This window comes from Cryptomeria japonica, chromosome 7, assembly GCF_030272615.1.
Source record: "Cryptomeria japonica chromosome 7, Sugi_1.0, whole genome shotgun sequence".
In the NCBI taxonomy this organism is placed as follows: domain Eukaryota; kingdom Viridiplantae; phylum Streptophyta; class Pinopsida; order Cupressales; family Cupressaceae; genus Cryptomeria; species Cryptomeria japonica.
Window position 1 is genome coordinate 547,566,944 of NC_081411.1, and position 144,179 is coordinate 547,711,122.

Genomic DNA, 144,179 nt, shown 5'->3' on the forward strand with positions numbered 1-144,179 from the left:
ATGGGCTCTAATACCAAGTGTAATGCCAGCTAAAATACCCTAGAGAAACTAAACATCTAACATGCAAATGGAGATAAAAAAATTCTTAATTAACATCTAATAATAACTAATGCAACACATAACATCTCCATCTATTTACATTCATTAACCATTTAACCAATATGAACATACATCATTGCTCATTTCATCAAATAACGCAAGAAAAAAAAAAAAACATCATTAACCTATCCCTAGACTACTCCAACATCATTACTTTGATGAATACTAAGAGGGGGGGTGAATTAGTATGTCAAAAATCAGTGTACTTAAGCACTTTGCTAGACTAACAGTAAACTGGTAAAACAATTTAGCAAACAAACCGGTTAGCACACATGCAAACCAAATAGCAAATAATGCATTCACCCATAGAAGCACAAACACCATAGCACAAGATATTTTGGTGTGGAAACCCAAATGGGAAAAACCACGATGAGATGGAACTCACAAGTAACTATCTGCAGAATAGGAGCCAGACAGGTTAAGGTCAAACCGGTTAAGGTCATACAATGTTCTTTACCAGAACAGATCCTGTTAGGAATCTCAATCTCTGTTAGGAGATAAGTCCGAATAAAGACTACCTTGGTAGAGGATTTTAGATCCACAGGTGTGAACCACCTTGTTAGAGGATTTACAAAAGGCTTTTGGGCCTACCCGGTTAAGGGCTTCAGACTTGTCGAAGATGTAAGTAATCAACAAGTGAGTGATCTAGCAAATAGCACAGATTACTTGGTTAGATCCTTGATAGCTCATTCCTAATGCATTCTAGCATTACTTCAGTCTTCAACATATTCATAGTTTCTCTAACTCATCAACCACCTTAAACCCTAGAAACATCCTAAAACCCTAGACATGATGTCCTTATAAAAGAATCTGATTTCATGTCGGTCCAATAGGATTACAATACAATTTCCTAGGTTCAATGCATCTAGACATATCTGGTAACATGACACAAAATGCACCATTGAAGTGTTGGCACCATCAAACAATTGATGGATGGTAACTCATCACAAAATGCTGGTTGGTAACTCATCACAGAGTATTTCCGGTTCATACAAAATACCGGTTTAAGCAAAATACCGGTTACTGGTTTGACAAAATGAAGACTGGGAAATATGTGTTCTGTTGCTTTGATTCTTCATATCGCTTGAGATCCTCGAACCGCTTGGGGTCAACATACCGCTTTAGATCGGTAAACACTTTCTACAAAACACCAATAGTCTAAGGACTATAATGCATCATACCAGTTGGGAACAATTGCCGGTTGAGCATAACCCATACATACAAAAAGTGATCTCAATACAAGTGTGTGTCCATCAATGACAATCACAACATAATCATCAAAAATGCCAACAATCTCCCCCTTTGGCATTGATGGCAACACTTAGGAAATTTTGACATCTAAGTGTTTTACAACAAAAATATGCCATAATCAAAATTACTCTCCCTAAGCATATACACTATCCCTTTTGCAGAAAATATACAATGTATACTACTTCTTAACAAAAATAACATGAAAGTATACATCAAAACATTCAAAATTTATACTTCCCCCCCTTTGCCAACAATGACAACAAAATATTACAGACTAACCCATGTTTCATTAAAATAATAAGTGTTTATGACAGTAAAGAATAAATTTTGTCAAAAACTGATTTGAAGTCCTACAAAAATTGTTTCATAGATAAGGACCAGGACTCAAGTAGGGAGGTAGCCACTTCTTTCTCTATCTGCATCTAAGAGACTTGTTCTTCCATGGCGTCTATTGTGCTCATCTCTTGAGTCACCGTTAAAGCATCCAGATTGAGATAACATTTCTGAAGGATGTGCTGGCGTGGGAGTAGAACCAGTTGGAGTTCCTGCAAATCTCGAGTCCAGTTGCTTATTTCCAACTCTATTTTGGCAGACTGGATATGAAACCGGTGAATGGTTTGCCCATAAGCTGTAAAAGAGTCATACGACAACTTGAAGGTATTCATATATAACTGCAAGTCAGTTTATAGCTTTTGCTCCTGTACAAGCACATCATCATAGAAGAGATGGGGTTGGCAAATCTTACTTAGTAGTAGATTCCCCTCATCCAAAGCATTCCTTATGTCTTTTTGTGCTTTTTGCAGTTTGGACCAGAGCTCATTAAGCTTCTTCACCAGGGAAATGTTGAGAGCCTTTTGATGCTCTTTCTTAGCATTTGCCTCTGCTACCTCTTCTAGGCTCTGAACCTGATCATCCACTACTATGCATAGGAGCTTCAATTGTGCCAATGATGAATTAGCATTGGGGAGGTTTGTGCCAGGTAACAAACTGGTAAGAGTGTCCACCACAGCTTGGATCACATCTTCCTCCTTCTTCCTCCTTAACACTTCAAGGCATTCTTGAGCAGCCTTAATGCTCTATAGCAGCTCCATTTCATTTGTAGACTAGAGGTCAATAGGATTGGTGAGGTCAACCAGTTTGGCTTGACTACCGGTTCCCTTTGGAGTCTCCATCTGCGTGCTCTTTGCCGCTTCTTCCTTGTCCTCCTCTGCCTTCTTCTTTTCTTCTTCTTTTCTCTTTTCCACTTCCTTATCCTCCACTGCCTTCTTCTTCTCTGCTTCCTTCCTCTTCTCCTCTTCCTTTTCTTCCTCTTCCTTCTTCTGTTCTTCTTCCTTTCTCTTCTCCTCCTCCTTTCTTTTCTTCTCATCCTCTTTTCTCTTTTCTTCCTGTTTCTGTTTCTCCTCATCTTCTTCCTTTTTCTTCTTCTCTTCCTTATCCTTTTCTTCTTTTTCTTCTTTGCATCTTCTTGTTTATTTTTCTCTTCATCATCTTCTCTTCTTTTCTTCTCATCCTCTTTTCTCTTTTCCTCCTATTTTTCGTTTCTCCTCATCTTCTTCCTTTTTCTTCTTCTTCGCCTGTTTCTTTGCTACCTCTTCTTGTTTGTCCTCTGCTTGCTTTTCAAACTGTTCATCCTGCTTCTCTTGTCTTGTTGCTTCAGATGGTGTGTCATGTGCAACATCTTCTACATCCAGAGCATTGACATCAATAGTGTCTGTAGGTTCAACAATCGGGTTCCCTTTAGTATCAAACACTTCATCCAGTTTAGTTATTGCTGGTTCTTGCTTAGCCTTCCTATTGCCTTCAGCCACTTGATGCATCTTAAGAGCTTCTAGAGAAAGAGTATGTGTATTCTTGATCACTTCTTGACTCTTTCCTTCCAGTAATAGGAGTCTTCTTCTTCTCATGAAGAAGAGGCCTTTGTATTTATTCATAACTTTGAAAAGTTCTGATTTTGATACATCAGGAAAATGTTGAGCAAAAATTTTCTCTCTCATTTCTTGTTCCTTTTCTATGGCAATGTGCCATTTATTGTCTAAGGAATTATACAAAGAATCCGGTTTCTTAGATCTAATTTCTGAAGGCGACCCACCATTAACACATAAATACTTAATGATTTCTTTTTCAACTACTTCCTTTTCATCATTATTGAAATCATCAAAACAATCAATCAAATCATTCAGCACTTTTCTCCTAATATTTTTTACGGTTCTTTGACAATGTGTCAAAGGTTTGTAGGAAGAAATGTCAATATTTACCGGTGTCGATGATGTCGGTTCATTCTTTGTCTTTTTCCTTGCTTGTCTTGTCTTCTTGGGTTTTTCTTCAGACACAGTTTCTTCTGAGTCCAGTGAATTATTCCTTGTCATCCTCTTCCTCTCAAAGACTTTGGCAGGTGCTGCTTCCAGTTTCTTCTTTGCAAGTGACCGCTTGGTCACTTTGGGATTGGTTGTAGTAACCGGTGCCGATGCCAAAGGCACTGCCTTTCCTTTCTTTTCAGGAGGTTCTAAAACCGGTGCAACCCTTTCTAGATAGGTGTTGGTTCTCTTTGCCTTAGGATCAAGAGGTGAGGTGATTAGGGTAGAATCATACCCATCTAGCATGTCATGCATCACCTCATAGCCCATAGGCTCTACTTCTTCCTGTATGGGCTCAACGGCCTCCATTATGCATTCATCCATATTGATGATAAAGTGGATATCATCTTCATATTTCTTGACAATGTCACTGGATATCTTCATCCTCAGACTCATCTTGCTTCTAAACTCATCAAAGTACTTGTTCAAAACTTCAGGGTAGCTGGTTCCAACTGCTTGTAGGCTTTCTTTGATCTACTTGGTAACCGCTTGGTCTGCAGACCACTGAATATCTCCCACTTCGGGGAAGTAACCTTGGAAGTAGAAAAATAGCCCTACTAGTAGTTATCCAAACTTGAATTTTAATGCATTATCCTGTTTGATTGATTTAAGAATCAACAGGAGTTGCCTTTGCATATTGGTGCAGAGGTCAAATGATGCATCTTCCTTGATCATCCGGTAAGCGACATTTACCATTGCAGTAGACACACAGTTAATTCTGCTGGCATGGAATGTCCAGTATCCAATCACCATGCACGCATATTTCATGAGGTCATCCTTGATGGAATTAACAGTCATTCCTCATGAGTCTCTCACTAAATCGGTGAGCTTGGTCATTTCAGTCTTGATGATCTTCCTCAGGGCTGGTACTTCATCGACGTTGTAGAAACTGGTGACGACATGAACAACTTGTGGTGTGATATCATGCATTCTCTCCAGGTACATCTTGTCACCATGAACTCTGCTCAGAATGATTCTAATGTGGTCATCTATGAAATCCTCTAGGAAGTAAATAGCATTGTGAAGTTTCTTCTTCTCCAAAATGCTATACTCCGATTTGATCTTTTTATCTTTCCTATAGAATAGACCTAGCTGCAAGTGGATTCCTAGAGACCCTAGGTCTTCAATTTTATAGTCTATATAATCAGATATTCCTTCTTCCACTATTACTCCAGCAAGAACTTGTGACGGGGCATTGTATTTGGACTTGTGTTGAATGAAGCTTACTGAATCGACAGATACACTAGAGCTAGTATGAGATGCGGAAGCCATGATAAAAATAGAAAACTTGAGAAATAACTTTCAAAAATCAAGAATTTAGGGCTTTCCAATTCTACTTCGCCACACACTTCGTCGGTTGCAGAATCACCGCTTTGCGTTATTCTCTTGACCATTTGTAATTTTCTTCTGAATCTCCTTCAAGGTTTCTAAATTTCTCTGAATCGCAGCACAAATCACTTTTTCATCGCTCTACACTTGAAAACCTTCTTCGCTCAAAAAATGATAATGAGAAATGATTTGAAAGTTCCTTTTGAGCATATTCCTCACCAACCATAATTAATGCTCCACCATTAGGGCGTAAACCCTAATTTTCCTTTTACCATTTCTGGTCTTCCACCAAATACAGGTATCGCATACCGGTTAAGGTCTTTTACCGGTGTAAACCGGGGGTTCGAAACATTTCACCATTTGCTCCCCCTAAGCTTTTCTGATGCTTAGTTTGCTAGTTCCATTATTTCCACACTAGGTGCAGAAACCGGTTCTTCTTGCAACACCATTGGTTTCTTCTTCTAGGTTTTGTTCATATCCACTTGAACACTATCAATATCAATCTTTCCTTCTAGAGTGACCGGTATAACATCTGATATACTCCTTCTACTTCTGCAAAATCTTGCAATGTGACCCGGTTTGTTGCAATGATAGCAGACCATTCCAGGTGCTCTCCAAGGTCCATTATTCATGTTACCATTCTTCGTCCTGCATGTTACAGCAGTGTGACCATGACCATGACAGATCATACATTTTTATCTCCATCCGGTTGATGCTTGATAGCCACTGCTTCTTGACTAATGATTAAAGGTATTAAACCGGTTGTGATTCCGGTTCACAAAAGGTTCCAAACCAACTCCTTGAGTCCTCTGAGGATATCTTCCAACGTTGTTCATAACAAACCTACATTCAGATGCTCTATGCCCAAACTTGTTGCATATGTAATAGTTACCATTGAATCTATAGGATCTAGGCTTATCATTTAGAAAATAAGGAAAATTATTGTAAGCCTTACTCCTACACACATTGGCAATATGTCCTTCTTTAAGACAGTTAAAGCAAACATGTTTAAACTTTTGCTTACCTTTATCCTTTGATGTCAGTTGTTTCTTTGATGCTCCAACATGTGTACCAGAGGTCTCACCTTCCTCATGACCAGAATAACCAAGTCCATCAGTATTCTTAAGAGGTTTGGCAAATTCAAGCTTTTGCTCTAGCTTAATAGAACTCTTGTTGAACTTAGCAAGTATTTCCTTTGACTTAGAGAGTTCTTTGGAAATAGCAGCATTTGTTTCCATCAGATTTGCATTCTCAGAGATGGTCATGTTTAGTTCTCCTTGCATGTCTTCCTTTTCCACTTTTCTCGCATGGAGTTGAGCAGTTAGGGCACTGATCTATTGCTTCAGCTTGGAGATTTCATGATCTTTGTCTTTTATCAAATCTTTAGCTTTCCTTCAGTTCTCAAGCTCTTGGCACATTCGGATAGTCAGTCCCTCCAACTCCTTTCTCAGATTGGAATTAGATTCATTCAACTTTTCTACTTCTTGGATTAGGGCTTCCATGTCCACTTCATCAGAAGAACTATTTTCAAATAGCTCCATCAGCTTTTCAACATGTTCTCTCCTTTTTTCTTGAGAGGCCTTATATTTGACCATAAGATCATCATAAGCTTGCTCAGACTGAGTGAGTTGATGAGTAAGTTCCCTCAATGTGTATTCCCCCACATCTCTTTCCAAGTGGTTAAACTTATAGAAAGATTGGCTCTGATACCAATTGATGAATACTAAGAGGGGGGGTGAATTAGTATGTCAAAAATCAATGTACTTAAACACTTTTCTAAACTAACAATAAATTGATAAAACAGTTTAGTAGACAAACCGGTTAGCACACATGCAAACCAAATAGCAAATAATGTATTCACTCATAGAAGCATATACACCATAACACAAGATATTTTGGCGGGGAAACCCAAATGGGAAAAACCACGGTGAGATGGAACTCACAAGTAACTATCTGTAGAATAGGAACCAGATAGGTTAAGGTCAGACCGGTTAAGGTCATACAATGTTCTTTACCAGAACAGATCCTGTTAGGAATCTCAATCTCTATTAGGAGATAATTCCAATTAAAGACTACCTTGGTAAAGGATTTTAGATCCATAGGTGTGAACCACCTTGTTAAAGGATTTACAAAAGGATTTTGGGCCTACCTGATTAAGGGCTTCAAACTTGTCGAAGATGTAAGTAATCAACAAGTGAGTGATCTAAAAAATAGCACAGATTGCTTGGTTAGATCCTTGATAGCTCATTCTTAATGCATTCCAGCATTACTTCAGTCTTCAACACATTCATACTTTCTCTAACTCATCAACCACCTAAAACCCTAGCAACAACCTAAAACCCTAGACATGATGTCCTTATAAAGGAATCTGATTTCATGTCGGTCCAATAGGATTACAATACAATTTCCTAGGTTCAATGCATCTAGACATATCTGGTAACATGACACAAAAAGCATTGTTGAAGTGTTGGCACCGTCAAACAATCGGTGGATGGTAACTCATCACAAAATGCCGATTGGTAACTCATCATGGAGTATTACCGGTTCATACAAAATACCGGTTTAAGCAAAATACCTGTTGCCGGTTTGACAAAATGAAGACTGGGAAATATGTGTTCTTCTGCTTTGATCCTTCATACCGTTTGAGATCCTCAAACCGCTTGGGGTCAACATACCACTGCAGATCAGTAAACACTTTCTGCAAAACACCAATAGTCTAAGGACTATAATGCATCATACTGGTTGGGAACAATTGCCAGTTGAGCATAACCCATACATACAAAAAGTGATCTCAATGCAAGTGTGTGTCCATCAATGACAATTGCAACATAATCATAAAAAATGACAACATACTACACACATGATAGGCATATTTCATCTTGATTTAATGCATCATATTTTAATTCTCTAACCGTGAGATATGCAACCTACAACTTTATGTATCCCTCATGATATGCATAATTTCCTTACTACCAATGCATCTATATGAATCATTCATCTTCACTATATCTAATTAACACCTTCTAACATATTCATTCCTTAATCTATGAATATTCCTCTTTCAAGATTAATTTACATCTAACTTGCTTCTAAACATTGTGTGCAACATCTCCGAGTTTCCCTCTACCTATTTGGGGCTTCCTCTATGTCTCAAGCCTGAGGATTCCTTCTGGAACAAGCTAATTGACAGAATTAACTTGAAACTTGCTGACTAGAAAGGGGTTGTCCTAAGTCAAGCAGGTAAAATCACTCTACTCAAAGCCACTCTCTAAAATCTTCCTGTGTATGCTCTTAGCTTGTTCAAAATCCCCTCAAAGTTTGCAGAAGCCATTGAAAAAATCCAAAAAAAGTTCCTTTGGTCGGGAGTGGAAGTTAAAAACAGAATTCCCCTTATTGCCTGGAATAAAATTTGTTCCCCTAAGGCCTCAGGTGGGATGGGCTTAAGGAACATTGGTTCTATGAATAAATCTTTATTAGCCAAACAAATATGGAGATTCAAAGGGGAGGAAAGAGAATGGAACTCTATCTGGAAAAACAAATATCTCTATATGCAACCTTCTGAGGAAGAATTCTTTGACAACTCTTTTAATGTTGAAGGATCTACCATATGGAATGTTGTGCAATCAGCTAAAAGCTGGGCTACTGCTGGCAGAACTTGGAACCTTGGAGATGGGAGGAGAATAAGATTTTGGGAAGATAGATGGATCCTAGATAAACCTCTGGAGGAAATCCCAATCCTTAAATATTGGAAAGACCGATTCAAAAGAAGGTATGGAGAAATGGTAAGAGATTACTGGAGAAATGGGAAATGGATTGATTTTAGCCTGCAGTGTCTAGGATTCAAGTTCCTTCAAATTGCTCTCTCTGCTAAAATCCCTAGAGACAACAAAGATGATAGATTGATATGGAGGGAAACTCTGGATGGGAAATACTTTGTTTCCTCTACTGTGGCTATTCACAATGTCCTGGTGGAAGAAATTCCCATCTAGGCTAAAGTCTGGAACAAGAAGTTAGTTCCTAAGGTCAATATCTTCTTCTGGATTTTCATCCAAAATAAGGTATTAACCCTGGACAATCTTCATAAAAGAGGTATTATTTTTCCTAACAAGTGTTCTCTTTGTTGCAGGGAAGAAGAGACAACTTGCCATATTCTCAATCAATGCACTTTTAGCTAGGATATCTGGAAAATCATCCTTACCAAGTGGAACCTGAGCTGGGTCTTCCTGAACTCTCTTGGTGACACCTGGCTTCAATGGAATTGCCCTAATTCTAATCCTAAAATTGTGGAGACTTGGAAATTTACTCTGCCGATTGTTATCTAGAATATCTGGAAAGAGCACAACAATAGGATTTTTAGGGATAAAAGGGCTATTCCTGAAGTGGTTGCAGATAAAATCTTTAGGAGTATTTTTTAATGTCTCTACTGCACTGATTAGGGACCTGCTACTAAAGATGATTTTAAAGACAAGTGGAACCTTTCTACCACTACTACTAGCAAGGAGACTAGAAGAGAAGGTCTAGTCTGGTGTTTTCCCCCACAGGGATGGATTAAGGCTAACTTTGATGGGGCTTCTAAAGGGAATCTGGGTAAAGCTGGATATGGGGGTATTGTCAGGAATTTTGCTGGAAGTTGTCTTAAGGCGGTGGCTGGTCCTCTAGGGAATCAAACTAGCCATTTTACTAAAGCCTTTGCAGCCTTGAATACCTTAATTATAGCCAAAAATCTAAATTATGATAAAATATGGCTTGAGGGAGATTCACTCAATATTATAAAGTGCTTAAAGGGGGAATCAGAACCTTCCTGGTCTATTGAAAATATCATCATGAAAGCTAGGGAGATCATTGCCAGTTTAAAAGAAATAATTATCCAACATGCCTTCAGAGAGAAAAATAGCGTTGTGGATTGCTTAGCGAATACTGGAGTTAACTCTAACTCCCAAATGATTTGGCACGAGGAGGATCTAAATTTAAATATCAAAGAGTTCATTAGAAAGGACCGTTATACGAGGAGAGAAGGACAATTTAATCATGACAAGTAAAAAGCATCATTTATGCCTTGCTGGAAAGGCCATCATTACTTGGCACTCTGGTAGATCTTCTATTATCTCTAATAAATTGATGCACGCTTTGTGGGTTAATCAGTTTGAAAACTTGAGCAACATCAAGAAAGAACGTTATAATTTGCAGAGAAACAAAGCAGATAGCCCATATCTGAAGATGAGAGGAGACCTAAGGCGGGAAGAACCAGACAATACGCCGACCTAGAAAGCGATGCCAAAAGTCTAGGCAAAAATGGAGAAGGGCTCTCTTACCAGCTTCATGGAGAAACTTGAGGACTATAACAAAGGTAGGGTTAACTTAGCCATTTCCAAGATTTCTGAAAACTAGTGTAATGGCTCTTTTAAACTTTATGGAGTTAAGTTTAAGCTAGACGTTGGGCTCATTTTTCACTATGATAGGAATGCCCCACTCTGGGCTTAATTTCTTTCAAGACCTTAAATTCTCCAACAACGCAGTTAACCTGTTCCCGCGAAAAGAGAAAGAGAGGGCTAAAATTGGCGAGGCTACTAGGGGCTACTACGAAGCTGCAAACATCAAGAAGTTGTGGGGCTGGGATTTGAATGCAATTATGGAGTACATCACGGTTGAAGGCCATTTCTCTAGGGCGCACACCTACCACTTCATGCTCTTAAACCATTTCAGACACAACAAAAAGGTATCCCTGCCCTACTACCTTTTTCGGTCCCTCTCTAGGTCCCTCAACAAACACAAGACTAACCCTTCCAGCCCGATTCTCCATTGCAGGCTTCTACTGCTCATCTATGAGCATTGCAAAACCCTCGCCCTGCTAGAAAATAAGAGGATTTCCACCTCTCTGGGCAAGAGAAAGATGGAAGAGGGAGAAACTAGCAAGGAGAAGGCGTCCTCCAGCAAAAAAGGAAAAGCGTCCTTGGGTTGGAAATAGAGGACATTGTTAAGGAAAGCTGCGGAATGGAGACGGATGACTCCAACAGTGAAGATAGCTGGAAAGACAAGGAGTTGGGTAACGAGAAAGAAAGTGGAGATAATGAGCCTAGTCAAGAAAGCCCTACCCTCAGTGAATGCCCTAGTAAGGACAACAACCATCTAATGGAAGAAGCAGAACCCAAGGATAACAAGGAAACTAGAGTGAATTCTGAGAAGGAAATGAATAAAGACTCTGAGAAGGACCTGACTGAGGATAGGGATAGCGAGGACAAGGAAAGTGCTAGTAAAGGGCTTATCTTGGATAACCTCAAGAAGCTCTCTAAGGCTATAATGGATTTTGATAGATGGATCTACGAGACCCTGAAAAACCTGGATAAGAAAGGGATAAAAATGGATGAAAAGAGGGAGGATGAAAATAGAGAGCAGATTAATTGGAAGCAGGAAATGGAAAATAAGGTAAAATAGTTGGAAGGGAAAAGAAGTGATGAAAAATCTGATGGGAGTTATCCCAAGTATCCTCTTTTTTGTCACTAAAAACCTAGATGATATCGCCAAGGTCATTGATCATACCTACACTCCTAAACCGGTCGTGGATCTTGACTTGGAGGAAGAGATCATCCAGACTAGAAGCGGTGATGCTACTCCGATGGGCGGTACTGCGAAGAGAACCAAGACCAGTATCAAGAAAATTGTGGCTGCTTCAGCAAAGGATCCCCCTAACTTCAAAGACAACATCAAAGAGCTGTATGAATTCAGCAACACCCTAGCTAAAGCCCTGGAAAAAATCTGAATGTTAGAAGGCCTGCTGGCTTTATGGGGCTTTTTTGGGTTTTCTTTGGTTTTCCACTAGTTTTTTGTGGATTTTGTTCTTTTCTATTTCTCATAGCTTTACTGTTTAAGTTCTTCTTGTAAAGGGTTTCGGGGAAAACCTGCTTTTTCCTTAATAAAAAAGAAACATTGTGTGGAATAATACAACTAAACTACAATGAAAATCCATTTCTATTCCAACCATAACCCACTTTTATTTCCATGAACCATAGGATTACATCTCTGGAATAGTACAATTACATCCCTAATGTTTCATTACAAATATGACTTAATTCTAATTCCAACTACAATTCATCTTATAAATACAAGTACATTAAACACATCATGAGCATAGCTATTTCTACTACAAGAATCCATCTACTATATACAAGAGTATTACATTACATGTATTCCATCTTATTCATTACATAACTATGCTACAAGGTACATCCATAGTCCATCATGAAGAAGAATCCACATCCACGTAAGAAGAATCGAAGAGAACATACCAATGGCTACAAATCACCAACCTCCCAACCATGTGGAACCAAAGGAACGACTCCCTGTGCTAGGAGATGACACAAGGTCCCAACAAACACTCTAAACCTAAGTTGGCACCCTAGCCAAAAAGACTAACCACACAAAGACTCTCAAGCAAGAACTCACACAATACAACAAGAATAAACTTCGAGAGGCATATAACTCATCAAGACATAAATGGATCCAATAAGCATAATCATAAATCATAAAGGGGAACACATGTAGGAGTGGAGTGTCATCACATGCCATCCTCAAAACATAATAGCATAAGGCACTAGCCTGATGGATATGTGGATCCATCTCAACCTATGAGAGACTAAGGGAGATTAGCTTACCATCTTCATGGCCTTCTCATGCTTATCTTAAAACATCCTCCCTAGGACTAAGTCATGAGGCTCAAATCAATTTATAATCTTATTAATTAATCTAGTTACCCAACCCATCAATTATTTGGTTATCGCTTATTTACAAAACATGATAAACTCCAATGTGCCCTAGTGATCTAGACTGCATGCATCCTTACAACGAACCTCATGCAAGCCTATCTCTCGTCACCCCCTGTCATCACAAGGAAGCCCACTCCCCCTAACATGGCCCAATAATAAATCAAAAGAGGCTCTAACAAAAATAAAACATGAAGATAACACTCATATGCAACCAAAAACTTCCATACATACTCTCACAACATATGCAAGGCTACAACAACATCAAATATGACAAAATGAGCCTCTTGGCCAAAGAAATACAAGGCATAACAAAGCCATTAAATTTACCAACAGATAAGAAGATAACATCACAACAAGGCCAACTCACTTGCTGGTCCAAAACAACAATATAATCATCTCAAATAAGCATGGCTTATCAACATGGAGAGAGTCTAAAATATCCACAAAGACATGGAGAGGTAAATATACATAAAACAATAAAAAATACATCAAAAATAATCAAACCCAAATCTAGAAAATATTAGCAGACCTCAATAAAGCCTCTGGTACCAAAAACCAACTTGGGACAATACCTCAAAATGACCAAAACTGAGAAAATACATAATACAGATAGTTTAGCACTTTTATCCCATAGAACAACACTTTTCTCAAATATAATACTGCTTTCATCTCATAGGACAACGTAAACATTTCCAGATTCGTGCATATATCTTCTAAGACAGCGCATGAATTCCCAGATTCACGCTTATGTCTTCTGAGACAATGCTTATGCTATGTAGAATAGCACAAACACAACACAGAACAACACATTTACACATTTAGACAATGCATTTGCTGAAACAACACATTTACACAAATCACACAGAAAACTCAGAAATCTTGTGGGTAAAATATAAAAATCCAGACTTAGCCAAAGGGCTTGAGAAATACATGAATATTGACGCCCAAAAACAAGGAATATTAAGGTATAAACAAGGTAAATCAATTCTAACTGTAAAACAAGTTCCAACCAAATTTTCTTCACAACAATACGCATACAACACCAATTCAAACTCATAGAAAAACCAATGAAACCAAATCCAAACACCTTCAAACTAAAAGACTCACAAAGGGGAAAAATCCATTGAAACTCCCATACAACAAATGATTCTACAACCCAAGCTTATACAAAAGTTTTACAAAGTTGTGAAATGGCATTCTTAGACAACCACAAATATTATTCCCATCAACCATGCAAAATCTCAAATAACATAAAGTTTTCTTCCCCAAATATTAAACTCCAAACTATATTAAAACTACAGAATAACATATTATTTCAACCCATCTCCCGAAAGCAATGTACAAACACAAAGCATACCGAAAACCCATTAAAATAAAAATGCAAAAGTTAAAGAAATCCAACATGCAACCTAAAGTGATGGAGTGAAGTTGAAGAAGAGCTCCCATAAAGCCAAGCCAAAATCCCACCAAGCTCCAGCCAAAACCAAGAGTAAAAATCCAAAGATAAAGGAAAAATGCTTGTAGGAAAACTTTCCAGAGAATAGCCAACCCGAAAACCATAACGGGAATAAAAATAAAAAGCAACAATAATAAAAAAAAACCCTAGCCTCAATCTCGGCCAATCAAAATATTCCATTTTAGAATATATTTTACCAACCCCCCATATATTATAATTGATTCTCCCATTTTGAAATTAACCAATGAGAGTAAAGGGTAGGTATAGTAAATATAAAATATACTTATCCAACAAAGTGGAAATGGTTTATTATTATTTTAATTTAAATGTGTTCATACACCCCACTTAGAAAGTAAAAGTCAAACTATTAAATAAACATAAGATATAAATAAATAATCCAAATGGGGATTAAAATTAAATAAACCAACGACTAATAAAATAAATTAAAGAACCAAATAAATATTAGATATCAAATAAATACTAAACCATAGAAAATCAAAAAGATAATTAAACAATCAAATACCATTAAAGATTAAATCACAAACATAAAATAAATATTAAACAACAATAAAGCTTACCAAATATTAAATAATCATAAAATCAATAAACATTAATTATCAAATAAATATAAATATAAAATAATTAAACATTCAAAACTAATAAATTAAATACATTAAAATAATCATTACTAAATATAAAACCTCACATCAAGAGCCACATAATTACTCTCACATAATCAAGTAAATCAACTGCCATTAACCGAACTCACAACACCAAAAAGACCAACCTTACTTAACTGACATGGCAAATTATGCCAAGACACTGACGACTCATGGTGAACAACTTAGACCTAGAGTATGTGAAGGGAACTCATGTCATCTCTGAACCACATAAGCCATTGGAACTAAAGACATTCTTAGACCTGTGAAGCCAGGTGGAGTCGATGTCTGGTACCTACAAAGTCCCGCAACCACAAAACAAGAATACAACATATACATATATAGAACAAGCAAGTGATAGAGAATCATGATGACACATCCTGCTCACAATGAGTGATGTGGATTCGTCTCTATCATGAAGATAGTCAACAATAGTCAAACACATCTCATAAACATCTCATCAAATGTAACCATGAAATAGGGTTAGTGTAATCGTAATCATCATCAAAATCATGATAAATCTAATTATATCAATGATCCATCACATAGTGAGCATATAAAATCCATCGAATACATATATCATCAAATCACTTGATCAATCATGATAGTACCAACATCCATATAGATCATCAAAATAGCATATGTCCAATAGTGTCTAACATCAATACTAAGTAACTAAAGAACATGAGTAATTATCATCCAAATCATCAAATATAGTCTAGATAAGTATATCAAGCATAATATAAAAGTCAACTCTAGTAAAAATAGGTCAAATCAAGGGTGGACACTACACAAAGTTACCAATTTCACCAAATTATATGGGCAACCATCAACATCCAAACAACAATCTTCACAACTAGTCAATATTTTTGATGGCGCTTTCATAAGAGAAGGTATCTAGTTGATGAAAGTGATGACAAAGATATCCTATAGTGGTTGTACAAAAATAAAAATAAATCCCAACCAGAAATATACAATGTCGGCATACCAATAGAACAATATGGAAAAGGATTTCATATTTTGTAGAAAATGGGATATGGTGGCAGTGGTCCTATAGGCAAAAGAAAAGAAGGTATTCTTGAACCTACATGAATTCCTTCTCAAAATTCTAAAGACAAGATGTGACTAGGTTTTGGATAGGACAAACCAACTCGTGGACAAGAAAGAAAAATAACATATAATAAACAATAAGAAGAAGAAGCAATTAAACAACAAATACAAGAAGTAGTCCGCAAGAAACAAGAGGAAGAGAATAATTGAAAACAAGAAGAACTTCCCATCAAGAGAAAGGAAGCTACTCAAAATCTCTATGAACAAATCCATAGATTGCAAGCTAGTTATGAAACAAACTCAAATGAATGGGAGTGGGGTTCACTTTTACCTTTTGAATGGTCATGTGAAGATAAAGAGATTGATGTGATACAAACATAGACACCTGTGCTCTATGAAGGACAAAGCTCAAGATCTTGACCATTTGAATTTAGACCACAACACATTGATGACTCTAGTGAGGACAATCAGATTCAGAACGAGATATATGATCCCAAGGACAGTAATATCATAGACCTTGACTTTTCTATCGTGAACCTTGACAATATATCCATCATGACCCTTACTGCCTTAGACCTTAAATTATATGATTTCTTACCTGAACTCATTGACTAGGAACAAACATTACCACTTAATATAACCACCTTCCAAGATGACGATGCTACTGCCCATCACCTTTTTATAGTGAGTCCAGAAACATGTTCCACCAACAAATCTTATAACGAAGCTTCTAACCAGGGGAGGGCCAAGTTTTTTAGTCGCAAAACAAACCAAGCAAAAAATCGATCTAACAGTGAAAACCATGCAATAGCAATGTTAGATCATAAAAAAGTAAAAATAAAGGGTGTATCCGATGGTGAAAACCTCTCTGAGGCACTGATGGATGAAAGACTTGATACTCTTCCTGAACATTATCAGGAAAGATCATCAATATTGATTGAGCCAACACAATCAATAAACATCAACATAGAAAAAACAAGAAAGACTATACATCCAGTTGCATCACTAACATATCAGGAGAGACCAAACTTCACAAAGTTCTTCGAAAAAAATAAAATTATTTTTTCTTGGTCATATGCTAATATGCTAGCGATAGATCTAGATTTAATCATGCACCACCTATCCATAGCTCCTAGAGATAAGCCAGTAAAGTAGAAGCTAAGAAAGATGCATCCACATGTAGCACTTATAGTTAAAGAAAAATTAAGAAAACTAATAGATGCAGGATTCATCCGACCAATAGACTGTGTAGAATAGATTTCCAACATTGTACTTGTATCAAAACCGGACAAGAGATTCAGATATGCATGGATTTCAGAGACCTTAATAAAGCTTGTCTAAAGGATGACTTTCCTTTACCCAGTATGGACACAAATGTGGACTTAACAACATGACAAACCATGTTATCACTCAAGGATGGTTTCTCAAGTTACAATCAGAACAAAATAGCACTTGAAGATGAGGACAAAACAACTTTTACATGCCCATGGGGTACCTATAGTTGGAATGTCATGCCTTTCAGATTAAAGAATGCATGAGTGACCTATCAATGTTCCATGACCATAATTTTCTATGACATGATGCACACATACATGGATGACTATATAGATGACTTACTATCCAAATCATTCACAAGGGTAGGACATTTAGAGATCCTCGATAAAATATTTCAAGAATTGGAAAAATTTAATGTACGGCTAAATCCAAAGAAGTGTGTATTAAGAGTTCCATCTAGAAAACTCCTAGGGTACATAGTGTTAGCAAAAGGCTTTGAGGTAGATCCAACAATCATGGAGATGTCACCTCTTAGAAACATCAGCCAATTAAGATCGCTACAAGGAAGGCTACAATCCATCAGAAGATTCATCACACAGCTAGTTGACAAATGTCTGCCTTTCACTCGTTTACTACATAATAATGTTCCTTTTAGATGAGAGGAAAAATGTGAATAAGCCTTTGATCTGATGAATCCACCTATATTGGTGCTACCAATAACATAAAAACCACTTCTTTTATACATCTCATCAACTGAGATATCCTTGGGAGGTTTTCTAGCATAGGAAGATTCTACAAGCAAAGAAAGGTATGTTTACTATATCAGTAGAACATTGAGTGGTTATGAACTTAACTACACATTCATTGAAAATTCTTGTTTGACTATAGTATTTGCATCTCAAAAGTTGTGTCACTATATGTTAAGACATACAATCAATCTTATAGAAAAGATAGATCCATTAAAATATCTACTCAACAAGGCCACTCTAACATGTAGACTAAAAAAGTGGGTAATGATATTGAGTGAGTTTGACATTCAATATATAGACATAAGAGCCATCAAGGGCCAATCAATAGAATATCAGTTAGCTGAAGCACCATTGCAAGATAATCATTTGATGCATATTGAATTCTTGGATATAGATGTCCTAGTAGTTAGAACATAACCATGGGTACTATACTTTTGATGGATACTACACTCAACATGGATCGAGTGTTGGAATCCTATTTGTCACTCCTCAAGGACACACAATCCCAAGGTCTTACAGGTTGATGTTCCCCTGCACAAACAATATAGCTAAATATGAAACACTGGTCACTGATATCAAAGTAGTAGTAGAATGGAAGATCACAGAGTTACAAGTCTATGGAGACTCTGAATTGGTCATTAATCAAATCAATTATTACTACCAAACAAAGGATAACAGGTTGATGTTGTACAAAAGAATGGTGGATGATTTTAAGAAATACTTTGTTGAGATCAAATTTGAACAAATTCTAAGATTGGACAACAAATCTATAAATGCCATGGCAACCATCACCTCTCTTCTACAAATACCAGACAAGTAGAATCGTTATGAGTTCCTGGTGGAACAATTGTTTTCCCCTGCCTATGGCAATCCTGATTCCCAAGTCGTATGCCACCTAGTTGGTTCTGAATCTTCAACCTATGGGAAGATCTATACCTATCTAAAAGATAATACCCTTCCACCTGATTTATCCTAAAACTAAAAACAAAATTTATTCATCAAGTAGCCCATTACACCCTAACAACTGATACACTTTACTGATGAGGTCTCGATGGTACTCTCCTTAGGTGTCTAGAAAGTGATGAATCTGAAACCACCTTGTGAGAAGTTCACAAAGGTATTTATGGTACACATTCAAGAAGTCCTACTCTAACCAAGAAACTTCTGAGAATGGAATACTATTGGCCAAACATGGAAAAAGAGTCTTATCAATTTTCTAGAAAGTGTCAGAAATATCAAATAAATGGAAATCTTATACATGCATTGACATAGGAGTTGTAATCATTCATGATATCATGGTCATTCTGTCAATGGGGACTCAACCTCATGGGTAAGATCCATTCCTCCTCCTCAAATGGACACAAATTCATAATCATATCCATTGAGTATCTCACAAAGTAGATCGAAGTTGTTCCATTAACCACCATCACCAATAAGCAAATATCCCCCTTCATTTTGAACTACATTATATGTCATTATGACATTCCTAATTCTATTGTCACTGACAATGGTAGAACCTTCAAGAACCAATACGTGTAAGAACTCTGCAAAATATTTCACATCCAACATCGCTTTTCCATACCTTATTATCCTCAAGGGAATGTCCAAGAAAAATATTCGAACAAAACTATTTTTAAAATCCTAAAGAAAACTATGAAAGATGTTGGTCATGATTGGCATGTCCAATTAAACCCTACCTTGTGGGCATACCGAACTAGCATCTGCACCCCTACTAGAACCACACCCTATGCACTTGTGTATGGATCAAAATCCATTTCACCCATTGAGGTTGAGCTACCTTCACTTAGTGTATCATTGAAAGGACTCATCCCAGATGAGGAATACCATGTATCTAGACTACAAGAGTTGGAGTCGCTAGATGAATGCCATCAGCATGCCTTTGATCATCTAAAAGCATATCAACAATGGATGTATAGAAGATACAACCACAAAGTGAGGCCACTAATTTTTTAGGTTGGTGACTTGGTACTAAATGAGAATCCCTGCAATCAACATGATCGGGAAAAGAAGGGAAAATTTGAACCAAACTGACTAGGTCCGTTTGCCATCATATCAGCATATGGATCTAGGGCATATAAGCTATCTACACCAAAAGGGGACTTGTTTGACAAGCCTATAAACAACATCCATATTAAATATCTCTACACCTTAGTCATCCAATGCACAGAAAAAAACAAGAAAAAGAAAAAGAAAATCATCAAAAAAGCAAATAAATCATAAAAATAAAAAAAGTTGCAATAAAAGCAAGTAGTAAAAACCTAAAAAAAGGCACTATTTGTGATAGATTGGCTCTTCCATCTATTAATGCATATATCATGCATCTGATTTCTTCTATCATTGTCCGTATCCATAATAGAAAGCCTCATGTACACCTCGAGCATTGTAGTAACGTCTCACCATGGCTTGGTGATCATTGTTTCTATCCATAATAAAAAATTGTTGCTAGATTGGAGGAAAAATCCTAAACACAGTGGAATAATCCATTTTAAGCTTAAAACAATGGACAAATAGCAATGAGACAACACATCGAATACTATAGCATCTTAAAATTGCACCCATTGTGATTTCAACTGCATTTGGGTCTTCACCTTAGTGTTTGCACCCCTTGGCCTGATTCAAGACCTGATTAGGCTCATGCACATCACAAACATAAAAAAACTTGATTGGCACCCCCCTTGAGCACCTTGATCCTAACCAAAAATAGGGCAGGACTAGGGTGTGGCGCCATGGTCTCCCCTAAATTGGGCCCTCTTTAAACCCATTTTAAAATTTCAAATTTGAGAGAGATTCCCTTCTCTGTCTTAGCTCATGTCAAAAAATTAGTTAATTTTCTCAATGAAAAAGTATATAAAGAGGATTTATCCTCTTATTCAAAGGGGGATCAATGAAAAAGAGCACACATACGACATCAAGAAATCAAGAATTCAAGAGAAATTGAGCATCTTCAGTCTTCCTTCAAGCCTTGGAGCAACAATAAAGTCAAGATTCAAGCATTGAAGTGGAGATCTACATCTTATTTGATGAAACCCTAATTCCATGTGGAGGGAAGAAAAACTTCACAAGGTCGTATAATCATTCAATTTTTAGTCATAATTCAACATCTTCCTCAAAAAGAGAACCTTTCCTTTCAATCATTTCAATTACATTTATCCCAATTTCATGGTTAATTTCAAAACCAGGGTTTGACCTAAGACAAGCCCCTATTGCCAACTTATTTCCCTTTCTTTCTATGTGCAGGAAACAAGCATGCACCTATACTTTTTAGAATAAGCTTCAGACACAGAGACAAAATAACCCTTTTTGGTGTGCGAAAAATTCAAAGGACCATGTTGTTGCTTCACGATCCCTTCTTTTTCAGGGCATTTTCATAGGGTAGATCCAAATCAACTTATATTAATCAAATTCAGGTGCACAGCAAAATCTTGAACTTGTAGCTCATTATTTTCTATTTTCTCTCCAATTTTAGTACTATACCCTAAATTAGCATTTCAACTTACAAAAGAGGGAAAAACATATCATAGTCAACCAATCCACTTATTATTAAGATTAAATCTAGTAGATTCCTCCCCCAAAGCAAAAATTGATTTGGTGATTTCTCCTTCTATGTTGTAAATTGTCAAATCAAATTTTCCCCTTTACATTTTGGTGAACCCAACTCCTTACACCTTTAATTATGATTTTTGTTTTCATATTTGAGAGTGTATGCAATTTACAAATCAAATTTTCATTTACAAGTTTGATTTTCTTACAAATTATTAAAAATTAGAGGTTAAATTCACTAAAACCCTAATTTTAAAATTCAAAATTGAGCTTGTGATTTGTCTAAATTGGATTAATTATTTCAGATCTGAGTACTCTTCAGTTTTACAATTCAAATTTTTATTTACATGTTTAATTTGTAATCAAATTTCAAAAATTAAGTGGTTAGTTTCAAAAACCCTAATTTTAAAATTTTAAAATTGAACTTGTGGATTGTTCAAATTTTGAATTAATTATTTCAGATTTGAGATTCTTGTTTCAATTTCAATATTAAAATTTTCACTTCCAAGATTCAATTTCAATTTTTTAAAATTAAGTGGTTAATTTAAAAAAACCTAATTTTTAAAAGTTTGCAAATTGAGCTTGTGGGTTGTTTAAATTTTGCATTTCCCTCTTCAAACTTGGTTGTTAATTTAAATTCAAAATTGTAATCTTGGATCAAATTTCAATTTCAAAATTAAGGGTTATTTTTAGAAAGCCCTAATTTAAAATTTAATTTTCTTTTTAACATTTTCAAATTTTTAAATTAAGAGGTTATTTGTGCATAATCCTAATTTGAAATTTCAATTTCCTAGGAGGTTGCATTATTGCTCTTTATTCTTTCAATCAATTTGTTCATTTAATTGAGTAATCATTTTTCCTAGAATTTGGCGTTATTTAATTATTTTGCAACTTAGATTCCAAAATTCAAATTTCAAATTTCCAATTTCCCTCCCTTAGTGCATGAGTTTTACTATAGTATTAGTCCAGCCTATAGTATCCCTATGAGAATAAGTTGTAGAAATAAGGCTGCCCAAGGTTTAATTACCAAGGAGATGGAGCCTAATTTGGATAATGTTTTCAATGAGGATATTAGTAGTTCTACAAATCCTACGAATGTCCCTGTTTATCCTCATTCTTTAGATGATTCTCATGATGTGGAGGAATCACTAACTAAGGTTTCTATTGACTAATTGGAGAATATTGACAATCAATTTCAAGATCTCCAACAATGATTGAGTTGAAACAATGCCCAGAAAGTGAAGGTCTCCCATTGATTCAAGGATTAAAAAGAATGGTTCAAAGTGATAAACTTGGTGCTGATATCTTGTGTGGTATTTCTCATATTGTTGATTCTAATATTATGCCCATGAAGAGTTTTTCTGAATTCTTAGGTTATACATAACCTCCTACTCAAATTAATCATTCCATTCCTTTCACTACCCCTATGGCTAGTGTTCCCACATTTACATAAAACATCATGGCTACCTCTACATAAAATATCATACCTACAAATTTTAGTCAAGGGGGAAACTCCTCTTCTTTCATTCCTCCTACCATGAGTCATCCATTTTTTACCCAATCCTCTCCCATACCTACCTATCATAATGTTGCACCTCCCTATTATCAACCCTCACCTTTCTAAGACAATATCCCTCCTTATTATCAACCCCTTCCTTCATTCAACAATGTTAGTCCTCCTCAATCCAACATGTCCAATTTCAATCCTTCTACTAAAGCTACCATGAATAATCTAGCCCAAACAATGTCTTCCTTACAATAACAAATAGATTCTATGAATCAACCTAAGTATAATGTGCCCACATTTGATGTAGCTAGACCATTATTGCATGACATTGTTTGAGCTTTCCTTCCTAAACATGTGGAAGTCCCTCAATTGGAGCTTTATAATGGAAAAGGTGATCCCTTAACTCATGTTAAAACATTTCAAACTTTGTGTAGTGAATTTGCTAATGACCAAAGATTGTTGGCTAAATTGTTTACTATAACATTAAGGGATAAATATTTGCAATGGTATTGTTCTTTGTCTCCTTATATTACTTATTTTAAACATTTGGCTAATGCTTTCATTCAACAATTTCACAATAATATTGTTCCTACAATTACATTGACTGATTTGATGTATTGTAAGCAAGGTGTGAAACAAAAAGTGAATTATTTTACTAGTAGATATAAGCATTTGTATTCTCAAATTTCTTTCCCTGTGCTTGATCAAGATATTCAAATAATTTTCATTTCTAATTGTCAAAAAGAAATTAGGGATAAACTTCTATTTTCTGATTTTACTTCATTTCCATAGTTGTATGCAGTACTTCACAATTATCAGCTTATCGTGAGTCAATTGGAGCAATCCACTTCAATGGCTCTGAGTGATAAAGGTGAAAGTGCTCAACAACCATTTGTGAAGTTTAACCAAACAAAAGATTCATCAAATTCAATGACAACAACATTACTCAACTAGTCTGCAATAGGTGTGCCTCCTTTGTCTAAATACTTTAGAAGAGAATTCACTCATCTTAATGAATATTTGCGTAGTATTATATCTTACCTTACTTTGATTCCAAAGCCTTTTTCCAATACCATCATCAACCCAATCATGACACTGAAAAGTATTATTCTTTGAGAAGTAAGATTCAATACTTGATTGATAACAATACCATATCTATTGCTGGTGTGAATGATAAAGGAAACAAATCAATAGCTCCTCCTAATCAAAACCTTCAAATTTTCACAATTCCTTTACCTTCCCATTCCACTAATGTGATTGAGACCGATTATCTTTCCTTCTCTCCCAATTATGTTGGCCTTGGGTCTAACAATGTGGTGAACCTTATAGATCAAAAAGAACCTCTTAAGGACTTGTGAATTACATTTGATCCTAGTGAGACTATTGAAGCACCTAATGGCCCATTATATATAATTGCAAAAATCAAAGGCATGCCTTATCAAGGAGTTCTTATTGATCCAACTTGCATGGTTAATGTGATAACTGAAGAATTTCTTTATACTTTGCAATTGCATCAAGTGATATATGATGATATTGATGTGGTAGTTAAAGTTTTTAATGGCTTCTCTTGTCCTGCTATTGGTTCTATCACACTTCTCATTGATGTTAGCACTAAATGCTTAGATGTTAAATTTTCTAAACTTCCTACATCCGATCAATTTTTTGTTAAGTTGGGACATCCTTGGCTCTCTTCCATGAAATCTATCGCTTCTACTATTCAAAAGTCTTTGAAATTTCCTCATAATGGTAAAATTATAACTATTAATTACAGCATATATCAACCTATGGTGAGGTATGGAGATGTTTGTCTTGATTATTTTTGGTCCAAACAATTCAAACCTCTTCAACCTAGAAGTGATGCTCTCTTTAAATCATATAAAAAATGGAAAAATGAGATTATTTTTCATTGAGTAAACCTAGAAATCCAACACTTATCCTTCCTCTTGATGATGATATACCTCTTCTTGAGGATAAGATTATTTTTCCTCCTAAGGAAAGAAATAATCTTCTTCCCAAAGAGGAATTTATTCCTTCTCCTATGGAAGAGTCCACTCTTCCTCCAAAGTGTCAATATATTCCTCCTAAGGGTAGAGTTATTCCTCCTTCTCATGATGGACCTGGTCTCCTTCCTACACCTCCCATTCCTCCTTTATATGGTGTAGTTTTGCCTCCTACATCTTACAAAGGGAAGCAACCAACCTCTCATATTGTTTAACCTAAAAGACCTCCTCCTATCACCTGTCCTTAAAAGAAGAAAACAATCCTATACCTACTGAACCTAAAACTTCACAACCTTTAGCTAAAACTAAACCAAACCGTTTGTGTGAGAGAACACCGATGGAGACATCGTGCTAGAGCTCGTGAAATTTCTTCTCAAATCATTTCTTCTCCCAAGACACCATCTATTGACATAATTCCATTTTCTCCTAACGAGGATGTTCAACCTAATTCTCCAACATGCAAAATGCTTAAGAAAAATGATGGTTCAAGTTCTATTCCTATTAGAGCTCCTAATTTTGCTAATCTTGATGAAAAAATAAGTGAGAATGTTGTTAATGATAAAAATGTTGATCCTAATATTTCTGATGATGAATATGCTGATGTTGACAATGATTTATCTAAACAATTTTTAAAAGCATTAATCCTAGCTCCTAGTAATAGACAAAGTGACTCATCATTAGAGCATGGTCCTTGTTTGGAACTTGTGATAGCTCCATCTATCATGCTTGATGTGGCTCCTATTGTGTATTGTCCACCTTCCTAAAATAATGATGAGAAAGATTGGGAGGTGGATGGAATGCTTTGTTAGCTTCATTAGCACTATAGATTCTCTCTCTCTCTCTCTCTCTCTCTCTCTTGCTTGTTTGTGATCTTTCTTCTATTTTTTTCCCAATTCTTCTATTTGTTGTCCCTAGTGTTGTCTACTTAAGGACGACGCAAAGTGTTGAGATCTCTTTTGGTCTCTTCCATGTTGACTCAAAAGGCACATGTGTTCCTTTCTTCCATGGTGGTTTCCTTTCTTTTGGGGATGAGGATAATTCTATTCATATATATACATGATATACATGAGTTATCATAAAAGGTATACTGACCCCAAAGTTAAGAGAAACCATCCTATGTTTTATGTTTTGTGTTCATTATCCTTTGAGTTGTCCTCCCTTGGGGGTTTATTATTGTGATAATGTGTTTGTCTTTTTGGGTGTATCCTACCATAAAGAAATTGCTCCCAACAAGGCATACACAGACGCTTTAACTTTGGGGCATACACTCCACTCAATGATTCTGTCTCTTGCATATCTTTATAGCTAAAGTTACTTAGCTTTTTATTTGTAATTTTTGATATTTTTCTTTTCATGACTCATAGTAAGAGAAGCTTACTAGTTGTAGTCATGGTTCTCTCTCTCTCACACACACATGATCTTCCCTTTTACCTTGTCATTGAAGTTGTGAGATCCTAAAGTCCACTAGGGGCTTGGTGTATCTTGTCTCCTTGACAACTTGGTCAAATTATTTCAATGTGAATCCTTTGTAATTTACCAAGAGTATTATTGACTTCATACTCCCGCTAAAGTGGGGGCTAAACGTAGCATCCTAAAAATGCACCCCTTGTAATTTCAACCACATTTGGGTCTTCACCTTAGTGTTTGTACCCCTAGACTTGATTGAAAACTTTATTTTTCTCATGCACATCACAAACATCAAAAACCTTGATTGGCACCCCCTTGGGCACCTTGATCCTGACCCAAAATAGGGCACCCATGCCCTAGTCCTCACCAGGACTAGGGTGTGGTGCCATGGTCCCCCCTAAATTGGGCCCTCTTTAAACCCATTTCAACATTTCAAATTTGAGCGAGATTTCCCTCTCTGTATCGGCTCATGTTGGAAAATTAGTTAATTTTCTTAATAGGCAAGTACATAAAGAGGATTTCCCCTCTCATTTGAAGGGGGGTCAATGAAAAAGAGCACACAAATGACATTGAGTAATCAAGAAATCAAGCATTCAAGAGAAATTGAGCATATTCAGTCTTCCTTCAAGCCTTGGAGCAGCAATAAAGTCAATATTCAAGCATTAAAGTGGAGATCTACATCCTATTTCATGAAAACCTAATTCCAAGTGGAGGCAAGCAAAACTTAACAAGGAGGTATAATCATTCAATTTTCAATAATAATTCAACATCTCCCTCAAAAGAAGAACCTTTCCTTTTAGTCATTTCAATTGCATTTATCTCAATTTAATGGTTAATTCCAAAACTAGGGTTTGACCTAAGGCAAGCCCCTATTCCCAGCCTATTTCCTTTTCTTTCTATGTGCAGGAAATAGGTGTGCAATTGTACTTCTTAGAATAAGTTTCAGATACAGAGATGGAACAACCCTTATTGGTGTGCAGAAAAATAGGAGGACCGTGTTGCTACATCACCATCCTTTATTTTTCAAGGAAAATCTACATCAGGTTATATTAATCAGATCCTAGTGCATGACAAAATCCTAAACCTATAGCTCATTATTTTCTCATTTTTTTGGTCCAATTTCAGTACTTTACCCTAAATCAACATTTCAACTTACAAAAGAGGGAAAAGCACATCATAATCAACCAATCCACTTAGTATTCGATCCTTATCTAGTTTCTAACTAAATGTAGTGAAATCCTCCTCTGTTTTGAAAGTAAACGAATTCCTACCCCAAAGCGAAAATTGATTTGGTGATTTCTCCTTCTATGTTTCAAATTGCCAAATCAAATTTCCCCCTTTACAAATACAAAGATCACAAAGAAACTCAATGTTAAACATAAATCACAATTTTTGAAACCAACTATCAAACTCAATATTAGGATCAGTAAAATAAAAACTCAATGGGTGATCTATTCTGAATCATGATTTGATCACTTTTGTAGGAAGATCCAACATTTGTATCTTGATTTTTGTTATCATATCTCCTAAGAAAATCAAGGATGTCATGAACTAGAGAAGCAAGGAAGGAGCATGATATTTTTTCTTTGTCTACTGTCTATGAGGGGATCATTAGTACTATGCAAATTCATCATAGCACATGATTGGTAACATATTATCAATGATTTACATAAGAAAAGGGTCAACTCTTGTTTGTTTTATGCAAATAACACTCAGGTCATCTTGGTTCCATTATACCTCGATGTTTGTGTCATCTTGCAATATCAAAATCTATGTGATTTGTACTAAGTTTATCGTGGTTTAATTATACCATCGATGTTTGTATTAACTTCCAACATTTTAAAAAGATCAGTGATGATAAACAAAGAACAACAAATTTTGGCTGACAAAATGACAATATTGAATTTCTTAGGTTTGCATGGTTAGGATAGATTACATTCATATCACATCTTGCATAAGTATTCTTAGTCATCTCTATTGCATGATTTTTCAAGGTTGGAAAATTTTAATGCATGATTATTTCTCTTATTCAAGGATTAAATAAAATTGACATCAACAAAAAAGATCATCTATCATGGCATTTAGTCACATTCATTATCATTCCATTTAATTGCATTTCATTTATTAACATGCATTCATACATTGCATTTCATTTAGTATCATGCATTTATACATATAATTTCATTTAGTAGCATTTACATTCATTCATTAATCTCATTTAAATACATTTTCACATCAGTGCGTTCATTTAAGTAACAATAGTGCATTATTGCATACATCATATAAAAGTAATTATAATGCATCATCATAAAAGAATATAACATCATAAACATCATCATAATCCATATTCCACATGGCATGACCATTATCATGTACAAATTTCATCATTACATTATCAGTACATTAACATCATATAGACATCTAACGCATCTAGAATAGAAATCATATGCATAATCAGGTAAAAAGCATAGACATCTCATGCATATAGGAATCAAATACATCCACCCATCATAGAAGTAAATCATAAGGAAATATCATGCATATAAGACTCACATGCATACATCCATCAAGTCAAGGAAGCATATAAGCATCACATCATAGAGAATGTAGACAACATATAGATCAATAGTTGCCACTGCATCTCATATAATTTAAAAAATAATCAATGTCAAGTGAACGAGGATATCACATCTAATGAGAGATACATTAAAAAAGATAGGAATCATATAATATCCGAATAAATGTGTATACATCAAAATGGTATAAAATGTGTGGAAAATATGACACAAGAGATAAACTACAGTCCCTAGATAGATGTTGTTGGTCTAGCTGACCCTCCTACTACTACACCCCCAACACTTGGATCTCTACTGTATGGATCCTTGTGAAGTGGACCTGTGACTCCTCTACTCTCAATCTATGACTAACTACGTCTTCACCTGGTACTCATGGCCTATGCATAAATCAAGGCTCGTTGATCCATGGGAACACTGACATAATATAATTACCTTTAATACTCGGTTTCCCAGGTTGAGTGTTGAATTTCCCTGATGGCATCACCTGCACTAGTCCCCTCGACCACTATCTATAGTCTCTCAATCTGATCCTTTTCTCACTCATATCTACCAATATCAGTGTCCCTCTCTATCGTAAGGGAGGGAATTTGTCCCTAGGCCTAGGCTAACTACCCATGTACCTATTTGAGCTATCCTGTAATCCCTATACCATAGTCTATAATGCTTCTATTTGAAACTGATGTTGATGGGTGGGCACTCTAAACTCTACCTGCCTTTGTCTTGTATGTGCCTATGTTGGAGGTTGACTCGAAATGCCTACTATACATGTATCTTGCCTAGTAGCTCCTCCAATGTCTGTCCCCTGTGTAGGATGGATCTTGGATCTCCTCCTCTAAGGTATTCTGACATCCAATCCGTGCCTAGAGCTATTGGCCCCTACCTCACCTCTACCCTCACCACCATCCCCATCATTATCATCATTTTATTCATCATCATCATCACTGTCACCATCATCTCTCCTCTATCAGACCCCCCTCAACTGTGGCATGTCCTCATTATCATCAAAAGTGAGCACTAGCTACTCAAGACAAGATAATCTAGGTATTGCATGTGCTACAAAATACTATGAATACTCAACAGTCATCCCACCATCAATAACACCAAATGCATAATCCCATATTTGTGGCGATAAACTAAAATACTTTATACAAAATGCCTCATATGATATGGTGGGACCCCACTTTGAACAATCATGTTGTCGACGAGCATATTGCATTGCTCCATGCGATACCCCTATATGCGGCCATACTATCGGTACACCCTCATACAAATGAATCTCTCTATAATGAAAGGCGTTTGTCCAATCAAATATCTAGAGGTAAAAACAAAAGGTATCTCTATATCATCCTTTGACCATGGCTCACAATCTAAGTATGACTGCCATATAATTGAGTCAAGATCATCAAGAACCCATCACCAGTATTCCAATTTGCCCAGCTTATGCTGGATAGAAACATGGACATATCCAAAAATGTATGTTCCCCTAGCTGGTCTCTCTTTGCTTGCCAAGGGCCGAGTAATAGCTATATGTTCCCATGCTACACCTGTAATAGTGTGACCCCAAGTGATATGCTCATAGCTCTACAATACACCACCTAATGAAGATCATGGTATAAGTGTGCAAGCATTGAGGAGCCCCATGCATACCATGTACCCTCTATAATCATGCTCTCTAATACTCATCCCCAGTCAACTGAGAGTCCCTTTAGCCTATGATCGGGACATAAGAAGCCTCCAACAAATCCAGTGAGTATTGATTGTAGTAGCTCATACAAATCAACCATCTCCTGCTAGGGGATCTCACAGCCACTAATCTAATCATCATTGAAAATCCACCTCAAAGCCTTTGTACCTCCCTCCTTAGTGTGCTCATATGGGACCAACTCTCTGACCATAGGGATCCTCAAAATCCAGTAAACATCCTCAGGAGTGAATATCATCTCACCAGTCGCCAGATGAAAGTGTTGGTGTCGCTATGTCATTGCTTAGCCAATGCCATCAGTAATCCCATGTTAATCATGTACTAGGTAATCTCAACCAACGAAGATAATCCACATCTAGGAATGCTATCAAAATCTTTAGGTATCGCTCTTGAGATTGTAGTACTCCTAAATTCACCTACAGGCATAAAATATCACAAATCAACATTTGATCAATCAATTTATCTATTAATCTAATCAGCTCAAGTGATATTTCAATCAATATTGTTGAGTATCTATCATTGACTCTCATTCATCATGAGATCAATCATCACTCATCATATCTGAAATCAACATGTTGAAATCTGTCATGATTGAAGAATTTTCAAAATCAAGGAGAAAAATCAAATTTTCCATCATTCTGGTGTGGATGCACTAAAACAACACTTTTATGCACTAAAAAGCTCAATACGCTAGAAAAAACTATCTATGCACTAAAATAGCACCTTTATGTGCTAAAAAGCTCAATGCGCTAGAAAAAACTATCTGTGCACTAAAACATCTCGTCTATATGCCAATATTTTTCTATGCGCTAAAACAATGTTTACTTGTTTTAATTTAATCATCCTATGCCCCAAAATAACACATGTGCTAAAGAACCCTATCGTTGCACTAGAAAACTAATCCTATGCACTAAACTATTGCCCTAGATCTTCATGCACTAAAATAGAAAACCTAAGCATTAAAACACAATTCGAATACGCTACTCACTAAATTCCAAATTTAAAACATGAAAAACGTGCAATTTTTTTCAAAAGTTTCAACAAAAAGAGGATTTTTCAAGGCACTTATTGGAGGTCCATACATGGCGGATCATTGATATTTCCTAGCTCACTCAAATCAATGAGTATGGTATGAGATAACCATTGTGATGCCAACCTCTCTTTTCAACTCACAGGGTTCAAACGCATTCAAATGATCAATCTGTTTTTACTGTTTACCTTATTAAGGGGTGAAAAGGGGTAAATTTTTCCACTTGCCTAATCAATTTAATCAGCAACATCAATTATTCAATTTATGGAGAGATGAATCAGGTGAAAAATCCCCAAAATATAAAAATCTATTCGATTCATCTCCTGAGGGGGCATACTTGCATCATTATCTGATAATCTACATCTACAACAAATCAAAAAATCTATTAGCATCATCAAGAAAAAAATTCTTTGAATCAACATGTCGGGACACATCGCTTCAAAGAGGGGCAAAATTAGACACCTATTTCTGACCACTTGATTAAATGAATTTTATATTGTCTAAATATCATTTATCCAACTATTAATTAAATTCACATTTAATTAATCCTTTCTCCTTTTTCAACTATTAATTAAATTAATATTTAATTAATTCACCCCAACCCCCTTCTCCTATTAATTAAATATATTATTGAATTTATTTGATTTAATTCACTTAACTAAATTCAAACCACTAATCAAACAAATAAATCATATTTGTTTATGTTGGAATACAATGAATCCAAGAACACTAAGAGGGGGGTGAATCAGTGTTTTGCCGGTAATACAAGATTTTAACCTTTTATAACATACGCATATAAACTGGTAAATGAAGAAACATATAACATGAAGTAAATAAACCAGCCACATGAATGAACACCATAACACATTGAATTTATACGTGGAAAACCTCAAAGAGGAAAAACCACGGTGGGATTTGTGACCCACAATATCAATTCACTGGCCATATGAAATATATTAAATAGCATGGGGGCCTGCACATGCAGGAAGGCACACTGCCTAGAGAACACTGCTCAACACAAAAGAGTCTCACTGACTACAAGCTTCTGCTGAAATAAAACAGTACTGGTGAACTCACAAAATGCATCTGCAATGCCCAAAAGAGTTTTGGTTAAAGCTTTGTTTTGTACTGGTTCATAAACCCTGAATCCTTCTACTGATATCTCCTTTCCTCCAAGAATGATTTATAAACCATCTACTGATCATAGCATGATATTACATTCATATACAAATGACCTACATACATATCCTTCACATTACACAGTTCTTCTACCATTTTCATGTTGGCATATGCACACTCTAATGAGACATTGTATGTGATTGAAGGTTTTGTCATTGATGGCAACCTTGCAATCCTATGGCACCGGCAAAGACATTATACCGGCATCAGCAGATCACACTCTACACCGGTACTCAAGACACCGGCACTGGCACGGAAGAAATGAAGTATACTGGCACAGAGGCCGACAGGATTTTTGTTATATAATAATTTGTTTATTATTGTAAGCCGACTTGGCAAATTGTAAAATGACTCTTATATATAAAAGAGATCATTATAGAAATTTTGTAATGTGTGATGAATGTGCGAAGACTATATAGTAGAACCATTAAGGAAAATATTAGGCAGACCTAATGTGCGAAATATAGGTCAAGGGGTATATGTAAAGAACAGAGCAGGAACCGGTACTGAATCAGGTATTGAAGATGCTATTGTAAAACAATACAAGATATTGGATTTGAATAATCCTTATTGTAAGTCAGTGAGATTTCCCATTGAGCAGTGAGCTCTAGGTAGTTGGCCTTCCTGCATGTGTAGGCCCTTATTGTAAGTAATATTCTCTTATTAGCTAGTGAGTGAATATTGTGGGTCACAAATCCCACTGAGGTTTTTCCCACATCGGGTTTCCTCATTAATATCTTGTGTTATGGTGTAATTTTCATGTGGATGTACTTGATTCTGTTTATTGCATTATTTCTTGCATAATGGTACACTGTTATATTATGTTTTGCATGTTTTAAGTTAAGAAATTCTAATCACCAGTCAGATACTGATTCACCCCCCCCCCCCCCCTCTCAGTATCTGTGGGACCCCTAACAATTGGTATCAGAGCCCGGTCCTCTATTTTTAGAAGCCTAACATCTTGAGGAAGATCTTGACACCGGTAAAGATGGAAAATTTGATGAAGCAACTTGAAGGAGCTCTTACAGACTATGATACAGAGAAATTGAAAAATATCAAACTAGAAGATGATTTAAGGGCAGCTCAGGATATCATTTAGGCACTTCAAGAAACTTTTACTGTTGCAAGAAATAAGAGAAGAGAACTTTGTGAAAAATTGCAAAATGAGAATGATGAAAAGGAATCAGTTAATGATATGATAAGAAAGTTGAAACAAGAGATCATGACAACAAAAAATGAAATGCAGGATATGACTATGAGATTTTGCAAAGAGATTGAGGATAGGAAGAAGAATGAAGAAGAATTGACAAGAAGACCAAGTGATGCAGCAAATGAGAATATAAGACTTAGCTATGAAAATGACATGTTGAAGACAGATCTGATGCATACTCAGAATGACTCAAATGAATTGATGAGACAAAAAGAAATCTTGGAAAGAGATCTGGAAACTGCAAATCAACACAAAGAAAAATTCAAGAAAAGCTCAGAGAAACTTGGCACCTTGCTGAAGAATCAAAAACCTAAAGGTGACACTTTTGGAATTGGCTTTGAAGTTGGTGAAAGCTCCGGTACTGCAAATACTCAGGATCACAACAAACCGGTAAGACAACCTAATGCTTATAAATTCAATGGAAAATGCTTTAATTGCAATAAGTACGGTCATAGAGAAAATGAATGTAGATTTAGAAATTATCAGAATATCAACACACCCACCGGTCAATGTTCTAAATGCAACAAAGTTGGTCACAACTCCGAAAACTACAAAATGAATGTGAGATGTTATGTTTGTGGAAGATTTGGACATTTATCTAATCAATGCAAAACACAAACCGGCATAGGTTATGGGAAAGCTATTCAGAAAAATAATGTAACTTGTTATGCATGTAACAAGATTGGGCATATTGCTAAATTTTCTAGAAGTAAAGGAACACCGGTAGACAACAAAAGTGCTAGCTTGAAAGGTAGAGAAAAAGTTGAGGAGGTTAAGCAAGAATTCTCAAAATAATGGATTAGGAAAGCTGATCTAAATATTGGGAATACTCCTCCACTGGTAGAACCAACCGATGCTTCACCGGCAGGACAGAGTGATGCTTCACTAGAAGGATAGAGAAGTGCTCCACCGGTAGGAAGTTCTTCATCTAATTGAAGAAAATTTCCTTGAGGGTTTGGCAATCTAATGACACATGTGCTATTATTCCCTCGGTTAGAGATAAGAAGTTGAAAATTACTTATTACTGGCAAATAATGTTAAGTGAATACTTAACCAGCATGCAATTAATGTGGTAGATGGCGAAGAGACATTATAAAGTTAAGGTTTTGGCTCCATTTCATTTCACCGTGATTTCAAATTTCGAAGAGCGCGAAGACTCCGAGCTAAGGCATTTCAAGCAAAGAAGCAAGCACACTCCAAGCAATCATCCATCCAAGGTAGTAAAAGGTATTTAATCATGGCATCCACCTCTGCAATTGAATACATAGAAAACCCTACTGTTGTTGAAGTAATAAAAATACGTAGGCTTGTATTTCAGTTAGTTCCCGAGATAGCAAAGAAGGATGATACCTTAGGTGCTTTTTCTCAAATTCCTAATGGAGTTGTATATGTTGAAGACCCCAGAATGTACATCCACTACAACATTGAAGAGTTAGGAAATGAGGAAATTAAAACCATGTATAAAACCATGATATGTGATAATACCGGCAATGTTAAAGATGAACACAAAATCATTGAGACCCTAGGATTTATAGAGATCCTTAGCATTCCTAAATTTCCAAAGGATGTGGTTAGGATAGTTTTAAGTAGGGTACATGGAGAATTTTTCTGGTTAGATGCAATCCATAAGATCACCAAGGAAACTGTGAAAGCTATCACAGGGTTACCGACCACCTGTAAAAGACTAGATAAAACCAAGAAGGTTTCCAATGACCTAGTTATAGATCTAACTGGTGCAACATTTGACAAGAGGTCTCTAAGGGTTAATGATGTAAAAGATATCAATGTGAGATTCATCAGTATGATATTAGGGTATAAAGCAACTCATGCTAATAGACTAAATTCAGTTTCAAGTTTATGCATTAAGAGTGCTTATGATATGGTAACAGATAATGCAAAAATTGACATATGTGAATGGTTAAAGGATGAATTAATTGACAATCTTGGAAAGATCAAGAAGGACAAGAAAGGAACTTTCAAATTTCAAAATTTGTTTGTATGCCTAATGCTACACATAACAAAACAGGTTCCCGGTATAGGCTACAAAGAACTTGGATATGATATACCAGTAGGCAAACAATTGACTGAACTATTCAATAACATGGGTGAGAACAAGAAAAACAATATTAGTGACTTCTTTCAAGCATTAAAAGCCAAAATGAAGAAAAGAGTAAGGTTATTACAGAAGATTGTAGACAAATACAAAGATGATATATGCTTTGTCATCAAGAAAGATGAAATCTGGATGGAAGCAGTCATCCCAAGGATAGTTTGGGTAACCGAGATGGGCTATGAAATAGATGATCACATAGTTGAAACATATACCAAAGCACTTCTGGAAGCCCCTAGAGAACCAAAAGAAGAAATATTTGGTAGTGCTGAAACCATAGAAATCCAAATTCAATCAAAAAGGTTGAGGCAGTTGTAAGGAAAGGGTCTAGACAAGCAAAAGCCATCAAGGAAGATGTATTGAAGAAAACTGGCATAATAGAGGATGAGTTAACAACTCCACAGCCTGAAACTCACCTATAACTGGTAGGTACTTCTTCAGGAAGTGACATGCCTGCAACTTTCAAAAGAGTTGTAAGGAAAAGAGATCCCTCACCGGCAACCACACCTTCACCTAGGAGGATAAGGCAAAAGCAACAAGCAGTGAGATCTTCGGTTAGAAAAACCACACCAAAGAAGAAACTGACACCCAAGAAAAAGAAAAGGACAAACAAAGACTTGGCCTCTCTTGATATATTACTGAATGAAATCACAGAGGAAGGTAAACTGAAAAATATAGAGAAAATATATGACACTCTAACAGCTGATGAGAAAGAACAAATTGAAAACAGTGTTATATTGCACATGGATATGTATAAGAAATTTTTGATGGAAGTAGTCAATGAAATTACTGATGAATTATTCAAAAGACTAGAGGCAAGAAGACAGGCAGTGATAGAATTGGATAAGAAAATAAAAATTGAGAAGTTACTTGCTGTATATCTGGTAAACTCTCCACAAGAAATTGATGATCTGATTGTAAAGGCCAACCAGTCAGTATTCTCTACTGCACATCGGCATATTTCACTAATGGCAGGAAGAGTTAATGAAGTGATAGAGGAAATAGAAGATGGATGGGATATATTCCTGGTTGAGAAAGAAAAACAAGAAGAATACAAGAACCCTAAACCTATAAAGGTATATCAGAAAGATAGAGACAAGGGGAAAGGTAAAGTTGGTGGACCACCAAGTATAAAGGTTAGAGACAACTTACCCCCACCTTCTTTAAATACTCCACCGATAAAATCAACAACTACTGAGGATCAACCGGCAGCTGAGAGTATGGATGTAGAGGATAATAATCCTAATCCTGAAGTCCTATATACTGTGAATGTTGATACTCAGAAGATCAACATAGTAGTAGACAAAGATACAACTGTTAAGTCAGATATGGCTAGTGAGCCTCCGATAGCAAGGGAAACAGATAAACTGACAGAAGATAAAGAGAAAAAGGTAGAAACTGAGACACAGACTGAGGCAATGAAACATATTGAGAAACAAATAGAGCTAAAGGCTCTAAAACAACAACAACCGAAACAAGTACATAAGGAAACAGTGCCACCGACAACTAGTGAAGTAGGAAAACCAGTGCTTAAAGAAGTGCAGACACAAACAGACCTACCAGAGGTCAATACAAGCTTGGTTACTTCCACCGGTACTCAAATTGTTGGATCATCATCAGGATATAAATCAACAAATGTGATTGAGGTGTTATTAAATTCTATCAAGAAAATAACCGACTGCAGCTCACAAGCTTACAAAGCAATTGATGATTCCATACCAATTTTGAAGGTAATTGCTCCCAACTGTAATATAGATAACAAATATTCTTTAGGACAATTGGATACATTGTGTAAATATATCTTAGAAAATATTGAGAAAATAAAGGAAGATTTAGTGAAGGATAAGATAGAAATTGAAAAACAGAAATTCTTTGATGAGGAAATAAAGAAGTGTAATAGAGATTTTGACACACTTCTACTGGAACTATGTAATTTGTTGAAAGAATACAAAAATTTGTATAAAGATACCTGTAAAACAAACTTTTTGACTGTAGATATTGACAAGAAAATGAGCAAGGTACAGGATGAGATAAATAAACTTGCAGATAGCGTTGTCAACTCACCTGATACACTATCAGTTTTTGAGGAGAAGATAACAAATTTTGAGGAAGAACTACTCAAATTGGAAAGAGAGAAAGAAAGAATAATAAATGAGGCAAAACATTTGAGATCTAAACTAAGTCAAAGATTGGACTATCTAGCATCTCTGCAGAAGGAAATTTCTGAGGCATTAATATAGGGAAGCAAAACAATAGCAAAGCATTTGCAGCATCTCATCAGTACAGTAAAGAGAACAGAGACAACAATAAAAGATAGCAAGAAGTCTATGGATAGTATAAAATTGATTTTGGGAGATCTTTTTCAAATTATAACTACCCAGCTACAAGGTTGAAACCACAAACTCTACTGACATCTTGACAACCTTTGTCATTGATGCGAAAGGGGGAGTAGTGGGATGAGAAAATTCAAATCATAGGAATCATATGCTCAGGGGGAGCACACACATTTTTGGTAACATTTTTTGGACTACACATTTTTGGATACTTTTTGAAATTTCTCATGAGTGTTGCCATCAATGCCAAAGGGGGAGATTGTTGGCATATGCACACTCCAATGAGACATTGTATGTGATTGAAGGTTTTTTCATTGATGGCAACCTTGCAATCCTATGGCACTAGCAAAGACATTATACCGGCACTCAGGACATCGGCACCGGCACAGAAGAAATAAAGTATACCGGCACAGAGGCCAACAGGATTTTTGTTATATAATAATTTGTTTATTATTGTAAGCCGACTTGGCAAATTGTAAAATGACTCATATATAAAAGAGATCATTATAGACATTTTGTAATGTGTGATGAATGTGCGAAGAATATATAGTAGAAGCATTAAGGAAAATATTAGGCAGACCTAATGTGTGAAATATAGGTCAAGGGGTATATGTAAAGAACAGAGAAGGAACCGGTACTGAGTCAAGCATTGAAGATGCTATTGTAAAATAGTACAAGATATTGGATTTGAATAATCCTTATTGTAAGTTAGTGAGACTTCCCATTGAGCAGTGAGCTTTAGGCAGTTGGCCTTCCTGCATGTGCAGGCCCTTATTGTAAGTAATATTCTCTTATTGGCCAGTGAGTGAATATTGTGGGTCACAAATCCCATCGAGGTTTTTCCCACACCGAGTTTCCTCATTAATATCTTGTGTTATGGTGTACTTTTCATGTGGATATACTTGATTCTATTTATTGCATTATTTCTTGCATACCGGTACACTGATATATTATGTTCTGCATGTTTTAAGTTAAGAAATTCTAATCACCGGTCAGATACTGATTCACCCCCCCCTCTCAATATCTATGGGACCCCTAACATTTCATATACCTTGTCCTATATCAAAAGACCTAACAGACTGACTTATATACCCTTTACAAATAATATGCCTTATGTCAGCTTACAATACAAAAGATATTCAATGTCGGCCCTTATAATAATTACAAAATGATTTTACAAATAAAACCTTTTGGATCCCAAACTGATGTTGGCTTCATTGAAGTGCAGGATGTTGGTGTTGGTGCTGGTGTCGGTGCCGGTGATGACATTGAATACTCCAATGTTGGTATCCACCGGTGTATGCCTTCAAATGTCAGTATATGCCTTTAATAGAATATTGTTGCCATCAATGACAACATATGATTCCAATGAGTGTCAATTGTCAATAGTTTAATTAAATCCCCCTCTCACATTTAAATAAATAAATATTAATTTAAAATTCCTAAATACATCACCCACTTGCACTTTTCAGAAAATGCAAGTTGTACACTAACCCTTCTCCTAATCATGTCTAAATCCCTATTATTAGCCTAATAACCCTCTAAGTTTTTTTACATTCCTAAGCTAAAGGATTAGTTAATAGTCACTTCTCAAAATATTTAAGGATCTTACAAAGTATTAAAATCCTTTTCCCTTCCACAAGTTAACCCACATGGGTTTTTGACCAAACTAACCCACCTTTGACCCTTGATTAGAGACTTATCCCTTAACCCAACCATCCATGGTAACCCTCAAGTCCCCTCAAGCCTTAAAGGTTTTGACCAATATAACCCTTTAACTCTTGTATGTTCCTTTACCCCTTGGATGAAATCTTTATCCATTAAACTAACCTTAACCTAACCACCCATGGTAACCATCATGTCTCTTCAATAATTTAATGCTTTATCCCTCTCCTCTCAAACCTTCCCTTGTTGACACTTGTCAACATGGGATTGGCTTGAAGGGGAGCACATGGATTGAGGATCATGCCTTCCTCAGGAAATCCTAACCCTTCCTCCATCAATTGAATCACAACCCTTCATTTTCCCCTTTTCCTCTATAAATAGGACCCATTCCTTCATTATCAAGGGTCTCATACCTCTATCTCATTAGTAAATTCTCTCTCACACACAAGGATTTTGGAAACATTTTAGATCATAATCTCATTATCATTAGCAATTACTCATGTTAGCATAGCATTTTCATTATCATACCATAGCATTTTCATTATCATAGATCAATTATAGTAGCATTATTACTCTCATATAGATCTTAATTTCTTAGCATATATATCATTTTATCATAGCACTCATTCTTCAGGATGTCATTCTGAAAATCAAGTGCTCAATGATCTAAGAGAAAAACCATGACCTTAAGAATCCTTAGAGATAGAGAACAATGGGACTTCTTTGAAGGATTGTTTGCTTAATTTGTTTATTAATTACATCCTTTAATATAATGTTTTAATGGCATGTCATTTAAATTATGGTTAATTGACTGCCACTTATTTACGCATACAAGAGCCATTTTCATTTTTATCATTATAGAAGAAAAATCATAATTTCCAGACAAAAATCTTAACAAATCCACTTCCAAGAACACATTTGGCAGAATCAACTTGGCTAAATCCAATGTATTTTTATGGAAGTATGAGAACAAATTCCAACCCCTAATGGGTATGACTGCATCACAACATTTAGCACAACTATCCCTGAATTTACCTTTCTCCTTTGCACTTCCACCCTACTCCAAAAGAACTTTCATTATATCCTTTGTGAGTGGCCTCTTCTTTGCTTCAATGCCACCTTCCTCCTCTACCACTACATTTTCTTCTTCTTCTAGATTGAATACATGGATGTCTTCTGTAGGGGCTGATGCTTTCCCCTTCTTCGGTGCCCTTGGTTTTGATGGAGAGGGCTTCTCTAGGTCATTTGTTGGTTCTTTCCTCTTTTAAACAGACCTAGGATTTATTGGCTATGTATGTGCAGGTGCTTCCTCCAGAGTTAGTGGATCTTAACCCTCTTGTGGCATAGGATCCTTCCCTTTTTTAGTAGATGGTTTGAGCCCCTTTTTCATCATGATTGCTTCTTAACCTTAAAACCTAGATATTATACTCACTAGTTTGTCTAACCCAAAAATCCTCTACTCAATTCTCACAACTTTTCTGCAACAAACTAGAAGACTTCTAAAAACAAGAAGCTAACTTACTATTTTTGGTCACTTGGAGAAAACCTACTTGAATCCTGCAAAACAACTCCTCTTCACACTATGAAACTCTTTTTCAATTCTTAGCTTTGGGATGCAACAATGAAATACTCTCACCTACTCTAATAATTTAAACAATTAAGTCTACTTTAAAGCTAGAGTCTTTTCTACATTTAATTCGCATGCATTGGCTTTTATTTGACACCTAGCCGTATTGTGCTTTTCTTTCCAAACCTAGGCCATTGATATCATTTTCAGTTCAAATGGATGCTCCAAATTTGTGACATAATCCATGTTAGAATTCCTTCTTAATCCATGTATGTGCCAATTCATCATGTGGGGGCCATCTTGTGTCAACCCCCTTTCTCTTCACACACTCGCAATCAAATTCAAGTTTCACCATTATTTGTGTGAGGATGCAGGAAAAACATCCCCATAATTCTTTTCTCCCCACATGTCTACAATCCATAATAGGTTGTGTTATTTATTTTACAAGGATGAAGGGGAAGCAGTCCCACCTTTCACTTGCTTCACGCACACTTAAGAGCACTATGCACACTTTCTTTAACTTGTGCATGAAGTGTGTAGGTGAAAGAAACACCCAATATTTTAAGAAATCCAGTGCGCTCGCAGCCTTGTCCAAACATTAGAAAAATCTATGTGGGGATGCGAGTGATACTTACTCCATAATACTTTGCCTTGCACACTTACAATAATATTGAGGCAGTAGTAAAAACATTACGAGGTTGTGAGTGAAGGCATAAGCATATGAAAATAGTATGTTCACTTTAGTGAAGGATTAAAGATCATAAGGAGGGGTCTATCCCTAGAAATTGATTACAAAAAGAAACTTAGGAAAAGACATATACATTTGAAATACTTACAGGGACCATTTGGTTAATAAAAGGACCCAAGGCATGGGGCCGGTCAGCTTGATGACACAAGACCCTCAATTACAAAAAACTTAAGTGACCCTCTAGCTAAACAAGTCATTAGGTAGAAAAGAAATTTTGTGTTTGAGGGTGAAAAGGATGCATGAATTGCAAATTTTGTGTTTGAGGTTGGGATGATGGGAATGTGGAGATTGGATAGTTTTGAGTCATGTGTAAGCTGGACTGGTAGGAAGGATAGGTTACTTGTGAAGGTTGAGTCTCATAAGAACATGAAGGTTGGTATGACTTTGATGTTGATTTAATTGGAGGAGAAATAATTTGATTAGAATATGAAGGTTGATATGTTTGTATAGCCTCATAATACAATGAAGGTTGGTATGATTCAAATTCCAATTCTGATTCTAGTTTTGATTCTAAGTTTGATTCTCTATGAATGGTGGTATTTGGGCTTTAAGTTCCCTCATCATTTTCTCTAACCAAACCAAATGTGGGCTAGGAATAGTCTTGTTTGAACAATGATTTTGATGTTTTGGATGCAAACTTGAGGTTTGGTTTTGAATGATTGTTTGGTTTGAGGGTGATCTAGGTTGAGCACTACCAAATCTTGGTTGCATAGGTACAAAAATTGGTTCAAAATTTGGTGGTGGTACTAATTGAACCATGCCATATTCTGGTTGTGTCTTTATAAATGGACCCACATTTTGATTAAGACTTGGTTACATGGAATTTCCTTGTTGTTGGGTAAAATTGAATTGTGATTGTCTCAACAAGGTTTCATCCATTGTAATAAACATGGCTTGGCATGTTGAATCTTGAAGTTTCCAATAAACTTGGGAACTCATTTCAACAAGCATGTTACTATGCATTGTTTTTGGGATTTTTGGATTTTAAGGATGTAATGCAACTAAGGGAATGACAAATGCAACCTAAAAGTAAAGATGCAACTTATGTTTTTGTAATTTTAAGTTTTGGGATGACAATGAGATGAAACTAAGTGTAATCTTATAAGATGATAATGCAATCTTTTTTATTGAAGTTTTTTAAAATTTAAGATGTAATCCTAAAGGATGATAATGTGAGCTATGTTTTTGTTATTTTTGGAGATAATGAAATACCTTGGGAATGCAAGTCTAAAGAGATAACCTCGGGGATTGAAATGGAACCAAGACCTTGAAAGGACAAAATTACAGATTGATAAAAGGACAAATTGACAAAGTCTCACCTATTGCTTGGATACCAAGCTAAGGTTTGAAAAGATAATGTTGTTGATAAAAGGACAAGGGTTGATCAAGGTCAAGAATCCGTATCAATGACTTTGGATATGATCTAAAAATTTGATTATTGGGGTTTAACAAAACCTAATTTAGGAGACTAGATGCAAGCTAATGTTATGGACTAAGGGTAATGCAATTAAGGAAATATGAGGGACCAAGCTAAGACCTAAGTTTGGGACAATGCAAGACCTAACCTAAAATGTCATGAATGTTGAAATCAAGGAGTCCATATTTTTTTATAAGACATTTTGTTGAAGATCTTTTTGAATTTTTGGATGATTTCTTCAATGCTTGAGACAAATTTTTATTTTGAAGACCTTGTTTGAATCTTTGTGACCAAGTTGTTTCTCATGACCTTGTTTTTTATATGATCTTTGTTTTGAGAGTTGTTATGTCAACAAACATTGAAGACAAAATGGCTATTTGACTTTTCAGTAAAATAAAATCACATTCAACATTTACAACCTAGAGGTTTGGCTACGACTATACTTGTTGAATCCCCTTGCAATAGAATACTACATTCAATTGGATAGATAGAAGCTTGGTAGCATTGGCTCCCCCTTGCATGACACTCACTACTCAGGCATACCAAGCTTCAAATTTCTAAAGACCTGAAGATATCCAAAAAAATTCTCTCTCAAATTGAAGAGTACATGAGGGGTGTCTTCAAAATGGACATTTCACAATTATTGAGTCAACAAGTAGAAGGTGTTTGGAAACTAAAACATTGGTTCTTAGTGGGGGAACTTCATTGGAACTTGGTGTTTACCCATGCATTGGTGACTCACTTAAGAGCCTGTCCTAGTCCTTATTAAAGGATTTTTATGCATCTCACACAAATATGAATACTAAGGGAACCATCAGGCTAAAGAAGTACCACTTGGATCATTCCTTCTCCCAAAGTGGGAGGTAGACCCTTCTAAGAAAAGAAAAATTTGAGCCTCGCTAACACTTTTATCTTGCACCCAAGATCACAAAACCCAAGTGAGAGGATAGTGTGTGTTAGTAGTATGTCCATATAACACATGCACTGGCATGCTAAACACAAAAAACATATAGGTTCCTTTCAAAACTCCAATTTGGCTTTGACAACATCTTACATCCAAATGTTAGTAGTTTCAATAGAGTCTTTTCCCCATGAAAACCAAAATGCTACACAAAACCATCAATAACATAGAAACTAAAACCTAAAAAATCAGATGAAATGCATGAACAAAAATGCTAAAATCAAATGTTATACCTAACATATTGACAAACAACTATGCATAAAGAGGTCACAACTACATGGAAATGTGCATACAACTGTGCAGAAAGGAGCATACAATTGTGTAGAAAGGAGCATACAAATACGTGGAAAGGAGCATAATACTATACAAAAAGGAGCATACAACTATGTGGAAAGGAGTATACAACTGTGCAGAAAGGAGCATACCACAACACAAAAAGGAGCATACAACTACGCAAAAAGGGATCACAAGTGCACATGATCAGAGACCATCATTCAAATTTTATCCATTATAATATCAAATGATGTGTATTGATGTGATTTGAAACCTTACTTTTCCAAAATACAAGTTTTGAAACCTTACTTTTCCAAAATGTAAGTTTTGAAACCTTTTAGAATGAATTACAGACCTTGTCTTAGAAACCCTAATTAGGCTATTTTGTTGAATTTGTTGTTCACTCCTTTCATAATTAGGCTATGTGTGTTCATTGATCCACCTAGAACCCTAATTAGACTAAATATGGTCAATTTTCCTTAAGATTGAGAAAATTTGATTGATTTAAGCCATTATTTAGTGAGATTTGAGAGTTCTTTTTAGCCTTTTGCATAAAAGAAAGTGTGAAAATTTGTTGTTCTTTGATCCTGAAACCTAATTAAGATTATGTAAATTCATTTTAAGCCATTATTAATTATTCAAAACACTAATTTAAGGTTGCATGAAAGAAAATACATGAAAATCTGCAAGTTAGAAGGCTTTGAGACAACTACACAACTCTGGGTTGTAATTGCTCAGAAATCCCCTGTCAAGTGTGCAAAAGTCCCCTACCAAGTGCCCAAATTTTGATGTCAAGTGCATACAAATGTTGAAAGAGGATTTAAGAGGCTCAATCTGATGAAATTAGGACCTACAATCACTCAAAACACTCAAACATGGATTAGGCCAAACATGACTCACGTCAGGTTCACCAGAAAGTGTAGGAGGAAAAGTTAAACATTCAATAACATCCATAAATCCCACATCAATGAAGGTACTAAAAAAAAGCATAAAGAAGGGGAAAAAAACAAGCAAATGCAAACCATCCTTCATATGCTCCAAATGATCCCCTCCATTGTCCTTCTTGCTTTTGTAATCTAATAAAAATGTGGCTCTCAATGCTATTGCAAGTGTATTGAAAGCAAGGCTAGGCAAGAAGATTCGAAGTATGTTTTTGAAGGCGAATTAGGAGCATATAGTTATAGAAAATTAGGATCCCATACATTGAAAAATGAGCTCCATTTATAGAGAAATTCTTCATCAAAATTACATGAGAAAACCAAGGAATGTGACAAGGGCGTGATTGATTAAAAAATCACACATTGATATGATATGATTATGACAAATTGAATAGGAATTCTAGCCTCATAATTATGAAAAATTGGGAGCAATTATATCTAGTTGATTTGAGGAATTAGTGGGAGAAATTAGGGATGACAAATTATGATAAAATTAGGAGAAAATTTAGAGATATAATTGTGGGAATAATTGATAACTTTTCATTTATTAATTAGCCCACAAAAGGGAAATTGGCTAATTAAATAAAATATTTAATTGTGACACAAGACATAGGATAAATGAAATGAATTCATTTAACCTTAAGAGAGATGTTAGTAAGGCATGAATAAGACTGACAAGACTGACACGATATCATGATAAGACTGACAAATTCATTTAAGATTGATGAATTCATTTAACCTTATGATAAATGAAATAGAGATGAATTAGTTCAAATGATATCATGATAAGACTAACATGATTAAAGATAAACATGAACATGATCAATCAAAATGATTAATACAGACCAAGAATTGATCAAATTGATAAGGATAGGGACCAATGACAAATCGATCAAAATTGATAAAGATTGATGATGACTAACAAAAATTGATATGAAAAATGAAGATTGGTAATTGATAAGGGTTGATGACGAATTGATCAAGATTGATAGAAACTGATAATGAAGATTAATGGTTGACAACTGATAGGGATCGATGACAAATCGATCAAGATTGATAAAAAATGATAATGAAGATTGAAAATGATACAAATTGATCCAAACTAATTAAAATTCGATTGAAGGAGGATTAATATTGAAAAATATTGAAAACAACCCTAATTGACATAGATTATGGTTAAAATGATGTTCGATTGATATGAAAGGTTGATCTTGATCACAGATTGAGAATTGAGATTGACATCAAAAAGACCTAAATCAAATTCAATAAAATGGAATCAAATAGGAAAATAATTAAGATGAATGACATGATGTTAACAAATGATAAAGATCATATGCCTAACATAGAGGAAGCACTAGTAAGTGTGAAAACCTAAAAGAAGTTAATGCAGACATGTTAATATTGTTGGTATTATTGATGACCTCGTCATGTGTTGCATTGGTTTTTTCATTGATGTCAACACTTATCTTTTTGGAGATCTACATTGTTGATTTGGCACTCTGGTTATATTGGTTTGTTGTTGAACCGGCACAATGTGGTCCTAACCTGGATATTGGCTTATGCATAGTCACTGGTATATGTTTCACCAACACCTCAGGAAGTTCATGATGACTTGTTATCATCTGGAGATCATTTGGTTATGTTGAAGACATGGATTGGATGTTTACATTTGGTGTTTTTCTTATTGGACTAATCGGGTTCACATATTTGTTTTAACTGGCAGATAGGTCTAGGTTATGGACCAGTACAAGATATCATGTTCCAAATCAACACAACACGTTTTGGAAACAGTTTATTGATTGGATAATGTGTAAATGGATTGAGGCTGACATATTGTATTGCATCAAGACTTATTTTAGAAATGTAATATCTTTAGGGAGCCACCCTAATCATGAGGTCTTAGGTTTTATATAATTAATTGTAAGATGTATGAGTGTATGAATATATGAGTGTGTGTCAATATTGAAGATCATTGTGAAGAGCAAAAAAAAGCAGATCCTTATGCGAATCATGTAGATATTATCTGAAGGTTTAGGAAAGGTTATGAAGGTGTTTAGCACTCATGCTCAAATTTTAAACTGGTACTAAATCTAGCATTGCAGATGCTATATTGAAGCAATACGTTGTTATTGGATTTAACCATCCAATTGTAGTCAGTGTGACTCCTATTTTGTGATTAAGCAGTGAGCTCTAGGTGGTTGGCCTTTCTGTATGTACAAACCCCTTATTGTATTAACTTACTATCTGCAATAGTATCATCTGATTGTGGGTAAGGTTTCCCACCATTTTTTTCCCCTTATAGGTTTTCCAAGTCAAAATCTTTGTGTCATGTGTTGTGGATATGTTTTGCTTTCTGTTTCATGCATTAAGTTATATAGGTATTAATATAACTGTTAATCTGTTTTACCGGCACTAAGTTTTAAGTTGGAATAATTTGTTTTGAAATAAAATTTATTGACAACTGATTCACCCCCCCCCGTCTTAGTTGTCCTTCCTGGTTCCTAACAATTGGTATCAGAGCCTAGTCCTCTTTTTGCAGAAGCCTAATAGCTTGAGGAGATCCTATGGCAACAAATATGTAATGCCCCTACCCTAGTCGGACTTGTAAAACCCATTTGACTGTGATTGACTTCCTATGTGGCATTCTTGAATGGTAGCTTAACCGTGATGCAATGTGTAGTGTAGATGATATAAATAATTGTGCATACCTACTATTGTGCTTTTGCATCGATTCTTGTGTAAATGTAATTGTTTCCTAACTCTTGTAATAAATCTCAAGCTAACACCTTCATTGAATATGTATATGTATATGTATCCTTGCGTGATTCATGGGTGCAGGAGATTGCAGGTACAACACCACCTAGGGCGAGGTTCATCTCCTTCGGGATTCGCAGGTTTGAGTAAACCTCCTTCATCCTTAGAATTCAGATTCGATGGTCATAAAACTCTTGTCTTGCCTTAGCCATGGTCAGGTGAGCATCGCGAGTGTGGTTCGTGGGGCTTTCTTTTCATTGGGTTGCGTGTCATGTGATTTGGTGGACTTCCTCAGGTTGCGTACCTAGCGCGGGGTAAGTGGAGTTGTTATCCCAAATATTCAATTCAATTTAATGTGTGGATGTGCGCATTTGTAATTTAGAAATTTAAAATAGGTAGTTTTCTTTTATACGATTAATCGTTAATTTAAAGAGATTGCTTTAATTATTATTGTAGCAAGCTTAAGGTATTTAACTTGGATTAATGTGCTCATTTACGCATTTGTAGTTGAGAAATTAGAATAAATAGGACTCTTTCATTAGATTAGTCATTTATTTAAAAAGGTCGCTTTATTATATGATAGCGAGTCAATCTAATAGTTAATTTTAATAATAACGAATTTAATGAGTTATGCATTTTAGAAAGGAAAGATTTAAAGTCATTTGGGAAGTAGAAATAAATTAATCATTTTCGCATTTTGGAAGATAAAGGGAGAAATTTATTATTTAAAGGAAATTATTCTTTTTTTTAAAAGTTGATAAAGTATAAAGGACTGATTTTTGAAATTTAAATATCCTAACCCTTGTTAGTAATTCAAAATATAAAGTGTTGGCTAAAGTAATATGAAGAAATTTAAAATTAGAGTTAAATAAGAAAATGGAAGCTTTTTAATTTTAAAAGAAAAACAAAAAAAAAAGAAGTATTGAATAATGGAAAGGAATGAATTCCATTTTTCATTTTCTTTATTTAAAAATAAATAAATGCCTAAATTCGAAATTGAAAATTAGGTCAAAAATAGGGTTTCTCATTTTTAACTGAGTTTTTGAAATGTTTTGGGGGGGTCCCTTCTTGAGGGCTTTTTGGGGGAAAAAAAAATGGAGATGGAGAAAATTTTGGAAAGAAGGGAGATTTGCTTTGAGTTGCAGGTGGAGCTCTTCATCAAAATTCTTGCCCGGAATGCGTTATGAGGTAGGATTCAAATCCACCCTTTTATTTATTTGTTGAATAAAAAAAAATGGTGTTTGAATGTTCTCCATGAAATGCTGAAGAAAAGAAAAGGAAGAAATGATATTAGCCATGAATGTTTTTGAGGTTTAGTTTTCAGTTTTTCTTTAAAAAGCTTGGTTGTTCTTGAATCAAATTTTTGTTTCTTAATAGATTTTGTGGTTTTAAACTTGATGTGGAAATATTTTTCCTTTAATGGAGTTTTTGGTAAAATCTGGAAAATGAATGGGTCTGTGAAATAAAATTAAAAAAAAAGAAAAAACTAATGATCCAATAATGAGGGATTTCGTTTCTTGTCAAATCTTTATGCAAAAAATTTATGGTTTATTCGGACTGTAAATCGGATCAAAAAAAAAATTAAACAAAAATAAAATAAAATAAAATTTAGGGTTTCAGGGGGGGAGCCGAAGCTCAACCCGTCCCCTTCCCCGCGGCGCGTAGTTCGCAGTTCTCCCCGCGACCACGTTGTGGGCCGCAGGGACTGCGTGAACAATGTGGGCCGCAGACTGCGTCCACAATGTGGGCCGTAGACTACGACCACAATGTGGGCCACAGGCTGCGTCCACAATGTGGGCCACAGGGACTGCGACCACAATGTAGGCCACAGGCTGCATCCACAATGTGGGCCGCAGGGCCTACATCCACAGTGTGGGCCGCAGAACCTACATCCACATTGTGGGTCGCAAGGTCCTGCGTCATAGTTTAGGGTTTACAAAAAAAAAAATATAAAGTTTGTTATATATTTTATTTGTTGTTAAAAAAAATATATATATAATATTGACATATATAAAGTGAAAGAAAAATGTCATGGGGAAGTATAAAAGAAGTTGTAATAAATTTGTAGGAAGACCTATTTTATTTGAAATTAGATTTTAAATGTCAAATATATATATATATATACATGTTAAATACATAGTTGCGTATATTTAAATTTGTGGATTAAAAAAAGGGGATATTCATTAATCATGGATTTTTAGATTTATATTAGTTAACATTAAATTTTGGGGACCAATTCTAATCGGGGAGTATTCTTTGGAAAAGAGATTAAATATGGTCTTAGTTGGAGATCTTGGAAATAATTATACTCTGGTTAACGTTTGGTAACACATGTGAATGAGAAGTTTTCATGGAATATGAATCTAAGTTTATCTTTGTATATTTTGTTATTACTTCAATGATATGCTAGTAGGATGCATGTAAATTTTGATATCGTATCGTTTTTTTTTAAAAAAAATTGTAAGTTTAAGTTCCGTATTTGCCTTGTTTAGAGTGGCGGCAAACCTTGATGTATTTGTTTTAGACCCTGTCATCTAGTTACTTGTGTTGGTCATAGCCAGGTTACGCCCCTAGTCAGGGTATCGTCAGTCATTAGAACCTGTATTTGCTTTGAAGTGTTCAGTTGGATCCGCTTTAGAAGGGTTCATTATGTAAATTTTGACCGAAGTGTCTATTGTATATTGGTTGTGTTCGCCTAAGAGGCAAAGATGTAAAAGACTTATAAATTATGTATTCCTAACGATATAATACCAAAGGGGTCTTGCAGCAGACCCGAAGATGTAGCCCTTTAGGGGTGAACTCCGAGATCATATCTGTGTTATGCAATGTTTTAGCTTCCTTTGTTTCATGCTTTAAGTTATCATGTATGGTTGTTATCTTGTCAAGTGTACGATGGGAAATTAAAGAAATTAAATCTAAGTGCATAAAATTACTCATCTTGATAAATGTAGTAATCAGGTTCATAAAAGATTGTAATTAAGATTATGAAAAAGGATTTTGCTAAGGTTAATTAAAAGTAGTAATAGTGGAAAGAATCTTGCTGGGTTACATCATTGGATTAACTTGTGATTAAGCATGTAAATGGAACAAATGTGAATTGGGAAACAAAGTTAGAATTAATGTTATAATTTCCTAGATTGAAATATAATGGATGAAACTCATGTAGTTATTTACTTTTTATCTTCTTAAATGAGTATCGCCATGTTAATCATACTTCACTATATTGGATGAATTTGTTTAGCTATTTATGTTTTAATCTTAACAAATAATCCCTACCAAATTAACTTGATAATTGGGTGAGCTCAACTATATATCCATCATTATAAACCTAATAAAAGAATCCCTTATGATTGCTAAAATTGAACTAAAATGGGAAGAATTTGTATAGTTGTTTACATCTTAATCTTAGTAAATGTATCTTTTCATATTAACTTCATTTAACTAAAAGGAGTGACATGCAATAAGATAGCTATATTCTAATCCTAAAGGGAGAACGTCACTATGAACTTGTATTTTAATTCTGTAATAATGAACATCATCTTGTTAACTATATTTTAATTAAAGGAATGAACTCATGTGTACCTAATACATTTCCACCTAAATGAATTTAGTCCATCTATTAGCATTATTAAAACTTCAATGAATGAACTCTATGGCCACTAGCACTCTATCCTCCATAAAATAACTATGACTCATTAGTTGGTTATGCTTGAATTCAAATGAAGGAACCTCACTCTATTAATGGAGGTTTAATCCTTAATGAACGAATCTCATCTTATTAGCCATACTTTTAATATTAAAGGATGATATCAATTGTGAATGGATACCTTAAACCCAATGAATGAACTTTCTTATATTTATCACATTGAGCCTTATGGAAGGCCTCTTAAATTAATTAGGTGTTAATGTGCGTTGAGTAAATAACCTCACGATGGCCTCCTAACCACCCAAAGTAAATGAACGCTTCCTAAAATTCTAAAATGTCATATCATTGAACATATATATAATCATGTCCTATGCATTATCTCACAATTAAGATATCCAGATTAATGGATCAATTGATGCAAGTTGAGTTAGGTGTTAGGTTATGTAATCGCGTTGGGAAACTCCTTAGGATCGTTTAGCCATCCACTATGCTATCTAAGTTTTTGTTAACTCGAGTTTATCTTGAGGTTGAAACTTATCAGTAATCCTCTTAACTATTATTATAAAAAAATATATATTTACACTCTATTTGAGTGTTTTTAACTTAAACCCTTAGGGGTTTCCTGGTGGGGCATTACACTTGGTATCAGAGCCCATGTTGCAACACTGGGATCTCTGGTTTCGCTTGTGCCCTTAGTTGGTGTGTGTGTGTGTCTACCTTATGTTGTATGCTTGTCCACCTTGATGTGAGGGTGTGATTTAACAAACCCTACTTGTGTGTAACGTGTGTGTTCACACCTTGTTTTCACCTTATTGATGTGGGTGTTTTGGAAATAATTATGGGTGTTTTGTCTGCTTATTGAGGTCTTGGTCTATGATTCCTCTTACTTTAAAAGGGAGTTTTATGTACCTTCATTTTTGATTTATTTTACTCTTTTGACTAATCCATCTGGGTTGGTTGTTAATATCTTGAATCTAAAAGTACGGTATATGCTTGTTTATGGTATTGATCGGTTTTAATGATTGTCCACTTGGAAGACTAGTATGGCAAATATTAATGTTTATTATGTAGTAAATTGAGTGATTATGACTCTTCCTCTTCTCTCTCTAGTAAATTAAAAGGAATTTATATGTGTAGTTATCTCTTATTTAAGTTTCTTTTTATTGCAAGAGAAAGGATGATATTTCTTGAGCCTTGTGTGAACCTTATAACATTTTTGTGTTTTAGCTGGTGAAAGGGATTTGGTTTGGGAGTTAATTTTTGGGTTAATGATAGAAAATTGTATGTTTGCATTAAGGAATCTCCATGTGCTTGGTAGGAGTAATATAATTAAATTCCATCTTAAGTAAGGTGCATTAAAATGCTTATAGCGATTTTGTGAAAATTGCTTGGTGTGAAAGGAATACCAAAAGAGGACATGTTATAGTAGCTTCAGGAGTGTATTAATGTGTTCCTCAAAAGATGGTTTTATGTGCTTATTCAACTAGTGCAATTTAGGACTTATTAAGAGACGCACCATTTAACTTGCTTTGGATATAGATAATTGTCTTATGGTGTTTAAGAAAGAGTAAATGAAAGACTTGTTGAATTGTATGCATTAAATGTGTAAAATCTAGTAGATAGCTCTTCATTTACCTCCTTGTCGTATTATGAATTTTCAATGTTAGATTTGATGTGTTATTGTATTGTATTGTATTACGAATAGTGATTGTTCTCTAGGAGACTTGTATTACAAAAGAAAATTTGGTTGTCTTGAATTCTTGTTCGGAAAACTAGAACATTATAGTGCAACAATAATGATTAGAAATGTCATGTAAGGATGCTTTGGCACCTTCCTAAAAGATAGCGAGATGAAAACCATGCAACTAAAATGATAGACTTATATCCGAGCAATATGGTGTGATCTTGAAATTCTTGTGTATTCGTAGGAAATAGTTGATTTTCCAACTCTCCCTCCTCTTGTCTAAAATATAGGATTTGTTGGTTTGGAAATACCATTTAGAATGTAGTGATTTGAAAGAAATTTTGTTACAATGCATATGAAATTGTATGTTTGCTTTTGGCTTCTAATTGAAAGAGGAAAGTTTTTTTTTTTGCTCGGAAAGGAAATTGTATAGTTAGTAACGTGAATGAAAATGCTTAGGGAAGATTGAGAAAGATATCAGAATGATGTAATTTCTTTGTGTAAATTTGGCTTGTTGAGAATTTCAGAATGTGTATCTAGAGTAAACTTTGTTTGGTGATTCATGTGTAAAGCATAATTAAAAGTTCCCTTAAGTATATGTTAGCATAATGTAAAGTACTCCTCGTAAATGTGACTAACCAGTAATGGTGCTATTCTGTGTGTTGTAAGAAACCCGTACTTGCTATGTGTGCCCATGGGATGGTGAAGTAATCAACCATGGGGAATATGTTTGCTTATGGGTATGGGAAACCATACCTATTTATGTGATGTTGCTTATTTGTTTCCTTACTGAGTGCCAACCCATGGGTTGTTGATAAGTCAGTATGTGAAGGGGTAGTAGTAGAAGTCACCATTCCTTGAATAGTATGAACAGCGTACGAGTAATGTCGACGCGAAGCGACTTTAGCTTCCCTATTTTGAGGAAAAATATAGTTTTGTAATGAAACTGTAACATAGGTGTACTCAATACTTCCCCTTGTGGTGAACTGATTTATGAGGTTCATGTGTGCCAGCCTAATTCCTATCCTTTATTTTGAACATTTAGATGACAGTTCTTGAGCATATTGATGGTTTTATTGGAGCATCTATTGCCTTGTCTTCATGAGAGGCGAGTTATTTTTCTTACATAAGTTGCCAACTGACTAGTGTTGGTAGACTTGTGGGTAGACCTTAGCCATGTATACCTCTGGCTTACGGTGAGTATCCTGAGAGGAGCATCGCTATGCGGAGTGTGACCGGTGCGTGCCTTATCCGCGGGGTACACTGCCATGTGGGATATGTCCATTGCGTGCCTTGTCCGCTCAGAGTATTGCCATGTCGTGCTGAGACACGATGTGGGATGTAGTAGACATTTCCATGCGGCCTACTGATAGGTATTGGGTAGAGCCATGCCATGTGACGACGTGATGCGGAGTGATGTCGAGGTGCACACTGCCATGCCATGCAGATGTGTGACTTGGCCACACCACATGATGAGCTACTAGGATAGCTAGACGATTGTTCCTTCCTTCCTCGTGTGGCTAGCTACTAGTCACGTAGTGATGTAATGTGCAATTATTATTTTCTTTTAATTATTTATTTATTTCCTTGTGGGCCAACAATTTATTTTACTTTGACCTTGACAGTTTAGCCACGATCTTGCAATCTTGATTTTACTTGATTTGATGTTGCAAATCCGGAAATTATTTTCTTGTCTTATTGTTGGAATTGACAATTATTATCTTTATTATTTTGTACTTTGGTGGCTAAACCGGTTTATCCTTGTTGTTTTCGTATGCTGGTCTTGTGTTGCAATGTGAATTCCTCTCCAAGAACGTAGGAGACGGGCTTGGATGAGTGTTTACGAGGAAGTAGACATAGGGAACCTTGAGGATGGAGGTATGTGAGGCTGTGAAACAGCTAGGATCCACTACCTACCTATGAGTGGTGACTATCTCTTGGAGGCTAAACACCTTACACAACAAGGGATATTCACGAGGGACTTGTATGGAAGGTAGCACCGCTATGGTGTACCCTAGCACCATCAAGCCCTTGAGTGAGATGTTGGATATTTGTTGATCATGTATTTGTTTTGTGAGCAGGCATAGAGATGTTGATCATATGTGTTACCTTTGATCGAGCATTAGATATGCTCACATGTGGCCTATTGTGTTATGCAAACCAGTCTTGTGGATGGATATTATGTGCAATCATGGAATAAATGGTATTAACTTGTCACTATGTTATGGGGCATAGTCATTGGAAAGGTTCTTGTATGTCTGAAAAGTGTAAACAATTGAGTTCTTACGTTGCTCTTATTTGTCGAAAGTAACTTGGTTGTAAAAAAAAATTGATATTTGAAGCTAGTTCTATACGATAAATTTCTGTGAAAGAGATGAATTGGTGAAAGAAATCGACCTTGAGAGCATATTTACTTGTCATGTTTGATAAATGAGTATGATAACTGTGTCTATATATTTTAAATTGCTTAAATTTGGTGTAATAAAAAGGGAAAAAGTCTCATTTCTCTACTATGATTGTGTGTAAATTATAGAATATTTGAAGATGTGAATGATGTTAGATGCATTTTTGTTAATGGATGATGACACTTGTAGAGAATTTATGAATAATGTTCTAAGATGATGACAAAATAGTTGGTTGTGCAAATTGATGATTCTTAATTGAGTTTAAGGGCTAATAAGTGTTGCAGGACTTCCGTTTAGCTTTGCGACTTCCAGGAGTAAGTCGGAGCCTAGGGGGGGAGAATGTAATGCCCCTACCCTAGTCGGACTTGTAAAACCCATTTGACCTTGATTGAATTCCTATGTGGCATTCTTGAATGGTAGGTTAACCGTGATGCAATGTGTAGTGTAGATGATATAAATAATTGTGCATACCTACTATTGTGCTTTTGCATTGATTCTTGTGTAAATGTAATTGTTTCCTAACTCTTGTAATAAATCTCGAGCTAACGCCTTCATTGAATATGTATATGTATATGTATGCTTGCGTGATTCATGGGTGCAGGAGATTGCAGGTACAACACTGCCTAGGGCGAGGTTCATCTCCTTCGAGATTCGCAGGTTTGAGTAAACCTCCTTCATCCTTAGAATTTGGATTTGGTGGTCATAAAACTCTTGTCTTGCCTTAGCCATGGTCAGGTGAGCATCGTGAGTGTGGTTCATGGGGCTTTCTTTTCGTTGGGTTGTGTGTCGTGTGATTTGGTGGACTTCCTCGGGTTGCGTGCCTAGCGCGGGGTAAGTGGAGTTGTTATCCCAAATATTCAATTCAATTTAATGTGTGGATGTGCGCATTTGTAATTTAGAAATTTCAAATAGGTAGTTTTCTTTTATACGATTAATTGTTAATTTAAAGAGATTGCTTTAATTATTATTGTAGCAAGCTTAAGGTATTTAACTTGGATTAATGTGCTCATTTACGCATTTGTAGTTGAGAAATTAGAATAAATAGGACTCTTTCATTAGATTAGTCATTTATTTAAAAAGGTTGCTTTATTATGTGATAGCGAGTCAATCTAATAGTTAATTTTAATAATAACGAATTTAATGAGTTATGCGTTTTAGAAAGGAAAGATTTGAAGTCATTTGGGAAGTAGAAATAAATTAATCATTTTCGCATTTTGGAAGAGAAAGGGAGAAATTTATTATTTAAAGGAAATTATTCTTTTTTTTTAAAGTTCATAAAGTATAAAAGACTGATTTTTGAAATTTAAATATCCTAACCCTTGTTAGTAATTCAAAATATAAAGTGTTGGCTAAAGTAATATGAAGAAATTTAAAATTAGAGTTAAATAAGAAAATGGAAGCTTTTTAATTTTAAAAGAAAAACGAAAAAAAAAGAAGTATTGAATAATGGAAAGGAATGAATTCCATTTTTCATTTTCTTTATTTTAAAAAAAATAAATGCCTAAATTCGAAATTGAAAATTAGGTCAAAAATAGGGTTTCTCATTTTTAAATGGGTTTTTGAAATGTTTTGGGGGGGTTCCTTCTTGAGGGCTTTTTGGGGAAAAAAAATGGAGATGGAGAAAACTTTGGAAAGAAGGGAGATTTGCTTTGAGTTGCAGGTGGAGCTCTTCATCAAAATTCTTGCCCGGAATGCGTTATGAGGTAGGATTCAAATCCACCCTTTTATTTATTTGTTGAATAAAAAAAAATGGTGTTTGAATGTTCTCCATGAAATGCTGAAGAAAAGAAAAGGAAGAAATGATAGTAGCCATGAATGTTTTTGAGGTTTAGTTTTCAGTTTTTCTTTAAAAAGCTTGGTTGTTCTTGAATCAAATTTTTGTTTCTTAATAGATTTTGTGGTTTTAAACTTGATGTGGAAATATTTTTCCCATAATGGAGTTTTTGGTAAAATCTGGAAAATGAATGGGTCTGTGAAATAAAATAAAAGAAAAAGAAAAAACTAATGATGCAATAATGAGGGATTTCGTTTCTTGTCAAATCTTTATGCAAAAAATTTATGGTTTATTCGGACTGTAAATCGGATCAAAAAAAAATAAACAAAAATAAAATAAAATAAAATTTAGGGTTTCGGGGGGGGAGCCGAAGCTCAACCCATCCCCTTCCCCATGGCGCCACCGTAGTTCGCAGTTCTCCCCACGACCACGTTGTGGGCCGCAGGGACTGCGTCCACAATGTGGGCCGCAGACTGCATCCATAATGTGGGCCGCAGGCTGCGTCCACAATGTGGGCCGCAGGGACTACGACCACAATGTGGGCCGCAGGGCCTGCGTCCACAATGTGGGCCGCAGGGCCTGCGTCCACAGTGTGGGCCGCAGAACCTGCGTCCACAGTGTGGGCCGCAGAACCTGCGTCCACATTGTGGGTCGCAGGGTCCTGCGTCATAGTTTAGGGTTTACAAAAAAAAAATATAAAGTTTGTTTTATATTTTTTTTATATATTTTATTTGTTGTTAAAAAAAAAATAATATATAATATTGACATATATAAAGTGAAAGAAAAATGTCATGGGGAATCATAAAAAAGTTGTAATAAATTTGTAGGAAAACCTATTTTATTTGAAATTAGATTTTAAATGTCAAATATATATATATATATATATATATATATATATATACATGCATGTTAAATACATAGTTGCCTATATTTAAATTTGTGGATTAAAAAAAGGGGGTATTCATTAATCATGGATTTTTAGATTTATATTAGTTAACATTAAATTTTGGGGACCAATTCTAATCGGGGAGTATTCTTTGGAAAAGAGATTAAATATGGTCTTAGTTGGAGATCTTGGAAATAATTATACTCTGGTTAACGTTTGGTAACACATGTGAATGAGAAGTTTTCATGGAATATGAATCTAAGTTTATCTTCGTATATTTTGTTATTACTTCAACGATATGCTAGTAGGATGCATGTAAATTTTGATATCGTATCGTTTTTTTTTTTTAAAAAGTTGTAAGTTTAAGTTCCGTATTTGCCTTGTTTAGAGTGGCGGCAAACCTTGATGTATTTGTTTCAGACCCTGTCATCTAGTTACTTGTGTTGGTCATAGCCGGGTTACGCCCCTAGTCAGGGTATCGTTAGTCATTAGAACCTGTATTTGCTTTGAAGTGTTCAGTTGGATCCGCTTTAGAAGGGTTCATTATGTAAATTTTGACCGAAGTGTCTATTGTATATTGGTTGTGTTCGCCTAAGAGGCAAAGATGTAAAAGACTTATAAATTATGTATTCCTAACGATATAATACCAAAGGGGTCTTGCAGTTGAGCAGACCCGAAGATGTAGCCCTTTAGGGGTGAACTCCGAGATCATATCTGTGTTATGCGATGTTTTAGCTTCCTTTGTTTCATGCTTTAAGTTATCATGTATGGTTGTTATCTTGTAAAGTGTACGATGGGAAATTAACGAAATTAAATCTAAGTGCATAAAATTACTCATCTTGATAAATGTAGTAATCAGGTTCATAAAAGATTGTAATTAAGATTATGAAAAAGGATTTTGCTAAGGTTAATTAAAAGTAGTAATAGTGGAAAGAATCTTGCTGGGTTACATCATTGGATTAACTTGTGATTAAGCATGTAAATGGAACGAATGTGAATTGGGAAACAAAGTTAGAATTAATGTTATAATTTCCTAGATTGAAATCTAATGGATGAAACTCATGTAGTTATTTACTTTTTATCTTCTTAAATGAGTATCGCCATGTTAATCATACTTCACTATATTGGATGAATTTGTTTAGCTATTTATGTTTTAATCTTAACAAATAATCCCTACCAAATTAACTTGATAATTGGGTGAGCTCAACTATATATCCATCATTATAAACCTAATAAAAGAATCCCTTATGATTGCTAAAATTGAACTAAAATGGGAAGAATTTGTATAGTTGTTTTCAATCTTAATCTTAGTAAATGTATCTTTTCATATTAACTTCATTTAACTAAAAGGAGTGACATGCAATAAGATAGCTATATTCTAATCCTAAAGGGAGAACGTCACTATGAACTTGTATTTTAATTCTGTAATAATGAACATCATCTTGTTAACTATATTTTAATTAAAGGAATGAACTCATGTGTACCTAATACATTTCCACCTAAATGAATTTAGTCCATCTATTAGCATTATTAAAACTTCAATGAATGAACTCTATGGCCACTAGCACTCTATCCTCCATAAAATAACTATGACTCATTAGTTGGTTATGCTTGAATTCAAATGAAGGAACCTCACTCTATTAATGAAAGTTTAATCCTTAATGAACGAATCTCATCTTATTAGCCATACTTTTAATATTAAAGGATGATATCAATTGTGAATGGATACCTTAAACCCAATGAATGAACTTTGTTATATTTATCACATTGAACCTTAAGGAAGACCTCTTAAATTAATTAGGTGTTAATGTGCATTGAGTAAATAACCTCACGATGGCCTCCTAACCACCCAAAGTAAATGAACGCTTCCTAAAATTCTAAAATGTCATATCATTGAACATATATATAATCATGTCCTATGCATTATCTCACATTTAAGATATCCAGATTAATGGATCAATTGACACAAGTTGAGTTAGGTGTTAGGTTATGTAATCATGTTGGGAAACTCCTTAGGATCATTTAGCCGTCTGCTGTGCTATCTAAGTTTTTGTTAACTCGAGTTTATCTTGAGGTTGAAACTTATCAGTAATCCTCTTAACTATTATTATAAAAAAAAAAATATTTACACTCTATTTGAGTGTTTTTAACTTAAACCCTTAGGGGTTTCCTGGCGGGGCATTACAAAATATCTTCAGGAAGGATAGTCCCAAACTTGATGGAACTAACTATGGTATATGGAAGATCAAAATGGAAACACATTTGAACTGCATTGGAAGAGATATATGGGATGTTACAAAGAATGGGTATGTTGCTCCTACTCTGAATAACCCTAATCTACCAACCTTGGCTAAAGACTTGGAGAATGATTGCAAAGCAAGAGAAGCACTTCTTGTTGGATATCATTGCAATATGATGAACCGGCATGTTGATATGATGATAATGTATGTTGTCATTAATGTCAATAAGTTCAAGTGAAATAGTATGAAGAGGTGGGAAGAGATGTAGTGAACCGGTGTCAGGGTTTCACTAAGTGTGACTACCGGTTGGCAGTCTTAGCTCTAGGGTTACTGGTTTGGTGATCCATCTTGTACGATGTGACCAATGATACTTTTTGATGAGTTAGCTAAGAGATGTGAATGACATCGAGGTGCCACGTTAGTTTTGTACGCGTGAAGGATTTCCTTGAGGATCTCGCATGAGAAGATCGACTATATTTGGAGTCTACCTCAGGAATGATCATTCTTCTTGGTGGTATGAGAAGAGAGCGTGATGGGTTACTGATTCCCATGTGCGGTGAAGAATGAATGATGCAGATTGTCTTGTGATCTGTTTGAAATTGTAATACTCTATGCAATATGTTTGGACAGTCAGGATTGGACCGCCTGTGTTGTAAACCTAAGATACTTAGGGTTTAGGGTTTATGCTACTGACCTAACTATTGTCTATAAGGTCGATGATTTTTGTTATTGTAAAGTTGTTGGCAAATGTTGTGTGTATCCGAGTGATGAGATACTTTCTAGACTAGTAAGAGGAAAATTGCAGAGTGTGATTGCAGAGTAGAGGAAATGAAAAGGATTTGCCTTGACATGTTGTGTTGTTATCAGATCAGAAGTTTTACCTGTTCTCTTCTAATCATTTTAACAGTTGGAAAATCCCTTTACCGGGTATCTTTAACATGCTTATTATAAAACCTGTAACCAGGTGCTTCAAGATCATTGAGTTCTTCAAATCCTCTAGCGAGGTAACCTATAACAGGGTTTCAACCTTTGACACGTTATATAGCCATCCCTTAACTGGGTGATCTCTAACATGATAGGTTCCTAACAGAACCTTATTGTATAGTCTTTAACTGGACTAGGCTCTTAACAGGGCGAGCTTGAAAAGAGTTCAAAAACAAGCTTTTGGGTATTCATCCCCACCATGGTTTTTCCCATTTGGGTTTCCATGTGAAATATATGTCTGTTATGTGTTATGCATTTTTCATGTGATGTTTATGAATTATTTGGTTGAAAGATTGTGCATGGAGAGTTAATAGGTTATGGTATTACTATTATACCACATGCATATGTTTATGGGTGAAGTTGATATCAAGTATTGATCGTATTTGAAGTGTTCAGACTTATCAGTTTATGGTATCTGATGTCTTACTGTGTTTAACCGATATTGTTGTGGTTAAGTTCAGTAATGGTGACAACCAGTTGGTATTGCTTTAACCTGATAAGTTGTTGATAAAGTTTTTATCTATACTGATTCATCCCCTCCCTCTCAGTACCGGTTGGGGTATCTGTTGTTCATCATTATTCATCAACTGGTATCAGAGCGCCTCTAGGTCCTCGGTGATATAAGCTTAACCTCTTGAGTAAAAGATCCTGCTATAATGATGAAGAGGGAAGGTCCTAAGTTCAATAGAGATAACTTTAAGATATGGAAGGACATAATGAAGACTTAAATCAAGAGTATTGGTGCTCAACACTAGAGCTATGTTGAGAATTCCTATGTGATTCCCACTGGCACTCTAACTGATGATCAGAAGAAAGAGATCCAGGAAAATGGGCAAGTCATGGAAGCCCTTATCAGCAGCCTGTCAGATATTGAGTTTATTGATGTACAATACAAGGACACACCTAAGGATGTATGGGATGCACTGGAAAACATCTATGGTGGTGATGAGCATGTAAAGAAAGCTAAGGAAGAAAGCCTTAGAGGTAAATTTGAGGATATGAGAATGGTTGAAGGTGAGACCAATCAGCAGTATGGCATTAGGATTAAGACTGTGGTTGGAGATATCAAAAGTGTTGGTGGAACTATTGATGATACCACTGTTGTTAGTAAAGTCCTTAGATCATTGTTACCAATCTATGCAATTAGAGTTGTTGCTATCTAGGAACTAAGGTCTATTGATAAAACCAAGGTATCCTTAGATTCTATCATTGTAAAGTTAACTGCATATGAGTTGAATAGCTATGATGGTAGTGTTCAGAAGATTGAGTCGGCCTTTAAAGAATCTACTATACCATCTAGAAAAGGAAAAGAAACTAGTACCAGTTATGAATCCAAACAATGCAGAGATATGGATGATGAAGAGATTCTGATGGAGTTTGAAGCTCTTCTTACTAAAAGACTTTCGAAGGGAACTAGAAAATATAGAGGTAAACTTCCTTTGAAATTTTTTTCCTAAAACAAGATAGGACATATAGTTGTTAATTGTCCTAACAATGATAATAAGGATAAACCGGAGAGGTTTAGAAAGTATAAAGGAAGAAATAGAAGAAATTGTCTAGTTGTTGTGGATGAAGGTGTCACTGATGAAGAATCAGAGGATGAAGAAAATGAAGACATAGTGTTTGTAGCAGTAAAGGAAGAAGTGTCTGATAAGAAAGCTCTTGTCTCTCGCATTGACAACTCTAATGAGTATATAATTGATAGTGGTTGTTCTCACCACATGACTGGTGACCGAAGAAAGTTTTTGTCTCTGGAGGAATATGATGGAGGTGCTGTTAGATTTCACAATGATACACCATGCTTGGTGAAAGGTAAAGGATCCATCTCACTAAATGGAAAGAGCAGTGAGGATGATGTCTACTAGGTAGAAGGTCTTAATCATAACCTATTGAGTGTTGCTCAGCTGAACGACAAAGGACTAGTTCTAGAATTCAAAGGCAGAGTCTACAGTATAATTGGGAGGAGTGGTGAACTTATTGCCACCGGTAAGCAGACCAGAGGTATCCTATTTCAGTTGAATGCCAAGATAATTTGATGTCTAATGGATAAGTTTGATAATAGTTGGATATGGCATAGGAGACTCTGTCATATGAACTTTGACAATATTGTTAAAGCTAGTAAGATCAAGGTGGTAAGAGGATTACCTTTGCTGAACAAAACTAAGAATTCTTTGTGCAAAGAATGTCAACTTGGGAAGATGTCTTCCTCAACTTTTAAAGATAAGTCTTTCTCAGCAGAAAATTTACTTGATCTTGTGCATACCGATTTGTGTGGTCCTATGAAAACTAGAAGTATTCAGGGAGATATTTATTTTATGATTCTTACTAATGACTACTCAAGAATGATGTGGGTCACATTCTTGAAAGACAAGTTTGAAGCATTTGGAAATTTCAAAGCTTTCAAAACATTAGTAGAGAAAGAAAGTGGTAAAAAGATAAAATTCTTGAGAATTGATCAAGGAGGAGAATTCACTTCTGATGAATTCAATAAGTACTATGAAGATAACAGTATCAAGAGGTAGTTTTCTACCCCAAGGACACCACAATAGGATGGCATAGCAGAAAGAAACAACAGGACTGTAGTTGAAGTGGCTAGAATAATGTTGATCCAAGGAAAGGTTGCTCACACTTTTTGGGAAGAAGTAGTGAGCACTGCAATCTATACTATGAACCAGGTACTCATCAAGAAAGGCAAAGATAAAACCCCTTATGAGTATTGGACTAGGAAAACTCCCACTGTGAGTTACTTTAAAGTGTTTGGTAGTAAATGCTATATCAAGAGAGGTGAGCATTTGAGAAAATTTGATGCAAAATGTGATGAAGGAATATTTCTAGGATATTCCACTAAGAGAAAATCTCTCAAGTGATACAACAATAGAACTCATAAAATTGTTTAAAGTATCAATGTCAGGGTTGATGAATCCCCTGAGGAACCCGAGGAAACATGCAGTGAAGAAGTGGAAGATGAACCGGGTATAGCCTTTTGGGAACCGGTTAAGAAAGAAACTTGAAAAGATCTCAATGTTCCTATACTGGTAGAAGTTGCAGTAAGAGAAGAAGAATAAGTAAGGGAAGGAGAAGAAGAAAAGATATCAAATCAGGCTAGAGTCATTCCTAGATGTGTGAAGTTGCATCATGATCCGAAGCAAATCATAGGAGATAAAGATGTAGGGATACTCACAAGAAGAAAAGTGAAGGAGAACTCTTGCATGATTTCTTAATTTGAACCCAAGACTTCCAAAGAAGCTCTTACAGATGAAGACTAGATTAAATTAATGGAAGAGGAGCTAGACTAGATAGAAAATAATGCGACGTGGTCTTTGGTGCCCAGACCATAACATAAAAATATCATAGGTACCAAATGGGTCTTCAGGAATAAACTGAATGAAAAAGGCACAGTTGTAAGGAACAAGGCTAGGCTTGTATGCAAGGGATATACTCAGGAGGAGGGAGAAGACTATGGAGAAACCTTTGCTCCTATGGCTAGACTAGAAGGTGTTTGAATGCTACTTGCATTTGTAGCATTTAAGGGATTTAAGGTTTATCAGATGGATGTGATGTCTTCTTTTCTGAATGGAATCTAAGAAGAGGAAGTGTATATAGAGCAACTAGAAGGGTTTGCCTTATCAGAAGATAGTGACATGGTGTCCAGGTTACACAAAGCCCTGTATGGACTGAAACAGGTACCTACGACATGGTATGAAAGACTACACTCTCATCTTGTGAAGATTGGATTTCAGAGAACAAGTGAAGATAGCAACATCTACTTGAAATTAGAAGGTGATCAGATTCTATTCTGTGAAGTGTTTGTGGATGACATAATATTTGGAGGAGATGATAAAATGAGTCATGCGTTTGCAGATGAAATGAAGAAAGCGTTAGAGATGTCTTTGATAGGAAAGATAAATTTCTTCATTGGTTTACAGATTCAACAAATGAAAGAGGGTATCTTTATTACCCAGTCCAAGTATGTCAAAGAGATATTGAAGACTTTTGTCATGGAGGAAAGTAAACCGGTTGGTACACCGATGGTGATTGGTTGTATATTGACTAAGGAAGATGATTCAACACTGGTGAATGAAAAGGAGTACCAGTCAATGATCGGTAAACTACACTATATGGTGCACAACAGACCAGATATTGCTCATGTAGTAGGCATAGTAGCTCATTTTCAGAAATGTCCAAGAGAATCCCACTTGGTCGTTGTCAAAAGGATTCTTAGATATCTGAAAGGAATAGTTGATTATGGATTGCGGTATCCATATAATGGTGACTATAATCTCAAGGTATATACCGATGCTGATTGGGGAGGGAATATGGACAACTAAAAGAGCACAACCGATGGAGCGTTCTTTCTTGGAGGAAGATTAGTATCATGGACAAGTAAGAAGCAGAGCTGTATTTCCCAATCTACAGTTGAAGCAGAATATGTGGCAGCATTTATGAACTGCACTCAATCAATTTGGATGAAGCATGTATTGGAAGGTTTCAAAGTACTTGTATCTAAACCAGTGAATATATTTTTTGATAACACAAGTGCAATAAATATTTCCAAGAAATTGGTATTGCATGCTAAAACTAAGCATATTGAGCTTAAATATCACTTCTTGAGAGAGAAAGTTCAAAATAAGGAGGTTGTACTACAACATGTTTCCAGTAAGGAGCAGCTAGCAGATATACTCACTAATCCCTTACCGAAGACTACATTTACCTATTTGAGAGGTGAATTAGGGGTTATGCCCCTTCATTAAATCAATTAAAGTTGTGTGCTCTGCATCAGTCAAGTACTACAACAACAAATTCTTCAGGATTGATGTATTGAAGGGTGCTACTCCTTAGGGGGAGCAACATAGTAGATTTTGGAAGCTTGTGCCTCCACTTTGGCATTATTGTCAAAGGGGGAGAAGATATCTAATGTATGGAGGAGAAGATATCTAATGATGAAGATACACTAATCTATGATATCTATAGTTGCAATGCTACACTGAGTATTGCCAACAATTCCAAAGGGGGAGATTGTTGGATATCATTGGCATATGATGAACTGACATGTTGATATGATGATAATGTATGTTGTCATTGATGTCAATAAGTTCAAGTGAACTGATATGAAGAGGTAGGAAGAGATGCAGAGAACCAGTGTCAGGGTTTCACTAAGTGTGACTACCGGTTGGCAGTCTCAGCTATAGGGTTATTGGTTTGGTGATCCAACTTGTGCGATGCAACCGATGATACTCTGTGATGAGTTAGCTAAGAGATGTGAATGAGATCGAGGTACCACATCATCTTTGTGCACGTGAAGTATTTCCTTGAGGATCTTGCATGAGAAGATCAACTGTATTTGGAGTCTACCCCAGGAATGATCATTCTTCTTGGCGGTATGAGAAGAGAGTGTGATGGGTTACTGATTCCCATGTGTGGTGAAGAATAAATGATGCAGATTGTCTTGTGATCTATTTGAAATTTAAATACTCTATGCAATGTTTTTGGATGGTCAGGATTGGACCGCCTGTGTTGTAAACCTAAGATACTTAGGGTTTATGCTACCGACCTAACTATTGTCTATAAGGTCGATGATGTTTATTATTGTAAAGTTGTTGGCAAATGTTGGGTGTATCCGAGTGATGAGATACTTTCCAAACCAGTAAGAAGAAAACTACAGAGTGTGATTGCAGAGTAGAGGAAATGAAAAGGATCTACCTTGGCATGTAGTCTTGTTATCAGATCAGAAGTTTTACCTATTGTCTTCTAATCATTTCAACAATTGGAAAATCCCTTTATCGGGTAGCTTTAACAGGCTTATTGTAAAACCTGTAACTAGGTGACTCAAGATCATTGAGTTCTTCAAATCCTCTAGCGAGGTAACCTATAACAGGGTTTCAACCTTTAATAGGGTATATAACCATCCTTCAATCGAGTGATCTCTAACAGGATCAGTTCCTAACAGAACCTTATTGTATAGTCTCTAACCGGACTAGGCTTTTAACAGGGTGAGCTTGAAAAGAGTTCAAAAACAAGCTTGTGGGTATTCATCCCCACTGTGATTTTTCCCATTTGGGTTTCCACGTGAAAAATCTGTGTGTTATGTGTTATGCATTTTTCATGTGATGTTTATGAATTATTTGGTTGAAAGATTATGCATGGAGAGTTAATAGGTTATGGTATTACTAGTATACCACATGCATATGTTTATGGGTGAAGTTGATATCAAGTATTGATTGTATTTGAAGTGTTTAGACTTATCAGTTTATGGTATCTAATGTCTTATTGTGTTTAATCAATATTGCTATGGTTAAGTTCAGTAATGGTGACAACCATTTCATATTTCTTTAACCTGATAAGTTGTTGAGAAATTTTTTGTCTATACTCATTCACCCCCCCCTCTCAGTTTGGTTGGGGTATATGTTGTTCATCACTTCTAAGCGCATTATCAGATCTGCAAATCATGGGATTATTGGATAGATCTACTACAAAATCTATTTTGGATAAACTGGAAACATTGAATGAAGGAGATTCCACTATCAAAATTGCAAAATTGGAATGTTACCAGGTCAAAATTTAAAAATGGAAGAGGATGAAAGAATTTCTACATTTATGGAAAGAGTTAATGAAATTTTTTTAGGAATACAATGTTGTGGAGGATATTTAAGTGAAGATGAAATTGTTTCTAAAGTTTTAAGAGCTTTTCCATCGGCTTACAAAATGAAAGTGATAGCTATTAGTGAGTTGAGAACAATGCCTAATACATAAGTATCTAGAGATACTTTGGTTGGAAAAATTTCAACATTTGAGCTTGAAAAATTTGGTCCTATTGCTACAATCAAGACTGATATGGCCTTCAAAGCATCATCATCAGCATCATTGTCATCATCATCTGACAAATCTGATTGGAAAGCACTTTATGCAAAAGAAGTTCAAGATATCAGAAGAGAAAATGAAGAACGTGAAGAACTTGAAGCACTATTTGCAAGGAAGATGCCTAAAGGTCCAAGAGGAAGTAAGTATGAAGGTAAAGCACCTTTCAAATGTTTTAATTGCAATAAAGTTGGTCATATGGTGTCTAGGTGTCCTGATAGATGTTCAAGACTAAGAGAGGAGGCAAAAAGAACTTATAAACCTAACCCTAAATATTAGAGATATAGATTTAAGAAAAACAGAGATACGTCATGTTACTATGCAGATGAAGGTGTTATAGATGACTCTGATGAAGATCTAGTAGATAGTGGATGGGAATTTATTGCAATAAAAGAAGATCAACCAACACCTATTGTCAAACCGGTAGAGTAGGCATTAGCAGCAAAAATTGAAGAAAAGGATGAATGGATCATTGATAGTGGTTGCTTGCATCATATGACTGGTGATAAAAGAAAATTCTTATCATTTCGGGAAATTCATGGAGGTCTAATAGGATTTGGAGATGACAAAGCTTGTTTAATCAAAGGAAAAGGCACTATATCTTTGAATGGTAAGCACAATACTAACAATGTTTATTATGTTGAAGGTTTAAAGCATAATCTTTTGAGTGTTGGTCAGTTAGTGGAAAAAGGATTTCAACTACAATTCAAGAACGAAAAATGCAAAATCATGAACAAAATTGGATTGTAGATTGCAACCGGTAATCAGACTAAAGGTAATATCTTTCATTTGAATACCAATGATAAGACATGTTTGATTGCACAAATTGATGAAAGTGGGTTATGGCATAAAAGACTCTGTCATGTGAATTTTGATTGCATTGTAAAGATCAGTTCAACCAAGGCAGTAAGAGATTTACCTAATATTGTGAAGCCTCATAATCCGGTATGTAAGGAATTTCAAATGAGAAAGCAAGTTAGAACAACATTTAAGAGCATTTCTGAGAAATCCAATAATATTCTTGATTTAATTCATACTGACTTATGTGGTCCAGAAAGAACAAGGAGTCTTTAGGGTGATAGATACTTTATGCTAATAATTGATTATTATTCTAGAATGTGTTGGGTTACTTTTCTCAGGGAGAAATCATAAGCTTTTGGGAGATTCAAGATATACAAGGCAATGGTAGAGAATGAAACCGACAAAAAAATCAAATGTTTGAGATCTAATCAAGGAGGAGAATTTACATCTAGGGAATTCAATGCATACTGTGAAGAGAATGGAATCAAAAGACAACTATTAGCACCCTGGACACCCCAACAGAATGAAGTTGTGGAAAGGAAGAATAGAACTATACTGGATGCAGTAAGAACCATGATGATGGAAGAAAATCTACCTCATATGTACTGGAGAGAAGTAGTGAATACAATGGTTTATACTTTCAATGGAGTTCACATCAAAGGTGAAACCGGTAAGACCCCTTATGAACTATGGTTCGGTCATATTCCTACTCTTAAATATTTTAGAATATTTGGAAGCAAATGCTATATTAGGAGAGATGATTCTATTGGAAAATTTGACCCTAGAAGTGATGAAGGAATATTTCTTGGTTATTCAACTATAAGAAAGGCATATAGATATTATAATAAAAGACTGTAGAAAATCATTGAAATTACTAATGTGAAGATAAATGAACATTTTAGCAGAGAATCAAGATCTGTAGGTTCTAAACCGACAGCAAAAATGATTATAAATGAATCGGCATAGATTGCACCAGAACAGAATGAATAACCAGTCACATCGACATCATCAGAAAACTCAATTGTGACTGAAGAACAACAACCTGTAAGTGGAAATTGGAATAAACCCAAGTATGTAAGATTGAATCATTTAGAAAATCAGATAACTGGAAATAAAAATCAAGGTGTTATGACAAGAGGAAGATTGGCAAATGAAGAGGTATGTTTAATTTCTCAAGTTGAACCAGCATCAATTGTTGAAGCATGTCAAGATAAACATTGGATAAAAGAAATGGAAGATGAACTAGAACAGATTGAAAAGAATGATACTTGGACATTAGTTCCCCGGCCTAAAGACAAAAATGTAATTGGAACTAAATGGGTATTTAGAAATAAACAATGAAGATGGTGAAGTAATAAGAAACAAAGCAATATTAGTTTGTAAAGCTTACTCTCAGAAAGAAGGAATTCATTATAATGAAACCTTTGCACTGGTAGCCAAAATTGAAGCAGTAAGACTATTTCTTGCATTTGCAGCTCACAAGAACTATAAAGTTTATCAAATGGATGTAAAATGTGCATTTCTGAATGGAGATCTTGAAGAAGAAGTTTACATTGAACAACCTGATGGATTTTCATTAACGGGTGTTAAGGATATGGTTTGCAGGTTAAGGAAAGCATTATATGGATTGAAGAAAGCTCCTAGATCTTGGTATGCTAGACTGGATAAATATCTTCTAAAGCTTGGATACACAAAAGGTAATGCTGACAGTAATTTATATTACAAAATCACCAATGATGAAATTTTGGTTATTGAAGTATTTGTGGATGATATCATTTTTGGAGGAGATGAAGAGCTATGTAAAGACTTTGCTAACAAGATGCAGGAAGAATTTGAAATGTCCATGATTGGAGAGATAAAAAAATTTCTAGGTTTTTCAGATTTTTCAAACAGATAAAGGTATATTCATATGTCAAACAAAATACTTGAAGCAACTCTTGAAGAAATGTGGAATGAAAAACTCCAAACCGTTAAGCACTCCTATGACTACAACTGATAAATTGACATCAAAGGATGATTCAGCTCCTATAAATCCGATAAGGTACAAATCTATGATTGGAGGGTTACTGTATTTGACACAAACCAGACCTGATATAATGAATGCAGTGTGTATTGTTTCAATATTTCAAAGCAATCCTAAATAAAATCATGAAATTGCAGTAAAAATAATTTTCTGGTACCTACAAGGCATAACAAATCTTGGTTTATGGTATCCTAAGGATGACAATTTTGAGTTATGTGCATATACAGATGCAAATTAGGAAGGAGATGTGGATGATAGAAAGGGTATCACTGGCAGTGCATTCTTTCTTGGCAGAAGATTGATTTCATGGATCAATAAGAAGAAGACTTGTACATCATTATCTACAGCAGAATCAGAATATGTTGTAGCAACAACTAATTGCACTCAGGTATTATGGATCAAGAAAATGTTGAAGGATATCAAGGTAGAATGCAAAGAACTGGTAATTATTTACTGTGATAATTCAGTAGCAATAGATATATCAAAGAATCTGGTATTTCACTCTAAAACAAAGCATGTTTCTATTAAGTATAATTTTTTGAAAGAAAATGTTGAAGCAAATGAAGTGAGATTGGTTTATGTAGATACTAAAGAGAAAAATGTAGATATTTTTACAAGGCCTTTGCCTAAGGAAACATTTGAATATCTCAGAGAGAATCTTGGGGTAATCACCCCACCAACAGAGACTTGAATGATGAAGATTGGCATCAAGCCAGCAGGGACTAACAGAAAAATCTTTTTTCTGATTTTGATGAAGGAGAGAAACTACTCAGGGGGAGTTAGCTGTATGTTATGTTCTGATTTTGATTCTTGACTACTTTGGCATTTGATGTCAAAGGGGGAGAGATGTCTATAGAAAAATATTGTACTTTGAAGATTGGGGAGAGATGTATTTTTGGAAGAAATGTATTTTGGTTTTGGTTATATTGTTTTTGGCACAGAACTTTGATTGATCTATTTTGGGATATTGTTGGTATTTGGCATTCTATTTTTGGCACTTAGATATTTTTCCATCTAGTGTTACCATCAATGCCAAAGGGGAAGATTGTTGGTATTATGGATGACTTCGTCATGTGTTACATTGGTTTTGTCATTGATGTCAACACTTATCTTTCTGGAGGTCTACATTGTTGATTTGGCACTCTGGTTATATTGGTTTGTTGTTGAACCAGCACATTGTGGTCCCGGCATGGATATTGGCTTATGCACAGTCATCGGTATATGTTTCACCGGCAACTTAGGAAGTTCATGATGACTTGTTATCATCTGGAGATCATTTGGTTATGTCGAAGACATGGATTGGATGTTTACATTTGGTGTTTTTTTGTATTAGACTAATCGGGTTCACATATTTTCCTTAGCCAGCAGATAGGTCTAGGTTATGGACCGGTATAAGATATCATCTTCCAGATCAACACGACACATTTTGGAAATGGTTTATTGATTGGATAATGTGTAAATGTATTGAGGCCGACATATTGTATTACATAAAGAATTATTTTGTAAATGTAATATCTTTAGGGAGCCAACCTAATCATGAGGTCTTAGGTTTTGTATAAATAATTGTAAGATGTATGAGTGTATGAATATATGAGTGTGTGTGAATATTGAAGATCATTGTGAAGAGCTAAAATAAGCATATCCTTGTGTAAATCATGTAGATATTATCTGAAGGTTGAAGGAAAGGTTATGAAGGTGTTCGGCACTCATGGTCAGAGCTTAAACCGATATTGAATCCAGCATTGGAGATGCTATACTGAAGCAGTACATTGTTATTAGATTTAACCATCCAATTGCATGTACAGACCCCTTATTGTATTCACTTACTATCTCCAGTAGTATCATCTGATTGTGGGTAACGTTTCCCACAGTGGTTTTTCCCCTTACAGGGTTTCCACGTCAAAATCTTTGTGTCATGTGTCGTGGATGTGTTTTGCTTTATGTTTCATGCATTAAGTTATATCAGTATTAATATAATTGTTAATCTATTTTATCGACACTGAGTTTTAAGTTGGAATAATTTGTTTTGGGTTATAATTTATTGACAACTGATTCACCCCCCCCCCCTCAGTTGTCCTTCTTGTTTCCTAACAAATATGCAATAATGCAGCCATTGACCATTTTTTAGTGTCTACAATTTTAATTATTATATTGATAATATCATTTTATTATTAAATTTGTATATTATTTTATTTTATATTTTTTATCAAAAATGTTTTTTATATTATTAATTTTTTTAATATATATAGATTAAATTTAATCTAAATTATGGTAGTGGATGAGTGAAATAAATTTAAATGAAACTTTAAACATACTAAATATTGCCTTAAACGTGACCTCAAAATTTGCATTGATATAGTGGATCTCTTCAATCCAACAATAAAATGCAATTTTGTTTAGCCAATTACATTTTACAAAAATAATTTGTATAATTTAGAAACTTAAAAGTCATGCATCTTAACTTTTATTTATAAAAAAAATCAAGAGAAAAAATTTGGTGGAGAAACAATTTAATAATAAGAGTTAACAAAAAGTGATTGCAATACTACGATAAGTACTAATAATAACATTTGTTGGCTAGTTCATATATGATTTAGTACATAGTAATTAAGAAATATTATTGACTAATAGTTTGAGATCTATTGATTCTTATCACAATCTTATTAGGCCAATGAAGATTATAGTCTTAGTTTAGTTGAATTTGAGTTTATTTTCTATAATAAATTTGTGTTACATATTGAGCACCAAGTGATTTGTTTTCATATTAAAAGTTGCAAAACAAGGGCATTGGCCATTTACACCAATTGTCCCTAGGCATCATTAACAACTAACAACACACTTACAAGCAACATACTTGCAACATATCAAAAAATAGCTTAAGAGTCTTTAACAAAATGCTAATAACAATAAAATTCTTAGTAGAATATAATAAAAAACCTAAAAAACTAAAGACAACCAACCAATGGCTATTTGAGCACATGGCTCCAATATTCAGTGAGCAATTTAAAGAGTTCCTTATAATTTGGATCTTTTTAGCATCTTTACCGAGTACTTTCTTTTGCATTAGCCACATGGAGGTGGTCGAGCTATACATCATGTTCTAGTTGAACCTGGAGACACAAATCATCTATTGCTCTATCTCCATCACTTTCTTCTTCAAGGCCTCCAATTTCTCCATGGTAGTCTTACAAACAACATAGTTTCTCTCACTCCCCTCTAGGTGAGTGTCCTTATCCTCCAGCATATCCTCCCAACTCGGGTCCAAAGGTTCATTTTTACCACTATCACTGTGAGTTGAACTATCACTAGTGGTCTTAGCCAAACTCTCCTCCTTCCATATATCCTTTGCTACCTTCTCCAACTCTTTGATATCATCCTTATCATCTACAACATTCTTGTCCTCTAATTTCTCCTCATTGTCAGCTACTTTTTTTCTTTAGTTTTTCCAACCATATGTCCAACCAATCTGTTAGAGTGTCTCTAATTGGCACTCCCACTGTTGTTGTCATTATCACACACCTCCTCCTTTGCATCACTAATAGCCTCCTCAATGGTAATCTTATGTTTTATAGCCAAAAGGGAAGGTATTTTGTGTTTCCTTTTCTTTTTCACAGTGGCTATAATAGTTGACTGTTTGAGGACACAAAGACCTTCAGCCACCATATCATTAGTTGGAGTCATAGGGGAGTTGGGATGAGAAAGGGCTTTGGAAACAATTGGGATATATAAGTGTTTCTTTTTACTAGAGCATGGAGTATCTAGGATAGTAGCATTAGGGGGAAATCGAAGTAGGGGGCTTCCAAGGCAGTCAATTGTTTAGTCAGGAAAAGAGCCAAGAGGAAGTTATAGAGGTAGAAAATCAAACAACCACCAAATGATTTATTATTAGAGCGACTTTATTGATTTATTAGTTGATTTATAAATTTTAAAAAAATATTTTATAGTAATTAGTTAAAAAGAAATAGATATAAACTGTTGTAATTATTTAACAAAATGATTTAAAGTATAGTTGATAATAACTAGTTAAAGTTAAAAGATATTTTATGTGGCGAATGAACATCCAAAATATTTGATACACTATATAAGGCATGATATTAATTTAGAATTTTAAAAAATGAGTAATTATTAAATTATTGTTTCTCTCAAACTAAAAATATATAATATCAATATTGTAAGAAATTAAAACCTAATTTTAAATTAGTATAATATATATTCAAAAAATAAAATTAAAAAATTAATATATATTATAAATTTAAGATTTTTTTTGTATGACAATAAAACATCTTATTTCAAAAAAAAAATGCTATTTGACAAAATTAGATTAAGTCTAGTGTAGAGTTCTAGAAATCTAAAACTTTGTTAAACATAGAAACCAGTGGCTTTAGGCAATCCATAGGGCATAGGAGTCATTGATAGGGCTTGGGAAAGACTCAAATCAGACCTTTCTACTGCTACTATAAGTATTGAACAACTATAACTAAACTACCAAACTAGAAAAAACAACTGAAACATGTGCATCAGCACTTAGCAGGAAAACATCCCTTAGTGGTCACCAAAATGTAGTCAAATTTTGACCATATTGCCCAAATTAGCCTCTTTATAAGTCATATATCTTTTTTCAATAGCTTTGGTTTCATATTGTCAAATAAATGCAACATATATTATGTTTAATTTATTTCAAAATCCGACACAAGGCCTTCTTTCATGTAACATGAAGTCAAAGAAGGTCCTTTTAGCATGTGGAAGGAAAGTTAAAATTGAAAATTGAAGTCCAAGGTTGCCTTTTCCATGTAGGACTCTTTATAATGAAAGCTTATCCATGTAGCAGGGGTAAAATTAGGGTTCTAGGTGGAAGCTTGATTTGTTGTGAAGGAAAAACATGTTCTTCTATGAGTTTCCTATATGTAGCTCTAAAAAGGCTGCCATGAGCAAGGAAAGCACCATGGGTTCAAGTAAAGCACTATGTTAGATATCAAGGAGTTATCATGATTAGTGTGATTTTTTCTAATTGATGGCTTAGGTTTAGATCTTCATAGTGCATCCATAAAGGAAGTGCTTGGCACCTTGCATCCACAAAGAACAGATCTGGGAATCACTCCAGGTGATAGCTATGTATTCTAGAGTGTTCAATGCTTTTAAGGTGCAGTTCAAGGCATATAGGTTGGTTTTCCTCTTTCTTTTGTTTGAGATTTAAACATGAGATTGTATGATTTCTATGGGAAGAGAATGTATGAAGCAATGACACCCATTTATAGATATGTGGTCACATTTACCTTTTTGAGTTTTCTTTCAAAATATTTATATTGTTATTTTTATGGGTGATGTTTGGATGTGCTATCGTCATGTGAGAAAAGGGAATCTCCAAAAGATAGTGCAAAATCAATCCATGCACAATCAAGATGTTGCAGACCCAAAACATAGATATAGCAGTTAACAAGGATGACTAGTTTGCAAATAATGAAAGTAGAAGAACAGTGAACCCATATTGTCATAAAGGAACATAGATTGTGAAAGGATTTCATAGCCATAGCAATCCTAGGGTTTTGAAAGATCCATGAAAGCCAAGTAAGACCATCTTGGAGATATCAATAGTTGCAATCAATATGAGATGTTGATGGAAGTCAAGGCTCCTCTATTTTGCAATCATGTCAAGCATAAAATCCCTAGGTTGATAGAGAGAAGAAAGATCATGAAAGGTTTTTGTCTTCAAAGCATGAAAGATCATGACAATAATTAACCCAACATAGAATAAGGAGACCTCTTTGATAGTCCATCAACATTACAATCCCACAAAGTAGCATTTTTTAACCTAAGAAGACCTCTAAATGCATTTAGTATAGTGAGATGGGTGAGAGCATTCAAAGTAGTTTCTAAATTGCAGGGTGATAACTTTCAAATCTTTGAAGATGTAGTCAATAAAGACATAGCAATAGTTCTAATAATAGTAATTTAAATCATAGAGCCTATATATCCAAAGGCATCTTCATAGCTTGAAAGATCAGTGGACTATCACAAGCTTAGAGTAGTCTTCTTGTCTTGAGATTTGTCCTAAGCATCAAAAAACATATGACAATATATAGAAAGCAAGAGGTTTATACCAAGTAAAAGTTTAGATCTATGTGTTTTAGTCCTTGATCAAAAGCAAATGAGAAAATAGATCTTAGTTGTATGTAGCACTCATAGTGATGAAGGTTTGATTCAAAACACATTCAAGAGGTTGTAATGAACCATTGAAACCTTCGTGACAACAAACCCTAGTGAAAGGAGAAACACTTAACAAAGCCACAGGAAAAGCTCAGAAGTCAATCACAGTAATATCATATCTATATAAATTCTTCATAGAAATATAGTTTCAATCAAAAAATGCATTTTCAGTCAATGAGAAGATCTAGATAAAAGAACAGACAAATGATGTAGTTTCAAGGAGTAGTGTTGCAGTCTAAAACGTCATTGAAGGCATAACATGGAGTTCTAACATAATATGAGCAGTCAAAGGTCATGCTACAATTGGGTTAACTATCCAAAATAGCTCAGAAGTAGTCCCATGAAAAAATCAAAGCCTTTCTCAAGAAATGAAGTTGCTATCAAACCAACAAAACAGTGGAACGGTCGTTTAGGATATAAAAGTCATGGAGACACCTTAGAGAAACAATACAATAAAAGAATTCACTATCAAAAATTTCAAGGGTAAGTAAGAAGGAAAAAAGGTGGATTCATCAGTTCAAAGGCTTAAGGGAGGATTTTTCACGATAAATGTTTCCGTTCCAGTTTGAGTTATGGGCAAAAATCAGGGAGTTTTGGAGGTGATTAGAGCAGTTCCAGTGTAGTTTGGACCCCACAAGGGTTGAACATTAGTTGAGACATCTTTTCCAACACTTCAACTTTAATTTGAAGCAGTTTGAAATCATACTTTGCATCCTTTTTGACCAAATTCTTCCCCTAAAGATATTTCATGTAAGATTGGAGATAATTTCAAGATGAAGACAATCAATTCCAGTAGAGTTCAAAGAGGAAGAAGTGGAGTTTGAGATCAATCCTATCCTGAGTTCTTTTTCAAGGTTTATTTTCCTATATGACTTCTTCTTCTCTCTTTTTCTAAGCTAGTTCCTTTCTCTTTTCCTTTTTCTTTCAGCAGCTAGGCATGAAGCATTGTAGCTCATTTTTTAGTATTGTAACAACAAGCTCCTTTATTTTTCAATGAAATAGCAGCAACATTCCTTCTCAATACTTTGTATTTCATTTCATGGATGAATGATATTGTGGTTTATGATTAATCCTTTAAATATGTCTCATTCAAATATGGTTGGTGTAAGAAGATACATGATAGGTGTAGGTCTTAGGTTATGCTAGCTGATTTTAGTAGCTTGTAGCTGTGAAAACACATTGTTTTCCTTCAAGCAAGCTTTGTATTTAGTCCTTTCTAGGAAATATTTATGCATCTTATTATTTAGTTGAGTTGTGAGAGATTCAAGTCTATTTTGTTGAAGGATTTTGTGAGTTAGGTAGGTTGTAGGTCTCGGTCAATCATTTGGTGCATCGCCTCTTAGGATAGGTTCCATTTCGAAGCATTCCTCCTATCCCTTTTCCCATCAAGTTAAGTTTGTAGGAGATTCATCAAAGAGAACCAACTCACTCTAGAGGTTTATTTCCACCATAGGAAACTCACTGGCCTAGAAATCATCCCATGTTTCACAAGATTGTTGAGCTTTTAGCTTAAGCATCATGGGTACAATCTTGGTGATAACAGTTTGAAAAGGAAATGGTCTCTAAAAGGTGTGTTTAATATGTTAACTCAAAAACATGTAGATCTCATTCATAAATAGAGTTAGCCTAATATTTTAGAGCTCAAAAATAAAAGGATAAATTATTATCTTAGTCCACAATAATATCTTTAAGATATAGTGAGTATTTTTGAAGGACTAACCTCATATGTGAAATTTTTCCTAAAGCTAGCTTTCAAAAAATACAAGGTCATCTAATATCCTTAAGGGTACATGAAATATCATATGAACGTACAAATATTATTTGAGGCACATATATTAGATATATCCTCACTATATTAGAACCTTTTTAAAAAAACAACAAAAAATGATAACTCTTGTATAGATACTTAAAAAACCTAGTAGAAAGTTTCTCATGTGGTATAAATATAAATCTTAAAGGACTAAATATTGATTGGTAGATATAAATTAACTAATTTGATGCTTGTGCACTAAGACATCAAGATTATTTAGTTAAATAACATTTGCTCATATAGCTTTCATTTAGAAAGGAGCAAAAAGGGAGGTAAATATCATCTTCTTATAATAATTGACAATATCCTCATTCTCCTAAGATTCCATATAAACAAGAAGTTTTATCTGAAGATTAGCTTTTGTATCATAATAAATAAAAATATTAACAAATTTTTGTAGATCTTAGATTGCAAAAAAATCAACTTTCTACCACTAAGAGTCTAAGCACCCTCTCAGTGAGTAGACAGAAAGAACTTCATTATGAGTATACACTTTTTTTAGTAGTATGAAGATTATGGTGACCATTATTCACGGGGTATGACTCCATGGATGGAGAAAATGAGTATTGTGAATTATGTGAGCTAAAATTTTAAGATAATCATAGTATTGATAGAAAACAACATAAATTGATTGATCATAGTATGCAAAATCATAGGGACTCATTCAATTATCCCAACAGTTCAATTCACTATATGAAGACATGACAACCCATACAAATTTAGTATTAGTTCAAGTAAAAAATGATCATTAGTTGAGAGATGACCAAGTGCCTACACAAAATAATAATAGTTACTAGACCAATCATAATTATGATGGTAATAAATAATAAACCACAATAGGAAAAAGTACAATCAAGAGCGACAATGTTACCAAGAAAGTGATAGAAAATAATAGTCCAATGCAATAGTAAGATGAAAAAGAAAGAGGTTCTAGATACCCATGATTGTTCAAGTGATAATTTCTTAATCTATCCATGTAGTCCTACTTTTTTAATAAACCTAGGCTCAAATATCATTGTATCCATATAAAAAAGCAATAAACTAGCAAGCTTGCTAGGATTAAGAAATTGTACAAATAAAGAATCGAGGCATTGCAGTATAATGTCTACTACTACAAGAGGCTAGCTTACTGATGATTCCTAGTTTATGTCTTTATTTGCAGTTGTTTTATGATACTTAATACTTTTATATGATAGTTAATATTGAACTGGATTTTTGAGTCTATATGTTGGTCATGTTATCCTCAGTCTGAAACCTTTGTTGTGATGAAATGGTAAGATTTATGAATGCAAATATAAATATTAACATTATCTTTATGTGATGATAAATATGTTGCAATGAATGATCATGAATGTGAATAGATGTCATTGTGCTAACCTTGGTGTTGCATGCACATGGAAAGACTTTTTTATTATTAAAACAAGGCTTGATTATCAACAACATGGCAATGTGAGCAGGACTGGACACCAAGGGAAGAAGGGGTCAAAGGTTGTTACAACTTGGGCACAAGCTATTCAGAGTCATTAAGGATCCTTCAAGACCAGTCATGAGCTATTAATGTTTTTATTAATGATCATGTTGGATGCTAGAGAAAATCTAGGGAAGATTGTACAAATGTTCAAGGTCAAAAAGAATCTTGTTTCTCTTAGCCTTCTTAGACTTTATATTTTAAATAAAAGCCTCCACCTAGATACTAGGAGTGGATCAACTATTGTGAAAAAATGTTATGAGGATAGATGTTATATAATCCTCTTCAAGTTTCCTAATTTAGTTAAGTTTCTATTATGTTATCAGACTATGTTATGTTGTCGGTTTAATTTTAAATAAAGAAGAAGACTTATTGTTTCAGCAGTTTATGATGTTTGACATGGTTATGTGAGCTTTATAGTTAATCTTTGTTGTAGCTTGTAATCTAGAAGACTCACCCAAGGGGACCCACTTGGTAAGGATTCTATACATTTGTTTTTTGCACTTTATTTTTCAAAGTTGTTTAGCTCTATTCTAGTAAACTATTTGTTGTCCACTCCTATAGCCACTAGACTATTATTCTATGTATGTTCCTGCAGCCATGGTAGAATAGAACAGTTATTTTGTATAGGTTAGAAAATCTTATATTTTATTGATAAAAGTTAGCATAGCTTCATTGTGTTATAATCTAGAATCAATTTATTTCTTTATGAAGGTTTATTCAGCATTTCATTTGTTTAGAGTTAGGATAGACTTATTCCTCAAATATCAATATATTTTGTTGTCCCATTTCAAGTTGTATGTCCTTAGGTTGATAAGATAAATGAACCAAGATAGTGGGGTTTTGATAGCTGCTCAATTAGAAACTCTTGTCTCTAAGCTTGAGTATAATGTTGTATTTAACACCCATTGTTTTGGACCAACTCAATTAGGAACTCTTGTCTCTAAGCTTGAGTATAATGTTGTATTTAACACCTATTGTTTTGGACCAACTCAATTAGGAACTCTTGTCTATAATATTGAGTATAATGTTGGTCCAAAACAATAAGTGTTAAATACAACATTATACACAAGCTTAGAGACAAGAGTTCCTAATTGAGCAGCTATCAAAACCCTACTATCTTGGTTCATTTATCTTATCAACTTGAGAACGCACAACTTTAATGTTGGTCCAAAACAATAGGTGTTAAATACAACATTATACTCAAGCTTAGAGACAAGAGTTCCTAATTGAGAAGCTATCAAAACCGCACTATATTGGTTCATTTATCTTATCAGCCCGAGAATGTACAACTTGAAATAGGACAACAAAATATATGCACTAATATTTGAGGAATAAGTCTATCCTAACTCCAAACAAATGAAATGTTGTATAAATCTTCATAAAGAAACAACTTGCTTCTATATTATAACATAGGAAAGCTATGCCAAATTCTATCAACAAAATATAAGCTTATCTAACCTATACAAAAATAATTGTTCTATTCTATTGTATCTGCAGGAACAGACACCGCTTAATAGTCTAGTGGTTGCAAGAGTGGACAACGAACAGTTTACCATAACAAAGTTAAAAAACTTTGAAAAGTGCAAAAACCAAATATATAGAATCCTCACCAAGTGGGCCCCCTTGAGTGAGTCTTCTGGATTACAAGCTACAATAGAGATTAACTATAAATCTCACATAACCATATCAAACACCATAAACTACTCAGACAGTAACTCTGCTTCTTTATTTAGAATTAACCCGACAACATAACATAGTCTGATATCATAATAGTAACTTAACTAAATTAAGAAACTTGAAGAGGATTATATAACAGCTATCCTCACAACAGTTTTCCACAATAGTTGATCCACTCCTAGTATCTAGGTGGAGTATTTTATTTAAAATATAATGTCTAAGAAGGCTAAGAGAAACAAGACTCTGTTTCGACCTTAAACATTTGTACAATCTTCCCTAGATTTGCTATAACATCAAGCATGGTCATTAATAAAAACATTAATAGATCATGACTAGTCTTGAAGGCTCCTTAATGACTATGAACAGTTGGTTTCCATGTTACAACAACCTTTGACCCCTTCTTGCCTCGTTGTCCAGCCTGCTCATGTTGCCATGCTACTGATAATCAAACCCTATTTTAACAAAATAAGTCTTTCCACATGGTTGTAGCACTAGGGTTATCACAAGAATATATACTCACATTCATGATCATTCATTGCAACATTTCATCATCACACAAAGATAATGTCAATACTTATATTTCCATTCATAAAGCTTATCGTTTCATCACAACAAAGGTTTCAGACTGAGGACAACATGACCAACATATAGACTCAAAAAGGAAGTTAAAGCTTAATTATCATATAAAAGTCTTAAGTATCATAAAAAAACTACAAAGAAAGACATAAAATAGGACTCGTCATCCTCCCCAATTGAATATTTTGTTGGTCCACCAGCAAAAGGTTTTTGGTTCTCTTTCCAAGTGAGGAACCTAAAATTTGCAACAGAAGTTTATCCCCTTGTTTTGACAATAAGACTCCAATAGATCCCTTGGTCCTTTTTAAAGTTTTACCATCTATCCTTTTCCTACTCCACATCATAGTACTAAAGCTCCTCCCAATATGGAATAGGCCACCATAACATAGGTGGCTAGAAGATTAATGGTATCCATTTCCCCTGCCGAGTCTGACCCAAATGTATATGTGTATTTTCCCTTTTGAGTGTCGCATGATAGTTTTTGAGTGAGTGAGGCTCTATCCTCTTTAGGTCCTCAGGCAACCAGTTCCACCTACGAGCTAGGTGTACATACATTTCCCTTGTTGTTGTTTCTGCCATTTGCTCATATTCATTGTAAGCCTCTTCTCTTGATGTTAGCACTCTGCTCTTAACACTAGGTTCAGAGGTTAATTGATTCCAACTATAGTAAATTTCATCAGGGTCTCCCACTTTGGCCCTTAATGGTAATGGAAAAAATTTCTCCATATCCAAGTATTCCCTTGCTTATTCACCCATGCTATTTTCATTCTGGATATAGGACATAAATGCCATGAGGTGAATATCTCCAATTGTAAGCAATGGATTTGACTGTGGGGTACAAGGTATGACATATTTATGGAGATAAAACACACAATAAATTTTTCTGCTGAGGAGATGAAGTGTTGTATGCATTCACAAATTCTTCAGGAGTCAACAAAGATGAATTTAACCCAGACAATTTCCTACTTAGCTTATATGAAAGATGCAATTCTTTTAAGTAAAGGGAGTATACCTTAGGAGGTGGTCTACATTCAATTTCTTGTGGCACTAAATTGGCTATATTATCTATCCTATCCTCCAATCTATTTATTTATGCATCTTTTTCTTTTAATTTGCCTTCTAAAAATTCTTTCTCTTCTTTCCTTTCCTTCTCCTTTCTTTCCAATAATTTCAACTAAATCCCAAGAAAATGGAAATGGTTTATGTGTACTTACTGTAGACGTATAAATCTGACCATCTAGTTAAATAAATATTTAGTATTATTTAAACCACATCCCCCTATTAATTAAATCTTATTTAATTAATTTCTCCATTTTCATCTATTTGACTAAATAAATTATTCAATTTATTTAATTAAATTCATCTAACCACTTTCTAACCTTTAATTAAATAAATCATTTTATTTAATTAAATCCCCTTTTCACCATTTTAATTAAATTTACATTTAATTAAAACCATCCTTGCATATAAATAAATCAAATTTATTTATAACCCCCCCCCCCCCACTTGCATTTTCCTATAAATGCAAGTTGCATCCATTTTAGTTGAAATAAAATATTCTTATTTTAATTAAAATCCTATTTCCTCCCACTTGCATTCTCCTACATCTCTAAAATCTCACTTAGCTAGCCTTAATTCTTCTAATCATATCGCATCCCTAAATTTGGGAAGTCACTTCTCAAATTTGGAAGAAAGTCTTCTAAATGCATTTAAGACTTTATCTCTTCAACAAGTTAACTTGTTGAGCTTCCCCAAATTTATAAGGCTCTTACAAATTTGTCTCCAAAGTCTCCCAGACCATTAATGGTTAACTTAACCTTACAACATGATTAGAGATTTTCTCTCTAACTCAACCCTCATCCAACCTGTAAAGCAGAAAATCGCGATCGAACCCTAGTTGTTCTCCCCTCTTCCGACTCCGAGGAGAGAGAAGGGAGGTTCGCTAGGATTCGATGGTTTTTCACTTAGGGGAGACTTTACATTCAAAAGAGGGGTTGAAACCCACAAGATCCAATCCCACACAATGCAAGATTGGATGCTAAATGTGTTTCAAGGGTTATGACAGCAAGGCTACCCTCTTTTGTAAAGAATGTTGATAGAAGAATTAAGCTAGGAATGCATAGAAAGTGATAAAGATTTTCTTATAAACTGAGATAGGAATACAGTATGAAGCTGCGGACCTGGAATTAGCAGTAAAATGTCGATATGGCGCTGTCCTGCAAATTTGAGCAAAAGTTGTCAGGACGATGGCGCCCGGCGCCACGGTCCTCCGAAAAATCCGCGAAACGAAGGGAGATCTGTTCGTCTCTGCACAAGGATTCCAGATCTTCAATTTCAGCCGCGTACCTGCAACCTACACATAGAAAAGCGAAGACAATTGGGGGGTTAGGGATTAGGGGTTTGCCTTTAGGTCAAACCCCGGTTTTGGAATTAACCAAGAAATGAGCAAGAGCTGTAAATGTAAATGTATGTAAACAAGTACTAATACCTTGTTCTAAGGATGTTTGTATCCTTATGTGCGAAGGTTTAGATGTATGTTGTATGTAACATGTAGTATATGATCTCCTCTTCAATGGTTGAATCCTTGACTTGAATGCAACACTTAGCCTTGAATGGAGACTTGAAATGATCAATTGCTTGAAAGAATGCTTGAATGCTTGAATGCTTGAGTATAGTTTCCATGCCTTTTCCATCATATCGAATGAAAGAGGAAAATGTAGTTTATATACTTGTCATTTAGGGCTGATAGACTGATTTTCCCGACCTTAGGCTGACCAGGGAAGTTTATTTCCAAATTGCAAACAAAAAGACCCGATACCACTTAGGAGACCGGGCCCAAAATAGGACCCAGGGACCAGGGCGCTGGGCGCCATGGTCCTGGGGACCAGGGCGCTGGGCGCTCTGGTCCCACCTCCCGGGACAGCAGGGTGCAAGGAGGTTCAGGTCAGGGTGCTTGAAAAATGCAGTTTTCAGTGTCGTGAGCAAGTTTTGGGGTCTCCATTCAGGTTGCGTGTTGCGTCGCCATCGTGAAGACCGAAATGCAGTTGAAATTGCAAGTGTCACAATTTTAGGACGCTACATTTATAAGACTTTATCTCTTCAACAAGTTAACTTGTTGAGCTTCCCCAAATTTATAAGGCTCTTACAAATTTGTCTCCAAAGTCTCCCAGACCATTAATGGTTAACTTAACCTTACAACATGATTAGAGATTTTCTCTCTAACTCAACCCTCATCCAACCCAAGGGTCTCATCAAGCACTCATGACTTTGAGCCTGATTATGTTATTAACCCTTGCACAAGAGTTTACCTCTTGTATAAAAGCTTTATCTATTGGTTAATCCTAATTAACCCTAACCACATCTTCCTATGGTGACCCTCATGTATTCTCGAGCATTTAATGCCTCTTACATCTCCTCTCAAGCCACCTCTTGTTGACAATTGTCACCATTTCATTGGTAAAAATTGTAAACATGGATCGAGTGACTTTCAATCCTATCTTGTGTTAAGATTATTTAATATTAACCATCCATTTCCCTATTTCCTCTATAAATAGAGCCCATTTCTTCATAATCCATCATCCAGGTTTTATGTATCTACATTATAGTCTAACTATATCAAACATTTTATCCTATCTTTGTTAGATAACATTTTTAGCATTTAGAAGCATTTCATATCATAGTGTATCCATGTTTTTTATTAAGTAAAAACAGGTTTTAAGGGTCCCAAAACCCGATTACATTATGAAAGATGAGCATGAAAGAGACAAAACAAAACAACTGCAAAAGACCAGCACAAAAACTAGCAGCTAAGAAAAATACATCAAGAAGCCAACAAGAAGTTGGCCCCAAACCCAGCATTACAAATTAATTAAAAACTTTAATAGATTCCTCAGCATTCTGAACCAAGAGCATCATCGCCTTGGCCGCTTCCCTCAGGTCATTGCTTTCCTGTCTCACCTGGCTATCTTTCATTTTGGTCTCCATCCTAGTAGTATTCTACGCCTGGGAATCTGGTGGGTGGAGCTGGAAGTTGGTACATCTTCAATGATTACTAGATTCTTATCTGGATTTTTCCTTTCCAAATGATCCACCAAAGCATTCATGTTTTGTGATGAAACTTTAAGGACCTAGAGACTATGGTTCATGAAGCTTTTTAGAGCCTTCTTGGTGTGGGCAGCCCAGGTGTTGATGTTGTCTTTATCCTCCTTAGCCTGTTCTTTCAAAAATTTGATAACATCCTCTAAGTGTTTTAAATCCCCTTTGATCAGGTCTTTTTCCAGCCAATCCTCCATCTCGATTTCCTCCTCAGCTTCACTGATTTCCATCTCATCATTATTTTTCCCATAGTTTGTGTCCTTAATTGGCTTAATAAATCTTGTTTTCCAGATCCCTCTATTTACTTTGCATACTAGTTATGTTGTCAACAACCCATTTCAGGAAGTTGAAGCACTCTAGAGTATAGTTACGAGCGGTATTCAAGATAGTGTTCGTAGAATCCCTACCCTGTTCAGTGCCCACAGAGTTAGGATTGTCATCCTCCTTAGAATTCGGAGCAACATTCTTACCATCCAAGCCCATAGGGGTAGAGTGAGGGTTTTCAAAGTTATCCCCTTCATCCTCTTTACCAATATTATCATCTTTTTCATACTCCATTTCAATTTCAATATCCTTACCCTTTTCCTCCTCCACTTCACAGTGCACCTCCATTTCCTCATGCTCTATTTCAACTCTCCTTTTTTTGTGGGTAGGGGCATTAGGCTGATCCTCATCCAAATCAGAATCTTTGCAACTCTCAGGGATATGGGAATTAGTGATCAGGGGGTCATCTTTGGTAGCCCTAGCCTTGTCCTTTAGATGTTCAAAAATGAGCAATATAAGCCCCTTATGGGCTATAGGGTAAGAGTTAGGATTTTTAGCATAGTCAGTAAGACTCTCATTCAGAGAGGACGCTAAATAAAAAGGCAGGGATATTTTAGCCCCATGATGGAAGTGGTTCAAAATTGCAAAGTGATAATTATATATTTTTGTAAATCTACCATCAACAGTGAGATACTCCATTAAAACCCTTAAAACTTTTTACCAAAAGGACTTTACCTGCAAGGGATTGTAGTAGGAGATGTTGTCTTTCTTCACAAGCTTGCCCTTCTCATCCTCTGATTTTGGGAAATTTTTGAACGCTTTAGCTACATACTTTCGGTCTCTATAGAATTTAGTACCCTCCTTCTAAAGACCCGTGACCTTTGCAACCAGGTTCTCATCAATTTGCCATATCTCCCTGAACAAGGTGACTCTGTTGTTACTCCAACCTCTGGCAAAACCATGTGACACAGAATTTTTGCTTCCATGAAGCTTTTCCATATAGTCAGTAAAGCCGTATTTGTGAAGCCTTCTCCAAACCTTTCGTTCACTCTTCCATTTTTCGCATCCTGGGGGCTCGCTCCTGTTTAAGTTACCCCCTATTTTGAGCTCCAAGTGGAGATACCCATAGCTATAATTCACAGTCCGCAGATGAAATCCCAAATGCTTGTAATTTCTAGATTTACAGTGCAGAGACTCTTTCGTTGTTTTGAAACTTATGTTTATGGCCACACAAACCCAGCAATTATTATTATAATCTTCCTCATGCATATAATCATGGAAATGATGCCAAAAAACACTCATTAACTAACAATTAATTCACCCCCAAAATCTGTCTTTGGAATTCGTTCCCCAAAATATAATCATGAGTTTAACTTGACCCATTGATACGATCAAAATATAATTGCTCGTTAACCTCCCTCTTACAATGAGTTTCTCCAATATATTTAACATCATTCTCTAAATTGACCCCTTCATTAGCTAAGAGATCTGCTACCTTATTGCCTTCTCTTAGAGTATGAATTATGCTAATACTAACATAGTTATTTAACAAATATTTAGCACTTTTGACTAAGTTAGTAATATTCCAAGAAACAGAGCTTGTACCTTTGAGGGCTTGGATGATGTTTAAGGAGTCCCCTTCGAGCCAGATTTTTTTGAATTTGAATCCCTGAGTAAGCTGGAGGCTTTTTAGCATGGCTAGAGCTTCAGCCACATGATTATTTTGGACCCCAAAAGGAGAAGCAAAAGCTGCAATGCAGAATCCTTGAGCATTTCTAATAGCTCCTCCACCACCAGACTTCCCACGGTTGCCCTTAGCCGCCCCATCGAAATTCACCTTTATCCAATCATGATCAGGAAAGTGCCAAACAATATTATCTCTCCTATTCTTATTGTCAGATCTACAGACTTTATGTATTAGGTTCCATTCAGTGAGGATATCTTTTTCCATATCATTCATATCAGTAACAAACCATTGCTTATTATTCTTGTGAGGAATATTGATGTTCTCTTTTATGGCCCTGCAGATTTTTTCAAAAACCACCTGAGAGTTACACTAGGCTTCCCTAAATATTCTGTTATTTCTTTCTTTCCAAATGCCCCAGCAAATCATGGGGAGGGTCAAGGACCAAAGGTTCTTGATAAGCTAGCATTTAGTGGGGAAATTCCATTGCCAGATAATATCCTTGATACTCTTGTTCATAAGCCAACTAACTTTCCATTTCTCCCACATTTTACACCAAATTTCCCAGGTAAAGGAGCAGTGAAAAAAGAGATGCTCAACTGATTCTTCCTCTTTTTGGCATAGCTCACATCTATTAGGGAATTTGAAACCTCTTTGGACCAAATCATCAAGAGTAAGGATACTATTCTAAGAAGCAATCCAAAAGAAAATATTGACTTTAAGGATCTGAATGTTGTTCCAAACTTTACTCCAAATGGGATTACTATTCTGAGAAGAAGTGCTTTTGTAGGCTGAAGCAACCGTAAATTCACCTCTAGGATTAATTTTCTAGAGAAAAACATCATCATAGTCTTTGTTAAGGGAAAAGGACAACAGCTCCTTCTGGAGTAAGGAAAATCCAGAATGTATAACACCAAGCCTCACCCATTTGTCCTCCTTCCAGTAGTCACACCATAGTGTATCCATGTTAGTATAGTTATTTAATATCTTTATCATATCATTATCTTCATCATAGCTCGAACATATCATATAGTGTTGGCAATTTGGAGGAATTGATTATGTGTTGCATTGATGTCAACACTAGTTGCTTTTGTTGTTTACCAGTATTCAGTTGGTTCTAGTAGGACGATTGGTTTCTGGTTGGTAAGATCATGTTGATTCAGTATACTCTGGTATTCTTTGGCTTGTGGAATTGGCTTAGATCAATTATTCATTCTACTCAGATATATGTTCATCCAGTTGGTATTTATCTAGTGATCGGATGCTATCTTATATGTTAATAAGCCTAGTTTATTGATCCGTTGAGGGTTTCACCGGCAAAGCTTTGTTAAAGATCTTTTGATATTATGCATAAGTGGTGTTGGTGCGGCTTTTAGAAGGGATTCAAGATGCTGATGGTGATCGTGTTCAAGCCTTGACTAATTGGGATCATTGCTTTAGCATGTGTGGACCTAAATTGGGTCCAGTGCTATCTAGGTTATGGACCGGCTTAATGTAGCATGTTTTTGGGACTTCTCGATGTGTTTCCGGGATGATTTATGGGTTGGATGATATTTGTTTGGCCTCAGGCCGACATGTTTTATAATTATGTAATAGGTTTATTGTTTGGGTGGCCAACCTAATTGTTTAAGGTCTAGGGTTTGTATATATATGTGTATGATCTCATTGTAGATCAAGATAGGCAAGAAAATAATGTAATAATCATTCATGTAGAGGATTTGGTCGATCATAGGTGATTGATTTGGGTTTATGCAAGAGGTTTAAGACCTTTGTTATTGATCTTAACTAGGACTGTATTCAGGCATAGGAGATGCTATTATTGCAGTTCATTCTTCCTTCCAGATTGTAGTCTAGATTTATTATGTAGTCGGTGAGACTCCTTTTGTAATGAGAAGTATGCTCTAGACTGTTGGCCTTCCTGCAAGCATGGGCCCCTCAATTTATTATCACATACTTACAACAAAATTATTATCTAACTATGGGTAGGCCTCCCACCATGGTTTTTTCCTTTACCGAGTTTTCCACGTACAAATCTTGGTGTCATGTGGATGGTAACTATTCTCTAATTGTTGCTTGTGCTTAATTGGTATATTGGCTATTTCAGTAATTGGTTTATGTATTCTGGTATTGATCTTATGTGTTCTAGTAATAAATTTTTAAATGGTCAAGGTTCTGGTAATCTGGTTCATCCCCCCTATCTTAGTTGTCCTATGGTTATTTCAACTGTCTAACAATTAGTATCGGAGCTCTGGTTCTCTCTATAGAAGCTTAATCACTTGAGGAAGATCCTATGGCGTCTAACAGTTCAAGTTCATCTAGTTCATCTGCATCTGTCTTTTAGAGAGAATTTCCTAGGCTTGATGGAACAAATTACAGAGTATGGAAGATTCAGATGGAGACTCATCTAAGATGTCTTGGTAAGGAAATCTAGGAGATCACTGAGAATGGTGTAACCCCTTTTAATCTGGCATCTGGCAATCCTCCTCTAGCAAACTTGGATAAGGAGCTTGAGAATGATTATAGAGCTAGAGAAGCTCTCTTGTGTGCACTTTCCGATCAGCAAATAATGGATTGACTGACAAATCCAGAGTAAAAGCTATATGGGACAAGTTGGAGACTCTAAATGAAGGTGAACCTACTGTTAAGATGCTAAACTTGATGGTTACTGGGTAAGATATAAAAATTTGAAGATTGAAGTGTTGGCAATATGGATGAATTGATTATGTGTTGCATTGATGTTTTGTCATTGATATCAACACTAGCTATTATGGTTGGTTACCGACAGACAGGTTTTGGTTATCGGTAGAAAATCTTGTGTTACCGATAAGGGTTTAAGATTTAACTGGCAGAGCTTTCACTGAGAAACCTTGACATAATGGTAAGTGGTGTTGGTGTGGCTTCTAGATGGAATTCAGGATGCAGAAGGTGATCTTTGATCATGCCTCAACTGATTGAAGACATTGCTTTGGCATGCTGGACCTAGATTAGGTCTGGTACCTATCTAGGTTATGGGTCGGTATCATGTTAACATATTCTCTACATGTTACCGGGATGATTTATGGACTGGTTATTGTTGTTTTGGTCTAAAGCCGACATGGCATATCATTGTAATATGGATGTATGTAATGATCTTATTGTAATATCTTTTAGGTTGCCGACCTGATTGGTTTAGGTCTTAGGGTTTGTATAAATTGATGTAATATCTCATTCTAGATCATGGAATGGTATGGAATGGGAATGAAATAAGTATCATGGTCGTGGAATGCAATATCATATGCAAAGGAGATTTGGTTGATCATAGGTGGTCGAATTCAGTTTGAGGAAGAGATCAAAGGCCTCTGGTATTGAGCTTAACCAGGACTGTAATCGGGCATGGTAGATGCTATCTCTGGCAATTCATTCTACCGAATTGTTGTCCAATTATCTTGAGGTGGTTATAACCTCTTTGTAGTCAGTGAGACTCTTTTGTAATGAGCAGTATGCTCTAGGTAGTGTGCCTTCCTGCATGTGCAGGCCCCTCATTGTATCACATACTTTCTGCAGAAGTATCATCTAACTGTGGGTAGGCTTCCCACCGTGGTTTTTCCCTTTACCGGGTTTTCCACTTAAAAATCATGGTGTTAATTCTTTGTTTCATTTTTAAGTTTTATTGCTTACCGGTATATGTTTCTGCTATTATGGTATTCAATGTTTATGTGCTCCAGTTAAAGGTTATTAAGTGGTTTGATTAATATAGTTTGTTAACAACTGATTCACCCCCCCCCCTCTCAGTTGTTCACCGGTTATCCTAACAATTGGTATCAAAGCTTTGGTCCTCTTTTGCAGAAGTTTAACCACTTGAGGTAGATCCTATGGTAGCTAATACTTCAAATCCACCAACAACTATTTTCATAAGAGAAATCCCTAAGCTTGATGGAACAAATTATGGGATATGGAAAATTCGAATGGAGAATCATCTTAGATGTCTTGGGAAGGATATTTGGGAGATCACTAAGAAAGGATATACACCTTATGATCTGGCATCTGGCAATCCTGCTCCTGCAGACCTAGACAAGAATATTGAAAATGATTGCAGAGCTACAAAAGCCCTCTTGTGTGCACTTACTGATAAGAAAATCATGGGATTAACTAATAAATCATTGGCAAAGGATATGTGGGATAAATTGCAAACTCTAAATGAAGGTGATCCTACTTTCAAAATTGCTAAACTTGATGGTTACCGGATAAGGTATGAAAACTTGAAGATGGATGATAATGAAAGAATTACTACATTTATGGAAAGAGTAAATGAGATTGTCATGGGATTTCAATGTTATGGAGGATATCTGAGTGAAGATGAAACAGTTTCCAAAGTCTTGAGATCCCTTCCACCGGCTTACAAGATGAAGGCAACTACAATTAATGAATTGAGAACAATGGAAAACACTTCAGTTAACAAAGACATTCAGATTGGGAAATTGTCTGTTTTTGAGCTTGAAGAATTTGGATCTTCTCGAGCTGTAAAATCTGAACCTTCTTTTCATGCATCATCATCTACTAGCAAAAGTGATTGGAAAGCCTTATATGCAAAAGAAATGGAAGATATGAGGAAAGAGGATGAATAATTTGAGCAACTTGAAGCCTTATTTGCTAGAAGAGTACCTAAAGGACCGACATGAAGTAAGTATGAAGGAAAAGAACCTTTTAAATGTTTTGCATGTAATAAGATTGGTCATTTTGCATCTAGATGTCCTGAAAGGAATGCAAGATTTGAAGAAAGAGTGAAGAAATCATTTAGGCCTAATCAGAACAAATATAGGTTCAAGAAAAGTAAACAATGGTACATAGCGGATGAGGAAGGAGTAAGTGATGACTCTGAGGATGAACCGATAGCAGACTCTGCTAGTGGATCCGACAATGGAAAGGAATGGGTGTTCTATGCTTTAAAGGAAGATGAACCAGAACCGGCTATCATGAATGAAGAAAAGGCCCTAGCAAAAAAATTTGAAGACAAGGATGAATGGATAATTGATAGTGGATGTTCACATCATATGACTGGAGATAAAAGAAAAATTTTGTCCCTACAAGAATACAATGGTGGTCAAGTCAAATTTGGAGATAACAAAGCATGTGCGATCAAAGGTAGAGGTATTAATTCTCTGGATGGCAAGCATAATATTGATAATGTCTATTATGTAGAAGTTTTAAAGCATAATCATTTAAGTGTTGGTCAATTGATGGACAAGGGTTTCCAACTTCAATTTAAAGATAGAAAATGCAAAATCATTAACAAAACTGGTTTGGATATTGCACCTGGTACTCAAACTGGATGTAACATCTTTCACTTGAACACTTGTAATAAGAAATGTTTGATTGCTCATATTGATGAGAGTTGGTTATGGCATAAGGGGTTGTGTCATGTTAATTTTGATTGTATTGTTAAGATTAGTTCAACAAAGGTAGTTAGAGATATACCTAAGATTATGAAGCCTCATAATCCAGTATGTAAGGAATGTCAATTGGGAAAGCAAGTTAGAACTTCTTTTAAGAGCATAAATGATAAATCTAATGATGTGTCATATTTGATTCACACTGACTTATGTGGTCCAGCAAGGGCTAGAAGCTTTCAAGGTGATAGGTATCTGATGCTGATAATTGATGAGTATTCTAGAATGATGTGGGTGAGTTTTCTTAGGGAGAAGTCTAAAGCCTTTGAGAAATTCAAGATCTTTAAAGAAAAGGTAGAAACAAAAAATGGATTGAAAATCAAATGTCTAAGATCAAATCAAGGAGAGTTCACTTCTCATGAATTTAACAGTTATTGTGATACTAATGGAATTAGGAGATAGTTATCTGCACCTCAGACTCCTCAGTTGAATGGAGTAGTGGAAAGAAAGAATAGAACCATTTTGGATGCAGCAAGAACTATGATGAAGGAAGCTAAATTACCTCACATCTACTGGAGAGAAGCAGTGAGTACAACAGTCTACACATTCAACAGAGTTCACATCAAAGGTAAAACTGGTAAGACCCCTTATGAATTATGGCTTGGACATACACCTACTATTAAATATTTCAGAATTTTTGAAAGTAAATGTTATATCAAAGGGGATGATTCAATTGGGAAGTTTGATCCTAGATGTGATGAAGGGATATTTCTTGGATCTTCAATTCAAAGAAAAGCATATAGATGTTATAACAAAAGATTGCAGAAAATTGTGGAAATCGCAAATGTGAAAGTGGATGAGCAATACAAAAATCAATCTATATCATATGACAGGGAACCGATAGTGGAAATAATCATAACTGAACTGGCAATGCCTCAATCGGTACAGGATACTGAGACAATTACACTAGTACAATCAGAAAATTCAACTGTGACTGATGATCAATATAGTGAACCTGAATTTCAGAAAACACCAAGGTGTGTAAGGTTAAATCATTCTAAGTTATGACAAGAAGAAGACTGACGAATGAAGAGGTATGCCTTATTTCTCAAATTGAACCGGCATCTATTATTGAAGCTTGTAAAGATAAACATTGGTTAAAGGTTGTGTAAGATGAATTAGATCAGATAGAGAAGAATGAGACTTGGACTTTAGTCCCCCGACCCAAAAATAAGAATGTTACTGGAACTAAATGGGTTTTTAGGAATAAACTAAATGAGGATGGTCAAGTTGTAAGAAACAAGGCTAGATTTGTTTGTAAAGGATATTCTCAAATGGAAGGAATTGATTATGGTGGGACATTTGCACTCGTAGCTCGAATTGAAGTCGTTAGACTATTTCTTGCCTATGCATCTTATAAGAACTATAAGGTCTATAAAATGGATGTTAGATGTGCATTTTTGAATGGTGAACTTGAGGAAGAGGTATGCATTGAGTAACCTGATGGATTTTCACAAATAGATGATAAATATATGGTTTGCAGATTAAGGAAAGCTTTATATGGATTGAAACAAGCTCCTAGAGCTTGGTATGCAAGGTTGGATAAATATCTTTTGAAGCTTGGTTTTACTAAAGGTAGTGTTGATAGTAATTTATATTATAAGATCACTCATGATGATATTTTGATGATTGAAGTATTTTTTGATGATATCATTTTTGGAGGTGAAGACAAATCATGCATGGAATTCTCTAATAACGTGAAGAATGAATTTGAAATGTTCATGATTGGTGAGATGAGATTTTTCTTAGGTTTGCAAATTACTCAAACTAACAAAGGCATATTTATCTATCAAACTAAGTATCTAAGGGAATTGTTGAAGAATTTTGGTATGGATAATTCCAAACCGGTAAGTACTCCTATGGTGACGAATGAGAAATTATCTATCAAAGATATATCTACACTAGTAAATCCGACAAGATAGGTCTATGATTGGTGTTTTGTTATATCTAACTTAGACTAGACCAAATATTATGAATGCAGTAAGTATTGTTTCAAGATATCAAAGTAATCCTAAATAAAATCATGAATGTGCAGTAAAGAGGATATTCTGGTATTTGCAAGGAACAACAAAGTATGGCTTATAGTATTGTAGAGATGATAAACTCACTTTATGTGCATATATAGATTAAGATTGGGCAGGAGATACTGATGATAGGAAGAGCACTTTTGGTGGATCTTTCTTTCTTTGAAAGAAATTGGTTTCATGGATCAGCAAAAAATAGTCATGCATTTCTTTATCTACTGCAGAAGTTGAATATGTTGCAGCAGCAACTAATTGTACTCAAGTCTTGTGGATGAAGCAAATGTTCAAGGATATTGGGGTAAATTGTAGTGAACCGGTAGTTATCTATTGTGATAACTCTGTAGCTATTGACATGTCTAAGAATCCAGTATTTCACTCTAAGACTAAGCACATATAAATAAAATATAACTATCTGAAGGACAAGGTGGAAGAAAAGGAAGTCAAATTGGTTTATGTGAACACTAAAGAGCAGATTGTAGATATATTCACTAAACTGTTGTCTAAGGAATCATCTAAATATTTGAGAGATAGGTTAGGGGTTTCTGCTCCTCCGGTAGAGACTTGATTGATGCGGTTTGGAATCAGTCTGACATGCATTAACAAAGATACTATTCATTCTGACACTAATGTATTGGTGCTACTACTCAGGGGGAGTAGTCAACTTTGAGATTCAGAGTCTTATATTCTTGCTTTGATATTTTTGTCATATTTCTGGCATCGATGTCAAAGGGAGAGAGATAGTGATGTGAAAAATAAATTCAGAACTTTACAGATATATTATTCACAGGGGGAGAGTTATGGATATTCAGAGCTATATACAGGAGACTATTGGTTGTCTTCCATAGGGGAGACTTGTTTGGCATTTTTTTGGTACGTAGATGTTTTTCACATCTAGTGTTGTCATCAATTCCAAAGGAGGAGGTTGTTGGCAATATGGATGAATTGATTATGTGTTGCATTGATGTTTTGTCATTGATGTCAACACTAGTTTTTGTGGTTGGTTACCGATAGATAGGGTTTGGTTACCAGTAGAAGATCTTGTGTTACCGGTAAGGGTTTAAGATTTAATCAGTAAAGCTTTCACTGAGAAACCTTGACATAATGCTAAGTGGTGTTGGTGCGGCTTCTAGATGGAATTCAGGATGCAAAAAGTGATCCTTGATTGTGCCTCAATTGATTGAAGACATTGCTTTGGCGTGGTGGACCTAGATTAGGTCTGGTACCTATCTAGGTTATGGATCGCTATCATGTTAATGTGTTCTCTACATGTTACGTGGATGAATTATGGATTGGTTATTGTTGTTTTGGTCTAAAGAAGACATGGAATATCATTGTAATATGGATGTATGTAATGATCTTATTGTAATATCTTTTAGGTGGCTGACCTAATTGGTTTAGGTCTTAGGGTTTGTATAAATTGATGTAAGATCTCATTATAGATCATGGAATGGTATGGAATGGGAATGAAATAAGTATCATGGTCACGGAATGCAATATCATATGCAGAGGAGATTTGGTCAATCATAGGTGATGGAATTGGGTTTAAGGAAGAGTTCAAAGGCCTCTGGTATTGAGGTTAACCAGGACTGTAATCAAGCATGGTAGATGCTATCTCTGGCAGTTCATTCTACTGGATTGTTGTCCAATTATCTTGAGGTGGTTCTAACCTATCTGTAGTCAGTGAGGCTCTTTTGTAATGAGTAGCATACTCTAGGTAGTGTGCCTTCCTTCATGTGCAGGCCCCTCATTGTATCACATACTTTTTGCAGAAGTATCATCTGACTGTGGGTAGGCTTCCCACCATGGTTTTTCCCTTTACCGGGTTATCCACGTACAAATCATGGTGTTATGTGGTATGGTTGCATTGTGTTAATTCTCTTTTTCATTCTTAAGTTTTATTGCTTACTGGTATCTATTTCTGCTATTTTGATATTCAATGTTTATGTGCTCCAATTAAAGGTTATTAAGTGGTTTGATAAATATAATCTGTTAACAAATGATTCACCCCCCCTTGTTGTTCACCAATTATCCTAACAGGAAGAAGATGAAAGGATTACTGCATTTATGGAAAGGGTAAATGAAATTGTCATGGTAATTCAATGTTGTGGTGGATCTCTGAGTGAAGATGAAATAGTTTATAAAATTCTGATAGCTTTACCACTAGCTTATAAGATGAAGGCTACTTAAATTAATGAATTGAGAAGAATGGCTAATACTTTTGTCAATAGGGATACCTTGGTTGGGAAATTCTTTTCTTTTGAGCTTGAAGAATTTGGACCTTCTCAAGCTGTGAAGTCTAAACCTTCTTTTCATGCATTTACATCATCAATCAACAAGCAAGATTGGAAAGCTTTGTATGCAAAGGAATTGGAAGATGTGAAGAGGGAAGATGAAGAATTTGAGCAACTTGAAGCCCTATTTTCTAGAAGATTACCTAAAGGACTGGTAGGAAGTAAGTATGAAGGAAAATCACCTTTTAAATGTTTTGCATGTAATAAGATAGGTCATTTTGCATCTAGATGTCCTGAAAGGAATTCAAGATTTGAAGAAAAAGCTAGAAGATATTTTAAGCCTAACCCTGAATATTAGGAGAAACAGAGACAAATCATGTTACTTTGTTGATGAGGAAGGTGTGACTGATTCTAATGATGAACCGAGACAAGACTCTACTAGTGGTTTTGATAATGGAAAGGGATGGGTGTTCTTGGCTATCAAGGAAGATGATCCTATTGGCATATGGACACTCCAATGAGACATTGTGTGTGATTGAAGGTTTTGTCATTGATGGCAACCTTGCAATCCTATGGCACTGGCAAGACATTATACCGGCAAAGCATTACTCAAACAAGACAGTGCACCGGCATCAACAAGATCAATCTACATCGGCACCAGCACAAAGGCCGACAGGATTTTTGATATGTAATATTTTGTTTATTATTGTAAGCTGACTTGGAAAATTGTAAAATGACTCTTGTGTATAAAAGAGATCATTGTAGGCATTTGTAGGATATGGATAGGAAGTATAATAAATTATAAGGCAGATCTAATGTGCAAATTGTATATCAAGAGTATATGTAAAGAATGGAGCAAGAACCGGTACTGAATCTGGCATTGAAGATGCTATTGTAAAGCAGTACAGAATATTGGATTTGTGTAAATCCTCATTGTAAGTCAGTGTGACTTCTTATTGAGCAGTGAGCTCTACGAAGTTGGCCTTCCTGCATGTGCAGGCCCCTATTGTAAGTAATATTATCTTATTGGCTAGTAAGTGAATATTGTGGGTCACAAATCCCATCAAGGGTTTTCCCACACCGGGTTTCCTCATTAAACATCTTGTGTTATGGTGTTCTTTTCATGTGGATGTTTTTGATTTTGTTATTTTCATTAATTCTTGCATACCGGTATATAGTTACTTTATGTTCTGCATATTCAGTTTCAAGAAAATTACACTACCGGTCAGATACTGATTCACCCCCCCCCCCCTCTCTTAGTATCTGTGGGAACCCTAACAATTGGTATCAGAGCCTGGTCCTCTATTTTCAGAAGCCTAACAACTTGAGGAAGATCTTGACACCGGTAAAGATGGAAAATTTGATGAAGCAACTTGAAGGAGCTCTTACTGACTATGATGCAGAGAAGTTAAAAAATATCAAATTAGAAGATGATTTAAAAGCAGCTCAGGACATTATTCAGGCACTTCAAGAAAATCTTATTGTTACAAGGAATAAGAGAAGAGAACTTTGTGAAAAATTGCAAAATGAGAATGATGAAAAGGAATCACTAAATGATATGATAAGCAAATTGAAACAAGAGATCATGACAACAAAAAATGAAATGCAGGATATGACTATGAGATTTTGCAAAGAAATTGAGGACAGAAAGAAGAATGAAGAAGAATTGACCAGAAGATTAAGTGATGCAGAAAATGAGAACACAAGACTTAGCTATGAAAATGACATGTTGAAGATAGATCTGATGCATACTCAGAATGACTCGAATGAACTAATGAGACAAAAAGAAATCTTGGAAAGGGAATTGGAAACTGCAAATCAACACAAAGAAAAATTCAAGAAAAGCTTAGAAGAACTTGGTACCTTATTGAAGAATCAAAAACCCAAAGGTGACACTTCTGGAATTGGATTTGAAGTTGGAGAAAGCTCCAGTACTACAAATACCCAGGATCACAGCAAACTGGTAAGACCTTCTAATACTTACAAATTCAATGGAAAATGCTTTAACTATAATAAATATGGTCATAGGGCGAATGAATGTAGATCTAGGAATTATCAAAACATCAATCCTCCCACCGGTCAATGCATCAAATGCAACAAAATTGGTCATAACTCTGAAAATTGCAGAATGAATGTAAGATGTTATGTTTGTGGAAGATTTGGTCATTTATCAAATAAATACAGAACACAAACTGGCATAGGTTATGGGAAAGCCATTCAGAAAAATAATGTAACCTATTATGCATGTAACAAGATTGGTCATATTGCTAAATTTTGTAGAAGTAAAGGTACACCGGTAGATAACAGAAGTACTAGCTTGAAAGGTAAAGAAAAGGTTGAAGAGGTTAAGCAAGAATTTTCAAAGCAAGAATTTTCAAAGGTGATCTAAATATTGGGGTTACTCCTCCACTGGTAGGACCAACAAATGCTTCACCGGCAGGACAATATGACACTCCACTGGCAAGACAGAGCAATGCTCCACCGGCAGGATGTTCTTCATCAAATTGAAGAAAATTATCTTGAGGGTTTGGCAATCAAATGACACATGTGCTATTATTCCCTCGGTTAGAGAAAAGAAGTTGAAAATATTTCATTACCAGCAAGCAATTAATGTGGTAGGTAGCAAAAAAGACTTTATAAAATAAGATTTTTGGCTCCATTTCATTTCACCGTGAATTCAAACTTTCAGAGAGCGCGAAGATTTCCGAGCAAAGAGGCAAAGCACTTCAGCAATCAATCCATCCAAGGCAGAAAAAAGTATTTATCATCATGGCATCCTCCTCTGCACCTGAATTCATAGCAAACCCTACAGTAGTCGAGGTTATAAAATGACCTAGGCCCGTGTTTCAGCTAGTTCCTGAGGTAGTTAAGAAAGATGACAACACTGGTGCTTTTTCAAAAATTCCAAAAGGTGTTGTTTATGCAGAAGACCCTAGAATGTATATTCATTGCAACTTATAGGAATTAGGTGATGAAGAAATCAAAAACATGTATAAGTCTGTTATATGTGACAACTCCAGGAATGTGAAACCTGAACATAAAATTGTTGAAACCCTAGGATTCACTGAAATCCTCTGCATTCCTGAATTTCCCAAGGAAGTGGTTAGGATAGTTCTGAGTAGGGTACATGGTTCATTCTTTTGGCTTGACTCAGTACATAAAATTACAAAGGTAGCTGTGAAAGCAGTAACAGGGTTACCTTCCACTGGTAACAGACCTGACAAAACCAAGAAGGTCTCCAATGACTTGGTAACAAACTTAACTGGTGCAACATCTGACAAGAGATCATTGAGGGTTAATGATGTGACCGATACAAATGTTACATTTGTTAGCATGATTCTAGGTTACAAAGCAACTCATGATAATAGGCTTAACTCAGTTTCCAGTTTATGCATAAAGAGTGCTTATGACATGGTTAAGGACAATGTAAAAATTGATATCTGTGAATGGTTAAAAGATGAGTTAATTGACAACTTAGCAAAAATCAAGAAGGATAAGAAAGGAACCTTTAGATTTGGAAATTTACTTGTATGCTTAATGCTACACATAACCCAACAGGCTCCCGGTGTAGGCAACAAGGATTTTGGATTCGACATACCTATAGGAAAACAATTGTCTGACTTATTCAACAACATGGGTGAAAACAGAGAAAAGAATATCAATGAGTATTTTCAAGCACTAAAGGTCAGAATGAATAAAAGAATCAGACTATCACAAGAAATTGTCAACAAATACAAGGATGATATATGCTTTGTGATCAAAAAGGATGAGATCTAGATGGAAGCAGTCATCCCAAGAACAATCTGGGTTACAGAGATGGGGTATGAAATAGATGACCACATAGTGGAAACTTATGCCAAATCACTTCTGGAAGCCCCCAATGAACCAAAGGAAGAAGTATTTGGTAGTGCTGAGACCATCGAAAGTCAAATTCAATCTAAAAAGAGAGTAAAGAAAGTTGAGGCATTTGTGACGAAAGGAACCAGATAAGCAAAAGCCATAAAGGAAGATGTATTAAAGAAAACTGACATAACAGAAGATGAGTTGGCAGCCCAACAACTTGAAACTCATCTATCACCGATAGATACTTCCTCAGAAGGAGATATGCCAGCAACTTTCAAAAGAGTTGTTAGGAAAAGAGACCCCTCACCGGTATCCACTCCTTCACCTAGAAGGACAAGACAAAAGCAACAAGCTATGAGGTCTCCGGTCAAGAAAGCCACACCTAAGAAGAAGTTGATCCCCAAAAAGAAGAAGAAAACAAAAACTAACTTTGCCCCTCTTGACATACTACTGAATGAGATCACAGAGGAAGGTAAATTGGAAAACATAGGGAAAATCTATGACACCCTATCAGATGATGAGAAAGGACAAGTCGAGGAGAGTGTTATATTACACATGGACATGTATAAAAAGTTTTTGATGCAAGTCCTAAATGAAATTCCTGATGAACTATATAAAAGACTTGAGGCCAGAAGGCAAGGAATAATTGAGTTGGATAAGAAAATAAAAATAGAGAAATTACTTGTAGTATACCCAGTCAACTCACCTGAGGAAATTGATGATTTGATAGCTCAGGCCAACCAGACAGTTTTTTCCACTACACACCGGCAAATATCACTAATGGCAGGTAGAGTTACTAAAGTTTCAAAGGAAACAGAAAATGGTTGGGATAGATTCTTGGTTGAAAAAGAAAAACAAGAAGAATATAGGAATCCCAAGCCCATTCTGGTATATCAAAAGGATAAAGCGAAAGGTAAAGTTGGTGGACCACCAAGTATCAAGATTAGAGACAACTTACCCCCACCTCCTTTAAATACTCCACCGGTAAAAACAACAACTACAAAAGATCAACCAGCAGCTGAGAACATGGACACAAAGGATAATAATCCTAATCCTGAAGTCCTATATACTGTGAATGTTGATATGCAGAAAATCAACATAGTGGTAGATAAGGATACAACAGATAAATCAAGAAACAAAGAACAACCGGCAATAAGAAACAAAGAGCAACCAACAGTAGATTCAGAGAAAAAGATGGAATCTGGAACACAAACAAAGAAACCAATAGAGCTAAAGGCTCCAGAACAGATGCCACTGGTAAGAAATGATGCAGGAAAACCAGTGCTTAAAGAAATGGAGACTCAAACAGACCTATTAGAGGTCAATACTGGCATGATCACTTCCATCGGCACTCAGTTTGTTGGGTCACCATCAAATGTAACAGAGGTATTGCTTGACTCTATCAAGAAAATAACTGATTATAGCTCACAAGCCTATAAAGCGATAGATGATTCAATTCTAGTTTTGAAATCAATAGCTCCAAATTGTAATATAGCCAACAAAGATTCTTTAGGCCAGTTGGATACACTTTGTAAATATATTTCTGGAAATTTTGAGCAAACAAAGGTAGAAACTATAAAGGAAAGTGTAGAAAAAGAGAAACAGAAATTCTTTGAGGAAGGAATAAAGAAGTGTATCAGGGAATTTGACACACTTCTACCGGAACTGTGCAATTTATTGAAAGAGTACAAAACTCTGTACAAAGACACCTGTAAGATAAACTTTTTGACCATAGATGTAGACAAAAAGATGAGCAAGGTATAGGAAGAGATCAATAAACTTGCTGATAATTTTGTTAACTCACCCGATACATTATCAGTTTTTGAGAAAAAAATAAAAAATTTTGAGGAAGAATTGCTCAAATTAGAAAGAGAGAAAGAGAAAATAATAAACAAGGCAAAATTATTGAGATCTAAACTAAGTCCAAGATTGGACTATTTAGCATCTCTACGGAAGGAAATCTCAGAGGCACTAACACAGGGTAGCAAAACACCGGTAGAGTACTTGCAGCATCTTACCGGTATAGTATACAGAACTAAGATAGCAATAAAGGAGAGCAAGAAGTTTATGAATGGCATAAACTTAATTTTGGGAGATATTCTTCAGATAATAACTACACAACTACAAGGTTGAGGTTATGAATTGGTACAACTACAAAATCTACTAACCTTTGTCATTGATGCCAAAGGGGGAGTAGTAGATGAGAAAATTCAAAACACAGGGATCACATGCTTAGGGGGAGCTCTCACATTTTTGGTAACATTTTTGGATATCTTTTTGAAATTTCTCTTGAGTGTTGCCATCAATGCCAAAGGGGGAGATTGTTGGCATATGGACACTCCAATGAGACATTGTGTGTGATTGAAGGTTTTGTCATTGATGGAAACCTTGCAATCCTATGGTACCAGCAAGACATTATACCAGCAAAGCATTACTCAGGGAACCTTGCAATCCTATGGCACCGGCAAGACATTATACTGGCAAAGCATTACTCAAACAAGATAGTGCACCAGCATCAGCAAGATCAATCTACACCGGCACTGGCACAGAAGGAAATATGTATACCGGCACAGAGGCCGACAGGATTTTTGATATGTAATATTTTGTTTATTATTGTAAGCCGATTTGGCAAATTGTAAAATGACTCTTTTGTATTAAAGAGATCATTGTCTGGCATTGAAGATGCTATTGTAAAGTAGTACAGAATATTGGATTTGTGTAAATCCTCATTGTAAGTCAGTGTGACTTCTTATTGAGCAGTGAGCTCTAGGCAGTTGGCCTTGCTGCATGTGCAGGCCCCTATTGTAAGTAATATTCTCTTATTGGCCAGTAAGTGAATATTGTGGGTCACAAATCCCACCGAGGTTTTTCCCACACCAGGTTTCCTCATTAAACATCTTGTGTTATGGTGTTCTTTTCATGTGGATGTTTTTTATTATATTATTTGCCTTAATTCTTGCATACTGGTATACAGTTACTTTATGTTCTGCATATTCAGTTTCAAGAAAATTACACTACCGGTCAGATACTGATTCACCCCCCCCCCCCCTCTCAGTATCTGTGGGAACCCTAACAGATCCAGTATTGGAAGAGAATCTACCTGAAGAAAAGGTCCTTGCTACTAAAATTAAAGATAAGAGGGAATGGGTAATAGACAATGGATGTTCATATCATATGACTGGACATAAAAGGAAGTTTCTATCTTTGCAATAATTTGATGGCGGTCTGGTCAAATTTGGAGATGACAAAGCATGCATGATCAAAGGAAGAGGAACCATATCATTAGATGGTAAGGACAATACTGATAATGTTTATTATGTTGAAGGTTTAAGGCATAATCTTATGAGTGTAGGACAATTGGTGGATAAGGGATTTCAATTACAATTCAAGGATGGAAAATGCAAGATCATTAATAGATCTGGTTTGGAGATTGCAACTAGTACTCAAACTAAAGGTAATATATTTCATTTGAATTCTAGTGAGAAGACATGTTTGATTGCACAAATTAATCTAGTATGTAAGGAATGTCAAATGGGAAAATAGGTCAGAACCTATTTAAGAGTATACAAGACAAATCTAATGATGTTCTTGATTTTATTCATACTAATTTTTGTGGTCTTGCTAGATTCAAAGGTTTTCAAGGTGATAGATATTTTATGCTAATCATTGATGATTATTCTAGAATGATGTGGGTTACTTTCCTAAGGGAAAAATCTGAGGCTTTTGAAAAGTTTAAAATCTTTAAAGCTAAGGTTGAAACTGAGACAGGATTGAAGACTAAGTGCTTAAGGTCAGATCATGGTGGAGAATTCACATCCGGTGAGTTTAATAACTTTTGTGAGAAGCATGGCATAAGGAGACAATTTTTTGCTCCTTGGACACCTCAACAGAATGGAGTTGTGGAAAGAAAGAACAAAACTATCTTGGATGTTGCTAGAACCATGATGATGGAAGTTAATCTACCTCATATCTACTGGAGAGAAGTAGTGAGCACAATAGTTTATATATTCAACAGAGTTCATATCAAAGGAGAAACCGGTAAGACACCTTATGAGTTATGGTTTTGCAATACACCTACAGTTAAGTACTTCAGAATATTTGGTAGTAAATGTTATATCAAGAGAGATGATTTCATTGGCAAGTTTGATCCTAGATGTGATGAAGGAATATTTCTTGGTTATTCTAATGAAAGAAAAGCATATAGATGTTATAACAAAAGATTGCAAAGAATTATGGAGAGCGCTAATCTCAAGGTGGATGAGTAGAATAGAAGTCAAATCAGAATTTATGAGAAAGAACCGGTAGTGGAAATGATCATAACTGAACCAGTTAGACCTCTACCGAAATAGAATGTTGAGCCAGTTACTCCAGCAATATCATAAAATTCTACAGTAATTGAAGATCGGGGAAGAGGAACAGAAAGTCAGAAGACTTCTAGGTATGTAAGGTTGAATCATTCAGAAGATCGTATCATTGGGGATAAGAACAAAGGAGTGATGAAAAGAAGAATATTGGAAGCTAATGAGGTATGTTTAATTTCTCAAGTTGAACCAATATTAGTAAATGAAGCATGTAAAGATGAATGTTGGATGAAATCTATGGAAGAAGAATTAGATCAGATAGAAAAGAATAACATATGGATTTTTGTTCCCCGACCTAAAAATAAGAATTTTATTGGAACTAAATGGGTTTTTAGGAATAAACTAAATGAAGTTGGACAAGTTGTGTGGAATAAAGATAGATTGGTTTGTAAAGGATATTCTCAGAAGGAAGGAATTGATTATGGTGAAACCTTTGCACCTGTAGCTAGGATTGAAGCTGTAAGATTATTTCTTGCCTACGCTACACATAAAAGCTACAAGGTTTATCAAATGGTAGTTAGGTGTGCTTTTCTGAATGGGGATCTTGATGAGGAAGTTTATATTGAGAAACCTAATGGCTTTTCACTTTCAGATGATAAAAACATGGTTTGCATGTTAAAGAAAGCCTTATATGGATTGAAACAAGCACCTAGAGCTTGGTATGCAAGGTTGGACAAATATCTTTTAAAACTTGGTTTCACCAAAGGTAATGCTAACAATAATCTATATTATAAATTCACTGATGATGATATACTGATTATTGAGGTCTTTGTTGATGACAACATTTTTGGAGGTGAAGATAAGTTGTGCATGGAATTTTCTAAAAATATGGAGAATGAATTTGAGATTTCTATGATTGGGGAAATGAAATTTTTCTTAGGTTTGCAGATTACTAAGACTAGTAAAGTTATTTTCATCCATCAAACTAAGTATGTTAGAGAGTTGCTGAAGAAATTTGGTATTAAAAATTCTAAATCAGTTAGTACTCCTATGGTTACAAGTGAGAAATTGACAAAGAGAGATGAATCAACACTGGTAAATCCTACAAGATACAAGTCTATGATTAGAGGTCTGCTATATTTGACTCAGACTAGACTAGATATAATGAATGTAGTTTGCATTGTATCAAGATATCAAAGTGATCCTAGAGAAAATGATGAGAGTGTGGTGAAAAGGATTTTAGGTACTTACAAGGAACATTTGAATATGATTTGTGGTATCCTAAAGATGATGACCTTACTTTATGTGCAAATACAGATGCAGATTGGGCAGGTGATGTTGATGACCAAAAGAGTACTTCTAGTGGAGCTTTCTTTCTTGGAAGGAAACTAATTTCATGTATCAACAAGAAATAGTCATGTACTTCCTTATCTACTGCTGAAGCTAAGTATGTTGTTGCTGCTACTAACTATACACAAGTTCTATGGATAAAGAAAATGTTAAAGGACATAAAAGTGCATTGCAATGAACCGGTAGTTATTCACTATGGTGACTATGCTGCAATAGACATATCAAAGAATCTAGTATTCCACCCTAAGACAAAGCACATATCTATCAAGTATAACATTTTGAGGGAAAAGGTGAAAGAAAATGAAGTTAGATTGGTTTATGTGAACACTAAAGAGCAGATTGTAGACATCTTCACTAAACCTTTGCCTAAAGAATCATTTGAGTACCTTGGAGATAGATTATGGGTTTATGCCCCTTCGATAGAAATCTAATTGATGCTATTTGGCATCAGTCCAGTATGTATTATTAGAGCTATTATTCATTCCAAATTGATGTGGTGATTCTACTACTTAGGGGGAGTAGTTAGTCTTGTGATTTAGTAGTTTATGACTTTGCTTTGATATTTATGTCAGATCTTTGGCATTGGTGTCAAAGGGGGAGAGATATTCATGTGAAAAACTTAAGGGGTTATATACATTAGGGGGAGAAATTTGCAGAACTTAACTATGATATCATCTACAGGGAGAGTATGGATCAAAACTTCATTGCTATATTCTTGTGTGGGAGATTTGTTTGGCATTTCTTAGCACTTGGATGTTTTTCACATCTAGTGTTGCCATCAATGCTAAAGGGGGAGATTGTTGGAAATTTGGATGAATTGATTATGTGTTCCATTGATGTTTTTCCATTGATGTCAACACTAGATGCTTTGGCTATTTATTGATATTCGGTTGGTTCTGGTAGGATGATTGGTGTCAGGTTGGTAGGATCATGTTGATTTGATATGCTTTGGCTTATGGAATTGGCTTAGATATTTTATTCATGCTACTCAGATATATGTTCGGTTAGCTGGTATTGATTTGGTGATTGGATTCTATCTTATATGCTAGTAAGCCTAGTTTATTGATCTGGTGAGGGTTTCACCGGTAGAGCTTTGTTGAAGATCTTTTGATATGATGCATAAGTGTTGTTGGTGCAGCTTCTAGAAGGGATTCTGGATGCTGATGGTGACCATGTTCGAACCTTGACTGATTAGGATCATTTCTTTAGCGTGTGGACCTGAATTGTGTCAGGTGCTATCTAAGTTATGGACTGGCTTAATGAAACATGTTGTTGGGACTTCTTGATGTGTTTCAAGGATGATTTATGGGTTGGATGATATTTGTTTGGCATTAGGCTGACATGTTTTATAATTATGTAATAGGTTTATTGTCTAGGTGCTCGACCCAATTGTTTAAGGTCTAGGGTTTGTATATATATGTGTATGATCTCATTGTAGATCAAGGTATGCAAGCGAATAATATAATAATCATTCATGCGAAGGATTTGGTCGATCATAGGTGATCGAGTTAGGTTTATGCAAGAGGTTTAACACCTCCGGTATTGAGCTTAACCAAAACTATATTCAGGCATAGGAGATGCTATTATTGCAGTTCATTCTTCCTTCTAGATTGTAGTTTGGATTTATTATGTAGTTAGTGAGACTCCTTTTGTAATGAGCAATGTGCTCTAGGTTGTTGGCCTTCCTACAAGTTCATGCCCCTCAATTTGTAATCATATACTTACTACAAAAGTATTATCTGACTGTGGGTAGGCTTTCCACTGTGGTTTTTCCCCTTACTGGGTTTTCCACGTACAAATCTTGGTGTCATGTGGATGGTAACTATTCTCTAATTGTTGCTTATGCTTAATTCGTATATCTATTATTTCATTAATTGGTTTATGTATTTCAATATTTATATTATGTGTTCTGATAATAAAGTTTTAAATTCTTAAGGTTCTAGTAATCTAGTGACAAATGATTCACCCCCCCCTCTTAGTTGTCATCTGGTTATTTGAATTGTCTAACAATATAGATCTTAGATGCATTCATGCACATAGATCATTTTATCACTCATTCTTGGAGTTGTCATTCTTAAAGTCATTTGCTCAATGATCTGAGAGCAAAAAATTGGCTTTAGGGATCCTATGAGATAGAGAACAATGAGACACATCTTGGGAAGTTAACTTGTTTAAACTAGTTTAAGATAGTTAATCTTTGTACTCAAAAGTTTCATTGGTATGTTGGCCTTTTTTATCTAAATTTTAGTATTTCGATCACCATAGTTATAGCATACATTTTTGGCACCCATTGTGGGGCACATCCCCAAATATAATATCATTTTTCTTGCAGGTTGAAGACAAATATCATGTCAAAATATTAGAATAGCACGTTTGTGAGTTTTTGTAGTGCATCCTCAGCTTACTTTAGCGCATTTAACTCATTGTTTAGTGCTTAGAAGGTATAGATTAGCACATCAACACCTCACTTGAGTGCTTAGTTCTCTCTGATATTTTTAGCATGTAGGAACACCAATTTAGCACATTAAGGCTTCAGAGTAGTGCATCTGCTCTATCTTTTAGCACTTATGCATCATATCCTAGCACATCAAGTTCATAGTTTAGCGCATAGACAAATAGAGAAAAATAAAGTTTGTAATAGAGTCAGAATCTAGTCTTTTGAACCCCACCATTAAGATTTTATGTTTGCTAACTAACTATGTGTAGGTTCTAATAGTTTTGTGTAGGAACAAAAGGAGTTAGATTAGGTTTCTTTGCTTTCTTTCAAAGTTAGTAAAAAGAACTCACCTTTCTTTATTGCAAAAAGCTTAAAATGAATCTCATTTTTCCATTTGGTGCTTAAAATAAACTTCATATTTTCTTTTGGTGCTTAAAATGAGACTCCTCTTTCTTTCTTGCACGGATGAAAGGAACAACAACTCAAATCTTTCTTTTATGCAAGTTAGGAATCACACTCATTTGGGCTCTAAAAATAACAAAACAAACTTTACAATTTTTGCAAAGGGTTAAAATTGAACATCACTTTCCTTTGGTGCTCATTAAAATGAACCTCACTTTTATTTTGAAGCTTAAAAAGAACCTTCACTTTACCATTTCAAAGCTTTCAAATTGAGATCGTTGTTGTTCAATTTGACGATTCATTTTTGTTGACAAGGATTTACTTTCAAAAGTTCAAGTTTTACTATCTTTTCGCACATTGCTATCTTGGGTTAAAAAGAACCACATATCTTTTGGAGCAACATCTCCAAGGTAGCTTTTAGAAAACAATTATGATATTGGATAAAAAGAAAGTGTGTACTCTGTGTTTCTAAGGTGTTAGGTATATGCTCTCCCCTTAATTAGGTGATTAAAAAAACCAAACACACCATTTTCAAGATTTCTTTCAATTTAGCAAATAAGATACCTCCTTTAGCAGACCTACCCTCCCGAGAAGTCCATAAGGTCGGTGAGAGGGGAAAGACTTTTGGAAAAGTATTCCAACCCACTATAATCAAATGTGGAGGCTAATGAAAATCCCCTCCAATGGTTTTTCTCAGTGATTAGCCTTCCCCCATTATTTTTGTGATACGTAAAGCCTTTGTTCTAAAGGTTGGGAAGCCTCCTGAGGGAGTTTATCATTGAAGACCAAACGGGAGCCTGATTACAAAATTCAGAACTAGAAGCCTTGTCGTGGTAGTTTTACTAAACATTTATAATATCATAGTGCAAGGGTGGGGAAGAATCCGCCCCCAAGACACTCACCATATATCTCCTAAGATAATGACTCAATTGAGGAGAAATCCTCTTTGAGTTAATTTCTGGATAAAGGCAAAAAAAGGGGCACCCTCTAGGGGGTGATAGGGTTGTTTGAGCTAGCGGATTATCAAGTGTGGGCTATTGATATTTTAAATGACCCTTGAGAATAGAAAGGTCTATTTGATGTGTATTTCTTGTACAAACTCATAAAAACAAACAAGGATTTGAAAAGATCTTATTGAACATACACTATATGTTTAGCATAGACAAACTTTTTTGCTTCTGTCTACTATGTTTTTAAATCATCTTTTAGAGGATCGTCCATCAAAAACACCAAAACCGTTTCAAAATTTTTATAAAATCATCAAAGTGATAAAATCAAGATTGCTTAGCACATTGGGAGTCCAAAATAGCGCATTTAAACATCAGTGCAGTGCATAGATTCAGTCCAGTAGCGCATCTTAACTACACAGTAGCGCTTAAGAAGACCAGATTAGTGCATAGCAAAAACAACATTTGCACAGTCAGACAGACACAAGATAGTGCATACAAAGTCCACAATAGGGCATTTTAACATTAGTGCAACACATAGATTCAATCCAGTAGTGCATCATAACCACACATTAGCACTTAAGAAGACCATATTAGTGTATTGCAAGAACAAACTTTTGCACTGAGACAAACACAAGATAGTGCATACCAGGGGCAAGATAACACATCATAACATCGTTTTAGCACATTGGAGTCATACTTTAGCGCATAAACAGTTTGTTTTAGCGCATATCTAAAATTGTCCAAAAATTGAGAACAATTTATCAACTTTTTGAAAATTTCACCACTAGTTTCAGATACCCTTTGGGATCTTTTGTCAAATCCAACACAAATAGAGAAAATTTTATCAATACAGTATCAGTTAGTGATAACAAGTTTCAAATCAACCCATATCAAACATCAAAATACCAAGCTAGCTTTCTAAGTTAGTCATATTTGTTTAGATTCTAATATCGGGAAGCTTTTATCATATCATTTGATGTACTTGGTCATATCAATAAAGGAATATCGAACCCTTTATTCAACTGAGTGGACTTAGAGATCAAAACAAAGTATTCATCCAATCAATCTTTGTTAGGAACCAGGAAGGACAACTGAGAGGGGGGGTGAATCAGTTGTCAATAAATTATAACCCAAAACAAATTATTCCAAATTAAAGCTCAGTGTTGGTAAAATAGATTAACAGTTATATTAATATCGGTATAACTTAATGCATGAAACAGAAACTAAAACACATCCACAATACTTGACATAGAGATTTTGATGTGGAAATCTTGTAAGGGGAAAAACCACGGTGGGAAACCTTACCCACAATCAGATGATACTACTACAGATAGTAAGTGAATACAATAAGGGGTCTGCACATGTAGAAAGACCAACCGCCTAGAGCTCACTGCTCAATCACAAAATAGGAGTCACACTAACTACAATTGGATGGTTAAATCCAATAACAATGTACTACTTCAATATAGCATCTAAAATTTTGGATTTAGTACCGGTTTAAGCTCTGACCATGAGTTCCAAACACCTTCATAACCTTTCCTTCAACCTTCAAATAATATCTACGTGATTCGCACAAGGATCTGCTTATTTTCTCTCTTCACAATGATCTTCAATATTCGTACACACTCATAATAATCTTCAAATAAGATCTTACAATTATTTTTATAAAACCTAAGAACTAATCATGAGATCGGCTCACTAAAGATATTACAATTACAAAATAAGTCTTGATGCGATACAATGTGTCGCCTCAATACATTTACACATTATTCAATCAATAAACCATTTCCAAAATGTGTCGTACTGATCTGGAACATGATATCTTGTACCGGTGCATAACCTAGACCTATTTGTCGATTAAGATGAATATGTGAATCCGATTAGTCCAATAAGCAAAACACCAAATCAAAACATCCAATCCATATTTTTGACATAACCAAATGATCTCTAGATGATAACAAGTCATCATCACTATCGGTGAACCATATATCCTATCGGTGAACCATATACCGGTGACTATGCATAAGCCAATTTCCATATTGGGACCACAATGTGTCAGTTCAACAATAAACCAATATAACCAAAGTGCCAAATCAACAATGTAGACCTCCAAAAAGATAAGTGTTGACATCACATGACGAACTCATCCATAATACCAACAATCTCCCCCTTTGGCATTGATGGCAACACTAGATGGAAAAACATCTAAGTGCCAAAAACAGAATACCAAAAACCAACAAACCAACAATCTCCCAAAATAGATAAATACAAACAAAAACCAAAACCAAAATACATCCCTCCAAGTACAATGTTTTTACACAGATATTGTTGGCATTATAACAAACAAGGAGAGATTGTTGGCATTTCAATAAGGATATTGAGAAGGTTGTTGATGATTATGGATAAAACTGATCAAGGATGTTTTACTGTCTTAATATTATTATTTTGTCATTGATGTCAAGAAATTGATTTTCTAATTCAGTATGATGTTGACATATCTTAACAAGTATGATTTGATGAATATAAAGATGTCGGTAAAAGACACAGAAAGAATATATGATGAATAAAGGGAGAAATAAGTTATTCAATGGGAAACTATTGCCGAGTTAGACAATGATGAGATCATGATGTTTAGATTGTTTTGATATCATACATGTGTTATTGATTGTAAGGTTAATACTATGCTATGTTACTGAGCAAAGAACCTAGTCAGTAAACCCTAAGGTTATCGCTATCAGTTAATGAAGGAGAAATGTCTACCGAGTGAAGTTTAGTATTTACCGAGTTGCAACCGAGTAATAATAGAATGCATTGAATGAATAAAAGCATTATTTAATGAAGGAAGCTGATGAGCTAGCTATGATTAAATGATTGTAATGTCATGAATAAAGTTTGTTAAAAAATCTATGGCAAAGGAAAATCGGCAGGAAGATCTACAACTTAGATTGAACCGCAATACCCTAGCACAAATTCCAAGAAATGTATGCAAGTTCCAAGGCGGGGTAACCCGTTTTCAGATCAGCAAATACATTGAACCTGGACAAAGTTTGAAGATCTGATGGCTATGATTGATCATGGGAAATGTGATCAAGGAGATTAAGCAGTTGGCAAATTGTTTATAAATAGGGAACTGTTCATAAACAATTTATGCGGGCAAGTGTATGCACAGGGATGCTACATAGTGATTACCGAGCACTGAAGCTTGAAGACCTATTCTGTATAATAGAGTATAGAGCCCAGCAGATGAACAAGATGAGTCCTATATTGTATTGAGCAAATAAGAATCTGCTTTAGCATTTTAGATGTGAAGTTGTAGATAGATTTTTATTACTGTTATTTTGTGAAGTGACAGAAAATCTCTTAACCGAGTGGACTTAACATTCTTATTTGTAAAACCCTCTAGCAAGGTTACATTCTAATTGAGTTTTTGAAATCCTTTAACAAGGTCACTTCTAACAAGGTGAAGATCCTAATAGATCTGAGGGAAATCCCTTAGCCAGGTCACATCTAGCAGTGTGTTTGTAATCTTAAACAGGATTTTCTTTTAACCGAGCATACTCTAGAAGAGTATATTTCTTAGTGGGTCCGAAATCCCACAGTGGTTTTTCCCTAATTGGGTTTCCACATTAAATCTGGTGTTATGAGTGTTATGATGTTTATATGCTTTTGACTTTGCATGTTTAGCAGTTTTGGATATATTACTGAAATATATGTTACCGAAGTTGAATCTGATGTTTTTATGGAAGATTAAGTTTGTATGATTCATCCCCCCCTCCTCTCATCTTATTATCTTGGCATCTGTACTTACATTAAGTATCAGAACTATCAGATATGTCTCCCCCTTTAACATCAAATGCCACAGTAGTCAAGAATCAAAAATTTGAACATAACATACCGCTAACTACTCCCCCTGAGCAGTAGCTCTCCTTCATCAAAGCGGGAAAAATATTTTTCTATTAGTCCGTACCGGTTTGATGTCAATCTTCATCATTCAAGTCTCTGTCAGTGGGGAAATTACCCCAAGCTGCTCTCTGAGATACTCAAATGTTTCCTTAGGAAAAGGCTTTGTAAAGATATCTGCAATTTTCTCTTTAGTATTCACATAAACTAGTCTCACTTCATTTGCTTCAACATTCTCTTTTAGAAAATTGTACTTAATAGAAACATGCTTTGTTTTAGAGTGAAATACCAGATTCTTTGATATATCAATTGTTGTTGAGTTATCAAAGTAAATAATTGTCGGTTCTTTGCATTTTACCTTTATATCCTTCAACATTTGCTTGATCCATAATACCTAAGTGCAATTAGTTGTTGCTGCAACATATTCTGCTTCTGTTGTAGATAATGATGTACAAGTCTGCTTCTTGCTGATCCATGAAATTAACCTTCTGCCAAGAAAGAATGCTCCACCAGTGGTACTCTTTCTGTCATCCACATCTCCAGCCCAATTAGCATCTATATATGCACATAACTCAAAAATTTCATTTTTATGATACCATAAACCAAAATTTGTTGTGCCTTGTAGGTACCAGAAAATCTTTTTTACTACTGTTTCATGATTTTCTTTAGGATTTCTTTGAAATCTTGATACAATACACACTGCATTTATTATATCAGGTCTGGTTTATGTCAAATATAGTAATCCTCCAATCATAGATTTGTACCTTGTTGGATTAATGGGAGCTGAATCATCCTTTAATGTCAATTTATCAATTGTAGTCATAGGAGTGCTTACAGGTTTGGAGTTTTCCATACCAAATTTCCTCAAAAGTTCCTTCAAGTATTTTGTTTCACATATGAATATACCTTTATTTGTTTGTGAAATCTGCAAATCTAGAAAAAAAAGTATCTCTCTAATCATAGACATTTCAAACTCTTCTTGCATCTTGTTAGCAAAGTCTTTACATAACTCTTCTTCACCTCCAAAAATGATATCTTCCACAAATACTTCAATAACCAAAATGTCATCATTGGTAATTTTGTAATACAAATTACTGTCAACATTACCATTAGTATAGCCAAACTTTGAAACATATTTATCCAGTCTAGCATATCAAGCTCTAGGAGCTTGATTCAATCCAAATAATGCTTTCCTTAACCTGCAAACCATATCCTTAACACCTGTTAATAAAAATCCATCAGGTTGTTCAATGTAAACTTCTTCTTCAAGATCTCCATTCAAAAATACACATTTTACATCCATTTGATAAACTTTATAGTTCTTGTGAACTGCAAATGCAAGAAATAGTCTTACTGCTTCAATTTTGGCTACCGGTGCAAAGGTTTCATTATTATCAATTCCTTCATTAAAACTTCCTTAAACCACTTTAACTGCAAAGACTGAACTAACTGGTAAACAGTATCACTGATCTAAAATAGGGTAATACCGATAAAACACAGAATGACTATGAAAGACATAAACCGATTAACACTTAGATCTTCACCACACCTAATATCTCCTTTCCACTTCACCTATATGTATAAATAGGTAATACATCGGAAATATAAAGGCCACTGGCTCAGCATGCATTACCACTTAACAGAAAAAACTAATCATCACATGAAAAGGCATCACACATGACACACTGATTTTTCACGTGGAAACCCAACTGGGAAAAACCACAGTGGGGATGAATACCCACAAGTTGTTCTTCGAACTCTTCTGAAGTCCGCTTTGTTAGGAGCCTAATCCGGTTAAGGACTTTACAATAGGTTCTACTAGGAACCGATCCTGCTAGGGATAACCCGGTTAAGGGATGGCTAAATACCCGGTTAAAGGTTAGAACCCTATTAAAGGTTACCGTGCAAGAGGATTTGAAGAGCTCATTGAATTGAGTCACCCTGTCAAAGGATTTACACAAAGCCTATTAAAGCTACCCAGTTAAGGGATTTTCGAACTGCTGAAATGGTTAGAAGTCAACATGTAATACACTGATCTAATAACAACACACAATGCCAAGGCAGATCCACTTTAGCTCCTTTTTGCAATCACACTTTGCAGGTAACAACACACTTCTCCGGTCTGGCAAGAATCAAGTATCTCTTCACTTGGATACACACATAACATTTGCCAACAACTTCACAATGCAAATCATCATCGACCTTATAGGAAATAGATAGGTTGGTAGCATAAACCCTAAACCCTAAACATTTAGGTTATCAATACAATCGGTCCAATCCTGACCGTTCAAACACTTTGCGTAATGTAAAACAATCTTGAACACATCTCAAGACGTTCTCCATCATTTGTTCTTTGCCACTTCTGGAAGCTGATAACCCATCACGTGCTCTCCACTGTTTATAGAGACTGCGCACATTCTCGAGGTAGATAGGATCAATCTCCATGCAAGATCCTCAAGGAAATCCTTCATGCACACAAGGCTGACGTGGCAACATGATCTGATCTTCATTTCAATGCTAACCCATCATAGGATGTCATCGATCGAATCACACAGACTTGAAATGTATCAACCAGAAACCTCGATATAAACTTCCCATATATCAATTCACATTCCAGCATACCGGTTCATTTTGAACAAACATACCGCTTCACTTTTTTACATATACTGGTTCACATCATCATACCAATTTCCTTGCCAGGTTGCTTACTTTAATATATCGGTTCATACTTCAGCATATTGACATCAATGACAACATACAATATCATCATGTCATCAAACTCTGCACATATGCCAACATTCCTTCTTTCTGAGAATAACCTTTACAAACTAAACTTGCTTTGTTTATTATTACTTCACCATCTTACATACCTGGGTTTATTCCAGATTCCACTTACAGGTTGTTGTTCTTCAGTCACAGTTGAGTTTTTTGATGATGTCGGTATGACTGGTTCTTCATTCTATGTCGGTTCATTTATAATCATTTCTACTGCCGGTTCAAAACCTATAGATCTTGAATCTCCTCTAAAATGTTCATCTATTTTCACATTAGTACTTTCAATGATTTTATGTAATCTTTTATTATAACATCTATATGCCTTGCTTCTAGTTGAGTAACCAAGAAATATTTCATCATCACTCTAGGATCAAATTTGTCAATAGACTCATCTCTCTTAATATAGCATTTGCTTCCAAATATTTTGAAGTATTTAAGAGTAGGAGTGTGACCAAACCATAGTTCATAAGGGATCTTACCGGTTTCACCTTTGATGAGAACTCTGTTGAAAGTATAAACTGATGTATTCACTGCTTCTCTTCATTACACATGAGGTAGATTTGCTTCCATCATCATGGTTCTTGCTGCATCCAGTATAGTTTTGTTCTTCTTTTCCAAAACTCCATTTTGCTGACGTGTCTGGGGTGCTGATAGTTGTCTTTTGATTCCATTCTCCTCATAGAATGCATTGAATTCCCTAGATATAAATTCTCCTCCTTGATCAGATCTCAAGCATTTGATTTTCTCGCTAGTTTCATTCTCTAACATTGCCTTGTATATCTTGAATAGTCCAAAAGCTTCTGATTTCTCCCTAAGAAAAGTATCCCAACACATTCTAGAATAATCATCAATTATTAGCATAAAGTATCTATCACCTTGAAGACTACTTGTCCTTGTTGGACCACATAAATCAGTATGGATTAAATCAAGAATATTATTGGATTTATCAGAAATTCTCTTAAATGTTGTTCTAACTTGCTTTCCCATTTGACATTCCTTACATACCAGATTATGAGATTTCACAATCTTAGGTAAATCCCTTATTGCCTTGGTTGAACTGATCTTTACAATGCAATCAAAATTTACATGACAAAGTCTTTTATACCATAACCATTTTTCATCAATGTGAGCAATCAAACATGTCTTATCACTGGTATTCAAATGAAAGATATTACCTTTAGTCTGATTATCGGTTGCAATCTCCAATCTAGTTTTGTTCATGATTTTGCATTTTCCATTCTTGAATTGTAATTGAAATCCTTTTTCCACTAACTGGCCAACACTCAAAAGATTATGTTTTAAACCTTCAACATAATAAGCATTGTCAGTATTGTGCTTACTATCCAAAGATATGGTGCCTCCTCCTTTGATTAAACAAGCTTTGTCATCTCCAAATCTTACTAGACCTCCATAACATTCCTGGAATGATAAGAATTTTCTTTTATCACCAGTCAGATGATGTGAGAAACCACTATCAATGATCCATTCATCCTCTTCTTCAATTTTTGTTGCCAATGTCTGCTCTACCGGTTTGACAATAAGTGTCGATTGATCTTCTTTTATTACAACAAATGCCCATCCACTATCTATTGGATCTTCATCAAAGTCATCTATAACACCTTCAGCTGCATAGTAACATGACTTATTTATGTTTTTCTTAAATATGTATCTCTGATATTTAGTGTTAGGTTTATATCTTCTCTTACCTTCATCTCTTAGTCTTGCATGTCTATTAGGACACCTAGATGCCATATGACCAACTTTATTGCAATTAAAACATTTCAAAGGTGCTTTACCTTCATACTTACTTCCTACTGGACCTTTAGGCATCTTTCTTGCAAATAGTGCTTCAAGTTCTTCAAGTTCTTCATTTTCTCTCTCGATATCTTCAAGTTCTTTTGCATAAAGTGCTTTCCAATCAGATTTGTCAGATGATGATGATGATGATGCTTTGAAAGCTATATCAGTTTTGACTGTAGCAACAAGACCAAATTCTTCAAGCTCAAATGCTGAAATTTTTCCAACTAAAGTATCTCTAGATACTGATGTATTAGGCATTGTTCTCAACTCATTAATAGATGTCACTTTTATTTTGTAAGCTGGTGGCAAAGCTCTTAAACTTTAGAAACAATTTCATCTTCACTTAAAGATCCTCAACAACATTGTATTCCTAAAACATTTCATTAACTCTTTCCATAAATGCCGAAATTCTTTCATCCTCTTCCATTTATAAATTTTCATACCTGACCTAGTAACATTCCAATTTTGCAATTTTGACAATGGAATCTCCATCGTTCAATGTTTCCAGTTTATCCCAAATAGATTTTGCAGTGGATCTGTCTGATAATCCCATGGTTTGCTGATTTGATAATGTGCTTAGAAGTGCTTCTCTTACTTTGCAATTATTCTCCAAGTCTTTAGCCAATGTCGGTGGATGAGGGTTATTCAGAGTAGGACCAACATAGCCATTCTTTTTAACATCCCATATATCTCTTCCAATGCAGTTTAGACATGTTTTCATTTTGATCTTCCATATACCATAGTTAGTTCCATCAAGTTTAGGATTGTTCTTCCTGAAAATATTATCTGCCATAGGATCTCCTCAAGTTGTTAGGCTTCTGCAAAAAGAGGACTAAGCTTTGATACCAATTGTTAGGAACTAAGAAGGACAACTGAGAGGGGGAGGGGTGAATCACTTGTCAATAAATTATAACCCAAAACAAATTATTCTAACTTAAAACTCAATGTCAATAAAACAGATTAACAGTTATATTAATACCGGTATAACTTAATGCATGAAACAGAAAGTAAAACACATCCACAACACTTGACATGGAGATTTTGATGTGGAAACCCTGAAAGGGGAAAAACCATGGTGGGAAACCTTACCCACAATTAGATGATACTAATGCAAATAGTAAGTGAATACAATAAGGGGTATGCACATGTAGAAAGTCCAACCGCCTAGAGCTCACAAATCAAACACAAAATAGGAGTCACACTAACTACAATTGGATGGTTAAATCCAATGACAATGTACTGCTTCAGTATAGCATCTGCAATGCTAGATTCAGTACCAGTTTAAGCTCTGACCATGAGTGCCAAACACCTTCATAACCTTTCCTTCAACCTTCAAATAATATCTATGTGATTCGCACAAGGATCTATGTGTTTTCTCTCTTCACAATGATCTTCAATATTTGCACACACTCATAATGATCTTCAAATAAGATCTTACAATTATTTATACAAAACCTAAGACCTAATCATGAGGTCGGCTCACTAAAGATATTACAATTACAAAATAAATCTTGATGTGATACAATATGGTGGCTCAATACATTTACACATTATTCAATCAATAAACCATTTCCAAATCATTTTGTGTTGATCTGAAACATGATATATTGTATCAGTGCATAACCTAGACCTATCTGCCGGTTAAGACAAATATGTGAACCCGATTAGTCTAATAAACAAAACACCAAATCAAAACATCCAATCCATAGTTTTAACATAACCAAATGATCTCTAGATGATAACAAGTCATCATCACTTCTGGTGAACCATATATCCTATCAGTGAAGCATATACTCGTGACTATGCATAAGCTAATATCCATACCGAGACCACAATGTGTCGACTCTATTGTTCACCAAAAGTGATTAACCCAAGTACACCTGCAATTGATCTATGAAGTAGCCTATTCAATCTATGATGAACCTCAGGGCTTGGACAACATGACAAGGATATGAATCCTTCTACTCTTCAGGCTCTGCAAAACCTAGGCAGGTATACCTTTGATGCTTAAAATCAAACATATTACACACCTATGACAACATCAATAAATTAGATAGATCTCACAAGCGCTTAACAACTAGGAGGTTATTGTAGATGGGCTAGATCCACATTGACATCTCAACTAAGTTGAAGCATGAGATGGATGAAACATTCCCACAGAACATAAAACAAATCAAAGATATTCTGATTTTATATTTCAAGATCTCTGAGAATCCCCAGAATTGCAAGACCAGTGCCTTATCCAAGGGTAACAGAGTCATACATCAAATTGTAAATGAAAACTTCTACTGCAAATCCACCTTCATCATTAAATATCCCTGCATTAATGCCTTACAAAAATGCATTACTCAACTCACTCACAAAATCATCAAAATCTTGAAACTATATCCCATTATCTATGATTTATTATAGAATTTAAATTCTTCCTTGAAGAATACCTGCAAACAATCACAACAATCTCCTTGAGATGACAAACCTCAGCCTCCTTGAGGACTTAATTTGTAACAAAGAGATATACATTCAGAGACAATTTTGTGTGAATTTATGCATGCCTTACATACATATAACTCTGCAACAGAAAACACCTACAACAAGAAAATAACTCCATTCCTAAAAGAAAGCCATGCCCTGTACAATCTTCAAGAAAAATTAGAATTGGAAACCATGAAAATATGGAGCCATCCTCCAAATTTCTGGAACCATATACTCTGAAAATAGTAGAAACAGGGTACAAATACATGTCTCCCCAATTGTGAACAATCTTAATGCCCTCTGCAAACTCTTTAGGTCTAAGGAATTCCAAAAGAGCCTTAGGAATCCTAGGGTTTTCTGTGCATAAAAGAATTCTAATCTTAGATGCAAAGCATCTATCAAACTTCAGAAAACTAGCATCTTCTCTATCCCAAGATAAAACAGTGCTCCAAAGTTGGACCGGCATCTCTTCCTTATCCTTTACCTTAACCAAGTCCATTTCCTTTGCAAAATAGTCAGCACCTTTGAACAAAAACATATGCATTAACAGGGGGTACCATCCAAATGGCTTATCTACCTTACCATTTTTTATCCCCACTAGCCCTGCATGAATTGCATCAATAAGGTATGGGTCATAATCAAATGTTATTTCCAGGGACGGGTTTAGAATTTGTGCAATCATTAACATGTAATGGGTTGGCATGTTTCTCTCAGCATCCTCTCCAAAGATCTGACATAATGCCCAATACATACCCTTAGCTCTCAGAGTAAATAAATTGAGGGAGAATGGTTCAATTGTGTTGGGGCCTACAACTGTTAACCCCCCTAACTTAATAAAGAACTCTTTAAATGGGCCACTCCTAAGATGATCCCTTTGTGCATTGTAGACCTGGGCTAATGACTCAAAGTCAATAAGCTCTAATAAATTGGAAGCCTCACTGAGTTTAAACACATTTCTGAATTCATCATCTTTTATTTCAATCAGGGTTGATCCCTTCACACTCCTGATACATCTTTCTATAGGGTCATAATTCTATGCAATTAGGGTCAGCAAGTCTGCATCCATGAATACATCAGGGACCACATGCTTCCCCACATCCAGTTCCCATATGCTATTAAAAGGGGCTGGGGAATGTCTTTTCCCAAAACCTACTTTGAACAGTCCTAAACCTGACATCCCTATTTCAGGGTCCTTTAACCAATTGCCTTTATCATACACACCATCCCCAATTCTCAGAGAAGGGTTCTTTGGTACTAATTCTTTGGCCTTAGCCTTGGCATTGGTAGACATGGTTAACTGTTCTAAAAAATCATCACAAATGTTCCTGTCCTTATAATTCACTTGTCCTGTCAACTCCCTTCTTGGTGCCATCTTGAATAAGCAACTATACCAATTGAAACTAGCACAGACCTCAAATGAAAACAATTCACACAGCAATGACAAAAAATAGACCAAAATTATCAAGGAAAGTACAAAAACCTGTTATTCGCATGAAAAGAATCACTCCGCACCAATTTCTCTGCAATAGACTTCGATGAAACAATGCTAACAATCAATTTGATGCGGACTCTAATACATTAAGTTGGCATTAAATTTTTAGAAATTGACTCCACATGCTTCGGCTATCATTTCAAAATTGAATTCAAAACAGGCTCCAATGTGTCATAACTTCTCTGAGTCTTTCCTCTATTTCTCTCTTTCGCTATTTCATAGAACATAAAACCTTTGTACTTCTCTTTCGCGAAGCAACCATAGTCGTTGGATCACAAAAACTTACACTGCCTTTATCTCCGTCTGATCTCTCCTTGTTAATGTCGGGCCCTACCTTGTTTTTGGTACTTCACGGGCTTTAACACTCGTGCACTTTTCCATCACAAAGCCACACCAACCATTAGATCAAGCTCTAACTGCCCAGTCTTTAACTCCAACAAGGACCGTCAATCTCACAAACTAACCGCACCTCACCTTGACAGCTAACAGTTTTCACCATTTCACGAAGACTAAGCTGCAGGAATCTTTGGGCCACGAAACAATGAGGACCATTGGATCGACCACGAGATGAATATCTTTTAACAAGCTTCAAACCTTTCAAGTGAGCCCTTTATTTAGAAATCATTTACTCTACCTAGTCACCGGTTAACAAATGCCACATGGCAGTCGGCCATTAGCTCAGGAAGTTCCATTATGAATCCGCCACATGCTTTGCTTCACTATTTTCCACATAACTGTCGGTTAAAACAAGGCGGGCCCTCAACTACCCTTTAGAGCCACATGTACTAGACATGTCACCTTTTACTCTATGAAACACACCATCTGTCATGCCAAGTCATTCTTTTGTGTGATTTCCACTTGTCTTTCACCATTTCACAAAGACTAATCTCCATATGACTTGTGGCCACAAAACCACGACAACTGTCTGATCAAATCATACTTGATCGGCTTTTAGCTTCGTGCCCTGCCTATACTTTGGGCCCACCGGCCTCTTTCACCATTTCGCGATGACTATCTTGCGATCATCTTGTCTTCATGAATCCGTGCGAGCCATTAGATCTTAGGAACTTGCCCGTTGTTTATCCTTTCTAAGACCACCTTGCCCGGGCCCACCGCGGACCGCCAACTGAGCGCCCCATCACTGTTCTGTCATCACCACCTGGACCTACCACTTTGACGGCCACCTTAGCGGGACCCGCCACCTTTTCGCTATTTCACGAAAGGTAGAACATGTGCATCTCCCAGCCACGAATCAACGTGAGCCATTGATCCTTTTCCAACCTGATCACCTTTTAACCAAGGAAAGTCGCTTGTCTCTAGGACCCGCCATGTGTTGTCATTGTTTCACAGAACATATACCATGAGCATCTCGAGCTAGCGAATGAACACGAGCCATTGGATCACAATCAAGATGCAATTCTTTTATCCGATGGTGAATCCACCTGGTCGGGACCACCTATGCCTTTCGCTATTTCTCGATGACTAACTTGCTAGCAACTTTTCTTAACGAAGCAATGACAATCACTCAATCAACAAAGAGTTGTACAATATTTACTGGGCCCGACAAACATTAGAACAAGGTAAAATAAAGGCACATAAATTTTAAAAAATTAAGGGACTGCCTAGGGAAATAACTAAAGGGGGAGACACTTCTCACAATAGACTAACCCTTCCTTAAGTGGTAAAAGTAATGCATGAATAGAATATAAGGGTTTTTCTCAAAAAACTGGAAGGGTTAGAACAAAAACCTTAAACCCTCTCCTGGACCAAAAACACAGAAGCAACAAGGCCACAATCAGACTCAAATTTTTTAGACTTTCAGCCAATTATGGAACAAGAATACCCATTTTTAAAATAGTGATAATAGTGGCTCTGACTACGGATGGTTGATCGCAAGATCAACACAAGAATTCATAAAATCTCTAGAGAAACAGACCAAACACAAGCCAAAAAACAACAACAAAATCAAACCTAAATATGTATAGACAAGGACCTACTATGCATGGACATCAAGAGAAGTAATGTTTTAGGAATTGTCCATGCACTGGAAATTCTTGTACTTCATCATTCATATTCTTCAAAAAATATGAGTCCTTTCCATTAAGATCACAAACCACAGAGGGGCCAATCCATAGTGACTCAAATTTCTTGTGCTTTCCCTTATCCTGTCCTTTCACATTCCATTGAAGAATTACATCACCAATTTGGAACTTTCTCAATGAGGTTCTCTTATCAAATAGGTATTTGGACTGCAATTGGATGTTTAGATTCCTCCTGTGGGCTAGAGTTCTAATTTCTTCAACTTCCACTATCTGAATCATCCGGTCCTCCATAGGTTCAGATAACTCCATGTCTTCAGCTTGCAGGAACTTATACACTAGAAGAAGATTATTGACAGGCACCCTAGATTATGTACCATAAACTAATTCAAAAGGGGAAACCCCAATAGCCTTTTTGACAGTAACCCTGTCAGCCCATAAAGCCAATTTTAACTTTTGGTCCCAAGACCTTTTGTTCTCTTCCAAGATTTTCTTGATAATGTTCAGGAGGCTCTTGTTACTAGATTCAGCTTGCCCATTACCCTGAGGATGATAAGGTGAAGAGTAAGACATAACTATTCCATGACTGGTGCAGAATTCAACAAACTCTTCTGACCTGAAGCTCATGGCATTATCCATTCCTAGTTTTACAGGGACTCTGAATCTGGTTATAACATTATCCATCAGAAAGTCAATAACAACCTTACTTGTGGCTCTCTTGGTGTGTATAGCTTCAATCCATGTGGTAAAATAGTCAGTAGCTAATATAATCCACCTATGACCTCTTCCTAATTTCTCAACAATTTCTCCAATAAAATCAATGCCCCATTGGACAAAAGGGGTTTCACTGTGACTGGGTTGAGGGGTAAAGCTCCCTCATACTTCAACTTTGATGAAAACTTCTAACATGGGTCGCATCTCCTGACATATTCATGGGCTTCTTTAAACAAAGTAGGCCAATAATATCCAGCTCGAATTATCTTACCAGCAGTTATCTTAGCAGACTAATGACCTCCACACACTCCATCATGCATTTCAGTTAACACTCTCCTAGCCTGGGATTCGTCCAAACACATTAGCAATGCCCTATCTCTATTCCTCCAAAACATATTACCCCGAATGAGGACATATTTTTGTGACTTCAACTTCAGAGTTCTTCTCTGATTATGTGTCATTCCTTCTGAAATTGTTGCATCCCTTAAAAAATGTACTATCTCTGAGTACCAGGGTTGTATTTCAATACTAGTGACCAGGATGTTCTCAACTTTAACATTATTTATTTTAATATCAAGAAGGTTTGACTCAACCATAAGCTTAGCAAGGCCTAAACCTCTCACCAATTTAGTGATCTTTATTTCCAAATCAAACTCCTGGATTCTGTTTATCCATCTGCATCTCTTACTTGTGACCTCAGACTGGGATAAGATATCTTTGACAGCAGCATGTGGGACATAGGCAGCTACTTGTGCATTTGCAAGATATGGCCTGAAAGCTTTGACAGCCTTGACCAAAGCATATGCTTTCTTCTCCATGATTTCATATTTTAATTATGCAGCCTATAAAGATTTTCTATAAAAAGCTATAGGATGTTCATATCCTTCATTATCCTTTTGCAAAAGAACTGCAGCCACTATGTGATATGAAGCAAAAGAAAACAAAGAGAAAGGCTTACTATAATCAGGGGACTTCAACACTGGTGCTTCCTGAATAGCCTTTTTGATCTCAGCAAAAGCCTTTGAAGCTTCTTGATCCCAGCAAAATTTTGTATCCTTTTTAAGCACTTTAACAATGGGCTTGACTATCTATGCAAAATTTGAAATAAATCTTCTAAGAAAATTAACTTTGCCCAAAAAGGATTTGATACCTTTAACATTATTTGGTTCAGGCACATTTTTTATTCCCTCAATTCTTTCAGGGTCTATTCTTACTCCTTCTTTAGAGACAATATGCCCTAGTAGCTTCCCTTCAGTAATAGCAAAATGACACTTCTTAGGATTTAAGGATACTCCAAATTCCAGAGCTTTATTGAAAACATGTTCTAAGTGTCCACAGTGGTCATCCGCCCTTTTGGAGAAGCATGTCGGATCATCTTGATATACTACCATGATGATGTTGATGAATTCTTTGAAAGCTACATCCATCACCCTCTGAAAAGTAGCTCCAACATTTTTCAAACCAAAAGGCATTCTGACATACACATAAGTTCCCCAAGGGGTGGTGAAAGCAGTTTTGAATTGTTCTGATTCTTTTACCAACACCTAGTTATACCCTGAAAACCCATCCATCATAGACAATAGGTCACAACCAGTCACTCTTTGCAACATAGCTTCCATATCAGGAGAAGAATAATTATCTTTCAAGGAAGCAACATTTAGGTTCCTAAAGTCAACACAGAGTCTTATGTCCCCATTCTTCTTTCTCACCGGGACCAAATTTGAGACCCATGAGGAGTACCTTATAGGCTTAATAATTCCCCCTTCCCTTAACTTGGTTAATTCTTGTTGCATCTTAGATTCCAACAGGGGGTTAATAGGTCTTTGTTTTTGGCTGAAAGGCTTAGCATCTGGAAGTAGAGGGACTTCATGCTGAAAAAGATCCTATCTACATGCCTTCAGATCCTCATAAGACCAAGCAAAGACATGTTTATATTTCTTTAATAAATTAATAAGATTTATTCTGACATGAGGAGGCAATTTTTTTCCAATATATACCAACTTAGCATATGATTCTATCCCTAAGTTTACTTCCTCTAGTTCCTCTAACTTAGTGGTTGATTGCTGGTGTAGATGATTGTCACTGTAACTAAACATACCTTCAATCTCTACCAACCCTTTAGGTATTTCATTAGTTTCTAACTGAACCAGGTCATTTCCAAACACAGTTTCTCTATTTTCAACCACTTCCACTAAGGCATTGCAATCAATTTTTTGCCCATCATAGTCATCAATGCACTGTATAAACCTAAGAATATCTTCATCATCAGCAAACACTTGCCAATTATATACATTGTCCTAAATGGTAGGCCTGGCTTTTACTTCAATTGTGGATATACTGGTTAGTGTTGCATCATCATTCTTTAATGCAACATTCACTAAGAAATCTGCCATGATATTCTGAAATCTTTCTATCCAATTTATAGAAAATGCACTAAAATTCTCAATCACATCCCATACTGCATGCTTGTACCTTTTCAATCTATCATTCTTAGATGCATACTTGGATCTCACTTGGGAAACAACCAATTCTGAATCTCCTAACACCCTCAATAATTGAATCCCATGCCTTTTTGCAACTTCAAGCCCCAATAACAGGGCTTCATATTCAACAGTATTATTTGTACACTGAAAGGCTAACAAGAAGGAATACTTAAAAGTTATACCTGAAGGAGACACAAAAAGAACCCCTGCTCTAGATCCTTCTTTAGAGAAAGCTCCAACAAAATACATTTTCCACAAACCATGTTGTTGAGATTCTAATTCAATCACAATAGAGTCAGTATTCTTCAATTGAGGTAGAATCAGTTGTAGTCTAAAATTGTCAAGATCCACATCAATCATACAGTTGAGCATACTAGGATCTACTTTCTCAATAACCCTAGGGGCACGTGGTTCTCTATACAATTTGAATTGGTTCCCATTAATTGGGATGGTAGCATATGATAGATCCAACTGAACATTTCCACCTACTGCTACAGCCCACTGCCTAGATAATAGCATACCATAATGAGGTTTCCATTTTGTATGTTGCTTCAGGGAATGCTGCTATTTTTACTTCAACATCTCTCATTGTACCTATCATAGGTACTTCTCTATTATCCATAGCATAAACCTTCCCATATATTGTACTCATTGACAGTCCTAATTCTTTCATGACACCATAAGGCATTACATTTGCAGCTGCACCAGAATCTGTCATACAATTTTTAATCAATCGGTTATTCACTAACAAAGTAACATAGAAAGGATCAACCTGTGAGGGTTCTTGTGTAATAGTTGTTCCAACATATACCTCTGGGGTTTATATCTCCTGGTCCTTTTCATTCTTAGTTGAACCGGAAGGTAAAGTTGTGTTACTATCAGATATATTAGAAAATAAAGATAAAGCAGCTTCTCTATGTTCCTTTATTTTCAATAGTTCTATCAATGGGATAGTGACTTTCATTTGGGTAAGAGCCTGAGCCATATCAAATGTGGAATTATTAATCACCTCAGTATTAGCTGTAACCTTTTCTATCTTAGGCTGACTTGCCTTCTTCATTGTGGTTGTTTCTTGTATATCATTTGTGGCTTTATCATCTATACCCTTGGGTACTTCTTTAACTTGATTTTTCTTTTCTTGACCACCTTGAGGCAAGATAGCACTACTTGGTGCTTTCCTCTGGGATACTTCCTTTATAAACATGGACCCAGGTTCACCTTGATCTCTATCCCTCTTATTACTCCTCAAATTATAATTGTGTTTAGCTTTGGCTATGGCAGCTTTAGTGAGATTTTTCACCTCTTCATCACTAGGCCTTCTGAGATGAACTTCTTCATCTTCAATTGTTACTACATTCAAAATGGGATGCCAATCAAGTGTTAGCTGTCCTTGGTAAGACCTTTTACTGTCTAGCACATCACACTCACTAAATTCACTTTGTAAAGACTCATCATCACTTTCTATGATGGTTTCAAACATATTTATATCAGGCTCAGCCTCTTGTCTCATGGATTCTTCAAGGGCTTGAGCTACAGCACATTGATGAGGAGAGTGTGGTCCATCACAAGCTAAACACCAAGGAGTGTTCTCTATGTTATGAACACTTTTTCCTTTTAAAGGATCAGGGGTATCTTGGCTTTGAGTATTTTTTGGCTTTTCACTTTGAGGCTTACCATCCTTCCAAGTAGTGTTATAAGGCATGCCATGCAACCTAAGAGGTCTGTCTTGCTAGTTGTAATGAGGTTTATCATTTTTACTCACCTTGGTAGTAAGATCCTTCATGGCAGTCACTAATTTTTCTATTATGTCTTCTTCTTTAGCACTTTTATTAGGTTGATGTTTTGACTCTTGGCACAACCTACCATCAGTTCTTCTCCCTAGTTTTCCAGATGCTTTTCTATTGCTCTCTACATTGATGGCAATTCTAAATGCATCTCTCAGGCTATGCGGATTTTTATCCCTCAAAATATAGGCCATTTTAGAATCAAAGGCATTGTAGTAAGTATTCAGGCACATATTGTCATCTAACCTCATTACTTGATATAATATATGCATTTCTTTTTGAAATCTAGCATTACAATATGTGACAATTTCATTATCAGACTTTCTGATATTGTTGAACTCATTGAGCATGAAGCTCACATTTTTCTTGTCACCATACTATTCCCAAAAATAGTTTTTAAAATCTTCCCAAGACCCAATGTTGTTCAGAGGAAGACCTCTATACCAGTCTCTTGCATCATCTACTAAGGATTGTACAAATAATTTCATGATGACATCTTCATTTACAATTTCATAATCATTTATCAGGTCACCAAAAGACTTCAAATGCTCTTTTGCACTAATTGCATTATTCCTAGCAAATTTGTGAATTCTATCTCTCAATTCAGTAGGAACATGGTTGGGGTACCCTGGGATTCCATCAAAAAATAACTTCCTATAAAGTTCTAGATTAATAGGTCTTCTTTGGAATTGGTTGATAGCATGGTCATTTCCCATGTTCATTCTGACATTAGGGCTTTGAGTCATAGAGATCTGATTACTTTGGTTAGTAATAGGGGCTTGATTGGTTGTGGTAGTGCTAATAAGTAGAGTTGGTTGAATTTTAACAAGAGGGAATGAAGCTTGCTGAGGAGGAGATTTATTTTGGTCTACTGAGGGAAATATAATAGGAGGTGCTTTCAGATAGCTAATCTTTCTTTTAACTTTTTAGTTAGCTACTTCTAATTCAACCTTTTCTAACTCCATTTGCAAATCTTCCTTCTCTTTCCTCATCCTTTCCATCTCTCTTTCATGTGCTAACAACATGTGAGAGATCTCCATTATAGTCTTAGATCCAGACCCACCTTCCATGCATTTTTGCTTTCCTTTGTCAACATCATTTCTAATAGGTTGTGGGTCACTAAGAACTTCCCTACTTGATTGCAAATACTGACTTGTATGCTGGTTTAGTCTTAGGAACTAAAATTTCCCTAATCACAGGACCTTCATCCTCACTCTTGGCCTTTTCTTGGGCAAGCAACTCGAGGTCAGCAATTTGTCTTAGGAGCCTGTCTCTCTCCATCAATTTTGCCTTTACTTCTCTCTCCTTGTTCGCTTCCTTTTGTGCTCTTAAGGAGATCAAATGATGGACTCTTCTATTCAAGTCCTCTATTTCTTGGGATACTTTATCTTCATCAGGGAAGATTTCTTCAGAGTCTGATATATTGACTTGGTCAATATCAATTAAGCTAATGTTCCCATCAATTGTCCTAGGTATAGAATCCCTGGATATGTTTGAACTACCTATGTATTTCCCAAAAAAACTAGCATGGGATATCCTTTGATTTGAAACATGCACATCTTCTACATTCCCAAATAAACCAGAATGGAAACCTAAAACATCATGCTCAGATTCGTGAGAAGAAGAATTTGAATTTGCATAGACAGGTCTCTTAGATTTCTTACCTGTATTGGTACTTTTCTGCACCCAAGCAGCATTAGAAGGCTCATGTACCACTGATCTTTTCTGACCTCTACATGACTGTTCAGGCAATCCCTCCTGCAACGTCTCACAAGAATGCTTCTTCATGAAAGACCTGGTGTTTTTTCCTCCCTGTATTATGCTCATTTTCTTAAAGAATTTCACTTATTTCAAAAGGATTGGTTAAGATTATTAGAGTTGCCACCCACAAAGACTGTGGGAAATATGAAAACAAGATTTAAACAAAATATTTGCCAAATTTTAAACCCAAAATCATGAAGATTTTTCAGAGAGAGAGAGGAACAACACAAATCAAAGGTCAGAGATATTTTTCAACACAGATATCCAAACAACATTCTGAGCTACTTCAAGCGCCAATCTGCAACACAAATACACACTATGACTCTTCCCCAGTAGAGTCACCACTTTTGTTGTTTGCCAAAAGTGATTAAGTTGAAGCATGAGATGGATGAAACATTCCCACAGAACATAAAACAAATCAAAGATATTCTGATTTTATATTTCAAGATCTCTAAGAATCCTCAGAATTGCAAGACCAGTGCCTTATCCAAGGGTAACAGAGTCATACATCAAATTGTAAATGAAAACTTCTACTACAAATCCACCTTCATCATTAAATATCCCTACATTAATGCCTTACAAAATTGCATTACTCAACTCACTCACAAAATCATCAAAATTTTGAAAATATATCCCATTATCTATGATTTATTACAGAATTTAAATTCTTCCTTGAAGAATGCCTGCAAACAATCACAACAATCTCCTTGAGATGACAAACCTTAGCCTCCTTGAGGAATTAATTTGTAACAAAGAGATATACATTCAGAGACAATTTTGTGTGAATTTATGCATGCCTTACATACATATAACTCTGCAACAAAAAATACCTACAACAAGAAAATAACTCCATTCCTGAAAGAAAGCCATGCCCTGTACAATCTTCAAGAAAACTCAGAATTGGAAACCATGAAAATATGGAGCCATCCTCCAAATTTCTGGAACCATATACTCTGAAAACAATAGAAAAAGGGTACAAATACATGTCTCCCCAATTGTGAACAATCTTAATGCCCTCTACAAACTCTTTAGGTCTGAGGAATTCCAAAAGAGCCTTAGGAATCCTAGGGTTTTCTGTGCATAAAATAATTCTAATCTTAGATGCAAATCATCTATCAAACATCAGAAAACTAGCATCTTCTCTATCCCAAGATAAAATAGTGCTCCAAAGTTGGACCGGCATCTCTTCCTTATCCTTTACCTTAATCAAGTCCATTTCCTTTGCAAAATAGTCAGCACCTTTGAACAAAAACATATGCATTAACAAGGAGTACCATCCAAACAGCTTATCTACCTTACCAGTTTTTATCCCTACTAGCCCTGCATGAATTACATCAGTAAGGTATGGGGCATAATCAAATGTTATTGCCAGGGAGGGGTTTAGAATTTGTGCAATTATTTACATGTAATGGGTTGGCATGTTTCTCTCAGCATCCTCTCCAAAGATCTAATATAATGCCCAATACATACCCTTAGCTCTCATAGTAAATAAATTGAGGGAGAATGGTTCCATTGTGCTGGGGCCTACAATTGTCAACCCCCCTATCTTAACAAAGAACTCTTTCAATGGGCCTCTCCTAAGATGATCCCTATGTGCATTGTAGACCCGGGCTAATGACTCAAAGTCAATAGGCTCTAACAAATTGGAAGCCTCACTAAGTTTAAACACGTTTCTTAATTCATCATCTTTTATTTCAATCAAGGTTGATCCCTTCACATGCCTGATACATCTTACTATAGGGTCGTAATTCTATGCAATTAGGGTCAGCATGTCTTCATCCATGAATACACTAGGGACCACAAGCTTTCCCACATCGAGTTCCCATATGTTATTCAAAGGGGTTGGGGAATGTCTCTGCCCAAAACCTACTTTGAACAATCCTAAACCTAACATCCCTATTTCAGGGTCCCTTAACCAATTGCCTTTATCATATAGGCCATTCCTAATTCTCAAATGAGGGTTCTTTGGTACTAATTCTTTGGCCTTAGCTCCCGCATTGGTAGACATGGTAAACTGTTCTAAAAAATTGGCACAAATGTTCATGTCCTGATAATTCACTTTTCCTATCAACTTCCTTCTTGGTGCCATCTTGAATAAGCAACTATACCAATTGAAACCAGCACATACCTCAAATGAAAACAATTCACACAGCAATGACAGAAAATAGACCAGAATTATCAACGAAAGCACAAAAACCTGTTATTCGCCTGAAAAGAATCACTTCGCACCAATTGCTTTGCAACAGACTTTGATGAAACAATGCTAACAATCAGGTTGATTCAGACTCTAATACAGCAAGTTGGCATTAAATTTTTAGAAATTGACTCTACATGCTTCGGCTATCATTTCAGAATTGAATTGACAAAACCGAATTCAAAGCGGGCTCCAACGGGTCATAACTTCTCTGAGTCTTTCCTCTGTTTCACTCTTTCGCTATTTCGCAGAACATAAAACCTTTGTACTTTTCTTTTGTGAAGCAATGCTGGTCGTTGGATCATGAAAACTTACACTGCCTTTATCTTCGTCTGATCTCTCCTTGTTAATGTCGGGCCCTACTTTCTTTTCGCTACTTCGTGGGCTTTAACACTTGTGCACTTTTCCATCACTAAGCCACGCCAACCATTAGATCAAGCTCTAAATGTTGGGTCTTTAACTCCAACAAGAACTATCAGTCTCACTAACTAACCATGCCTCACCTTGACAGCTAACGGTTTTTGCCATTTCGCAGATACTAAGCTGCAGGCATCTTCGGGCCATGAAACAATGAGGACTGTTGGATCAACCACAAGATGAATATGTTTTAACAAGCTTCAAACCTTTCAAGTGGGCCCTTTATTCAAAAATCGCTTACTCTACCTAGTCACCGGTTAACAAATGCCACATGGCATCGGCCATTAGCTCAGAAAGTTCCATTCTGAATCCACCAGTGCTTTGCTTCACTATTTTCCACATAACTACCGGTTAAAACAAGGCGGGCCCTCAACTACCCTTTAGAGCCACATGTACTGGACATGTCACCTTTTACTCTATGAAACACACCATCTGTCCTACCACGTCATGCTTTTGTGTGATTTCCACCTATCTTTCACCATTTGGCAAAAACTAATCTCCGTTTGACTTGCAGCCACGAAACCACGGCAACCGTCTGATCAAATCATACTTGATCGGTTTTTAACTCCATGCCCTACATGTCCTTTGGGCCCACTGGCCTCTTTCGCTATTTTGCGATGACTATCTTGCAATCATCTTGTCTTCGCGAATCTGCGCAGGCCATTAGATCTCGGGAACTTTCCTATTGTTTATCCTTTCTAAGACCACCTCGTCCGGGCCCATTGCAGACCACCAACTCAGCACCCCGTCACTGTTCTGTCATCACCACCTGGACCTACCACTTTGACGGCCACCTTAGCGAGACCAGCCATGTGTTTTCGCTATTTCTCTTAACATATACCATGTGCATCTCGGGCTAGCGAATCAACGCGAGCTGTTGGATCACAATCAAGATGCAATTCTTTTATCCGACGGTGAATCCACCTGGTCGGGACTGCCTATGCCTTTCACTATTTCACAATGACTAACTTGCTAGCAACTTCTCTTAATGAAGCAACGACAACCGCTCGATCAACAAAGAGTTGTACAATATTTACTGGGCCCGACAAACATTAGAACAAGGTAAAATAAAGGCGCATAAATTTTTTTAAATTAAGGGACCGCCTAGGGAAATAAGTAAAGGGGGGGACACTTCTCACGATAGACGGACCCTTCCTTAAGTGGTAAAAGTAACGCATGAATAGAACATAAGGGTTTTTCTCAAAAAATTGGAAGGGTTACAACTCAAACCTTAAACCCTCTTCTAGACCAAAAACACAGAAGCAACAAGGTCATATTCAGACTCAAATTTTTTAGACTTTCAGCCAATTATGGAACAAGAATACCCATTTTTTGAATAGTGATAACAGGTTCAACAATAAACCAATATAACCAGAGTGCCAAATTAACAATGTAGACCTCCAGAAAGATAAGTGATGACATCAATGACAAAACCATTGCAACACATGACGAAGTCATCCATAATACCAACAATCTCACAACTGAAACTTTGATCACTCTCATGAACATTCGTCAAAACATCAAGAAGAAACATCCTTGTCTAAAAAATGATATGAAAAGGAGACAACCTAGTCAAAAGAAGGTCTTGAAGAGAAATAAGTTCCTCTATATCAGCCGCAAACTCCTTCTAAAACATGGGACATTTTTACATCATTTCCGTGATTATCTCCATGGTAAAAACACTGATTTTGATGAAGAATCCTTGAAAGAACGTGCTTACATGAAAAGGTTAGCACTATCCCAAGATATCAACTTTACTGGAAAGATCAATTTGGCTTACTTACCTAAGAATCCAATCACATATTAAGTCAAATCAAGCCACGCCAATTTCTACATGATCACGTAAAAAATGTTGAGTGGGAAGAAGAACCAAAATCCAATAGGGAACCTCGAGAAGTTAACACTTGGAAAAACTACATGAATTTAGACGAGGGAGAAATAACAGATGAATTTATTGAGTATTTTGATACGAAACAACCAAAACAAACTGAGAACTTCAAAAGGATAAAACTATCTAGCAATACTTCCTCCTGCTATCTAGCAAAGGTATCAAAATCTCTGAGGATTTTGATACGGAACAACCAAAACAAACTGAGAACTTCAAAAGGACAAAATAAAGAACACACGGTTCCAATACACATGATCATACCAATACTAATGATCTAGATGACACTAATAATCAAGGTGATACCAACCATCAAGATACCAACACTGGAAACAATCCCCTCACTACACTCACGCAACAACTACAAGCACTTCAACAACAAATGGAAGACATGCAACAAGGAACTACCATGCGATATTTCTTAGAGGATATTTGTCCTTATCCATTTGATCAAAGTTTGAACATGGCACCATTCCCACCTAACTCTAAAATACCAAAGTATAACAAATACAATGGTGAGAATGATCCGCCTGATCATGTAAGGGAATTTGCACGATGAGCGAGTTCACCCATAATGACACTTACATGATGAGGCTATCTCCAATAATCCTAAGAGGACAAAAAATGGAATGGCTTTCAAAAGTCACACCTCCCATGAGATCATTTGAGGAGTTGGTAAACAAATTTGTTTCCCAATATTCCTATTACATTCAACACGATATTACCATGCTTGATCTTTGCAACACAAAACAAAAGAACAATGAAACATTCATGGTGTTCTTGCAAAGATGGAGAAGATTGATATCTAGATATCCCTGAACCATACGTGAAAAAGAGAAAATGGAAATTTTCATAGACAATCTTAATGATGAGATGAGCTATCAACTAAAACTACAATGTTTACCTAGTTTCAAAAAGTTGATCAAAAATGGTATCCAGAAAGAAGAAGCCTCAATCAAGAGGGGAACTTTGAAGTTCTCTAAAGAAGGTGCTAGCTCAAACAACACCTATAACAACAATTACTATAACAACTCAAACAAGCCCAAATTTTGGATGAGAAATAAGAATGTTGTCAATGATGGTGTAGTTGACAATTTTAAACCAAAACAACTTGTGTTAAACTTATCCAACGTTACTCCACCAACCAACATTCAAAGAAATATCAATCAAAGAACCAACACTCAAGTGAATGCCAATCAAAGAACCAACACTCCAGGAACAAACAATCAAGGAAACATTAACCAAGGGAACAACAATCAAGGAAATAATGTTAACTCAAAACTAGCACCATATCGACGAAAGTTCGCACCTTTAGGACAAACCCTTGAATCAGCATTTCGAGAACTACTGGCAAATAAACTCATTACATTGCCAAACATGAGGGATTTTGAACCTCAAGTAAAACCATCATAGTGGAATGACACACACTATTATGACTATCATAGAAATAAAGGGCATCACACAAATTATTGCCTAAGGTTGAAGAACTTGGTTCAATATTTGATAGATAACGGTGACATAACGGTAGGCAGTCATAAGACCAATGATGATCATGAAACCTTTAAGAATCCACTTCCAAATTATGACAAAGGGACATCATCATCCACGAACAACAAAGGATTCCATATCAATCATGTATACAAAAATGTTATGAATCACATATCGGCATCTGACAATCAGATTAACGTCATTACGATAAAAAATAAACAAGAACATGCCCCGGTCAATGTAACTACACAGGCCCAATCTAGATATGTCTTGAAAGGGAGTGCCTCCAAAATGACAAAATCTCCAAACACTCAATACAACTTGGCAGGCCAATTGAAGAAGACACCAGACCACATATCCATATTAGAGCTTCTCAAGATCTCACCTACACACAAGGATATTCTAGAAAGAGCTCTTGTGGACACTACAGTTCCAAATAACCTAGATATTGACCGATTTCAAGACATGGTGGGACATTTAACCATGCCTCACAATCTATCATTTTCAGAGCATGACGATGTATCTCTACATCATCCGCATAATAATCCACTCCATATCGAAGTCCTAGTCTATAAACATCGAGTGAAAAGAGTACTAATAGATGGAGGAGTCGATCTAAATATTTGCACTCTAAAACTTATCCGTGCATTGGGTTTCTTAGAAACAACCATTTATCCTAAGAAAAATATAACAATCAAGGAATATGATGATGAAGAAAGATCATCAAAAGGGCTTGTGGTATTACCCATTCAAGTAGGGCCAGTTTAGAGAGATGCTCTATGTCAATTCTTGGACATAGACTTGTCTTATAACATACTTTTGGGTCAACCTTGGATCCATGAAATGCAGGCGATGCCATCCACATATCATCAGTGCCTGAAATTCTCATATGATGGATGAGAAATTACTATCACAATAGACACTAATCCTTTCCAATATTGCAATAATCTCAAAGAAGCTCAAAATTTTCTTGTACCCCATAATAGGGAAGCTTCCGCTTCCACATCATCAAACAACAAGGATCAACTCAGAACTCTATCCATAGATTTTGAGAAAAGTATGGAGTTGAAAGAAAAAGGCATAGGGGAATACTCTTTTGAATCCCTATGTCTATCAAAGTTGTCAATTTCACCAAGGTCTCATGGACAACCATCAACTTCAAAACAACAATCTTCACAACCTATCAAAAATTTTGATGGTATGTTCATTCAAGAAGGAAAACTAGCAAATGAAATAGAAGACAAAGATGTTTTGAATTGGCTCTACAAAGATGAAGAAGAAACCAGAGCAGTAGCCATTAACATCACTATTCCCACATAATGGTATGGCAATAGATTTAGAATCATGCAATGGATGGGATATCAAAGAAAGGGTCCTATTGGTAAGTGTCAAGAAGACATCACAGAACCAATTCAACCCCATTCACAACTTACCAAAGATAAATTTGGACTTGGGTATGACCAACATATTCAACCTGTACAAAAATGATATCATCATCAAAACCCCTGATGGAAAACAAATGTAACACATAAAGAGGAATCATGGCAAGAAGTGATAGATCAAGCAGCTGAAAAGACAAAAAAAGAACAAAAAGATGAATAATATGAGAAACAACAAGAGGAACTTGCTATTCAAAGAGGGGAAGCTTCCTATTAATAGATGCATCACGTGCAAGCAATAACAAGAACCTGATCAAGCCAGGTTAGAATCAGTAATAGAAGGAATAGTTAGAGAACCAAATCAAAGGGAGGAGTCTATTTATGAACAAATCCAAAGAGTACAAGAAAGCACAAAAACCTAAATCAAAATAAGCGACAAAACTTGTATGAATTATTAGTGAACTCTTCTCACCATACAATATTCCTATCAAATACAGTGGTGTAGCCTTAGAAAGTGATTTTGAGATAGACTCAAATGAATATGAATGAGATACTTTCTTTGATGTCACTGAAGACATTGAGGTAGATATAATCCACACATATATAACCATACCCTATGATGGACAAGGTTTGGGGGCTTGGCCAGTTGAAGTTGGATCACAACATATAAATGATTCTTGTGAGAATGATCAAGTTCCCAGCAAAATAGATTTTGAAGAGGGTATCATCATAGACTTTGGCCTCACTAATGCCAATTTTGACAATGTATCCATCATGATCCTCACTTTTGTATACCTTAACCCACCAGACGATCCCTTACCATACATCCTAAACTCATAGACTGTGAACAACCTGAACAACTTAACACACCTATCTTTCCATATTATGAAACTATTGTTGAATACCTTTATTTCGTGAACCCAGAAACATGTTCCACCAGTGAATCTCATAATGAAGTTCTCAATCAAGAGAATGCCAAGTCTCCTAGTAATAAAATTAAAAATTGATCTAATGGTCAGACCCATTTAATGGTAGTACTAGATCATAAAAAGTAAAAACAAAGGACGTATCTGATGGTAAAAACCTCTTTGAGGTGCCTGAGGATGAGAGACTTGACACTCTTCCTGAATATTATCAAGAGAGATCACCAATTTTGATTGAGACAACTCAATCAATCAATATCGGCATTGAAGCAATAGCAAGAACCATACATCTAGCAAAATCACTTACAGAACAAGAAAGACCTAACTTCATCAAATTATTCAAAGAAAAGAAAATTGATTTTTCTTGGTCTTATGCAGATATGCCAGGGGTAGATCTGGATCTAATCATGCACCACTTATCAATAGCTCCCAGAGCTAAGCTTGTCAAGCAAAAATTGAGAAAAATGAGCCCATATGTCACCATATTGGTTAAAGCAAAACTGAAGAAATTACTTTATGTAGGATTCATCCGACCCATCAATTATGCAGAATGGATTTCTAACATTGTGCATGTATCTAAACCAAACAAAAGCATCAGAATTTGTAGACTTCAGGGATTTCAATAAGGCTTGTCCAAAGGATGACTTTCCTTTACCCAACATCGACATGCTTGTAGATCTAATAGCATGACATGTTATGTTGTCACTCATGGATGGTTTCTTAGGCTACAATGAAATCAAAATAGAACCAGAGGACCAGTATAAAACATCATTTACCTATCCATGGAGTACTTACTACTGGAATGTCATGCCTTTTGGCTTGAAGAATGCAGGATTGACCTATCAAAGGGCAATGACTACAATATTTCATGACATGATGCACACATTCATGGAGGACTATGTAGATGACTTATTGGCTAAATCATTCACAAGAGAAGGACATCTAGAGATTCTGGATAAAATCTTTCAAAGGTTGGAACAATTCAATGTATGACTAAATCTATAAGAAGTGTGTCTTTAGTGTAACATCCAGCAAACTCTTGGGATACATAGTCTCAGAAAAAGGAATTGAGGTGGACCCTGCAAAGGTACAAGTGATCATAGAGATGCAACCACCTAAAAATATCAGCCAATTAAGATCTCTACAAGGACAACTACAATCCATAAGAAGATTCATTTCTCAACTAGCCGACAAGTGTCTTCCATTCACTCATCTACTCCATAAGAATGTCCCTTTCAGATGGGAAGATCGATGTGCAGAATCATTTCACCAACTCAAGCAATATTTGATGAATCCACCTATCTTGGTACCACCAATAGTAGGCAAACCTCTTATTCTTTACATATCAGCTACAGAGGTATCACTAGGAGAATTGTTAGCCCAAGAATATTTAGCAGGAAAGGAAAGGGAAATGTACTACATCAATAGGACATTGAATGGATAGGATCTCAATTACACGTTCATTGAAAAAGCTTGTTTGGTGGTGGTGTTTTCTTCTCAAAAATTTTGCAACTACATGATATCTCACACAATCAAGTTGGTAGCAAAGATTGATCCCTTAAATATCTACTCAGCAAAGCCACCCTCACAGGAAGGTTAGATAAATGGGTCATGATTCTAAGTGAGTTTGGAATTCACTACACAAACAAAAAGGCTATCAAAGGACAAGCTATCACTGATCAACTAGCGGAGGCACCATTACAAGATAGT